This window comes from Ixodes scapularis, unplaced genomic scaffold, assembly GCF_016920785.2.
Source record: "Ixodes scapularis isolate PalLabHiFi unplaced genomic scaffold, ASM1692078v2 PGA_scaffold2__306_contigs__length_199485367, whole genome shotgun sequence".
NCBI lineage: Eukaryota > Metazoa > Arthropoda > Arachnida > Ixodida > Ixodidae > Ixodes > Ixodes scapularis.
The window spans coordinates 126724679-126868857 of record NW_024609857.1 but is presented as its reverse complement, the minus strand read 5'-3'; the positions used below and the strand labels follow the sequence as shown (position 1 = coordinate 126868857).

Genomic DNA, 144179 nt, shown 5'->3' with positions numbered 1-144179 from the left:
GCGATTCGAAAGGTAATATGATATGAACGTGATCGGCTAAAGTTACACCGCACGGCAAGCTCCCGATCAGTTTCGGTTTCAGATTCACGCAGTGATAAGCTTACTCAAGCTATGTTGCCCCATGCTCGTTCCGCGCGTGTAATAGCAGCAAAAGTTGCAATAATACCTGCATTCCTAATCAGTAATCGGCTAAAGGTAACATAATTCTTAGTCTTGTGTTGTTCAATTCGTTAAATTCGTTATTGTTTCCCTTAAATTCAGTGCTTGCGAATAGGTGACTTAATTGTAGCGGGCAAACGCTGGCAGCACGCTTTCCAGTGTTGGTCGAGCAACCGATGACTCACTCTACTCGCTCGACTTTAAAATTCTCTAAATTAAACTTATGTTGAAAAAAAGTATTGTGGTACAATTATATATATATATATATATATATATATATATATATATATATATATATATATATATATATATATATATGTGTGTATATATATATAGAAAACTATATATATAAACTAGTGAAAAAACAGTTAGGGCGCCAACGAGCTGGTGTAAGTTTACCATTTTTTAGACGACCTGAGACTGGGTGGAAGAAACACAACGACGTCTCAAACACAGCAAACCTGTCTGTTTTTTTCTGTTACTTCTGCTCTTCAAAAAAAACCAAAGTCTCAGGGTAAACGACGAAATGGTTGACAGCTAACCACTTTATTCAGTTCTCCCTCTTTTTATACAACCTGAACCCAAAATCGTCACCATAAAAAACACTCCAAACAAAAACACCAAGGGGACACGTCTTGACTTCGCAGCCACAACAATCTTAAAATAATAAAAAAAAAAATGACGAACCACTTTGGACAAACAAAAGTTACACACACATCAAAACTTCGGCCGAAGGGAACAATTCTTTGACCTCGCAGCCACTCTTATCTTTACAAAAACGAAGAAGCTAAGCACCGGAACCGACTGCAGTTCGAACCCATCAACCTGTTACACCTTTTTTTTTGTCTACGTACGCACACAAACGTAACGAGATAAAGACAAAGGAGGTACCTCTGGCGAAAAACACAAGGCCTGTTCAATTCATACTCGCAGAAAAGCTTTTGCCCTATCACTAAGAAGCATAGACGCTTGGCTTATGCAATTGCCAATCGACCTACTTTTTGCTGTCTCTTTTACAACCCTTTTGACGTCATTGACTTCTTTTCATACTACCGTTGTATCGGACTACTCGGCTGAGCAGTTTCTGCATTCTTGTACATGTGTCGCAATTTCGGAATTAGTCGATTTTATCTTCACGTTTCTTAGCCGTTTTTTTATGAGCTGCATTTGGAGAACCTATACACTTTTATTGAATTATTTTAAATCTTTCAGTTTTCTGTTGACAACAAAAGGTTGGCACTTTCCAAGCATGACGACATTTCATATAAACTGTGCATTGAGGGTATTAAGCTGAAAACGTTAGGGCATTACAACCAAGACTATACCGTATTTACAGTATATAAAGTGGCTATAATGGAGACAGTGTTCAGGTAACAATTGTTTGTATTATTTTATTTTCCAAACCTGATATACGAATTTATATTGAAAACATTTTCCTTTAAAAAATAATTAAACCTTTTAAAACAACCCTGTTTTAAAACCACAACTTTTAAAACATTGTGGAAATTGAAATCTAAAAAGGAATCTTTTTCTAGTACTGGACTATCAAACCATAATAATTATAGTAATGATACTTTCTGAAGCTAGAAACAACCTTGCAGCTTTCTTTTTGGCACCTTTGAATATGAACCAAACCAATAAACCTACATGAAAACAAGGAACATTTAACCGAAAAAACAATGTTATGTATGCATTACAAACATATTAAAACATGCAACACTGGAGTAAATTCACCATTCTAAAAACAAATCTGAAAATATGTACAACACAAAAAGGGATATGATCTTCACTAAGTAAGATTGTGGGCTATAGAACCAGTTTGAGCAATCAAAAAAAGTCTGAGGGGGTACCCAAAAGTAACTAGAATGAATTTCAGGAAGGGTTCATAGTACCAGAATCCGCCTCTAGCAGCGCTAAGCGGCACCCTTCCTTAAAGTCACTGTATCTGGGAAAAGTGGCGCATTCTCTTTCCTTCTCCTCTAAAAACCCTCCTTACCCAACCTCTAACTTCCGGTTTGCGACGGAGGCGCCCTCTGGAATTTCCCAAGCGTCTCGACGTCTCGGTCAGCTGAAGCGGTCGAGTTGCCGATCGTGGGGACTTTTCTCGTCAGACAAGTGTGGCAATGACCTCATTTAAGGCCTGCATTCGTATCGGACCGTCCTGAAGCCGCTCTAGATCTGCTCGTCCAATCACGTATCCCAAAAGTGCTTGAGATGATCGTCCCTACCCAGCTGCATTAGGTGGGCGTATCGTGAGTATTCGGCTTCACAGCGGCGGGCGAGTTGCCGATCGTGTGGGCTTCTCTCGTCATATAAGTGTGGCAATGACCTTATTTAGAGCCTGCATTCGTATCCGACCCTCCTGAAATCACTCTAGATCTGTTCGTCAAACCGTGGATCCCGAAAGTGCTTTGGATAATCGTTCCTACCGAGTTGAATTTGGTCAGTGTCTCGTGAGTGTTCGGCTTCACGGGAATTGCAAGTCGTTTTTAATCATCATATAAAACCGCCAAATTGCTATTTTATGCTCCACAATTTCAAATGATTTACTACTTTTTAATACGTGTCCTTGGCGATCTTTCGGCAAGGTTTGGCCTACTGGCGCTAAAAACAATTTGGTGACTTAGAATGCAAGATACTATTTTCTTTCTAATCGGGGAAGTGTTGATGTGGTTGACGCTGAGCTAGCATTTTTAAGCTGCTTGCAGTACTAGTAATGATAAAAATTGCTACATATTTCTGTGCATGCTGTAAAAATTTGCGGCACCGCGGGCCTTTCGCTACGCGGCTACGCGGTGCCGCTGCTTTTCCGAGCGTGTAATAAATACTATTTTCGTTATTTTATTTGATGAAACCCTTTTTAGAAATGAAAATCCCGTTTTTGCTTAGTTTTGTTACTCCGTAATTTGATCAGCGTGTCTGTAACTTTCCTGTTATTCGTTCATAGTAAAAAAATCCAGGTTTAATTACGATTTACGCTGTTTTTGGACTCCTGGGCCAGCGTCCTGGTTCAGACTTGGAAACTAGCGCTCGGTTTCCGCACCTAGATCTCGAGTCGAGTCAAGCAATTGCTGTCTATTTCAGTAAAAGGGAATGAGGCGAAAATAATTGAAACGACACCCAGAGAACAATGCAAAATAAGCGAATGCGATATCGAAATTTCAATGAAATTACACAAGCACAGATGATGTTAAAAAGAACAAAATCAAAGTCACAATTTTATTTATTTCACGAAACTGCCAGTTCAGTAAAAGTCCACGGCAGGAACATTCACTACAAGTAGAACACATGCTGAGTACATAACAAAAGAGATCACATAATGAAAAAAGAAGATATATGACACGGAGACACACCATACGCAATCAAAATGCTTTCATAACACTTCACAAATGTGCGGGTAGCTTTACTGACAAGTGCAGTCACTTTTACATATCATAAAATACTTCTAAAGCCCTTAAACCTTCTAATGCTGTTACTGGTACGGTACACCTGTAGACAATAAATTGTACAAACCACATGGAATTAAACATCAAGCTGCTTGATGGGACGGGTCTGCAGGTATCAGGCTTCAGATGCATACTTAAGATGAGGATGAATGAGTGTGTTAGATGCTGCAAGTTTAGCTTACCTTGTATGCTAATGAACTGTGCATTCTACAGGCAAAAGCTACCCCGATTCCCCAGTACCACATTGAAACCATGGAAAACACAAGGAAGATGCATATTAAAAACTCTCGAGGATCCCTTAACTCAATGCAGTCCCCTTCATAGTGGACTTTTCGAGACACTTAAGTTGAACTGCAACGAGGATGCGCTTAAGTCCAAACTGTCAATTCTTCTCTTCACGTTGACACTGATAATCCTGTCATTGCGCCAATATCAGTTTTACCTGCATTGAATATAGTTCTTTGCAGCTCTTTGTTATTCATCTGTACACAAAAAAATGGCATTCTGATGATACTGCCTGACACCAAGTGTGGACAGTGTGCCTGAAAAAGAAAAAAAAAAAGATTATTATTTTAGTCTTGTTAAGTGACTAACAGTGAGACAATAAGATCGGATGTAAGTAACAGTGTGTAACTGTCTCCACTCTGCCAGGAAATAAACAGCAGTCGAAAATGAAAACTCATCAGCTGTTGCTGCGGCAATCTGTCCAAGGCAAGCTGGAGAAGCACGGGCCTGTAGGGCGACCTGGAAACAGTATCATTATGCTAAACTCACCAGCAGCGGGGGGGGGGGGGGGGGGGGGGGGGGTTCTGAACTTGGCTGCTCTGGGGAAGCTGGGAAAGTTAGGTTCGGTAGAGCACCGCTGGGAACTTGCTGGGGGGCCTCGGGAGGACACACTCGCCTAGAATCAACAAAGGCGGCACTAGTGGTAAGTGATCTTGAGTTGACCTGGAAAGAGTATCGGACTGCCAAACTCACCAACAGCTGTGGTCACTGCGGCAAATTGCCCTGAGGGAAAAGCTCCGCTTGGACCTTGCTGGGGGCCCTCGGGAGGACACACACTCCTAGAATGGACAGAGGTGGCACTAGTGGCAGATAGGCCTCGGTCGACCACGAAACAGTATCCGACAGCCAAATTAAAGAGCAGCTGCGGGCTGCTGCAGCAGTCTGTCTTGGGGATGTTTCAGTACTGTGGGCACTACCTTGTGGTGTACTTTCAGGCTTTGCTGGGTATGCCTCGGGGACTTTAAGGAGGCAACCAAAACAAACAAATGAAACTGCATTTTGTAAAAGAGGCATCCAAAATCATCAGTTTGTGCATCAAATTCGTATCATAAAACTGATGCAACGTGTCTTACTGAAGCAAAAAAAATATTTTGTGTCCTGTCAAGGCTGGTGGCGCGAGTGTGGGGTTGGTCTCAAATGTTTTATTTGCTTACATTTTTGTTTCAATACGACTACGAGCGAAGGAGACCCAATTGACGCTACGAGAGCGAACGAACTTTAGCGGGGTAAGCACATACAGACGCTCGTCCAGTAAGAGCGTCGTCAGAGAAAACATACTCCTGGTGGTCGCACTAGCTGCGGTCGCACTTATATTGAAACGGAGTATAGATACAGCCCAATGCTGGTGTCCGCAGCTGCGGCAGCGTTGCAAGCTATCTGTGCGAAACAAAGTATGGTACGCGAGCACGTACGCAACACTTGACGAGAGCGCGTACTCCGCACGCACCGTAATTGGGAGCTACGCCGATGCCACAAGCACGAGCAGGAGCAGGCCGTTTAAACGACTTAACGCCCCGACGCGCTGTTACAGTGTACTAGAATACTTGGGCACTGTTGCGTTTGAGAGCATTTCACTGCCTTGCGACTGCGAGAACGCAGGACATCCATGCTTATTTTATCGCGTGCGAAGTAATTCCTTGAAATGGATTCCACGCCTCATACGAAGCACAGATGTGCCGGTGACTCGCTTTCGTTGCTCGACGCAACGCAGTCGAACGCTGTCAAACGCAACCGTGCGTAAGGGTCTTTACTTTCGCGGCACGAGCGTCCGTGCATGCTAAGTTGACAATGTTGTGCTCGCCATTACATCGCTCGCGTTTACGGTGGAATGGATTGCATAACTCACTCTAAACAGCTGTCTTTTTGCATGCCAATGAGTATACAGAGCACCTACCTCACCTAACTTTACGGTTCTCGTCGGGTTGAAATCTTTTTGACTGATTCGGTGAAGCAAGATCTTCCTCCGAGGTTCATTTTCCGTTTCAGAGTGAACATTGAAAAGCTTTCCGGTCGACTTTTCTACGGGCGCAGCAGCCCGTGAGCTGCGGCGTAGCAACATCTTGGGAAATTCGTGACGACCGGAAGTCCAAAACCGAAAGCCAGATGTCACGTGACGACTGGCCAATAGTGTGCGCGGCGGCTAGTTCAAAGAATGGCGCCACGTTTCCCAGGAAAGAGGGGCTTTACCCATCCTGAGTCAGTTTACTCACCGGCATCGTCTGCTAAGGATCTAGCGGCAGCTGTTAATATTTTCCCAAGCACTCCAAAATCATTCCTCGCTTTTTGCAATGTCCGACTTGAAAGGCCTTCCATGTTCGCAAAACTATTTCCTTTCTGGATTTTTCATACGGGCGAAGAGAAAGAAGTGACAAGGGGCGAGGTCATAAGAATAGAGTAAATGGAGAATCGGCGTCATGCCATTTTTGCTAAAAAATTGTTGCACTTACAGGGCAGAGCGTGCTGGGGCATTGTTGTGATGGAACTATCATTTCCCCTTTCCCTCACATCAGGGCGTTTCTCCCTTACTGACTTTGCAAGCGTCGCAAAATTCCCACGTAAAACACCCGATTAACAGTTTCATTAAGAGGAACAAACTCGAAGTGAACAATGCCCAATTTTTTTTTATATTTTCATCACTTGAGGAGGTTTAGGGTCGCCCTGAACAAGAATGGTCGGCGATCAATAGTAATTCCCCGGCGAAAACCACTCGTAGACTTGCGATTTCTCATTAGCACCTTCTTTGTAAACTCTCTTAAGCATTACAAGAGTTACCGGTACCATTTTCTCTAAAAGAAAACAAAACTTCACGGCCGCATGCTGTTCCTTCATATCAAACATTGCAAAAAAAAAAAAATGAAAACTTATTTTTAATTGCTTGGAAAAAAAATTTATAGCAGACAATGCCGGTCGGCAAACTCACTCGGAAAGCGTGCTGCTAAGCGCTGCTAGCTGCTGAAGCTTGTACTACAAACGGTCCGCCCTTCAGAAATTCATTTTAGTTACTTTTCCGGCCACCCTCGTATGATTTACTGTGTCAAACGCTTTCAACATATGCCCTGTTTAAAAAAAAAATGGCTACCGGTCAATTAGGCTCAATATACCTTATGCGAAATCGCTCGGTGGTCTGACAACACTAAGAGCATCGCCATTTTAATGTTGGCCAGCGTCGTCGTTACCGGAGTGTGGTGGAGACATCGAAGAGAACCGTACGGGCAGTGTGCGATGGCGCAGCTGTGCTTTTGGCCTTTCGACCGTGGAATGTAGACGAACAGTTTAAACAACCTACCGCAACTGTCTGACGAAACTCTCGGAGGCCTGTGCATGGTGGCGACAACCTTGTCGAAGCAGCGGAGCAAGTCCTACACCTTCGCTGTGGAAGCTTACACACTGTCGGTTGTCGCCAGCGTGTACACAGGCCTCTGAGAGTTTCGCCAGACAGTTAAGGTTGGTTGTTTAAACTGTTCGTCCACATTTTATGGTCAGAATGCGGAAAACACAGCTGCCGCGCCATCGCACACTGCCCGTACGGTTCTTTCCGATGCCTCCACCGCTTACCGACAACGCTTCCTAGCATTAAAATACCAACGCACTTGGTGTTGTCAGACCACCAAGCAATTTTGCATAAGGTTTATCGAGATAAGGCAATTTTCTCTGTAGCAGACCGTTTCATGGTCCCATCAAGCAACATTGGAGGTCGCCATCTCTTGGGCACGAAACCTGGAATGGTATCAGAGTCCTTACCAAACTTTGACGCAACATTCATTCTCGATACAAGCTAAGCCGAGTTCACGCCGAATGCTTGCACAGCCCTCGTGTCCAATACATCCCCAAAATGTGTGCCCAAACAATGTCCGACTTTAATAATTGGTGCTGCAGCCACCATACTCTGTTCACCTCTAAGCTGAGACTGCGGTGGAAGCTACGTCCTTGTTAGACCCGTCATACGCCTCTCCTTTGCCTCGTCGTCACGCTCCCGGCCGTACTCATGCGCGGAGAGCGGGGTCAGGTGATAAGAGGGAGGCGGCTGATTGGTTCGACCGGCACTTAACTCCCACTGTAGTCTCAGCTTAAGGGTGAACGGAGTATAGATGGTCCACACTTTTGAAAAGGGTCCATTCAAGGGTTGCTGACAAGCTGTAGGCGGCTGCAATACAAATTGCAGAAGCGCATACTGCAGTGTTCACTCGTCTCATATTATTTTTATAATAGCCTTTGTTCTTTTCATGGGCAACACTGGATCCCACCGCTGCCACCATGTCGTGGTCGAGACAGGTTAACGACGACAACTGGTTTATTGCGGACAATACGTGGTCTTGTGGGCTGTCGGGCTGGTGGTATCGATTACAGGATGGGCCTTGTCTGCCAACCCTCTTTCGCGTCTTTTTGCTGGTGCTTGCCACATGAGGTGCTGCACTCGGCGGTGGGCTCCGGTGTTGCCTATAGCAGTTCTAAATCACAATAAGGGAAAAAAAACAAGGTGACGAACCTTTAACAATATAGCAAACAGAGATGTTTTAGGCTGGCTTGACACGAAGAAACTTTTTCAACATTTTGACATTGCAAGGCAAACAAAACTTTGGAAGTTGCAGGGTCTAAACCAACAAGCACGCCCCATCAAAGGATTGAGGTTTCATTTCCACCACCCTTGCCTAAGGAGCAGCTGAAATATCATTTTATCTTGAAGTCGCAATCGCTGCAATGGACTTTTTCCACATACCGGCAGCACCAGGTGGTGGCTGCACGAACTAAAAATTGAGGAAGTGACCTGCACTACCAGTCAATAATGAGAGCTTTGCTACCAGTGTTTTCGCTCTCTGAGCTGCGGCGCGTACGCGACAGCACGCGAGCCGCGCGAGCAGTACGAAGGTACGCACCTAGGAATTTTCATACCTCGTGATCAGCCAGGGGGAACCCACGAAACCAGGGGGAACCCTCGAAAAACAAGGTAACCTAGCGAGCAACGATGACTACGGTGGCGGATGAATCAGGAGGCAATCAGAAAGCCGTCTTTTACCCCGTCCTGGCGATAGAGCTGGGCCGCGTTTCCGCCGGGAGGTAGGGTTTTCGGACCGGTCGGACCGGAAATCGGGCCGCCGGAGCCGAAATGAGCCGAAAGACGGTGTTCTACGTCCCCGGCGCCGACGGCAGACGGGGGCCCCGTCCTATTAAGGGCGGCCAATCACAAAATAGGAAACTTTCGCTCAATCTGGCGGATTCTCAAAAGTTGGGTGACCACGGGCACGGCCACGGGAGGGGGGATTGACCGTAATCTGAAGAAAGAGGCGGTGAAGGCGTGAAGAACTGGTTATTCCGGTGAAGCACAGGTTGCACAGCTGATGACTACGGCGATTGGAGGTACAGCCGCATTCTAGGAACCCTTTTTCTACGGAGTTGTTGAGTGATCGCGTGACCAACGCGACTTTGAAGAGGGGCATCCGAGGCGTCCACCGAAACGCCTCCTTCCGAGTTTCCTCGATTTCTCGTGCCGACTTCCGCCGCTTGGCATCGGGCGCTCGCTCGTGTACAGAACGCTTCTCGGGAAAGGTCCATTCCAGTCTCAAGTTCACAAGCAGCAACCGCTGAAACAGTGACATGCTATTTTTGCTATGATCACCATCGAAAATACAATTAGCTCATTCTTTATTAACTTTTGAAGGGATAACATGCAGCTGTGCCTATGTCTTTTGCTGATGCACCTGGAACATAAATTACAAAACAAGAACAAAATAAAACAATCAATTTTTGTTGTTATTTAACCTTTTTGAACTTGCAGCGATAATGAAATTAAACTACAAGCGTATACAGATTCATTAAAAATATATGTTTAATATTTATCTAGAATGAATTGCTATATTTTTATTGTAAATGTCCCATTCCTGCAAGTACATCAATTGCAGTGATCGAAATGAGACAGAGGCATCTGGGACATTTGGGATGTGAGTCACCTCTTCACGGCCATTGCTAGCCTGGCGCAAGCATGCCAGTTGGCAGTGCCACCAAATACTTTATCAGGAAAAATACATTCGTCTCCATTCATTTACGCCAGCGCACCCAGTTTGGCACTGTGGGTGCGCTGCTACTCTCCTAGTGGTGTAGACACCACGCATCTGAGAGAATGCATGAGGATCACACCGTCCACGCTGTAGAGCAGTCATGCCACACCAAGGGAGAGGGCTGCCATGGGCACACCAAGAAAAGCCGAGAAAGTAGAGACACCCGACTCGACCTGTGCTCCAGGTGTGCGCAACCATAGATGACAACAGTCATCTATTGTTGCCATCAATCGTCCCAATAGACCGATCGCGCTAAAGGCCCAGCCACACTGAGGCAACGGTTGGACAACTCTATCCGGCGACACGAGGAAATCATGCTGCCGGCGTCCCTGTCACATCGCGACAACAACGGTCGGGCAACATGGACGGTGCTGCTGCCCGGCAAACGTGTTCGCCGATTTGTTGTCCGACCACCCTGTCACACCGCGCTGACGGCGGAGACAGCACGGGGAACGCTCTGCCATCTTGTTTGTTTACCTTCGTTCTTGTGCGGCGCGGCGGCGGTGCTGGAAATGTGATTACAAAGTGATAGTTCGTTCTAAAGGCCAGAAATTACCACGGGACGACATCAACCAGTCACTGTGATTAGAAAAATTGACACGGGGAGTATTATCTACATTTTATTTTACCAAAATGTTCTTCATTCGCTGACAAAGCAGATAGCCCAAACCGAGTAAAGTGAGATCGCTGATGTATGTTCGGGCTTTGCGCCACCGAATGAAGTGTTTCTGTACGGTTTTTTCTTTCATGAAATTTCTATTCTTACTGTAAGATTGAGCTAGCACCGGCAGCACCCCAAAGCGTCTTTTGTAGCGTGGTGTTGAACTGAACTGACAGTGCTTAAAAACTCCGACACCGACACGATCAGCCTTCATAACAATCGGTGGAATAAATATTTTTGAACGCTGTCTATTCGCCTACTGCCTGTTATGTGATCGCTTCATTCCCCAAGATGTCCTGGGTATTTTTGAAAAAAATCAGGTGTCCGGTAGCAGTTGTTTCCAAGTTCGAAGCATCAACAATCGTCATCAGCGATTTTTTAATATTTGCTTTCCTGGATTATTTTTATTATACTTCATCAGCGGATGAGTATATCACATACCTCTGAGCATGTTTACCCTGCCGATCTTCGGTCTCAGTGTTCAATGGTTCAACACAATCTGATATACGAATAGTGATTGAAAAAAAAAATCTTTACAATAAAATACGGCTAGAACAATATCCTTACCTCATTTCTGCAAATACTCACGTCAAGCCCGTAAAGCCAAGCGTCGATCGTTCCTGACCAGTGATGCAGCTCGCGCTCACAAAGTTTTTATTCCACCAATTTACGCGAATTACACAACAAATCGTGATCTTGGCGGATCTTGCAGGATCACGGAAGCTAAAGAATAAAATATTTTATAGTCTTTTTGTAGATGTCTGAGTTACTAATATCAATTACGACTGCCTGCACGTAAATATCAGATTCGAAAGTGACGACCCCCGTCGTAACCTGCAGAAAAGTGGTCGTTCCACAGCGGCTTGGGGTTGACACTTTGCCCAAAGACTAGTCACTCGCTTTTTGGGGTCATATAAACCCCAGACCTGTATCCCAGGGTAGTCATTTTTTTAAAGTGTAGTGCCAGTAAGCTCATATAAAGTAAAAAAACATTCCAGTTGAATATCGTTCACCGCCCTTTTAAGCAATGCAAAACGTCTTGCTTGCATTGCTTAATGTCACAAGTTAGGCTGCGTTTTTGGTCTAAACGTATGTTTCGGCATCGCCATTCGCTGAGCTGCGTAAGTTGCGGCGATTGGCTCTCCAAGTGTTGTGCGGGAAGGTAGACGTAAGGCTTTTTTTTTTATAGTTTGTAGAAGGCCAGGATTCATCTAGAGATACTGAGGTACATTTGTGATTTTTTTTATTTTCCTTAAAATTTTATATTTTGTGGTGCATATCGCGCAGAAGAGAACGCTCTGCATCTTAAAGCTCATATATGTTTATTGTTAAATAAATATAATTTCAAAGGAGCCGTGGAAGATGACGGGGTTCTGGCGATTGTCGTCGACGACATCTTTGATTTCCGCTTCGTCCAGCGCTAGAACTAAAAATCTATACACGTTTAGGGTAATCTATCAGTAATGTAGTAACACCCAATTGAAATACCTGTTTTTTTTCATTTATAGTATATAATTTTTCAGCAGTTCCCAAACAGACTAGGCCTTTAAAACAATTTCGCCCAAAAAATCAGATTTTTTTCTGTATAATCTTTTTTTTTTATCTTACTACATTCGTGCGACGTACAAACGATTTTATAGCCTTCTATAAAAATATAAAATTTATGCGTGTAATACTTGTATATAGTAAGAAGCAAGTTATGTAAATTGTCTCGTTTTCAATTTTCGTTCAAGTTCAGCAGGCTATTTTTAAGGCAGTTCTTAGCTTTTTTTTTATTTTTTCGCAATATATCTTATTGATGCCCGCACATAGTTCAGGACGATTTTAATGCCTAGTATGAGAGCGCGGAGCGTCTAAACATCTCATAAAACAGCAGCGGCTGACGGCAGGTTTTTGATGCTTGCGGTATGTGCCATCTTTGGCCAAGACTAAAGTTTAAACCACCCACGGTACGCATGACCTATACACCATTAAACTAATCTGAGTAATGTTTTGCCAAACATAATACAAAAAACGTTTACAGTTGGTGGCTCTATAAGCAAAAAATATGCAAATACGCGTTAGGGAACAATTATAACTTAAACTTGAAACTCTAACCCTGTTTTAATCAAAACAAAGACGTTTCGGGGCCGAGTTGGCCCCGAATCGTCGGGCTTTGTGCTTTGATTAAAGCGTGGTTAGAGTTTCAAGTTTAAGTTTTAAATAATTCCTAACCAGTCGGATGTCCGTCGAAAATGTTCATATTTAAGGAAACAATTATGCACAAAATAATGCATGTATTTATCTTGTAAACCTTTAGGACTACCAGTATAAACGTACCCCATAAAGATGTTGTAATTCCCTGCCACGATTGAAATTTAGTTTTAGGGGGCAAGTTCTTTAAAATTTAGTTTGTTTATATCACACAAAAACAAAAACGGTATGTTTATATTTTCGTTTAGCATTGAATTCTGATAATTTTATACTTACCATACAGTTGGTTGGTACTAAAACATAACTCCAGAATACGGGGCCTCTAAGCCTGCCCCACAACAGTACTTGCGATGGCAGTCTTATGACTGTTGTCATCCGTGTCATACTCACATTTAGAGCCCTGCGCGGAAAACAGTTTAATCATCCCCATCTTCATTTTTTTTGTTTCGCGGGAGGTTCCGCGAGGGGGGCAGAGAGAGAGCTTGGCGCGAGTCACGTGGTACTCAGGGTTCCAGGAGGCGGCCCGTCCTATGAGAGAATACAGCCGCAGAGGTAAAGGCTTGGTGCCTGACAGGGCCTCTGCCCCCCCGTACAGTTCAGCAGTGCAGTGCAAAAACACAGTGGCCAATACATCAGAGAACAAAATGCGCCATTTACCAAGCCGATCTGTTAGTAGAAAATAGAACAAAACGTTTGTGAAACATTCGACAAGTATATAATCAAAATTAGAGTTTCATGTACCATGAACAAATCATTAAAATTAAAATAAAATAAAAAGACATTGATCATCGAAAACGACCAGGAACAAAGACAGGCTACCGTTGTGGACTACAAGAAATACAAGTATACAATACATCACATTACAATCAGCCACAACACAGCGGTATTAATAAAAGATCAATAAAAAGATTTCCTCTCACACTTAAACATCAAGAAACATAAAATGGAAATATGGAAAAAAATTTCACATATTTATAACACTCATGAAGTTTACGGCACTAACAAAGATGAAGAAGCAATTTCACGTGAACGAGCAACCTTCTACAAGCACATTTAAAGCTATTAAAAGGTTGATAGGGATCTACGGACATACCTTTTATATTCAAAGTTTTATTTATCACGACATTTAGCATTTGTCGGCCATAGTTAGTTCTCGATACTAATCTAATCAGTATCCGGCCATAGTAATCTAATCAGCATCCGCAGACTTTGTATCCACATCCGAACTGTATCCGCAGTGTTCCTAAATAATTGTATCCGCATCCGCTCCGCGTCCGCAAACTTTTTATCCTCATCCAAACCGCATCCGCAAAATACGGAACCGCATCCGACCGTTAATCCGCGCATTCGTCTTACATAATAAAATGAAGCGAGAAAAAACAAAGAAATGAAGAGAAGCATCTGGATGGTTTCCCATAAGCCGTGTGCTTACCTTCGTACAGGAAACCCCTCGTGTCAGAATACGGTGAAAGCCATTTTATCGCATCCTGTTTTATAAAATTTATAGAATAAGCGATAATTCTTCCAGAAATACTTCGCATCGCGGGAAGGATGACCGTAGTTACGATATCGTCTTGGCAGCCCGTTTTACGGGCTGCCAAGATTCGCGCACCAGAAAGAACATTTTAATAGTAATTTTCGTTTTTGCTTTGTAAAATCCACTTAAACCAGACGCATATTTTATAAACACGAAAATTAACAAAGGACATACTAAGAACAATCTGTCATTTTATTTAGGCGAAATAATAAAAAAAAGTGGGAGAGGAAAGGCGCTCACCCACCGGAGCAAAGTACTCGTGTATATCGGTATGGCACGAGTACACCACTGGGAAAATGTCACAGTATTCAAGTATGGCAACACTTCCTATCGGTTTTAGTTTTAAACAGGAACCCTCACCGTACCGTATGCTTGGAACTATATCCTTAGAAACAGTACAGTGCCAATTGTCGAGAAAAAGAAAGTGCACCCACACGCAACGTTTCACTTGTCGCGGTTGCTGTGTAGAAGAAAGGATATCGTCAACATGGACCGATTTCAGACTTGTTCCTCTCTCTCTTAAAGGACAGATGGGAAGGAACAAACAACATTTTTTTTTTAAAACAGCTTAGATGGAAAAAGGATGTCATAAAACAATTTTACGACGAAGAAAATCTTTTAGAGCTATATTTACGGCGCTATACGAATTTGCAGTTGGCGCCCACGGAAGCCGCGGAAACGTGGCCCGTATTTATAACGTGACTGGCCCTTATTTATCACGTGGTGCTTGCGCTCTTTCGGAAGCTCCCTATGGCGTCTAAAACTAACTTATTCATCTTTGTCTGAAGTATAACAAAAAACTAAGATTAATAGGTAACTTTTAGAGCCCAAAGGAAACTCCTGAAAAAGCGCAAGCAGACGTGATCGACCTCTGCGCCAGTCAGATGACGTCGGCGGCGCCCCGCAGCAGACGAACTTGGGCGGCGACGGCGACGGCGGCGTGGAGAAACGCGTTGAAGCGGCATCGCACAGCGCTCAGCGTGCGGCGGCGGCGTGACTTTGCGGCGGCGGCGATGCAGCGCGGCTGCGCGCGGGCCTACCACGTGACCATGAGGTCACGTGGTTTGCGCCATAGATATAGCTCTAAATTTGTGTTCTTCGTTGTAAATTCATTTTATAATATTCTTTTTCCATCTAGCCTGTTTAAGAAAAAAAGTTTTTTTTCCTTTGCATGTGTCTTTTAAGTATATACACACTAATGATAAATCTCTCAACGCTGGTGCACTTGGTGCTGGGGTGACAAGCACGAACTGCGATGCAAGAATGAGGTGCGGAAACTGGTGCTGGCGCATGTTCTTCCACTCCAGAGAATGGAACTCAGTATCCTTGATTTACTTCTAGCTGAAGAACCCACTTGCAGGCTTCTTCTACCTTCTTGTGGCTTGTACAATTCCGTTTTTTTTCCCCAAAGAACGTGTTCCGGTCTTTCCCTTGCAAACAAGAACACGCTTTACTGGGACGACTGATGCTTACGCATTCTTTACATTTTTTAGGGGCAGCATTTTTGGCAATATAGAACCTTCAAAAAGCAGTCTTTGGTGAGAATCTAATCTTCGTTTACTAAAAGAACAATTCTCTCCCCGATCAGCACCTTTTATCTAAGAGAGTAGTTTGCTTCCACAATAGATTCAATGATGCACCTTCATAGTATCACTCACTTATTCACTCTACAGTTTGCTGTCGCGCACGTTTATGGGCCTCCTCGGCAAAAATGTGGATCCGGACCCGTTGACATCCGCATTCGATCCGCGTCTGATCCGCATCCGCAGACCATGACATCCGCATCCGATCCACAATCCACCAAATCTGATTCCTTTTTATCCGCATCCCCCACCATGAACCTTTGCATCCGGTTTCCCCCCAGTATAGACCTTTGCAAAAATCGCCTTCTGCGCACTGCCGTGTACTGGGCTGTGGAACGCCTTCTGAGCTTGCATATAGACGGTGCGCATGCGTCCACAGCTCAGTGACTCAGCATTTTTCGCCTGGGTGATAAGCAATGCAAAGCTCTATTTATACTCTGTTCACCCTTAAGCTGAGACTAGAAGCACCGCTTTCAGCGCGAGCTTTCCGCCCTTGCTAGCGCAAGTGTGAACGCGCGGACACGCGCAACCAAAGCAATGCGGAAGCCAGAGAGCTTGCGCTGAAGGCGGAGCTTCTAGTTTCAGCTTAAGGGTGGACGGAGTATAAGGGCTGCAATAGCCCTATTGCTACATTACCCAAGCATAAAAGAGAATGCTGGGAATGTCTGTACACGCGACACACTCGCCGGCCTACCCCCCTATTGGAAAGACCAGTTCAAACTGGTGCCAACTTCAAACTTGGTCATTGCTCCAGTATGACCAGTTTCACAATGGTTGAACTCGTCAAGGTGGTTCGAACTGGTCACGCTAGTTACTGGTCATGGTGGTTGAACTGGTCACACTGGTTCGACAAAAATATTTTCGTTAGTTCACGCCACCACTGCGCTTTGGAAATCTTTATTAGACACAGACACAATACGCCTAATACAAGCATCAGCTGAGCATACATTGAAGGCATACACATACGCGGCACATACAAACACCAATACAACAGCACACTAACCCTATCACTGCTTCCGTGCTCTGAGTTTCCGTCTTTTATACTGGTCGTTTTGAACGTACGGAATTTCTCGGGGACCGCCTAAGCAACAAAAGGAATTCCCGGCATGTTGATTTTTTTCCAGCGATATCATACCTCAGAATGTTTTGAACGGCTCAAAACACGAATCTCTTAATGAAAAGTAAACGCTCGATCATGCCGTAATTATTTGAAAGCCAATAAACAAACAAAGTCAATTCGCAGACCCCTGAAAAGAAAGTGAGAAACAGGGTTCAATCTGGTGACCAGTTTGGTCAATTTGGTTACCAGTTGGACCAGTTCGGCCAGTCTGCTGACCAGCTCGGCCAATCTCGTGACCAGTTGGGCCAATCTGGTGACTAGTAAAGCCAATATGGCGACCGGTCAGGCCAATCTGGTGGCCAGTTAAAAGGCAATCTGGTGACCAGTTAGATCAATATGGTTACCAGTTAGACCAGTCTGGCTACCAGATGCACCAGTTTGATTTCCTGTTAGACCAGTCTAACCAGTCCAAATACCACTTTGACCAGTTCAAATACCAGCCTGACCAGTTAGATTTTCAGACTGGTCTTTCTAATAGGGCCGTATAAAATATTCGAAGTAAATCCCCAAAATAAAGCGTTGACAAATGCGCGTGCAAGATGCCATTTGTTTTAGGAATTTGCTTTAGAACAGTCGCTGCTGCAGAAGCCAGCAGGTGCAGAGCGTGTAACTACACTCGCAGCATGCTCCTTGGTGCTTGGGTAATTGCAAAAAGTTTATTGGTCTTGAGACCCAGATTGAATGGTGTGGAAGCGTGCTTTTGCTCATCCATGGTTCTCTATGAGGCACGTGTTGATGCCATTTGTCCACAATGCGGGTGGAGACAAAGCATCCACACTAGGGTGCCTTCATGTGCGCTTTGCTTAGGGTGGAGACATCTGGCCATTTTGTCTCACACTTTTATTTTTATTTTTTGTTCAGAAGCGCGTGAAAGAACGTTTCCCTGCACGCGCTCGTGGCGCTGACTGTGCTACGGCGACATTTCGTGTTCGTCGATTTCTTTTTATTTTACCCGTGAGCGCGTGCTGTCGGCATCGGGTACTACAAAGGGTGGCACCACCCTAAACAGAAGGACATTGAGGCACCCTAATCCACACTAAAGGCAAATTTAAAGGCACAGAGGACGGATGAGGGTTCAGAGCACGAGCTCTTTGATTCCAGTGCGGGGGTGCCGCACTGGGGCCTCCCATGGTTTCGTCCTCGCGTGCAGCATTCGTTTAGCTGGAAGTAACCGCTCATTCACACTGGAAGCGGATCCGCGTTCGCAAAGCGGTTGCGAACGCGGTTGTATAAAGGCCTGTTCACACATGCAGCGGAGCGCTACAAGCATAGCGCTTACCTCGCGCTAAGCGCGTGCTGACGGGAGCGTTCACCAGCTTTGTATCGCACCGTCAAAACTGTTGCTCATGGCAGACGATAAGTAGCTGACGGCACGTGAGAAGCGCTACATCAGCGCTCCGCTGCATGTGAGAACCGGCCTTAAAGATCCAGTACAATTGCACGCGCACTCGATTACATCAAGTGCGCGTGCAATTGTACTAGATCTTTATACAACCGCGTTCGCAACCGCTTTGCGAACGCGGATCCGCTTCCAGTGTGAATGAGTGGTAAGTGTAAAATAAAGCGTAGCTCTGCTTTTCACCACAAGAGCCGTCTCGATTGAATCTCCAAACGAATAGGCGCCCCCCAGGGTCGGGAGGGGTGATTCGGCTCCGAGACAGCGACCGTGCGCGAACGATGGTAATAATGATTTATTACATAGGAGCCTGCTGGCCTCGTCGATGCGCCAAGGAGAACGACGGAAGCCGAACGTGAGAATATACATCACTTGTATCGATATGAATTGAAATAATAGTGAGTTTTTGTAGATAGTATTCTAGGGTACGCGGGCCCAGCGGGCGCGTGCTCAATTCATGGTTCAAAGTGATGGCACGAACTTCCGCTAGCAAAGCGTATAGCTTTCAGATACGAATATTAAAAGTCTCAAATATTTATGTTCGACAGAACGTCAGACAGCTTGTAGAGGAGGTCATATTGTTTGCCATTCCCATTAGTGTGTTCGCTAAACTGCCAGTCATGTGATCTGATATCGAGCGCTGCACAAAGGATACGTTAGGCTCCGATAGTGTGTCGGAGTTAACGCTGAGGCTGTATTGTGGATTAACAGAGGAATGCTTTTTGTTTCGTCTCTCTGCGCTGGAATACGCCTTTACGTAACTCCTGTGTGTTCGACGATCCGGAAATCACTGCGGGACGATATTTATCAGGAGTAGTGATTCATAAAATCTACGTGGGAAGTATTTTACAGCGGCAGTTGTTAGTGGGAATCTCCCGGGGAAAATGCATGGGCGTCCTTCGGGGTAACTCCCCGTGATGCCATTAATCACATGTTTGCTCCCGGATGCTGTTAAAAAAAATTACGTTTTTTGAGCTGGGTTTAATCCAGCGACCTATGGATGGCAAAACTCGTGTCTTCTACAATGAACCTCCCTACCAGCTGAAGTATCGACTGACAAATTTCAGACAATTCAAGGCAGTGTACATTCCACACCTTTCTACCTTCGGCGACGCTTCGGGATCTCGGGAGCATCGCGCGTAGGCGCGACGTCAGAGCACAGCAAAATGCAGCGAGTGCGTGGTGCAGGCAGGACGTTCGAAAGAGACGCTCTGCTATTCTCACCTTGTCACTGCTGAGCCGAGCGTGCGATCTCCTCAGCCCACCACGCGCATGTTCCTCGCTTCAGAAAGCGAGCAAATCACGCGCCATACGCACAAACACTCAAATAAAAACCAACCAGGAGCCTACTTTTTTTTTTTTTTAAAGGTGTATAGACGATTGCAAGTGAAGCAACTGGCTGCCGCCATGGCCCTGCTCGTGCGGGCAAGCCCGTGCACCCGTGGAATAGACCCGTTGCCTAATAGACCTATTGCTATATTACGCAAGAATTGAGGAGAATGCAGAGATTGGTTTTCAACGCGCCACACGCGCACGCTTTCCCCGTATAAAATATTCGAAGTAAATAACCAAACTAAGACGTTGACGAACGCGCGTGCAAGATGCAATTTGTTTTAGGTATTTGATTTAGAAACGTTACTACTGGTGACGCCAGCACGTGCAGCGCGTGGAACACCAATCCCTGCATTCTCCTTGATGCTTGGGTAATCTAGCAAGAGGTCTATTACGCAAGCATCAAAGTTAAGGCCAGGAACGTAGGTACACACGCTGCGCGTGCTGGCGTTTACAACTGAGCGAAAGCAAAAATCTCAAACAAGTGGCACTTCGCACTCGCGTTCCACAAACGATTTATTTTGAATATTTACTTAGATTTAGTTTTAGTATTTGGAAGGCGAACGCGTGCGGCGCGTGCAGCGACGTTCCGAGCAGTTCTGAGCACTCTCTTTGGTGCTCGGGTAACTTAGCCAAAGGTCTATTGCAAGCTTGGCCGAGATGTACAGGCGCACGCTGCAAGTGCTTGCACGTATGGGACAATAGTCGAGGCGCCCCGTTTGCAATGATCTGTAGGTGTGGACTTCAAAAACACCACCAAGAAGACAAAGCATGCGCCTTAACCCTCCTCCCCTCCCCAACACAAGTGGATCCACGCAGCGGCCCCTACCTTGCGTCAGCGTCGACGACAGCGCGTCTTGTAATGCCCGAGTCTCACTAAAGAGCGACAAACAGAAACAAACGACAGCGACACGCCTCCGACACATGCAGCATGCTCATAATGATATCTTTGGCAGGCGTTTAGTAGTTCGGTGCTCGTGAAGTAAGCACAGGTGATTGCAAGCCTTCCAAAGATACCCTCGCGTGCATGAAGCTCGTGTTTGAGCATTGCCTCCTTTACTGAACAAAGCCCGTCAAATCGCAAAAGACTGATTTGGTGCTTGTCGCTGTCGTTTGTTTCTGTTTGTCGCTCTATACTCCGTCTCACCTTAGTATGGACTATTGTTAACCGCGCGTGCTAAGAGCGCGAGCTAGTTGCTTCGGATGAAGCCTCGGCGGCTGAACGAGCGCTCGAGCAGCGAGCGCTCGAGCAGCGAGCGCTCGAGCAGCGAGCGCTCGAGCAGCGAGCGCTCGAGCAGCGAGCGCTCGAGCAGCGAGCGCTCGAGCAGCGAGCGCTCGAGCAGCGAGCGCTCGAGCAGCGAGCGCTCGAGCAGCGAGCGCTCGAGCAGCGAGCGCTCGAGCAGCGAGCGCTCGAGCAGCGAGCGCTCGAGCAGCGAGCGCTCGAGCAGCGAGCGCTCGAGCAGCGAGCGCTCGAGCAGCGAGCGCTCGAGCAGCGAGCGCTCGAGCAGCGAGCGCTCGAGCAGCGAGCGCTCGAGCAGCGAGCGCTCGAGCAGCGAGCGCTCGAGCAGCGAGCGCTCGAGCAGCGAGCGCTCGAGCAGCGAGCGCTCGAGCAGCGAGCGCTCGAGCAGCGAGCGCTCGAGCAGCGAGCGCTCGAGCAGCGAGCGCTCGAGCAGCGAGCGCTCGAGCAGCGAGCGCTCGAGCAGCGAGCGCTCGAGCAGCGAGCGCTCGAGCAGCGAGCGCTCGAGCAGCGAGCGCTCGAGCAGCGAGCGCTCGAGCAGCGAGCGCTCGAGCAGCGAGCGCTCGAGCAGCGAGCGCTCGAGCAGCGAGCGCTCGAGCAGCGAGCGCTCGAGCAGCGAGCGCTCGAGCAGCGAGCGCTCGAGCAGCGAGCGCTCGAGCAGCGAGCGCTCGAGCAGCGAGCGCTCGAGCAGCGAGCGCTCGAGCAGCGAGCGCTCGAGCAGCGAGCGCTCGAGCAGCGAGCGCTCGAGCAGCGAGCGCTCGAGCAGCGAGCGCTCGAGCAGCGAGCGCTCGAGCAGCGAGCGCTCGAGCAGCGAGCGCTCGAGCAGCGAGCGCTCGAGCAGCGAGCGCTCGAGCAGCGAGCGCTCGAGCAGCGAGCGCTCGAGCAGCGAGCGCTCGAGCAGCGAGCGCTCGAGCAGCGAGCGCTCGAGCAGCGAGCGCTCGAGCAGCGAGCGCTCCAGTCAAGGCAGTCAAGGCAGTCAAGGCAGTCAAGGCAGTCAAGACCAGCCGCTCGCGCTAGCACAGCATTCGCGTTTAGTCCATGCTAAGGTGAGATGAAGTATAGTTGGACTCGGGCATAAAGACTTTGTTCTACTCCGATGTCGGGCGTAGCAAACGCGGCGCGGCGAGGCGCGCACAGATACCGATTAGTCGCACATATCAAGTTCGCGCTCACCGGCCAATGAAAGGTCCAGGTTCTGCACTACGCCGCGTTCGCTGCACTCAACGTCGGGGTATTACCGAGCCTGTAGCGTATCACAAAGCAATGTTAGCGCGTAGAAGGCAAGACGTGCGCGTGACATCATCGTTAAAATGAATCTATGACTTGCCCCAAGCGGTAAACGCGTCGAGGCTCGACGAGTGCCGCTGCAGAGCCGAAGACGTGTGCGCCTTGGCGTCGCCGCGTGCCGTATGCTGCTCATTGCGAGACGCTGCGAGACCCTCTGTGATATTGACGCACGCCAGGCCGCCAGGCGGCGCTACGTGACAAAGCGGAAGAGTGTGCCGCTTGGCAGTGGCTCTCGTCGGACTTGTCCGTGCTTACCGCATGGGGTGGGTCGGGGACATAGAGTTATTATAGTGTACGCTAGGGGTTCAAGTGGCGCTAGTGTGCTGACGGAAATTGAAGCAGACAGCAACCAGTCGAAAATTGACTTCCGGTAATGCATTTCTATGGGAAAAAGTGAGTGCCTTTTTCTCCCTGCGCTCGATCATAAGAGCAAATATCCCAAATAATTCGTACGTACTAAGTAGCTTGGAACATTTCTCAGTCAGGCCGACGAAATAACTGCTCAGTTACGGCGTTTTTCTTTCAAATTCATCCAATTAAAAACTGTGCTAAAACGGCTTCGTACGTGTATTTATGTGCACTGTCGGACACTGTTAGCGCGAACACGACGTCGGCGCTTTTCAGCATGAGGGATATACGTGCCGAACGAACGAAGAACATCTGGAAATTAAGGGAGACGGCAAGAGCTACAGTAACTACCCGTGCATGTACGATCAAAATAAATTGAAGGCCACGTAATCTATTCCGACTTTAAATAAGTAAGTACCGCTTCATTCTTTCTGCTCTGTGTGAAGATGTTCGTTCTACGTTGAAAATATCACCCGCACGCTCGAAATGTTTGAGAACAAGTGCCCGTTAAAAGCTGCCCGGCAGAGAAAATGATGCGAAAAGACACCTTGCATAGCCCACATAATTCATTCTCTACGTTTTGAATGTTTTCATCCGCTCATGCACAAACGGGATCATTTTCATATAGTGACAGGACTGGCATATTATCAATATACAAGCGTCACCTGAATGCTGCCGAGCCTTGAGCACACTCTATATTCCTTTCGATTGCAATTTCGCTTTGAATCGTCGCTTGTTTTTACACACCTGCTGCGGAACACACATTTGGGACTGAAATGTAGCGAAGTTAAACATCGTTCACTGATGAAGAAAAATGCGCTAACTAAGGCAATAACAATTTTACAGTGTTAATCAATGTACATTCTATTCGGTACGACCCAAATAACCAAAGTGTTCCGTGTTATTTTCCGTCGAAGAGACAAAATGCACGCGCGTTTTGCCATGGGAATGCACCGCAAAAGTAGACTGGTTGCTGTCTGCTTCAATTTGCGTCACGGAAGTCGCATAGACACTAGCGCCAGTTGAACCTCTAGCGCACATTAGAATAACTCTATGCTCGGGGACCTGCTAACAATAACGTCGTGCCTTTTCTGCTAGCTGGCGTTAACTATATAGTTGATCCCCCCCCCCCCCCCCCCCCCCCCCCCTCCGCTCTGCCGGCGCATTCCCACGACCATCCGGGCAAACAAACCTGGACGTTGTGGATAGACCTCGGAAAGGTAGTAATGAACGTGAAAGAAAGAAAAAAAAAAGACGGGAATTTTACTTGCGGCGCGCCGAGAAAGATCGTCGTATAGACGAAGTACGCACGAGGCACGCGAGTAGAATCGAGAGAGGAAGCGAAAATTTCGTAAAAATTCTCGGAATCGTGCTCACAACGGGACGCAGAAACGAGGATTGTGCCAGAATGTGAGGAAATCGCGCAAGCGAGGCGAACTGACGTCGCTGTGACACACGTCGCGTATTAAAAAAATAAAATAAAATAAAATAAAAGGCCTTGGTTTACTTTTTCTATCTCCGAGGTTTGAAACCTTACCAAACATTTCAGTGCAGTTCAATACTCCGTTGAAGGGCAACTCTACTCCATTTCTACGATTAGCGGTTATGATATATTTCAGTCGAAGTCGGCGATCCTGAATCAGGAGATATAATTTGTTTTTCAGTAGTCTGTAAAGTGTTGTAAAGTGATTTCAGATAAGATAGAACAGGGGGTGGCTGTTCGACCACTTTAATTTGCTTCAGTAATTTTATATGTTATTTTCCGATGTCAAAAATAAACAAAATCAGAATTATTTTCACCAAGAAAAAAAATTGTCGGACGCAAAAAATCGTACATCACGTAGAGGTCGAATGTCGCATTTGCTTGCATAGCCGGAGGGGGCAACTTTGGTGATTAATAACTGAAGTTATGCTTCTTAGGTGAGTTTTGTAATGTTTTAGTAGAATTTATATGCACTTAGCAATACAAAAAAAAATATTGTTATTCTTTAGTATGTTTTAAAAAATAAATAAAAAACATCAATTTCGGCTCCTTGACCGTTTTTCCCCCAACTTTGCAAGCCTGTATCTTAGGAAATAATTTAATCAGAAACGTCATATTTTAAGTAAATACACTGCTTATAAATGGAAGTAAATTCACTAAATTCAAATTTATTTAAGCGCGGGTTGGGGAGAGTTTGGTAAGCAAACACGAGACAAGCACCAAAATAAAAATATTTTAAGGGCGATTTAGAAAAAAAATCCCCTTCTCGATTTTTTTCAAACTCTGATCAGCCATTCTACTCTATTTGGGGGTTAATATCAATTAAAACATGTTGCATTATAGTGGTGGTGTAATAGATACAGCACCTCTACCGGGCCCTTCGCGAAGCTCGGCACGGTGTGCCCCCGTGGTGCGACGCTGTTATTGCGACTTCTTGCTTTGAGAGAAAAGTTTCTTTTTGTTATTCGAGTATAGCAAGTAATCGTTTTTCGCATCTTTTACACGTTATAATAAATTGCGCATTATATAGAATAAATCGCACAACAGATACAGGGTGATTTCAGATACGATCGAAAAGAGGGTGGCTGGTCGACCTTTTTTAATTTCCTTCATAATTGTATATGTTATTTAATGATGTCCGAAATAAAAAAAAAATCAAAATTATTTGCACCCAGAAAAAAAAAAATCGCCGGACGAAAATGTCGCACATTAGGTAGAAGTGGAAAGTCGCATTTGCTTGCGTAGCCGGAGGGGTAAAATTTGGTGATTAATAACGGAAATATACTTCTTAGGTGAGTTTCACAATTTTTAGGCACAATCTATGTGTACTTAGCAGTATTGTTATTGTTTATTATGTTGAAAAAAATTATTAAAAAAACATCAATTTCGGCTGTTTGACTGTCTTCCCCCAACTTTGCAGGCCTGTGTCTTAAAAACTTCTTTAGTCAGAATAGTCATATTTTAATTCAATACGCTACTTATAAATGGAAGTAAATTAACTGAAATTCAAATCTGTATGTGCGCGGGTTGGGGAGATTTTGGCAAGCAAACACGAGACAAGCACCAAAATAAAAATATTTTAAGTGCGTCATAATAAAAAAAAAACTTATTTATTGTTTTTGAACTCTACCCTGTCATACAACTCGATCTAGCGGTTAATATCCATTAAAAACATGATGCATCATACTGATGGTGCAATGGATACAGCTCCTCTACAAGCCCCTTATCCGAAGCTCGGCACGGTGTGTCCCTGTGTTGCGACGCAATGATTGCAACTGGTTATTTTGTGAAAAGAGAGAATATATATATATATATATATATATATATATATATATATATATATATATATATATTTACATTTATATCTATATATGAAAACGTGGCATCGGGGTCGTCGGAGCAAAAGTTTTCCACATGCACCGAGTGGGCGGACAACATTCGCCGCGCCTTTGCGACCACAGCCTCTCCCCGGGAACGCTGTCAATTGCTGACCCTCCTGCCATCAACCTTGACAAGAAATGAAGTCCAGAAAAGCATCCCAGAGGCATCGATCTACATCATTAATAGATCCCGGAAGCTGAGGGAGGACCACGGCGTGTGGTATGTGCCCGATCCCTGTACAAGGTGTAAGGTGAGCCCTGAAAACATATCTGCAGCGGTTGAGTACTACATGAAAGACGAGTTAGAGTGTTCCAGGCAGAGTCCCAATCAAAAGGACGTCATTTCCGTTGTGCTCGATGGCCAGACAACGCTAAAGTTGAAACGTTTTACGACACGGTCAACCAGAGAAGCGTTTCGTGTATATAAAAGTGACCATCCCGACTCCGGCATCGGATTGACGAAGTTTTACTCCCTGCGACCCCGATGGGTTAAATGCAATCCCCAGCAAGAAGCGTGCGTTTGTGTGTACTGCGCAAACTATAAACTCTGTGTCGCCTCTCTACAAAACGCTGCTGGCTCACAACTTGACGCAGCGGAATTGAACTCGGCATTCATTTGCAACCCGCCCTCGCACCAGTGCCTTTTAGGCGAATGTGACCATTGTCCCAAAGGCGAAAAACTCAACATTTCCGAGGATGAAGAGATAGTTTCGGCAGCATGGGAGTCAGGCGAGCTCGTGAAAAAGACTTTAGATCCGGTCACTTTTCTCTAAGAGCTTCGTGTGTCGGTCTCAAGGTGGATCATTCACAACCATATCAGACAGACGCAAGGCAAAGCCATCTCTGAAGAAAATGCAGTGCGCGCAGCGTGGCAGCATTGTCTTCCACTTCGACTTTGCTGAAACCTGGACTGTTATCCTTCTTGACGAGATTCAAGCGTACCGCTGGAAAAAAAAAAAAAAAAAAAAGGTCTCAATATTTACGTGTGTTGTGACGACTAGAAGGTCGACATACACTTTTGCCGTCATCAGTGACGACTTGCATGATGACTCCGCTCATGCCTGTCTGGCTGTAAAAAAAGTGAGAGTGGGTCGATGACAACCTTGCTGTGTAATCTCATTTGACCTATGTAAGTAACGGTGCCGCCAGTCACTTCAAGAATCGCTTCCAACTTTATGAATTCCAAAAAAATGTTTTTCCCTAGGCCCAATGGCCACTGGGCACGGAAAAAAACGCGTGTGACGGAGTTGGAGGACTCGTCAAACACAAAGCGACGCTTCACAACTTGAGACAGCTCCCAGGAAAGGCCATACAGTCTGCAAAATGCATGGTGAACGGTCTTTCCACAAAAACTAAAAGGAGTCAATTTCACAATTTTGGACGAAGACGAGGGTATTGAATTCCGTGAACGCAAAAAATGAAGAGTGGGTGGGAGTGCGCGCCTTTCCTGGCATTCAGTCGTGGCATGTTTGGCTAAGCAAAACATTAGAAGCTTCGACCTGTGACATGGAAGTGGCATGGATTGTCGGGTCCCCTTCGAAGAAACTCTAAGTGCACACTGTCAGAAAATGTTTGCGTCAAAATCTGTCAATTTTGAAACCTATGAACGCAGAACTGTGTTGTATAGGATGTGTAATTTATTATATTTAATGCTCAATTTATTTTAACGTGCCAAAGATGTGAGAAAATATTACTTGCTATACTCGAATGAATAAAAAAATACTTTTCTCTCAAAGTAAGAAGTCGCAATAACTGCGTCGCACCACAGGGGTACACCGTGCCGAGCTTCGCGAAAGGGGCTCGGTAGAGGTGCTGTATCTATTACACCACCAATATAACGCAACATGTTTTTAATTGATATTAACCCCCAAATAGAGTAGAATGACTGGTCAGAGTTAAAAAAAAAAAATCGAGAATGGGATTTTGTTTTAATCGCCCTTAAATTATTTTTATTTTGGTGCTTGTCTCGTGTTTGCTTGCCAAAATCTCCCCAAGCCGTACTTAAATAAATTTGAATTTTAGTGAATGTACTTCCATTTATATGCAGTGTATTTACCTAAAGTATGACGTTTCTGGCTAAATTATTTCCTAAGACACAGGCCTGCAAAGTTGGGGGAAAAACGGTCAAGGAGCCGAAATTGATGTTATTTATTTATTTTTTAAAACATACTAAACTATAACAATATTTTTTTCGTATTGCTAAGTAGATATAGATTGTGCTAAAATATTATAAAACTCACCTAAGAAGTATAACTTTAGTTATTAATCACGAAAGTTGCCCCCTCCGGCTATGCAAGCAAATGCGACATTCCACCTCTACGTGATGTACGATTTCTTGCGTCCGACAATTTTTTTTCTTGGTGAAATAATTCTTATTTTGTTTATTTTGGACATCGGGAAATCACATATAAAATTATGAAGCAAATTAAAAAGGTCGAGCAGCCACCCCCTGTTCGATCTTATCTGACATCACCCTGTAGATATCGCTTATCCAAGTTTTGTTCCATCGGCATAGCGAAACCGAAACTACCGGCTTGAGCAGTTTGGCAGCACTGTTTAATCAGCGGCGCGTCGACGGCATGACGTAGACCTCGTCGCGCACTCCTGAGCCGACGCACTGATACGGCCGGCTCAGTCGCGCGTAGAGTTTCAAAAGAGAAGGTAAGTTGCACTTTTTCTTTTTTACCTCCGAACTTCGTAAATATGCACGAAATGTAGGAACTGTTAATGTGTATTTATAAATTTGTCGGCTGAAAAGCGAATCCGACTGCTATAAATAATACGACGCGATCAGTGCCGGCGCAGCGTAGCTGCAGTTGCTTCTTGCTCGCGGACCAAGAGAAAAAGAAATAATGGGTGACAGATGAACAGATGGCACCCACAAGCGGTCTAAGCTGAGGGGCTGTTATGTGTACGCTAGTTAGAGCTGCGGCGACCTGCGATCGAGCGGCGACTTTTTGATATCATCCGCGTTTCTGGTACTTCAAGACCTCTTCATAGCTGTTCCGGACTTATGTATACTACGCCCAAGGTACAGACAATTGCTAGTGTGTCGTGCCGGTTTGTGCCCCATGCCTGCGAGTCCGTGCATTATGTTCCTGAAGGCAACTTTGCCAGCGTGCGTGGCCATTGCAGGGGCTTCCGCCATGTGCGGCGCCTAGATGCCCTGCTTGCAAACGTGTAGGGCGCGGTCGGCTCGAGTGTCATGCAGCGTTCATCCTCGTTTCCACCTCCGGCGAAAGAAGAACTATATAAACCGCGACCAAAAAAGCATGACGATAATAGCCGACGTATTCAGACGATAGCGCAGCGCACAACGCAAGTTGTTTGCTTGTCACTCGCGAAAAACACTTCTGATTGCGTGAGGGAGCTTCACGTGAACGCAGCGTATCACTTACCGTGTTCAGCATGCTATTTAAAACAAAGATTTTGGTCGTTTTAATGTTTCAGTATGTTTGCCATCATGTAATCGGACAAGCGTGGTAGCGTGTTCTCTAATTTGCTCTCATTTTTCTGTTTTTAGTTGAGAGTCAATGCCTGTCTTGTGCTGTGTTTCTTTGAGCGCAGCTCTTAGGTGCCCGTTTCCGGCTTGAGCGGCGCCGCCGTCGCCGTCACCGTCAGCGTAACCACTCGGTGCATTATGGGATATGTCCCATAATGCACCGCGCGGGACCCTCGTGACTTCCCTCGTGACGTCACGTGTGACATCACGAGAGTCCCACGCGGTGCCATAGGGGACATTTCCCATGATGCACCGCGCGGAGAGCAGAACGGGAAGGAGGGGACGAGGAGGGGGAGGAGGGGGAGGGACTTGAAGGATAAGGGGAGGAGGAAGAGGTGAAGGAGGAAGAGGAAGAGGAGGGGGAGGAGTAGCAGCGAGGATGAGGAGGAGGGAGGAGGGTATACCGTCCCCTCAGAACCCTTCCTACTCCCCCTCAAGAGCTGCGCTCTAATAGACCGATCTCACCAGCCGGTTTGACTACGCCACCGCTGCCGCAATGAATCGAGGGAACTTTAGTCTTTTTGCACGTGCGACAACCCCGCTGGAGCTCTGCGCGTGTGGAGAACGAGACGACACGAACCCTCGCATGCACGGCCGTCTGCCTCCTGTGAACTAAAGTTATGGCAGTGACACGCATGCGCCGAACGCCTAGTGAGATCGGTCTATTCAGCGTTACAGGGTGTTGTAAACGTCTTTCATTTTTTCCTTCCTCGTAACTACCAACTGGCCCAGTCTTCAACTCGCGGTAAGCACCCCTTGCCGTCAGCAGATTCGCAGAACTGCACGGGAAACGAAGCGTCCGCGGCGTCCGTACGAGAGCATAGGACGAAACCTACGTCATTGCGGAGTGTTGCTTCGCTAGCTCACCCGGTGCTAGCGTTGCTCACCCGCTTTCGGGCCGCTAACCCAGCTGGAAGAACATTTTTAATATCGGTTTTAATCAGAAATGCGGCGTCTGTTGAACGTGATATTTTGTGAATTGAAACGTGATATTTTAACCCGCTAAAGCGATATCAGCCATTTGTATAGGATAGATTTTTGAGTGGAGTTGTCGTTTAAGCAAAATGAGAACTCCAATCCCCCAAAAGATTAAGTATTGTGATGCTTTTGATACAATATTTCGTCAACAATGTTATACATCCTGCTTGAAAGTTTTCGCAAATACGAACAAGCCCGAAAACTTTCGGACTCTTGAGACTCGAGCAAAAACGTAAAAATGCCCCTTGCGCTATCGCGCGTAACGTCTGCAATAAATTTTTTTTGCCCACTTGTTTTTTTTACCTATTCGAGAAACATTAGGAATTGAAGTTCCTAATTTTTTAATATATATATATATATATATATATATATATACACAGTGGGCATGGTGGCATAGGAGTCAAGGGCCAAAGGCGTATATATATATATATATAACGAAGTGAAAAACTTACGGCAAGAAACAACAGCGGAAGTTTAATCGACAGTTTCGCCGAGAGACTCGGCTTCGTCAGGATATATATATATATATATATATATCTATCATAACCTGCTTAAACTTTGTCATCCGAGAACCACAGACACACACGAACTTTGACAAGCTCATTATTTTATTATCTCTGAAAAGCGTCGTTAGTGGCGCTGCATACACTTTTCTTCGGTACGCTAACGCAAGGCTTGTAGTTTGTTCCTAAAATGGTCTCATGGAACGCGCTTTAGAAGTATACACCGGATCCAGGTGTAGCGGGCCGCTCATGGGCAGATCGAGGGCCTCAGACATCACCACCTGAAATAACCAAGGCCCTCAAACAGCTGCCTCTATTTCCCCGCAACTTCATCACACGCGGATGGCACAAACTAGGCAACTGTGCCCGAGCTCGACGCCGTGCGTCCTTAAACGCATTGAGAGGACGTCCGGCCCAGCCGAAAGGTTGCGCAGTACTCGTGTCGAATTTGTATCTCTTTGTCACCCAGCCCACCAGAACCAGTGCCAGGCGATCAACTGACTTGGTTTTATTCTTGTGCAATAGGCCGTCAACTGTCACCTCTGCTTCTGTAATACCAGGCATAAGCGACCACGAAGCAGTTGTAGCGACAATAAAATGTTCAAATGTACCACGATATAGAAGCCAACCAAAAAAGGTTTACATGTTTGGCACAGCTGACTTTAATGGCCTAGCTTTTGATCTTATGGATTTTTTGCCTCGGTTTGAGGTACAAAGTGTATCTACCGATAAAAACGCATTGTGGAATTTATATAAAGATAAGATAAATGAACTGCTTGACATTTACGTAACGACTAAGATAGTCAGTGCGAGGCGCAAGCAAGATAAGCCTTGGATGATTTCGGAAATGAGACGTTGAATATATAGAAAAAAACGTATTTTCGCACGGTATAAAAACACTAACGATCCATCTACACGCGATCATCTTAATGAGCTTCAACCGGAGCTCGAAACTAAAATAAAAAATGCAAAGTCTGATTATTTCTCCTCATTTGGTTAAAAAATTAAAGATTGCCCTCAGGACCTCTGGAAATATGTTAAATCTCAACGCAAAGATTTAACGGGTGTCCCTCCAAGTGATTGGAAACGTTTTTGTAACAGACGACAGCCTAAAAGCAACTGAATTCAATGGGTATTTCAAGTCTGTCTTCTCAACTTCAACACCTGCGTCTCTACCTCCAACTGTTGACGTAATTAATGATGCTCTGGACGACATTACCTTTGATCATAACGGCATACGTAAATTATTAAGCAATGTCAGACTGCGAAAGGCCACCGGACCGGACGGAATCCCCAGAATTGTTTTGAAATCATGTGCTGACATCGTCGCGTCATATCAAATCATACTATACACGAAATAGTTAGAAAGCGGCTGTCTCCTTGATGACTGGAGAAGCGGAAATGTAGTTCCAATACACAAGAACGGCGCACAAAATAATGTAAGCAACTATAGGCTAATATCGCTAACGAGTGAATGCTGCAAAATAATGGAACATATTATCTATTCAAGCCTTGTGCGTCCATCTAAATAACCGTAACTTCTTTTCTACAGTTCAGCACGGTTTTCGTCAAGGTTTATCATATAATACACAATTACTCGAATTTTATCACGACCTTGCTTACTCGTTTAATGGATAAAGGTTCTCAGACTGCTTGTATTTTTTTGGATTTTAAGAAAGCATTTGATGCAGTCGACCACTCGCTTCTGATTCGCAAGCTACGTAGTCTGAACATCGATACAAAAGTTCTGCAATGGATAGCAAATTATCTCGGTGACAGGAAACAACGTGTCGTCAATAACGGAATTCACTCATCATATGTAGCCGTAACATCGGGTGTACCAAAAGATTCAGTTCTAGGCCCCCTTCTTTTTCTAATTTTTATAAATGATATTACAAACGGAATCTTATCTCACATCAGGTTGTATGCGGACGATTGTGTTTTGTATATAGAAATACGCGGAGACGCACATGTTGAAGTTCTACAGAGTGACATTCCCCGCAGGGGGCACCTGTGAAAGCTGGTGTTTGGAGAGTGGCGTCTCCACGGACCCCGAGCCCCGCAGGGGGCGCCTGCACCTTAGGTGCTAGGTGCTTGGTGAGTAAGGACACCCCGAACCCCAGCCATATTGGCTACATTACGGACCCTGAGTAACAAGTGGGTAAGACCCACCCACGTCTGGCTGTGCGTGGCGAGCCCGTGTCCAGGGAAAAGGGCATCCTGGTGGTTGAGCCGAGCCCGGGGCAGGATTGGACCCTTCGGGGCCCCCCGGGCGAGGCAACACACCACTTTGGCCCCTGCTTCCTGTAGACGGGAGTCCTGGTAAGGCTTGGCCAGGATGATTCAGTCTAGTCGCCTTTTCTTCTACTATCCCCTCCAATCTTTTACCTTTACCTTTCCTGCTCCTTTTATTTCTCTCTCATTTCTCTTACTTCATTTTCACCCCTTTTTGGCGGCAAGGGCTAACCTTGGGTGGCAATAGACCTCTGTCTTGACCCACACTTGGGTATAGTTTCCCGGCAGCACTGTTAGCGTACGTCTCCAGCCAAGCTCTTCTTGTTATGGTGCGTTACCTAACCCCTTGTTGGGCTCGGTGGTGGGCGGTGCACCGCGGATTCTGAACATTCTTTGCCGTCTTATGGCACCCCTCCGTTCTAAACCCTCTGATCGACCCCTGAGAAGGGGTCGGACCGAAGTAAAACTGAATTATAAGTCTTCGCCGGTACAGAACACTTTTAGCCGATTCCTTGTTATGTACTCTAAACAAGAAGAAAAACCTCTTGCGAAGTTGTCACCTTTTCTGATCGCGAAAACCCTAGAAACCCTTGTAGGCAAAAACTTCAAAGCAAAGAAGCTAGTATCTGGTGACTTGCTTGTTGAAGTGGAAAATGGCACACAGAGTGCTGCCCTCTTGGACCTAAACACGGTTTCTGAATATAGAGTCTCCGTCACTCCACATCGAACCTTAAATAGTTGCCAAGGAGTAATTTCCGAGGATGATTTGCTAGAGTCAACTAACGAGGAGATTTTGGAAGGTCTTTTCAGTCGAGGAGTAACGGCAGTACGATGAATCCTGCTTCGTAAAGACGGAAACGAGCGACCAACAAAACATAATTCTTACATTCTCTTCCACGGTGCTGCCACAAAGTATCAAGGCGGGCTACCTCCACTGTAAGGTGCGCCCATACGTCCCGAACCCGAGACGCTGCTTCAAGTGGCAACGGTTTGGTCATGGCTCTGCCACCTGCCGCGGAAAAACAACCTGCTCAAAGTGTGCATGCACAGACCACCCAACAGATACGTGTGGCAGCTCAACCTCTAAGTGCATCAACTGCACTGGTGCCCATCCTGCTTACTCGCGATCGTGTCCAAAGTTTAAAGAGGAGAAAGAAATTTTAACCTTAAAAACAAAGGAAAACTTGACCTACCATGAAGCACGAAAACGATTTTCGTTCTTTCAAGGAGGAACGTACGCCGAGGCGGTCGTCAGGGGGACTAGGTCGCTGTCAAAGGCATCAGTGGGTACCCAGTATAGTCTTCGAGACATTGAGTGCCCACCCAGTCCCCACACCCCTACAAAGACTTCTATGGGATCTCAGACGCCTGAGGCCCCACAAAAGCTCACGAAGTCCAAGGCGTTTCCGCAACGCCTGGCCCCGAAGGTTCGGGTGGTGCTTGACCCCACCCGTTCCAAGGGTTCGAAAGGGATCCCCTCCTTCCTCTACACAGGGGGTGAAGGAGGCCATGGAGGTCAATGTCCCATCCACCGAGGGTAGCATGGGAACTACCACAACTGTGCCTTAATGCTCGAAGGCAGGCAGTGTTTCCTCAGCTGTCCTAAAAAGCCAGCGCAGGCATCCCATGTTCCTGCCGGTCCGTCAGGCAGAGGCCGGGCACAGCCCACTCGCCTGACCGACAATCCGAGAAAGCCGGGTCACTCTGACGAGGCAGTCTCGTTGAAGGGCCCAGAGGTATCAACGGAAGAGAAAATGGAAGGGGCCAGTCCAGCTTCAGATGACGACTTGCTTCCTTCGGGAGCGGAGTCCTTGTCGTCTTCCGCGGGTGAGCCCGCAGAACGACAGAAGGACAATGCTAGGAAGAAAAGAAATATTCCTCGGATTTTAGCTCCGAAAGAAAATTAGCTGAACTATATATAGGTATCTTTTTAACTTTTTTATACGTTTTTAGGGGATTTCACTAAAAGGCAGCCACACCGATATTTTTATGCACTTTTGCCCAGGACTTTTTATCGATTTTAAATAATTTTTATGGGTCATCTCTCTTTTATGCAATGGAACTGTCGAGGTCTCCTACGCAACATTGATGACAATAGTTTTTTTCTTAGTGATCTACGACCGATAGCTCTGGCTTTGCAGGAGACTCATTTGAATTCCAGTCATTGAAATGTTTTACGGTCCTATCACACCTTTCGTAAAGACCGCCCATCATCTCATTCAACCGGTGGTGTGGCAGTTGTTGTGCAGAGAGCGGTGACATGTGCCGAGGTGCCCCTGGGCACTGCGCTCGAGGCAGTGGCTGTGAGGGTTCTGACCGACCGTTTAATCAGTGTTGTTTCATTGTACCTTCCGCCACAGATCACAGTGCACATGCGTGAGCTTCAAAAGCTCATTGCCCAACTACCACAACCCTTTTTAATATTAGGGGATTTTAACGCTCATCACACCATGTGGGGCAGTGTGCGAGTTGATTCGCGTGGAGAACTCATAGAACGACTTTTATTGTCATCGAATCTTTGTCTTTTAAACACAAAATCTCCAACCTTTTTTAGTGATGCACATAACTCCTTCACCTGCATCGATTTATAGTTATCATCGCCATCTCTGCTTCCTTGTTTTTCTTGGAAGGTTTTAGAAAACCCATTCGGGAGCGACCACTTCTCCATTGTCGTAGAGAGCCTTGCTGCTGTTAGTACTCTTTTAGAATGTGCGCCGAGATGGTGCCTTGACAAAGCGGATTGGGAACTCTTTTGCTCATCTGCAACATTTGATATTTCTTTATTATCAGTCTTGTCTCCAGATGATGCTACAGCCTATGCTACTGAGAAGATAATTGAGGCTGCAGAACAATCTATTCCTCGCACCTCTGGGAAATTACCAAAAAAGTGTAGGCCATGGCGGACTGAAGAATGTTCCACGACAATGAAGAAACAAGACAAAGCTTGGGGCATGTCTTGGTGGTACCCCACGGTAAATAACAAGATCGAATTCAAAAGGCGAAAAGCTCAAGCCCGCTGGACCAGAAGGCAAGCAAAAAAGAAATCGTGGACGAAATATGTCTCTTCACTGAACAGCTTTGTCCCCGCAAAGGAGGTGTGGGACCCTTATCGCAAAGTCAGGGGGGATTACCGCTGTTTTATTATCCCTCCATTGTTCAAGACTGTTCTCACATCACTGAAAGACTTGGGCAATACTCTTGGCGTTCACTTCCAGAGGGTTTCGAGTTCTGAAAACTACAGTGCCACTTTTAAGCAGTTTAAAATGAAAGCAGAATGCGAGCGAATAGTTGTGTCGGGGGCAACCTCTACACCATACAACCAGCCCTTTACGCTCCGTGAACTGGAGTTGGCTCTTGACATCAGGAAACAGTCTGCCCCAGGCCCTGATTTCATCCACTATGAGATGCTTCGTAAGCTGCCCCTACAACATCTGCTTAGTTTTTTCAACCTTCTCTGGGAAAGAGCTTACTCCCTGAATCCTGGAAAAGAGCACATGTTATACCCCTCTTGAAAGCTGGCAAAGACCCCTCTCTTTGCTCGAGCTACCACCCAATCGCCCTTACGAGTTGTCTTGGTAAGACGTACGAAAGACTTATCAACAAACGGCTGGTGTTTTTTCTTGAAGAACAAAACCTATTTGATAACAATCAGTGTGGTTTCCGCCAAGGCCGGTCTACTCTAGATCACCTCGTGCACCTCGAGACGAGGATCCAGGAGGCTTTTGTAAAGAGGCAGCACTGTGTGTCTGTGTTTTTTGACCTGGAGAAGGCGTATGACACGACCTGAAGATATGGAATCATGCGAGACCTTTATGCCTGCGGAGTACGGGGCCGCATGTTGCGTTGTATAAAAGCTTTTCTGACTGGGCGGACCTTTCAGGTTTGCCTAGGCACCACATTATCGGACACATTTGTTCAAGAAAATGGGGTTCCTCAGGGGGCATCCTGAGTGTCACATTATTTGTTTTAAAGATTAACACCCTAGCTCAAATACCGCCACCTTCCATTGAACATTCATTGTATGTAGACGACCTCGAGATATCGTTTTCCTCTTGTAATCTGTACAGCTGTGAACGCCAGCTGCAGCTAGCAATTAATAAGATCAGTAAGTGGGCCGACGAAAATGGCTTCAGGTTTTCATCCGGGAAAACGGTGTGCGTTCCATTTTCTCTTCGACGAGGGCTGTCCCTTGATCCAGTGTTGGAATCGAACAGAGCCCCTATACCAGTTAAAGCCGAGCATAAGTTTCTGGGTGTCATATTTGATAAGAGGTTGAATTTTATCTCTCACTTAAAGGAACTGAAACAAAAGTGCCTGAAATCCCTAAACATCTTGAAAATTTTGCCACATAAAACTTGGGGCTCTGGCAGACTATGCCTGCTACGCTTGTATAACGCTTTGGTACGATCCCGTCTTGATTATGGTGCCGTCGTGTACAACTCAGCGCGACCATCCTCCCTGAAGATGTTGGACCCGGTACACCACCTTCGCTTGCGCCTTGCTACGGGTGCATTTCGGACATCGCCTGTTTTAAGCTTGTACGCGGACTCTCACCAGATGCCCCTTTCCAAGCGACGGCAGTACCTGGGCTTGAGCTATACTTCCAGGGCCGGTTTGCTCATCTTGCGGCTGCGGACGCGGCCGCGGCTAGGAGGGATTTTTACGTCACGTGACCAGCTCCATGGGGATAAGGAAGTACCTAGCGTCCCTGCCTAATGGCGGAGAGATCCGCATCGCTTCCAGCACAAAAGCCTAATTTCGCTCGCAGAAACTGATTGGAGGGACTTTGAACTGGAATCTAATTGACCGCCCCTTTATACTGTAAGAGCGGCAGGTAAAGTTACGGCCAGGGAGGGCAAATAGGAGCCAAAATAAAGAAAAAACCACACGAGATAAAAGCGGTAGCAGTATTTTGTATACCTCCGCCGGCGCCGCGCCTCGCGCCTCTGTTGTGGTCGAGAGGTTAAAGCGCCGGTACTTGTCGTCGCGGCGTGAAAGTTCCGGGTTCAAATCGCACTAGGGACTTTTTTTTTTGTATTTTGCGCGTGTTTTACTTTTGAACTGTGACCCGTTTTTGGAAATCGTCCACTTGCACTACTGCGCCTTACACGCTTTTACTGTTAGTCCCACCTGGTCAATCGAAACACCGGGAAGAAGAAAAAAAAGATCAACGCAAGTTAACGCGCTAATGCAATCATTTCGTAATGTTCATTAAAAGGAAACCAAGCTAACAGCATCAGTATGGCTTTCACACAAGCGGAGCCGAAACAAGCATCCTTTCCCCCGCGTTTACAATTTTATCTGTTTTCAAATAACGCTCTTGCTGCGATTCCTTTCGATAACAAGAGACGCCTATTTAGGACTAATAAAAACTGCAGTTGTAGCAATTAAAGAAAAATAAAACAAGCAAAAGAAAAAAAAAAAAAAGACTAGCAGCTGTGGATACATTGATTGAGCAAAATCCTACAGGCAAGGCAGCAGGTCAAACGTCTGAGAAAGTAGTAAAACTGAACTAAATATTACAAAACGATTGCCACAACAAAATGTAAAGAGTATAAATATACTTTTTATCTCATTCCATGCAAGTAAAAGTATGATCTCTTTTAGTTCAGTTTTACTACTTTCTCAGACGTTTGACCTGCTGCCTTGCCTGTAGGATTTCGCTCAATCAATGTATCCACAGCTGCTAGTCTTTTTTTTTTTGCTTGTTTTATTTTTTTTAATTGCTACAACTGCAGTTTTTATTAGTCCTAAATAGGCGTCTCTAGTTGTTGAAAGGAATCGTAGCAAGAGCGTTATTTGAAAACAGATAAAATTGTGAACGCTGGGGAAAGGATGCTTGTTTCGGCTCCGCTTGTGTGAAAGCCATACTGATGCTGTTAGCTTGGTTTCCTTTTAATGAACATTACGAAATGATTGCATTAGCGCGTTAACTTGCGTTGATCTTTTTTTTCTTCTTCCCGGTGTTTCGATTGAACAGGTGGGACTAACAGTAAAAGCGTGTAAGGTGCAGTAGTGCAAGTGGATGATTTCCAAAAAAGGATCACAATTCAAAAATAAGACAAGCGCAAAATACAAAAAAAAAAAGAAGTTCCTAGCGCGATTTCAAGCCGGAACTTCCACGCCGCGACGACAAGTACCGGCGCTTTAACCTCTCGACCACAACAACCACAATTTATATACCGGCGGAGGTATATAAAAACACCGCTGCCGCTTTTATCTCGAGTGGTTTTTTCTTTATTTTGGCTCCTATTTGCCCTCCCTGGCCGTAACTTTACCTGACGCTCCTACAGTATAAAGGGGCGGTCAATTAGATTCCAGTTGAAAGTCCCTCCAATTAGTTTCTGCAAGCGAAATTAGGCTTTTGTGCTTGAAGCGATGCGGATCTCTCCGCCATTAGGCAGGGACGCTAGGTACTTCCTTGTCCTCATGGAGCTGGTCACGTGACGTAAAAATCCCTCCTGGCCGCGGCGGCGTCCACAGCCGCAAGATGAGCAAACCGGCCCTGGATTTTGTCTGATCCTCACCATCCAACCTTTTTTGCTCTCCAGCAATCGCAATTCGCTCGCCTTTTTTAAAATAAACCAAGCATTGTGCGGCCATTGAGCTTTCGTGTTCACAGTGATCAGTCATCTCTCGGTCTCGACCTTCATGGCATTAACCTTCTCCAAAAGGCCGAGAGTATTCCCCCTTGGAAAATGCTTCCAGTATCATGCGACTGGTCATTCACACGGTATAGCAAGCATAATGTCTCCGTTCCGCTTATTCAACAAGAATTTCTTGGCTTACAGAATAAATATGACGACTATACTCAATTTTATACAGATGGCTCCAAGACCTTTTTTGCAGAGGGATCGGCTGTTTATTCTGAGGTTTTCATACAGGCCCAGCGGCTTAGCTGCATGGCTAGTATTTTTACTGCTGAGCTATACGGTGTTCTCCTTGCAATCGAGTATATCACCACCAGCAAAACAATGAAGGCAATTCTTTTTGTAGACTCCCAAAGTGTTATCGTTCCCCTCTGCTCTGTAAGAGATACAAAAAACATGCTCGCTAAGCTAATACACTATAAAATCAATCGCTGCTTAGAGCGTGGGTTCGTTATCAAATTCTGCTGGATCCCAAGCCATGTTGGGATCAAGGGCAATGAGAAAGCAGACCAGCTGGCTTCCTCCGCAAGCAATGTTCTAGAAAGCCGACGGGGCATACCCTTTCAAGATATCATACCCCTCCTTAGGAAAGCTCTCCTCGATGCTTGGCAATCTGAGTGGAACCTAGAGAGTGCAAATAAGCTGCATGCTATTAAGCCAGTTTTGGGGTTGTGGGAGAATTCATCTCGTAAAAACCGTTTTCATGAGGTTCTCTTGTGCCGTCTTAGAATCGGCCACACCTTCATAACTCACGGACATCTTCTTTGGGGAGAAGACGCTTCAAGCTGCGAGCATTGCGGTGAACCTTTGACAATTTTGCATATTTTGTGTGCCTGTCCAGGCTTTGTGCAGAACCGGCTTGCCTGTTTTCCAGAGCTTTTTATATATGAGATTCCTTTCCATCCAACACTTTTGTTAGGCCCGAACATCCCATCATTCCATTCAATCTGGTCCTCAACTTTTTGCAAGCAAGCGGCCTTCTATACAAACTTTAAGTACTGCACTTTCTGTTCACCATAAATATATAAAACATCAGCTTCATGAGTGCTCTCAATTACCATTACTGTGAGTCGCATTAGGCTTGTAGTCTGGCGCAGCATGGCCTTCGTCGCTTTTGCGCCATTAAACCGTTAATCATCATCATCATCATACAGAGTGACCTTGATAGAATTTTAGGGTGGTGCGACAGATGGAAGATGTTTCTTAATACATTCAAATGTATCCATGTTAGATTTACACGAAAACGTGAAGTAATTCCTTCAGTTTTTCTTCTAACTCGCCTTTGGATCTTGCTACTGAGGCGAAATATCTTAGAGTGCGGTTGTCCAATGATCTGAGATGGAATAATTACGTCACGGGCAGGGGCGGATCCATACCTCCATTTTAGGGGGGGGGGGGGCGGTTCCTCGGTGTAAAACGGCGGGGGGGGGGGGGGGGGAGGCGGGGAGTGTTTATATTTTTTGTGGAGGTATCGTTTTTACTTAACTCTGATAACATAATAGATCTTGAGAGCTTTTGTATCGGTTTACCTGTCGGGATGAACTCTTTGAATTAAAACCTTTCGGGTGACCACGCTAGAGGTAAGTATCTCGAAAATTGTGGTGACACTATCCTTTCTGAAACTTGGGTTTCAGACCGACAGGAAAACAGAACCGAACTTTGCACAGAAGGCACCCATGCAGCCGGCAGCAAAACCTACCTGCCTTGGACGCAGTTTTTGCGATTTCCATAACGTCGAAAACATCAACTCAGTTCCTCGTGGTTCCGCGTGGGTCCCGCAATCCTAAGGAGGTAGTAAATGCTAGGAGGGGGCACGTTGAAATATATGTGAAGCCTAGTAATAAAAAAGTTTAAACGATATTGTGCCCAACGTGACCACAGATATTTCTGGTAATTGGTGCGCGTGACATGTCACGTGCGTGATGTATGGTTGATTGTAGAAGGATTCCTTGCAGGCTCGCCCGCGCTCCGTCCGGTAGGTTTTATCAGATCGAAATATAGGCGTGAAACAAGCAAGCAAGTAAGCGGTTGAGTTTATAATGCAATTAAATGCAAAGGTGCAAGCGAGGTTGAGGCGGATCACGAGCAGACGACACACCGCTGCTCGTATACGGGACGATCAGGGCAATCGCCGCAAAGGAGAAAACGAAAGCTTGACGTCGCCGGGGTGGCCGGTTACGGGATGGGTGCTTGCAGCGTGGTCGGCTACCGCAATCGTACTGGCTTTTCTTCAGCGGGTGTTACCTTTCACCGGTAAGCCCTTGGCGTATTACACACACATAGTTTTACGGTAACAGGAATTGATCGACAATTCCCTTAGATTTCCGACGTCGCCGAACAGCGGAAACAATGGTCGCGGCGGTGGCTGGACCCCATCGAACTGGGGCGTGGTGTGCTCCGTGCACTTCGAATTGTCAATAAAACATCTTTCAACCTCGAGTCAAGTGAAGAAAGGGTAAAAGCACAGGCGAGCTGGTGAAGAACTTCCATCGTAAACCGGAGACACGGAAAAATAAAAAAAACGGACAAAACAACAACAAGTCTCAATTGAGACTTGTTGTTGTTTTCTCCGTTTTTTTATTTTTCCGTGTCTCCGGTTTGCGATGGGAGAGTCAAGTGAGTTGGTTCAATTTGTCACGGCAGCTATAAAATGTCCCAGTGGACGACCTGCATAGCGGCCGCAAAGAAAGGAAAAAGCCAACACGTATTGTAGCGTGATATAACATATGAGAGCGATAATAGCGCAGTTATCATTTGCAGGGGAGCGCGGAAATCATCGCCGTAAAAATGCGTTAGTATTGGTCCAATTAAACTTGAGGAAGAAAAGGAGAAGGAAACACAAACACAAACTTCCGAGAAGGGAACAAACACAAACTTCCGACCCTTCTCGTTTTCTTCCTCAAGTTTAACTATTCATACCAACCCGCTCGTTCTGTCCTTATATTGGTCCAACCTGTCGGGTCGACACAGTTACGCAATCATGTGTGTATATAATTTATTTATTCTTGCTTTGGCTACTGCAAAAATTAGTGGCCAAAAGATAAAGATGCACGGTATATAACCCAAAAGACGCAAACAGACTTCGTTACAGCGCTGACGTTTCGCGTTGAATACTATTGTCTGCAGGATGGTAATGGTCTGTAGAAAACAAAAGGCATAATGAAGAGCAGCAGGCATAGAGTCGGTCGGCTGGGCGCGGGCCACAGTTTTGTAGCTGTGATGACTGATGAATGAAACCCACCAGACCACAGCTCCCTGCTACCCGCAACCATCAAGTACGCGACGGTCACGTGCTCGGCCGATAAGTGAGGAGGGTAAGGAGGAAAATGAAAAAGGGGCGAGGCGTCAGGGAAGCATGGATTGTGGAGGCTACGCGGCCGATGTCATGCCCTCTCCTACCCTTCTGATGTCCGCGCGTAATCCAGAGACGGCCATCTTACCCAGTGTACGTAGCGCTGCTGGGACTGCTCCGGAACTTCGCTGTTGCCAGCGGCTTCGTTCGCTCGTTTGATAAAATTAGTGGTAAAAACGTCATTCCAACCGAAATGTTCTGCACGTTTGGACTAGAAGACGGAATTACAGGCGACCTTCGCTGCCGCTGAAGCTCAATCAACTCAACATTAATTTATTAAACAACGTGCGCGACGTGTCCGAAAAGCGAAACCGAAAGAAGACGAGTCGGGAGGGCGAAAGTTTTCTCCCGTCGGCCTGGATACTGAGACAAACGTCTCTTTCGTTCCTCCCTTTTCGTAGAAGGGAGGAAGACGCGCCGTTGCTACCGTATTTCTCATTTTTTTTCTTAGAGTGTACGGATATGATATAATGTAGGGTTTCAAATCAGCAATGCTAGATTAGGGAATTAACTATTAGTAAAATAAGCGCTAATTTTTATGCCTGAATTATTATTTCAGCCTAAAAGTCAGCAAAACCAACCTCCACCTGTCAACCCGGAGAGCATTGGCGACATTAGTCGGCTGTTGCGCCATCAGAAACTTTTCGTGAGCATACGGATGCCATAGTTAGAAATTCAAAGTTTTTTTATTTCTACCTTTTTACTTAGGTAAGAGTGTTCAGTATAAGTTTGACATACTTCATGCCCATTTTCCCAATGTTAACTGGCGCTCGGTTTTGAGGAAATACATATTTGAGAGGGTTTATCCGTATTTCATAAATAAAACAAATTTTTCTGCTGCTAAGGTTACAAAAGCCACAAGAGATCTCGCCGACATCCGTATGAGAAAAGAATCTAATCGATGTACCTCGACACATACACCAGTGCATTACTGTCACTACTGTGGCAACTGCCAACGAAGTTAATGAAGTAATCGTTAAGCTTGTTGCCTAACGATTATCTGAACTGTTTAGAATGTTGGCATGGTGTTGGCATGGTGCTCCCGGAAGGTCTCTTTGGGGAGAAGTCGAGACAGCCTTCGCAAAGAACTTCAGGCAGGTGAAGAAAGTGTCCCCCAGCGAGATTAAAATGGCAGCCAAAGAATTGTGGCAACACCTGGAACTGAGCAGCCTGGCAAAAAAGGTTCAACAGGCCAAGAAGCCCCTATGCACGTTTTTCACCGCAAAAACGCACAAAGTAGAATGTCTGCTCAGGGCCATCGTGACTGAAAGAGACTCTTGGCAGAAGGAAGCGGGAGGATACTTTAGCAGGTAGCTAGACAATTTCGTACTTGGTGGCCTATTTCTATTCCGGAACTCCGAGGTGGTCTCACGGTTTTTTTTCTGAAGGAACTCAAGGTTATTGCGGAGGTTTTTCAGTAGACGTGGTAGGGCTTTTGTATTCAATGCCGCATGATCAACTGTTCCTCGCCGTTAGGCGTTACATTGAAGAAAAAGGCGAGACTTCCTTCATGAGTTCTATCGGTGTGAGCTTAGGGTCTTTAATGAAAATGCTAACTTTATATTTATCCTTAACTGTTGTGCCCTTTGATAACATCTTGTTTGCCCGAAAGCAAGGGATATGCATCGGGTCACGAGTCGTGCCAGTGTTGTGTGATATATGCTTAGCTGCATGTGACAGAGGAATATCCGAGGGCTTAGACATGGAAATGAACCTCAAAGTTTTCCGCTGCGTGGATGATGTTTTGGTGCTTGCGTCACATCCCCATGTCTGTAACGACGAAACTATCAATAGAACAATAGAGGTTTCTTACACTAAATCACATGGCCTCACATTCACCCACCAAACTATGATGTCCAAACGGCTGCAGTTGTTGGATTTAAACTTGCGCTTCGACAAGAACCCCATATGCTGGAAGTACCAGCCTCGCTCGAAGAAAAGCGTTTGGCCTTTTTCGTCTGCCCACTCCGAATTAGTGAAACGAAGGATTGTGTTGTCGTTGATATGAGCCTCCCTAGACAAGTGGTGTAGGCATAACATGGGCGAAAACTTTCTTTACCAGGTGCGACGCCTCAAAACGGTGTGTTGTCTAATGTGTTTTTTGAAAGAAGTTGCAGAAACCTTGGTTTCAAAGGCTACAAAAAGAAACGGAGGGGAAGCGGCCGACAAGAGAAAAGAGGCGAGACGGGTGGAAATCCCCTATTTCCACGTGCTGTCCCACAGCCTAAAAAGAGTCGCCGCGCACTTCGAGGTGCCCATGGGTGATTTCAGATAAGATCGACCAAAGGGTGGCTGGTCGACATTTTTAAATCAACTGATGTTTTTATATGACATTGTCTAGTGTCTGGTATAAACGAATCCACACTTAGTTTTGACCAGAAAAAAAATTTGGAGACAAGAAAAATCCTAAGGCAGGGAGAGGTGGACAGTTGCAATAACGCGCACTGATGGAGGGGGCAAGTTTGAAAGTGAATAGTTAAACCAATAAAATTAGGAGAACTTTAAAACTTTTTACAAACAAACTATGGGTACAACTTGCTTGTAATATAAAGTAATAATATTTATTAAAAATTTATTTAGTTTTCTAAAAATTGCCAAACATGCCTGCTCGAACGACAAATGGCAAACTTTGGAAATCTGTATCTCATGAAATATTTTAATCATTAATACATAACTTGCAGACATTATTTTACTAATATATGGCTATTATTGAAAAAATAAATAAGGTATCTGAGTGACACAATAGTTACAATATATTTAGGCAAACATGGGAAAAAAATCAAACAAAGAAAAATTCCAATGCGAATAAAAAAAAAAAACGCCACCTTCGATTTTTTTTAAATTTGGGTACCCTGTTATACTCTATTTCGGCATTCATTTCTATTAAAAACATGTTGCATCATTGCACTGTGAAAGAAGAAACAACTCCCCAAAGTAGGGTCCTTTTTCAAAGCCTACACTTAGCAGTGTCCTATACAAGAAGTGACTCTGAGTTCCAGTTTCATGAAACTTGCACAAATCTTTTATATAAATTTATTCAGATGAGGTCATTGATAAAAAGAGCGATCGGTCACACAGTAAAAGGGAGGAGAAACTATATACAGCATTTTACATAAGCGTACAAAGTGGTATCATATTAGAGACTAATGATTTGAGAAAAGATGATGCAGTGTGAAGTTGTACCTTCCGGTATATTTTACATCTAGAGTAAAATAAATAACTTTACTTCCACACACAAAAACAAAGATATAATAGTAAGATATTTAAGTTGGCTGTGTATTTACGATTACAAACAATTTCAGGTGACGGATGCCATAGTGCCTAACTGGAGCAGCTTCGATGCTCTCGGTGTATGAATGAATCGTGGCAAGCCGATATATTTTATCCTGCTCGAGGATAACATTTTGGGATTTTTTTTATAGTGATCAGATAAAAATTATTAGTAACCACCAACAAAAACAGTAGGTTAAATACCCCGTGAAGAAAAATGTGATAAATAAGATGTCCCTGCATTCAAAATGAGCAGTCCTTGGGAAATCAAATTCGGCACTTTACGCTAAGGTTTTCCTCGCTGTACCCATTTAATAAAGTTGCTTCCAAGCAGATCCGACTGTCCGTGCTACATATACGTCACAGGTCCCTTCTGTTGATGACTTGCTGAGCCGCCACGCGTGCCAAGACTGAATGCCAGGGAAGGCGCGCACCGTCAGCCACTCTTCTTTTTTTTTGTTCACGATACCGAACAACCTCATTTTCGTCCAGATATACAAGATGCACGCCTTTCAGTTTCTTTGATAGAACGCTCACCATTGTCCTGGCCGTCTGAATTGCGCTTACTGAACCTTCTCTCAGGTTGTTCAGCGTGGCCTGGTGCTTCACGAGTCCGCCAACTCCGTCACATGCATTTTTCCCATGTCCAGATGCAGAAAATTACCACTGGGCTTGTGGGCAATCGTCCTTTGCAAATTGGTGAAGCTGGTAGCGATTCTTGAAATGACTGGCGGCGCCGTCACTTACGTACGTCACGTACGAGTATACCGCAACGTTGTCTTCAACCCACTCCTTCACTTTTTCTAGAGCCAAGCAAGCGTGAGCGGCGTCGTGACACAGGTCCTCACTGATGATGGCAAAGCTGTTTGTAGATTTTCTTGTCGTCACTACACATGTAAATATCGAAACTTGTTTTTTTTTCCAGTGATATGCTTGCACTTCGTCAGGAAGCACGATGGTCCAGTTTTCAGCAAAGTCAAAATGAAAGACAATGCTCCCGCGTTGCATGCACTGTTTTTCATTGTAGATCGCTTTACCTTGCGTTTGCCGGATATGGTTGTGAAGTACCCAACTTCCAACCGTCACTTGGATGACTTTTAGGAAAGTCTCAGGTTCCAAAGTTTTTTTCACAAGGTCGCCGGACTCCCATGTTGCAAGCACAATCTCTTCATCCTCCGGTATATCAAGTTCCTGGAGTGTAAGAAACTGGCCTTTTGGGCAGTGATCACAGTCTCCTTGAAGGCACAGTTCTGTTGCTGGGTCGCACAGAAATGCCGAGTTCATTTCACCAGTGTTGAATGTTGAGCCTGTAACGTTCTCTAGAGCGGCCATACAAAGATAATAATTGGCGCAGCGCACACAAACGCACACTTCCTGGTGCGGAATACATTGGACCCATCTAGGGCGCAACGAATAAAATTTCGTTAGCCCAACGCCGGAATCGGGATGCTTGTCTTTGTATATACGGAAGGCCTCTCGTATTGAGCGTGTCATGAAGCGCTTTGGCACGAACGTTTTCTCTCCGTTGAGCATGACAGAGATGACGTCCTTCTGGTTGGGACTTTGGCGCGAACATTGTAGCTCGTCTTTCGTGAAGTTCTCTAGGGCAGCAGACAGGTTCTCAGGGCTCACCTTGCACCTCGTGTAAGGATCCGGCTCATACCACACGCCATGATTTTCCTTGAGTTTTCGGGATTTACTGATGAGGTACATTGAGGCCTGTGGAATCATCTTTTGAACCTCATTCTTCGTCAGTGTTGACGGCAGGAGTGTAAGCAGTTGACAACGTTCCCGGAGAGAGGTGGCGGTTTCAAAGGCCTGCCGAAAGTTGTCCACCCACTCAGTGCATGTGGAGCATGTTGGTTCGGACGAACCCGATGGTGCGTCCCTGTCGTACGCAATACGTAGCCTTGAGCGTATATTCTTGACAGCAACCTGCTCCAGTTCTGTCTGCTTTCTCTTGACATAGGCAGGCCTGTCCCGACTTCTTACGACGCTTGGTTGTCTCAGCGGCGACACATCTGTAGGTAGTATGCTGCGATTTAGATCTTCAATTGCTTCTTCAGCTGGCACAAATATGTCAGGGCACTGCTCTGAGCTTCGCATCGAGATCTCCTTAGTGGTGTGCATGAAGCAATGGTAGCACAGGTAGTCCGTCGCACTCACTTTGGTGGAACAGTCAGGCGGAAGAATTTGCTTCAACGAGTTTAGGTCCAACTCGCCAACACTTCGAAAATTCCGCTGCTTTGGTATAGTCTTTTTGTGTTTGCAAAAGTAATCTGCAGAAAACACTCGTTCGGAGCTCCAGGACGTCTTCATAATGTATACATAAATAATAGAAATTAAACCCCAACTGATGGCATATAATTGCCAAGTGAAAGAACTACTGGGTGCACAAGTGACAAGTCCGAGGCTGAGGAGCTCACTCACTGCAAACGTACATTTGAAAAGAGAAGTCACAACTGAGGCTGTCGGCAAAGCTTGATCCACGTCAAAGGAAGAAAGAGGGAAAGTCTCCAGACAAAAAATTGTGGTCAGCGGCCTTCGAAAAAGACTTTCCGGAATCGCACTGTCGTCCTTCCACGCGCTGATATGAAAGCACTTGAGCTTCTACCACGTGGTTCATGACACAGCCTGAGCCATGTCGGCGACCGGTTCGCGAGGGGTGGGCGGTGGGGTTACGTTGATGGTCACTCGGATTAGCCCTTGCTGTACTGAGCTACCGCCTGCAGTGCCTTATCGCCGGCTGGTGTCAACAACGAGAACACACACACCCTGTCTACACCAAAACTACAAGCGTTCACCGCACACGCGTCGCCGCCGCTTTTAAGCTTTTGTGAAATTGCTTTCTTTTGCCGCGGAGAACCGCCTTATCTTAACTACGCGCCTGAAATCCTTCCAGGCGGGCGTACACAATATCAAGCGTTTCGAAAAATGCCCGTGGAGTAGAACTATGGGAAAATTCGGAGCCCGCGATGTCGATATCGTCGCGTCGCCGTTGCAGTCCCCCGTTGGGGGAGGGGAGGGGGGGGGGGGGGCGGCCTTACTACGATAACATGGCGACAGCGTTTACACTCTATGTATTTACACGAGGCTCGAGTATTTGGGGATAATGCTGCCGGTTGGTGTGCCCCTTTGTGCCTGATATTATCGCCCGTGACGCCAGCGAGTGAGATGGCGACAGGCATGACTGCTCAGTAAACAGGCGTCGGCGGCCATGTTTTGCTGGTTGAAGCGAACCCCCTTGTCCTTGACAGCGAGCGGGGAAATGCGAAAAAAAGATTGTATCGGCCGTTTTGCCAGAACTAGCGACGAGTGTCGTCTGCGGTTTCCGGCAACTATTTTGCCATAATCGTGAGCTTAGCGAGGAAATGATTTTTGCTAGCCACAGAACACTACCACGCAGAAAGGGAATGCTTGAACATGTTTTTGTTCTGGATATATATTAGGGATATATATGAGAGAGAGAGAGAGAGAGATGAAGGTAGAGCGGAAGAGGGAATAGCATATAGTGTCGCAGGAGAATAAAGTAAACAAAGTTCCTAGTGGCCGATGGCTGCATGATCTTTTCTCGGATCACTAGTCCGTAATATGATACCTCTTTGTACACAGTAGTTTCTCCTTAATTTAAGTGTGTGAACGATTTCTTTAGTTATCATTGGCCTCATCTGAATAAAAATATATAAAAGATGTGTGTTGGTTTCATGAAACTGGAACGCAGAGTCAGTTCTTGTATAAAACACTGCTAAGTGTAGGCTTTGAAAAAGGACCCTACTTTGGGGAGTTGTATCTTCTTTCTCAATAAAATGATGCAACATGTTTTTAATGGAAATGAATGCCGAAACAGAGTATAACAGATTACCTAAATTTAAAAAAAATCGAGGGTGGTGTCTTATGTTTATTCGCATCGGAATTTGTCTTTGTTTGATTTTTTTTCCATGTTTGACTAAATGTATCCTAACTATTGTATCACACAGAAACCTTAGTTATTTTTTAAATATTAGCTATATATTAGTAGAATAATATCTGCAAATTATATCATAATGATTAAATTATTTCATGAGATACAGACCTCCAAAGTTTGCCATTTGTCGTTCGAGCAGGCATGTTTGTCAATTTTTAGAAAAATAAATAAATTTTAAATAAATATGATTACTTTATATTACAAGCAAGCTGTACCCATAGTTTGCGCCTAAAACGTATTAGAGTTCTCCTAATGTTATCGCTTTAGTTATTCACTCTCAAACGGGCCCCCTCCATCAGTGCGCGTTAATGCAACTGTCCACCACCTCATGCCTTACGATTTTTCCTGTCCCCAAGTATTTTTTCTAGTCAAAACTAAGTTTGGATTCGTTCATACCAGACACTAGACAATAACATATAAAAACATCAGTTGATTTGAAAATGTCGACTAGCCATCCTTTGGTCGATCTTATCTGAAATCACCCCCATGGTGTTCTCTGCGCCGTCAGAATTGTCCAGTGTGTGCTCAAGAATTAACAACAAAAAATGAAAAAAAAGCTGACTCTTGCGCCAAGAAACACGCCGCGCAGTAGATTTAATGCGCAACGTCAGTTGCCTACGAAATACCTATGACTTGCGGAAAAAGCGTATATAGGGTAAACGGGGAGCTGCATCCACGACAGTTCATGGGAGCATGTCCTATCTGGTAGAAATTTTCCATCGGGTAATCTGGCAGTTAACTGTGATAGCTGTCCCTGCTCGCCTAATCCTGACAAAACAAAAATAATTGCAAAACAAAAAAAAAAAAAAAAAAAAATACAGCTGAGAGAAAATTGTTTGAGGCCTAATACTCTATAGTAAAGGGCGAGGATAACTGCGTAAGTGCACTATCAGTGCACTTAACTGAGAAAGAGTTTGCCATTTTGTGTCGGAAGCCTGAATTTGTGTGCACATAGTAATTAGTCTTTCAATAAACGTTCTGTTGTAAGCTAGCGCTTGGTCCTATCTCGTCTTCCTCGTGTCCTCGTTTTTTAGGCGCTTTAGAAGTTAAAGAATGACAACATTCTTCTCGTTGAAGTTAGTAATGAAAAAACGAATGATTGACGCTCACGGCCCAAGAATTTGTTTAAACGGTACCATAATTCATTTTGACGGGCTAACACCCGTTAACTACAAAATTGTTTTTTAATTTGCAAGTGACAACTTAACGAATATACCTAGAAAGGTGCGGCACGCCAAGAAGAACTTGGTTGATGATCTCTAAAAATAAATGACTTATGACTGACATGCCGGAAAACATACAGGGAGGAAATACGTCTGGTTTACCTGCGAAGGCCTGGGTGAGGGGGGAAGGGTTACAGAGCCCTAAATCTTTTTCATACACAGACTCGCATAGTGCAAGAGAACCAGTAGCCTCTTTGTAGGACTCATATGACTCTTAGAGAGGCAGAGAAAACCTAATATATTTTTGCTATTAAGTACCTGGGTAGGTGAACTGTCACAAACTAAACGTAAAAATATAGCGCAAGATCTGCTCCAAGTGTCGAATCTTTAGTTATGAGCGACGATAAATTTTCAACGCGTCTTAAAAGAAAAGAAATTTCTTTTAGCATTGCATTTAGATACAGTGAACTAACAAAACATATTCAGCGGATGCATCACAGACGTGTGTCACAAGGTAGCGGCGTTTGGTTTGTAGAATATCGAAACACTAATCAACCATTTTTTTGTGCGTTAAGTGCTTTTGTACAAGAGCCCCTCACACCTCCCACCAGATGGACTTTGCTGAAGATAGTATTGTGCTGGAAGAACCTCGCGAGAATTTCGTGTCTTTCAACACATTGATCATAGCGTAATGAATATTTAAATAATCTCGAAAATTCCGGTTTGCTTCACAGTTTTTCATTCAATTGGATGATATATATTATGATGTCAAAAAGCGGTGTAGTTATAGACGGTCGGATACATTCAAGTTGTCAAGCGAGAAATAATTGGTAAAAAATAATATTTAGAGATTGTTTTCGACACCTTTGAATTAGTTGTTTGCGAATATTTGAGTTTAAAAATTTAATCAGATAGTGAGTGCGCAAATAATTTAATTCGATTTTTTTTTTAATTTACAGCATCCAAATTATCGAATAGTTTGGCACGTCGAATGCCGATGAACAAAAATCGGGTTAATTTAATCATGTTGTTCCTATGGTGACGGTTCTCGCTTGTCTAGGCTTTATCTAAAGCAAGCCTGCTTTAAGAAGTATTGACTTAGTGAATACTTTTTTAAAAGAAGGAGTTTGTTTTCGTTTGTTCCGGGGATGCCCTGGGGCTCTGAGTTGGACATTCGGCGAGAGAGCCGGCGAGAGGGCTGACCACCGCGATTGGCCAGCGCCAAGGTCAAGCGCTGGTCTATCGCAGCGGTCCGCGATTTCGCCTACTTGCCCGCCGATCGTCCAGGTCAGAGCCCCTGCCCGCCTCCAGCAGGCCCTCTGCTACCGGCGCAGAAATAAGCACGCACAAAGGAACGGCGCCGCGACGCGCACCGCACTAAATCACGAAAATACCAGAAAGAACATGAACTGTCATATGGAGCTGTATACAGAGAAAAAAAGCAAACAAAAAACTGTCATTGGAGGTGCATACGAAGACACCAGGAATAACAAAAAACATATCTGTCCGCCCACTTGTTATTCTCCCCTGAGCGTTTTTCGTTTTTCAACGACGGTCTCTGGTTTCAAATATTATGCTTAGCCATATATTAAGTTTATTTTCTAGTTTACATTCTCTTATTTATTTTCCCGCCCTGGAGACAGTGACCGATCCTCAGTTCGGCCCCTTAGCTTTGGAAACCCTCGGTCTTTGGAGATCTTTGGAAACCCTCGGTCTAATCGTTGCTTGTTTAGTGTCTTTTCATTGCCGATAAAAGTTTGGTATTGATTATTCAATTACATATTCTACTTTTTGGCAAATATTCGGCGCTATATATTACATGCGAATTTGGTCCGAGCTGAGAATTTACTATTCGGAAAACTTTTATTTTATATAGTTGCGTGGCGTGACAATCTAACTCTAAAAAGGACCGTACTACTACTACTACTATAAGCCTGATTCACATGGTGCGATTTTCCCTGCGATTTCGCAGCTGCGGCCTTGAGCACCTCAGCCTCCACCGCGCTTGCTCCACCCGAGCGACGTCGCAACTGCGAAATCGCAAGTAAAATCGCACCTAGTGAAGATGGGCTGTACAATGTAAGTAATAATTGTTTTAGTGTAAATATAAACCCTACAAGCCTGTACCCAGCACGATGAAAAATAAATAACAAAAGACCAGAACAATGTATTTATTGTAACTTTTCAGATTTTAAATTAATCTCGACGTATGGCTGTTTTAGTACCACCTATGTTGAAGCAATTCCGCTACACAGTTATAACACCTTCTTGTAAGGTTAATTCACATTTATAATGCAATTAATTCAAAGGTGCAAGAGAGCTGAACAAGAATGACAATAATAATCCCCGGAGGAGGGGAACAAAGGGGACAAAGAACCAACACAAATCTCTAAACTCAGCTAGGTGACTGGTGCGTGACCGAAAAAATCCGCCTGGTACTCATATCAAACCAGGGACCTCTTCGTTTCCAGTGGAGCGCTCTACCAACTGAGCTAACCAGGAGTTGGTGGCAGCTGATAAAACCTGTTTGCTATACCGAGGTGTAACTCTTGGTTTGTTCAGTTGGTAGAGCGTTCCACTGGAAATACAGAGGTCCTTGGTTCGATATCAGGACCAGGCGGATTTCTTCGGTCGTGCACGAGTCACCTAACTGTGTTTGGAGATTTGTGTTTGTCGTTAGTCTGCTTTGTTCCCCCTCCTCCAGGGATTATAATCTTAATTCATGCGTTAAAAAAATTTACGAGGGCAATTTGTGTTGCCTAAATCGTAAATAATGGAATACATTTCTTTTTTTCAGAATCAGAAAAGCAGCATGGTCCATCCGTTGATGCAAGCCTTTTGTCTTCTTGTGGTGTCATCATCGCACGTCTGCATTGACGCTGATCAAAATGAGTTTGTACCTCGAGACTTAGACGTCGTGATTGGTATTCTACGTCACGGTGACAGAGCACCACTGGGGACATTTCCGACTGACCTGAACCCGAACAGCACGTACTGGAAATACGGCTATGGGAATCTCACCGATCGGGGTATACAAACCATGCGGAACGTCGGCAAATACCTCCGGGAACGTTATCAAGGTTTCTTGACGGATGACCCCGAAGAAACACAGGTCCGAAGCAGCTTCTCATATCGGTAAGCGTTTTTATTGTATCGTAGACTTTGTCTGGAGCGCAAGCAGTGATCACACCAGTCGCGAGATACATTCTGTTTAATCTGCCATCGTGCAGGCCCTTTTATAGCCGAACCCAGGTGGCAGGTCCAGCCAGCAGTGACGTCATGTGATGTCATAACCGATACATCTTCCCTCTTGAGACGGAATTCATGAGTTCTTGATGGAAGTTTTCGTCGTAACTCAGCCTTGTCGGGGGGTGACGCCGTCTTTCTGACCTGCGGAATTGTCCATGGACGTGTCCATGGTGTGGGTTGGGATAGCTCGAGGCAGTTGTTTGGCTGGTTGGGGTTGGCAGTGGCGGTGATGTAAGTGTTGTTGACTCGGGTGCCTGGTACAAAGGGTGTCCGTCATCTTCGTCGTCGTCACTGTCGCCGTGTAGGCAGAAGGATTCTTGAGTTTGTTTCAGATGCTGCCTGTTTCTACGAAATACGCGGTTGTCTTCTGAGATAACGTCATAGGACCTCGGCGCAACTTGACGGAGTACTTTCGCTTTAACGATCCAGCCAGTCGGAGATGACACTCTGACAATATTACCTGGCCGGAGAGCACGCAGACAATGCCCTCCATCATTTTGTTTGTGCTTCCGCACTTGCGCTCCTGGCGTCCGAGAGAAGTCTGGCACGCGGGATCGCAGCCTTCGACCCATGAGGAGCTCCCCCGGAGTCCGGCCATCTTCTAGTGGAGTTGTTCGATAATTAAGGACACCCAGCCAGAAGTCTTCTTCCCCTTCGGTGGTTTTCTTCAGAATACGCTTTGCTATTTGGACGCCTTTTTCGGCCAGCCCGTTTGAACGTGGGAACAGAGGACTTGATGTTGTATGCTGGAAATCATAGAGAGCAGAAAACATCTTAAATTCTTTTGACGAGAATTGTGGACCATTATCTGAGCACACTTCGATGGGTAGACCATGCCTCGCAAATGTGGCACTTAATTTCTGAACCACGGTTCGCGCTGTAGTGTCATCAAGTGGCTCAACTCCGAGGAAGTTTGAGTGTGCGTCATACGTAACCAAATATGCCTTGCCTGCGTATTCAAATAGGTCTACGCCAACCCGCGTCCAGGGATTAGAAGGAGTCTCACGCATTAGCAGTGGCTCACTAGGTTGAGAATAAGCATGTCGCCGACAGATGCTACATCTACCGACCATAGGCTCTATGTCCGCATTTAGGCCGGGCCAAAAAACAAGGCGACGAGCTTTGGCTTTGCATTTAGAAATTCCTTGGTGACCATCATGAATGCGCTTTAACATTTCAGATCGCATCGACCGAGGAACGACTACTCGTTCTCCTTTAAACACAATGCTTTTAAGAACAGACAGCTCTGGTGTCATGTGTCGAAAAACGCAATCGATCGTTTTGTTGTTAGTGACTGCTGTAACCACCTTCTGCAGTACAGGATCTTGTGCAGTCGCTTCCTGCAGCCTCTTGACGGTCGTTAGCGACACTCTGTCGAAGAGTATATTGGTGGCATGTATCTCCACATCGTCCGAAGCATCCTCGTTGCTTGTTGTTTTGGGGGCTCTGGACAGCGTATCGGCCAATATCAGCTCCTTTCCTGGAACAAACTGGAGATTGAAGTCGTATCTTAGCAGGCGAAGAAAAAAACGTTCAAGTCTGGGTGGTATCTCCAACAACGCCTTGCTGGCGATCTGAATGAGCGGCTTATGATCAGTTTCGGCTGTAAACTTGATGCCATAAACAAACGGGTGAAATTTCTCGCAACCAAAGGTTAGGGCAAGGGTGTCTTTTTCAATCTGTGAATATCGGGACTCGGCATCTGTCAGAACTCGGGAAGCGTAGGCAATTGGTCGCCACTCTTTACCATGACACTGAAGCAGCACCGAACCTATTCCAAATCTGGATGCATCCGAAGACACCTTGGTGGGCTTTATTGGGTCAAAAATGGCCAATTGGGGATGTTGTGATAGGGATTCTTTCAGTTCTTCAAATTGTTTTTGGTGACTTGGAAGCCATTCAAATATAACATCCTGTCTTGTCAGCTCTCTGAGTACTTTTGTATTTTCTGCTACGTGTGGTAAGTATTTGCTGAAGTAATTAATCATGCCTAAGAGACGCTGGACCGCTTTCTTGTCTTCAGGCGCCGGCATGTCCAACAAACTGCTGATTAACGCAGGGCTGGGCTTGATGCCCTCGGAGCTGATCACGTCGCCCAGATAAGTGACTTCTGTTTGGGAAATTTTGCATTTTTCTGCGCTGAACGTTAGCCCGGCAAGCTGGGCTACTTCCAAGGTCGTCCTTAATCGAATGTCGTGCTCCTCTTGGGTGCGGCCCCAAATCAAAAGATCATCAATATACACATGCACTCCTTGGAGTCCCTCAAAAATTTCGCTTAGTGTTTTTTGAAATACTTCGGGTGCCGATGAGATACCAAAAGCAAGGCGCAAGTAGCGGTATCTGCCAAATGGTGTAGCGAACGTGCAAATTTTTGATGTTTCTTCGTCCAGGGGGATCTGATGAAAACCTGCTTTGGCATCTAATGTTGTAAAGAACTTCGCTCCTGCTAGTTCTGCCTCTATGTCTTCTCTGCGAGGCAGCTGATAGTGCTCGCGTTTAATGCTTTCATTTACCCTTCCGGGGTCCATGCATACGCGTAGACTTCCATCTTTTTTCTTAACAATTACGAGAGGACTCACCCAGTCAGTTGGTTCGTCGACTCGCTGGATGATTCCTGCTTTTTCCATCCGTCGGAGTTCAGTGCGGAGGGGCTCCCTTAGCGCCAGGGGCACTCGTCGAGCAGGCTGCACGGATGGCTGGGCATCTTCCCGAAGAACCATGTGGTAATGGCGCTTCACACATCCTGTTCCCTTAAAAACTCTGGAAAACTCGTCTGCAATAGATGGTCTTGCGTGGACGGTACATAAGCGCGACACCAGTCCAAACACCTCACTTGCCTCTAGTTCCAGAAGTGGCTGGCGACCATTCTTCACAACGAAGAAATCGACGTACGCTTCTTTTCCGTTGATCTTGAGCCGAAGTCTCGTCATGCCGAAGTGTTTTATCAGTCCGCCATCGTAACTACGAAGTGCAGCTCGATTGGGCTTTAACTCTGGTGCTTTGTGCTGCTTAGCGTACAGTGAATAAGGCAGCAAGTTTGCCTGAGACCCCGTATCCACTTTGAGCATGATTTGCCCTCCTCCCGCGATTGAAGCGCGTACGATCCAGTCCGCCTGACTTTGTGAACTCTTGACGCCAACATTTAGAATATCAAAGTCATCATTCTCAGACAGCTGTCTGCTGTATTCACAGTTGCTGTTCTTGCTTACACAGCAGTTCTGCGTCTCTGCCACTTGCCGACCCGCCAGACAGCACGCAGCAAAATGATTGCTTTTTCCGCAGTTGTGGCAGGTTTTCCCTGAGGCGGGACACCGTTGAAAGTCGTGAACAAAATTGCAACGACCACAGCGGTTCCTCGACTTGTTCCGCATCTGTCCCGCATTTGTCCTTCTGACTGCATCGGCCTGCTTCTCGTCTCTTTCCCAGGCTTGATTCTGTTTTTCTGAAACTTCTGCAGCTTGGCTTATTCGTATCGCTTTATCAAGCGTGAGGTCAGCTTCCCGTAGGAGCTTTGTTCGTAATTTTTTTTCAGAAATTCCAAAAACAATTTGGTCCCGCAGCATCGAATCTGTAATGCTTCCGAAATTGCATGACTGGACTTTGGTCCTTAAGCCTCGAAGGAACTGTTCAAAAGGCTCACCTTCTTGTTGCTGCGTGACTCTGAAGACATACCGCTCGTAGATCTCATTCATCCGTGGAATGCAGTAGGCTTCAAACTTCTGCACCAAGGTCGTGTACGATTCTTTTTCCTCTCCGTCGAGAAATACGAAGTTGTTGTAGACCTCGATCGCTTCTTCTCCGGCGACATGGAGTAGCAAGGCCGCCTTTTCGTCTTCCTTCTTCGCAAAACCCGTGGGTTTCAGGTACCACTCCAGCCTTTGCTTGAACTTGATCCAGTTCTGCTCGAGGTTGCCCGAGAGTCGCAGTGGCTCGGGAGGTTTCAGCGTATCCATTTCGGTCGTTGGAAGCGCTAAGCCTAATTGTTCCAAGATCCTGCCGACTGCGCCATGTCTCGAGCGCAAGCAGTGATCACACCAGTCGCGAGATACATTCTGTTTATTCTGCCATCGTGCAGGCCCTTTTATAGCCGAACCCAGGTGGCAGGTCCAGCCAGCAGTGACGCCATGTGATGTCATAACCGATACAGACTTCATTGAGTCTAAAACACAATCCTAGGACAATGGCTCTTTAAAACGCACATAGCTTTTCCGCGATATAAACTTGAATCTTAGAGTAGCAATTTCTAGATCCCTCTAGGTAACTTTTCTTCGACAGAGCGTATATTGATTATTATCCATAAAAAATCTCTGATCGTTGTTCTTTCATGCTCAGAGTGTAATGTAAAGCCATCGAAGAGTTCCTCTTCAATAAATGTTTAATCTAAAAAAAAATAAAAATAAAGGGAGATACGTATAATTTCGTCCAAGGATCATGCTTGACAAAATTGTAGATCTTCAAAGAGGCACACAATTATTTCAACTATGTCCTACCTACACCTAAACGATGTTTTATAATGATAATTAGTGCATCTATTGTGTTTTGAATTTAGGGTAGCGGCCAAGTTACGCTTTTCAATATATTTCCTTTATACTTATCCTTTAATATTGACCACTGTGATCAAGTAGCCGATTTTTCTGTTGGGCAATCAACTATTTGAATTTGCCCGATGCCTCATTTCTTTGCAAACTGGTGAAATTTTATCTCGAAGGTATTTTGATACATAGACCCGAGGCAATATATCGCTAATAATGAGGGCGATAAATAGTCCTATAGGTCGTACGCTAATATACAAAGTAGAAGGATAGCGTTCACTATACAGATGTGTCAAGCAAGTCAGGAAATCTGCAGATTCTTGGGCACAAATGTGATGCATAATGTCGCACCAGAAAAGGGCTACACGGAGATTGCACCTCGGTATGAAAGTTTTAAATACAATACAAAAAAAAGTCCAACCCTCAATAGATAGCCGTCCTCGGTTTTGCCTCGTTCGTCTCAAAACATATACTATACACATAGTACACGTAAAAAAAAAAGAAATGAAAAGCCGACTCCTACAAATCGCACAGCGAAGGTTACATCGGCAGCAAGGGGGCAACTTAATCTCAACTGTAGGTTATCTTGCCATTTTCGCCGAGTTTGTGGGGGTCCTTCCTTACTGTGTTTAGAACCACTCAAAGATAAACTTGGGACGTGATTTATCGGCAGAAAGCACGCACATTCAAAGAACATGTAAAGAAGAGCAGCTGCCGCTCCGTGGCCGCCACTGACGAAGAGATGGCGTTGGCGGCCTTAAGGAATTCGAAACATATGGCGATAACAGATAGATGAAGCACTCAATTTTTGAATTCCACGAATGGAATGACAGCTATCATCATCATCGTTTCTCTAACAAAGGGTGGCTAATTTTAATTTATTAAAAATAATTTATATCTGTCATGATTTTTAATAAAGATAGAGCTATTTTAAAGCTATGAATAAACTTAACAATTGCCAATGAAAAGCACATATTTTTCAAGTTTCTCCTTTCCCTCTACCTTTTCTGACCATAGCCTCCTTTGTTCTGACTCATCGTGCGCATCGTGCGCCGTGGTTCCAACCAACACCACCGGGATAAGCAGAAGGCTTTCGCACCGTCATCAAAAGTCAGGTCGATCGTGGCCTAAGATTGGGCACTCACGCCATATTAGCCTTATGGGGTGAGTGCAGGTCTCGTGAAAATATAAAAAAAAATCGGTCGGCAACTTAAACAAACTTTTCCATTCTGGTGGCGTTCGTCACGAGTTGTATTAATCAACCGCCAAAAAGACCATTTTCTTATTCTTTAATATACTGCATTGCTGGTCTGGCTGCGATTCTTTTTTTTTTGCTCTTTTACTGCTTTTATCCCACTCCGAAAGTAAGCATACCGTTATTTGCACCCAATTTGTTTCCGTTTTAGGTAGGCTATCTTTCGGTATATAACTGTACACTTGCTGCACACACTCTAAAAGAAGTTCAACAAGGCAGTAAGTTGGGCTAGTTGGTTGAACATCGTCAGACGTGAAAACAGCGCAAAAATTGAACAAAGGACAAGTGCAAGAAGTGCACTGACAAAGGGCTGACTGTCAACTAAAGTTTAATTTTCAGGCAAACCAGAAAAATAAACACAGAGTATAGGAAATAACCAATAGAGACACAAAAAATTATACAACCCAACCGACAGGCTTTCCACCACCGTCATCACCCTCACACATGCCTGCCATTCTCCCTGATAAAAAGGACCTCATCATCCCCCAACTGCACCGACGGTGCGCTCACACATTCCCCTTCTCCTTTAGATAAAATGAAAAATGCCTCTTCAATCTCTCTGGCGGTCTTACTTTTATTGCGCGCCAAGATCGTCAAGTCATGGAATACAGGTACGCAGCCACACCTAAAAGAATGCTCCTTCGCCCTCACGTTCACGCACCTCCCCGTTTGTCCAATGTAGACCCTACCACATGTGAAGGGGATCTGATACACAACCCCTACTGTGCATGGTTCTTTCCTATGCTCTGTGTTTATTTTTCTGGTTCGCCTGAAAATTAAACTTTATACTTTGTCTCATCCTACGATGGACTAAAAGCCAAAGCCACGGGCCGCCAGGTCTAATCACGTTCCGCGCTATACTTTGACACGCTTAGCATGGATTAGGGGTGGACGAATAATGCTCGAATCCAAAAGCGCTCCAAAATTTCTATAGCTTCGACGCTGCAAAGAGCCTATGTCGTGGCTTTCTTTGCGATGTAATATTGTTGAGTCACTCAGTGCTCTTCGATTCGAACAACTGTCCACCCGTCCCCTTATCAGTGATCCGAGACGCGGGCACCGATACGTGCATCGAAGCAAAATGCCGCACAATTTCTGAGTGGCTCGTGATTGGATCTGGCGGTCCGTAGCTTTTGCCTTTAGTCCATCGTAGGGTGAGACGAAGTATAGTTGACAGTCAGCGCTTTGTCTGTGCAGTTCTTTCACTTGTCCTTTGTTCAATTTTTTGCGCTGTTTTCACGTTTGACTCTAAAAGAAACCCGTATGTTCACTTTCCCGCACAACACCCGGAGGGCCAATCACCGCAACTTACAGAGGCAGCTCATCGAATGACGATGCCGAAACATATGTTTAGACCAAAAAACGCAGTCTGAGTTGTGACATTAAGCAATGCAAGCGTGACGTCTTGCATTGCTTAATGTCACAACTCAGAATGCGTTTTTTGGTCTAAACATATGTTTCGGCATCGTCATTCGCTGAGCTGCCTCCGTAAGTTGCGGTGATTCGCCCTCCGAGTGTTGTGCGGGAAAGTGAACGCACGGGCTTTTTTTAGGGTGGAAGCCACTGTAATATAGGCCTCCTGCGTTGCCCAGGAGGCGCTGCGAAAAATGACTTGTTAGTAATTGGTTTTGGTAGTACAAACTTGAGGCGACTCAAACTGCCACACATATAGAAGCGTGTCTGCTCTGACGCGGAAGACGATAACGAGGAAAATGAAAAAAACAAAAACAAAAACAAAAAACAAGGAAAAACGCCAACGCCGTCGAAGCACAGGCCAAAGCTAGGACGATAAGAGCGTGAACCAAAAAACGCCGTATCACGCCTGACCAAAAAACATAAAGGAGAAGAAAAAACAAAAACGTCGGGACGCCAGATGTTCGAACGTCACCACTTTGAGATACGAGACGCGTACCCTAGCGGTGGTGGCATGAATCTGGAACTTTCGATTTTCTTGCGGCGTTGAATGTAGCCGATTTTGGACGTCCAAAGGTGTTTTTCCGTACTTCTGTACTACACAGAAGGAAAAAAAAATCACGGCGAAGGCGCCATAATAGTGGGAGTACCAACCAGGGGAGCTTGTACTACCCAAAACGAGGGCGCCATAGTTTGTTCAAAGCTTCAGCGCAAGAGGCCCATAGCAAACAAATATAGCAGCATGCGAACTGCAAAACCACTTGTACATAGCTCCCCCAAAAAACTTGCAATGCAACAGGAACAATTTAAAATAAATACAACAATGAAGAATTTATGATAATACATTTTTATTGCTTTCTGCAGGTATGCAGAGAGGATGGCATGATGCACGTTATATGTATAATTTAAGTCAGTCATTTCAAGTATCTCGGTGCCACACCAGGAAAATTAGTATCACTAAAAAGATTTATATATCAATATATCATGTACTATAGGTACGTAAAATATTAAACCATATGCGAAAGTACATTGGAAATATTTTCGTCTCTCCGCTAAAGCCATATCGTCACGAATGACAAGGCGAAACAAAGAATAACTGGGGAAAACTGAAATGTTTAATGGGGCGAACTTGTGCCCAAAAATAAAAACGAGGCAGAAGAAAGCAAAGCGTCGCGGGCGTCGAAGTCGGCGTGACAGCAGAGTCGAACGCTGGGGCCAAACTGACTCGACAAGGTCACGGGCGGCCTCTTTTCTAGAGTGAGTCACTATATCTCGAAGATTCGGCGGAAAAAGTTCGAGCGTAGCGCGCTCGGGTCGAGAATGAACACGCACTTTCTAGAACAACAAAAGCAGGGATAAACGATAGAAGTTATGTCCGGAGCCAGAATAAACGAGAACCTTCTACAAGTCCGTGACCCTGCGCGCGGCAATATTACCAGAAATAGAACGCTAATGAATAATATTTATGCCAATTTTATGCATCGGATTGATCGTCACAAGTCAAGAAAGCCGATTTAAAAAAAATTTTGAGCATACCTCAGCAGATATTACGAGTTGTGAATGCGAAAGCATGGATGTCGCTCTTCGCGCCGCGGCCTCTTCTGATCCTTGTGCTCCTCTCGGCGCAAGCGGCAGCGCCATGGACCGTGGGGTGGTTTTCCTTGGAACTATGCCGCGCGCCACCCAGTAGGAGTTTATCCATCAATTCGCTGCTACAGACTACATGCTTCGGTCCATATAGGGCAGGGGAATTTAGGTGCCGTTTGGCGCGGCTTCAAAAGCTGATAACGCCGGTACGCTCCATGGGAGAGTTAAGAATTTCGCATTAAAAGAAGCAGATCCACCCTTGGCGCTCCGTTTGTGGGAGTAACTTGCTCTCCTCCTCCGAGCAGGTCCTTCACCACGGACGCGACGACGGCCGTTTTAGGGAGAGGTCGCCACCTTGGTGCCCATCTTTCTCGCACTCCTACGGCAGTCTCTCGCCGCTCGGGAGGTACAACGATATATCGCGCTGGCCGCCGGGCGGCGGCCCTCTCTTGTCTGAGTTGGCACGGTGAGGCAGCTGTCATCAGCCGGAGCTCTGGGTTGAACTCAGGCGACGATCCGGATCGTGGCGTGAGGTCGTCCGGCCGACGATCAGGCACTCGCGATCACCCTTTCTCTCACGTCGGCCGGCAACTACTACTTTGAACCTTGTGTCCGCGGCTCGCTCGACTGTAGTGTGTTGTTATGGGCCCAATTGTTCCCCAATAAACGCTGTTGGATACCGGAATCATCGTATTAACATGGCTGTGATGAACCGCGCAGGCACCGCTCCTTCTGTCAGCCCTTGGCCCCGTAGTGAGACGGGCATCGAGTTCCATTGGAGCACCGATGCCCCGACGCAAAAATACGTATTTCCCAGACGCCTCGTCTCACAGAAATCTGAGATCTCACACTGCGTTGTTAGGCCATGGTGTTCGTGTTGTCTCGTAGAGCTGTATGCTGAAACTGCAGTAGGCAGTATCGTTTTCTGCTACCCAAGAGAGAATTGACACGACTCTCTTTGTCGAAATAAGAGGGGATGGGTCGGTCCCACTTTCCTTGTTTGTGGGGTTGTCGGATGTCTTCTACAAGGCGGGGACGAGTTGCGTCTATGTAAGATTCTGTTCCGGGTGAATAAATTTTGCAGCTCCGTTTTTATACTTCGCTGTGTTTGTTTCTTCCTTTTCCCCTGTCTCGTTTAGTTAAGAATGTCTTTGTTGTCGTCTTGTATTCGGTCACCGCGGCGCTAATCTCGGTATCTTTCAGCCTAAATTGTAAGCTTAAGTCCTCCACACTGTTCTTGTAACTACACCTATCTTTCGTTTTCCTTTCTCTCTAATTCGTTTCAGAAGAAAGTAAAATTACTTTTACGCAACTTTCTTTGCTTCGATGTTATGTTCTGCTCTAGAAACACAGCTAGAGATGATGCACACTCAATAGAGTGACGGAAGTTCGTCAAACTAACTTGAAGCAGAGTGTGCTCTTCAGCAGTGTGGCACACCACTAGAATTATACTAAGCGTGAAGTGTACTTCCTTAAAGTGACACTCAATAAGCCTGTCTGACAGAGGTGTAAAAGAGGCTGGCCATCGCACAATAGATTCGTTTATTCTGTCCGTTAGCACGCCCGTCCCATGAACACCACGTGACTTTAACAATTTTCAGCCGCCGAGAGCAAGCGCCTTAAACTCAATATATGGCCGATTGGAATTTAGGGTACTTTCTCACTACCACCATATTAAGGATATTTTCGCCTTGTGATTGACCCAGAGAACTCTCTTCAAACTCGCCAAACCTCCATTCGGACATTCAAGCCCCTTCATTTCCGGCGGCTCAAACCAATTAATGACCACACTCATTCCATATAGGATTATGCTTCAATATAGGCATAATCGTTATTGTTTGTACCGTATTGTGCAAGGAAGGGTGGTTTATAGAATACTTTTAAAGTGTGCGAGTGTTAGCAAAGGACAAACCGGATGGTACGTTAATGACAGACTAAGGAAACACGAACTGGCAGTAAGATCTTCGCCCTCGGGTAATCTTGCGATGCACTACAACCGATGCGATTGCAGCCCAAAGCTTCTAGAAACTGTTATCCTGAGCAGAAACCGTAACAAAATGACTAGGGAAATTTCGGAGGCGTTTTTCATAAGGAATTGCAACGGCGAAACGTGCATTAGCGCCCCATCGATAGCATTGTACGATTTGGACATGGCGTATGTACAGTCCTTTGTTAGCTCAAACCAGAAAGATTATATGTAGATTATTGGACAACGTATTTACATGACGTGGATGGTTGCTGATAGGGCATACATGTTTCTTCTTTGGTGTAAGTCAGATCAAACCTTAGGTGCAAATGCGCTCTACTGTGTGTATGTCTCCTTTTTTTGGTCCTCGTTTATTAGCGCTTTTAATCCTGAAATGTACCACCAACTAGCCCAAGTAAATACCCTTCTGCTTGTACTCTTAACCTGTATAAGAAACTGCAGCGAAACAGGATGTAAGGATAAGAAGTTAACGCCCTTTGTTAATTGCTTGGCAGGTGCGTCATGAGTGCACTTCTTCTGCTAGAGGAACTCTACCCGTCCAAATCGCCCGATGAATCCAATCTGGCAAGAATGCCCGAGCATAACGATAAGTATACGTAAGGAAGCGCAGGCTGGCACGTGCTGTTACTTATAATTGGGGGGGCTAAAACCCTTCTTACGATATGGACATAGTCAAGTCCAGTAACTTGTTACGTAATTAGTTCTAGTAAAGAGCGGCTGAAAACAGCCAATGGAAGGATGTGAGAATTTCTGAATAATATATCCATTTTCGCCTATGTATTTTGGCAAGGATATGATTCGCAGTATTATTCAAAAAAGAATTTGTGAATGATATATTAATTTTCGACTATGTATTTTAGCAAGGATATGATTTGTAGTAATATTAAAAAAAAAAAAGAAACTCTGGAAATTGTTATTGTGTTTTAAATGAATAACATAGCTCTGATTCAACGCTTGCTTCAAGAGTAAGGGCGAAAAAAACGTAAAAATAGTTTTTAGACAAGGACAAACTGGCTCCATAAAAGAAGGTCTTATGTGTAGAGTAAGCGGCAAAAAAAAAATAAAATAAAAATAAAAACAAACGATGAAATATTTTTAGCTTTTTTCAAATTTTAAAACACTAAACATATCGATTTTAAATTTAAATGTAGAATATAGAACACCTAAATTACAGTATAGATTTGTTAAATTTGAGTGTAGAGTGTAGTTATGATATTCCGGTAAGTATACTTATTGAGCGGAGTAAGCGAAACAAAAAGTTAGTTATCATAACTAACTGTAGCATATGTCTCACGTAGGCAAGTGCAAATAAAAAAAAAAAAAAAAAAAAACTTGCTTAAATTGTCAGAATAATGTATATGCCCATAGCTCCGTATATACTGACAAAGCGTGGCAGATCGCCACGAGAACCGGCCGCCGAAATGGAAGAGGTGGAGCGGCAGACAGCGGATGAGAGGAGAGCCACGTGACTGACGCCCTGCTGTGGCGAGACGCCGAAATGCAAAAGCGAGTACCCGAAAAGTTTGTTTCGGGCTCTCGCCGCTGCAAAAGCTGTGCGCTGACGTTCAGGTTCCCCGAGAAATGGCTCTTTGATGCTCTGTGCTAAAAGATCCTCGCGCTCGAAATCTGGGACCGGGCAATCTACGGCTCCGTCGTCGAACTGCCAGGCTTTGTGAGTATAGAGAAGGCTATGATACGTCTCACTCGGCTTTAAATATCGATAGGAAGCAACGCAACTGGCGAGACAAAATAAAACGCCTCATAATCAAAATGAAAAAAAAAAAAAAAAGATCGGAAAGATAAAGTATATATGCATGCTGGTTTCAATAGCCCGTCGGTGTACCTGAAGTTGTGAAGTGAGCCTAAGCATGTTTATATGAAACAGCTTCCCAGCCCCGTCCTCCGTCTCCGAAAAAAAAAAAAAATCCGCTTACACCAATGCATAATGCACCGGCCTGCTTAAGCATTGATGCGTGATGTGCTGAACACACGCGGTGCCTTGCATTAAGCACGAAGAGTAACAGAGACAAAAACAAAATAAAACGTGGCTAGCAGCAATAATTGCACTGCTTGTTGCCTGCATAATACTGATAATATAATTTCACCAGTCAGCTAAAATCTAAGCTTAAAAAACATCTGCTGTATTTGATCCAAAAAAGAATGTAATTTTTTTTTACTTTTTTTTTACTCTGCAACTGGTAAATAGGGTACTTCGTTTTAATTCGAACATAGCGTCTTATATAGGGGTATGAGTACGTCGTGTTTTGCCTTCGCTACGTATCTATCAAGCTCGGCAGGCATTGCATGAGGGGATAATTGTCACGGTAAGTTGACTAATTTACAAAAATCTCTCAATTAACTTTTAATTTTTGGTTCTTTGAGTCATGGTGGAATTACAGTATTCACGGCAGTTGCTATTAAATACCACACCAACTAAAAAAAAAAGCGAAAATGTTTTTTTTTTAAATATTAACTAATAAACTTTCGTGTTTTTTGTCCGGATTTAAAAACTATGCTCAGAAAGAGCTCGTAAAGTCCCACCCACACTGACGCTCGGAAAAGTGGCGTTATTATTTCAATCCTGTGGCCACTATCTCGGCAGCGTGTCCTTGGCGGGTGCATCCACGACACCAGTGACGACGTGAGCGCAACGACAATATGTCACTCTTCTAGGCATCAGGATAGCTCGTTCGATTCACTTGCACCTCCTGCAAAAAAAAAAAAAAAAAAAAAAAAAAAAAAATGGGTTGTGTGTTTGTTTTTACAGCCTAAAATTTGGTCTGCCTCACATGGGCGACGAGTCTCCCAGCCGTAGATGAGAAATTTAGCCAGTGCGGTCCACCGCTAGCCTGGGGTCTTTAACGCGCACCACGCAGTAGTGATACACGACCGCACGCCGGTACGATGCTCATCCAGATCGAAACGGGCAGGGGTGGGGCTCGAACCCAGGATCCCTGGGTTCTGCAGCGCGAGCTTTCGCTCCACGTGCTCCGAGCTGGTGTGCGCTAGACCACTCGGCCCGTGAACCTCCTGCACTGGTGCAGAAAAGTGTAGGGTGGTGTACTTCCGGTCGTATCTCAATACACGTACCAGAAGTGCACTGCCCTACACTTTTCTGCACAGGTGCAAAAAGTGCGGGTAAATCGGACGAGTTATTGCGGGAAGTGCTTGATTGTGCCCTTGCTTTAAGCGAAAACTTTTGAATCCGAGGAACAACGCGAAAACTTTATCGATTAGTGTCTAAGAAAAACATTACCTTTTCGGAAAATATTCAAATTTGCCTGGACTTTAATAGTGATTGTCAATAGGCAACTGCAACATGGCCCTTAAAGCCAATAATTAAAGTTGATCAACGTAACTTAGTTCATTAGTCAACCTAGCATGCCCATAATTTTTTCATATAACGTCCGCTGAGCTCGATAAATGCACGGTGAAAACGGCACTCATCATCTAACTCTCCCCCCCTTAAAAAAAAGTCTGGTAGATTTAGAATGAAACGCCCCCTTTTATCCACCCACTGAACCTTCTTTTTTTTTTCGGCAGGTTAATTTGCGAGCCTCAAATCAAGAAGCAATTATCCAAGCTGCTGGATCCATTGAGCGGCTTGCTGGACCTGACCTGGTTCCTTATTAGAGCCGCACATGAGCTCGGACTTTCTTTATTGAGTGACGCAACCATGGTTCTAGAAGGCCTCGACGCCATACAGGTTCAGAAGGAGTACGGCTTAAGCATCCCAAGCTGGTTCGAGGATCGACTCGATCTGGTATCCTACAATTCTCGAAGGCTCTACGCCCTTATTGCGCAAGCGTTAATAAGGAACATGGGAGGTGAACTTCTCAGGTGAGATGTTCTTACACGGCGCGTGCCGAGGATTTCATGTACCGCATTCCGCATTTGAGTTATACGACAATTTTCTGCCTTCCTGACAACGCTGCACTCTTTCTACGACACTGGGAGACTCACCCGCGCCATAATGCGTCCATGGAGCACGCACGATCGAGTGCAACGTTATCTGTAATTACCGTTGGATGCTAAACCAATTTTACGTTCCGTTTTACGTCAGGTCCGACCTCAACCAACGCCATGATTTTATGCGGCTAATCCAACAAAGCCCAAAGTGCATCCTAGGGCGCTCGTCGTGCAACCAGCTACGCACAAAAGCGCAGGGTCACGGCGCATTCAGTGCGCGCGATTGGTTTCACCGGTGGTAGCAAACGCACGAAGGCGACGAGCACAACCACGACGATACACTCCTGGCACTGATTGATTGGCACCGTCGGATCGTAGCGTTGTCTGCGTTCGGACTTGATCTGAAGCGGAGTATCAAGGTCCCGCCCTAAGCGACGCTGAGCCGGAGCGATAAGCAGCTCGTGTCGACCAGTGCACTATATAGGTATACGATTTAGCCTAATCGTGCGTATAATGCCTTTGGCGGGCACCCATTTTCCGCACAGGTATATGGAGGGCTGTCCAAAGAAAACCGCTAAATGGGGGCACGCAAAAAAAATCAATTTTTTAAATTTTTTTTTATAACTTTTGCTTTCCGTTTTTGCTTAGTAAAGCGTGCGGGAGTGCAGGAACGAGAATTTGGGGACAGCCTGCGGAGGCGCCAGAGACGGAAAAAATTGCTCTTGGATGGGAGGAAACGGAGACACTCAAGACTGCTCACGTGTAATAATGCGAAAGCATTCGTATCCGCGGCGCGTTCGTACAAGCGGGGCTTCACGTCTTTCTTTTGCACACGATGCTCTGAACATCATGATCCCCCACTGCGCAGGCGCGGCGAACCCCGCAGGCTTCACGACGGCTTCCGTGACGAAGCACTTGCTGTGCTATGCTTTTCTTCGTGTTTTTTTTTTTTTTCTGAGGCGCGTCCGTTTTGATTTTGAGCGCCCCCGAGGGCTGCCGTGACAAAGCATCTGCGTTGCTTTGTTTTTTTGTGTGTTTTATTTCTGAAGCTTGTGCTTCTTGACGTAGTTTTGTTACTATTTTTCGGGGTCAACGCCGACGACTTTTTGCTTAATTGGACAATTAAGGAAATTCAGTAGGAAAGGTAAAGAAAAGCTCATTGCGGGAGGATGAAAGAGAAAAGGCACCCTTTGTGGGATCTTTGAGTGACTTCGAGGGGGAGATTGCAACAAAAACAACTTCTATCCGAAAATCAAGGTGCGTGTTCGGTGTAAAGCGTCGGGGCATTGATCGAAAATTGAGCGGGAAGGTGCAAACTGATGCCGAGATTAGTTTATAGCACTCGTCGCTACATATAATACCAACCAGCATAGCGCACAAAAACCACAAAGCCAATTATAATAAAGAATAAAAAATGCCAATCCCAGTTAAGCCACAGCAATCACCACAATCCACGTCCAAGTTTAGCATCCCTTGTGGTGCGTTTCTGTTGTTCGAGTTAATTTTGAGCTCATTCTGAGAGCAGTCTTCTCGCATGTGTTGGCTGCATCTCCGACATCTGTTGCAGAAACGTCACGAATAGTGCAAAATAATTTACCCTAAAAATATTCAGTTAACTAGACTACTCCTGTGACGCGAAGTCTTCGTTCCTCATCGAGGTGTTAACTATACACGAACTCATCTCTGTTACGTCACGGCGCGGTGGTGGCGCGTCGGACGCACTTCCGGTCCGGGGCTGTGGGCGGAAGTGCCGATCTGAGACGTGTATTCCTGCGGTGTTTTGTAAGAAACCAGACAAAAACCTGCCTTCTTGTCAAAATGCTGCGCCTGGGGCTGTACCAAAAGGGTCGAGAAAGGCTTGAAGGTCAGTTCTCATGCGCTCAGTTCGTCCGAGAACGTGGATATGTGCCGTGAAAAAAGAAAACCAGACGCCGTCGGACCACGATTGTTTGGGCGGGAAGCATTTTGGGTTGAATTCACGGATACTTCTGGCCATCTGATTTATTTGTTTTGTTCCAAAATGAACGCCGGAAAACCGTCAAGTTGTACGGACCACCTGCGGACTACGTTCAGTGCGTCTTCAAGTTCAAACGGTCGCCTGATCGTTCGAACTGTCGTCTGCTCTTTCAAACGTTTCTGCTTGTCGTCTGCTCTTTTAGAGGGCACCGGCCCGCAGACATAACGTGGGCCCGGTACTTGCGATAAGAAGTAAGTGCAGGCCTCAAAAGGCTTGAGTTTGAAGGTTGGTAAGCAGGCTCGACGTAAACAGTAGATACAAGGAGATGTTGATCATTGTTACCAGTGGCCATCACCGACTTGTTACGCCTGATTCACTTGGTTAGATTCTGATTGCGATTTTCAGTGCCGACGTCGACCATCTCAGCTACGGTTCACGCTTTTGCAGTCCGAGCGACGTCGCTACTGAAAATTGCGAGCGAAATGTCATCATGTGAATCAGGCTCTAGCGTACATTCTGCGGCGTCTACGCGGAATGAATCGCCGCATGTCAGATTATTTACGCGAAGTTTTGCGGTGTAACGAGCCTCGTTAATTTCGCTGACGCCGCTGAAGTAGTCAGATATCGTTAGGAGGACGTAGAATCAACAATTCCAACGCGAAAAAGAGCGCGGGGACTCACACCGAGGCGGACAACATCGTATTTCAATGGTTTGTTTATGGGCGACGGCGAGCTTCTTGCCCACACCCCCATCGCGCATGCGCGGCGCCGGTGGCGTCCGCTAGGGGCGCTCTGGGCGCTCCGGTTTGTTTGTAAACATGAGTTGGTGTATAAAGGCAGCTAGACAAATTATTCTACAATAAAGCGACACCATCACAGCGACGGACCAAGCATGCGCGCTGTAACCTTCCGTACTTCAACTATCGTCCTTCCCTTCTCTGTACGTTTTCATCACTTCATCGGCCAGCAACTTGACGGAAAATGGGCAGTTTCAAGAGATTTCCAAGTTTCGAGAAATCCACATGTTTTCCAGTGGCAGGGCGTCATCACTTAACAATTTCCCAATTATAAATCAGAACGACTGGTAGCTATGCGGAGATATTGGAGCACTTAAGTCGCATGCGGAACCCGATCTGTGTTTCTGGCCACATGCTATCGACTTTATTGCAGTTGTTGACAGAGAAAACGCTCGCAGAATGATATATGCCTGATTAATGCAAACCATATAATCGTTGTGATGTCGACCAACGTGACTAATTTATTACTATACTCTTTGTTGGCTTTAGAATGTTTAGCGGTGCCTTTCGCCCGTATCCTGCTTCTTTAAACGAGGTGCAGGAGTACGGACGTATCACTTGCGTAAATACATTTTCCTCAAAAAAAAAAAAAAAAAACGATTTTAGGGAACCGTGTAATACCACTGTGCGCAATTACACTGCTAAAATATTGACTCGTCATCCGCCTTTTTTAAGGACCCGAAAAAATGTCTTAATCGCTCTGGAAGCTTCAGATACTGCTCGGGCTGAAGAGTTATTATTTACCTAGTCAAGCTTCAATGTGCACGGATGATACTACCCATGGAGAATTGTCTCAAACCTAAGTGAGTTGCATTGTCGTTAGTCAAATTAAAAAAAAAAAAAAAAAAAAAAAAGATCAGCCTTTCCACTTTCGTGAAGAAGGAAGACCAGCGGAGCTGTACTCGATGCACTGTGTGCTTCTTCGTCGCCGTCTGTTTTTCGCGCTGCTTCCAACGATGAATTCCCACCCAATGCTTCCAACTATCCAATCTCCTAATATAGCTGGAAAGGTTACCGTCATCTATGAGCGACGGCGGAAACCATACTGGTTGTGTGCTTGATACAAACCTAGGTAGGTTTGTATCAACATACACGGACACAATCCGGGGGAACTTAGCCCTTAACAACTCCGCTGAAAAAAAAGCAACAGCCTTGAGTTTGAATTATTTCTTGTCTTTTTGGGCCTTTATTGTCGCAGCCACCTACACAAATGTTAAAAAGACCCCCACTACCCTTGGTGTTTTAGTCTTTGCCCCAGTGTAGGGCTGCATCCCCAAAAAGCCTGAATGCTCGCTTCCCTTCAGAACACGGGGTAGCCAATGTCTGCTATAAAAGGGGGATTAACGAATTACAAATCGCAGAATACAATTGGACTACAGAAATGCGATCTGCGCGGAGACAATCTGCGAATGACTTGCATTGCTCCTTGACTGAGCGCACATCGCATGGTGTTAGGATAGTCTCCCTTTCAGCTTCGCCACTGGCTAGGATCCTTCCATTTTTGGCAGTGATTGACTGTGTTAGTGCACGCACGCAGATTTACTTGAAGTGTTGCAGCTGTGAAGAGGACCCAAAACTTTAGAACGTACACTTATGGAAGTAAAAAGTAAGGAGCGAAATTTTAAATTTGGCTACGACTCAACGTTTGACAACAAATCAGGGGAAGGCAGATTGTGCCTAGTCTCGGCTTCATTTTGTAGAAGGCGCCATTGGACATCATTGGACAGCTTTCACGTTGAGCTGAATGAGCGAGTTGTCTCTGACGCCTACCTCCCTCACTCGCCGACCAAGACGTCTCAGGTTGTCATTGGAGATGTACAGTGAAAAACATACGTAGTACTTGGACAATATGAGCTTGAACAACCCTTCATCTTTCACTAGCGCACTTTGCAGTTTCTGAAAGCAATTCGATTCAAACTAGTAATAGAACGCGTAAAATTTAGTTCCCATTCTTTGAAATATATCACACAACAAGAGATAACAAAAAAAAAAAAGAAAGAAAAGGAGGACCACGGACGATGAAAAAGACAGGGTTGGGTGATTCAGCTCGTATTGTTCGCGGGGGATATTTGTTCCGATATCGCGTCAGAGTGCGATGCTAATATAGGCGGATCACATTTTTTTGCTGGAAATTCTTCACCCAGATATATATGCAAGTTCTGAGGCATTTTCTTCATATCGCAAACAACTATCCCTACGTTTGAATATCGTCTGAGCTAAATTAATACTCTCTCTGCTAAAAATATTTTTTTTTTTTTTTGCTTTTGGCCGACGAGCCGCACCTAACTTACCAGAACATTTTTGCCAAGAATTACCGAATTGTTGTATCGGTGATGCAATCAGCGCGCACCGCTGAGCGCGTGCGAACGCGCTTCGGGAACCCGTTCTTGTGACGTCATGCCCAGCTGCCGGCGTAACGTTCGACCCCGTTTGTTCGGTCACCCGATGGCTCCGGCAGTCTTGCAATAAACATGGTACAGCGAAGAACTCCATCGGCCTCGTCCTCTAGATACTACGCAGTGACGACGAGGGCGGTATGCATGAAGGGGGAAGAGGCTCGTCTAAGCCTCAAAGAAGGTGTGACTCCGAAGTTTTTGAAAGCTCGAAGTATGCCGTTCACACTGATTCACTGACACTGACACTGTTTTCCTGTTTAATGTGCATATGTTAATCAAATGTTTCTATGCCTGCAACTGGTTGGTCTGTTTGTGTTATTACCATTTCCTTTTTTTCTGCTGTGCGATGTATAAGGCTGGGGGGGCCTTGTCAGGTAAAGTCTGTTTACCTTTTGCCCACTCACCCGTGACTCAAGAAGTCCAAATAAAGGTTATCATTATTATTATTATTAAGCCAGCTGTCGAGGAAGAGCTAAAAAGACTGGAAGCGGCTGGCGTCGATGAAGCAGTAGCACATAGTGTCCACGCCACACCAGTCGTTCCGGTAATCAAGAAGGTCCGGTTTGTACGTCTATTTGGGGATTATAAAATAACAGTTAATCCGTGACTGGACGAAGAACAGTACCCATTGCCCAGGTTAGAAGACAAGCTAGCAACGGTGGCTTGAGCGATGGTTTTCTCCAAGACTGACCTAAATCGGGCGTACCAGCAGGTTCCAGTCCATCCGGAGTCACAGCACTATCTTACCATCAACACGCACAAGGGCCTCTTCTGTGTCAAGCGCTTGGCTTTCGGCATCGCGTCAGCACCAGCAATATTTCAGCAGATAATGGATAGTTTGCTATGGGGAATCGAAGGAGTTACGTGTTATTTCGACGATATCCTGATGACGGGGAAGACAGCCGTGAATCATCTCAAGAATTTAGAGCAAGTATTGAAGAGGCTAAGTGACAAGGGTGTCCAAGTCAAGAAAGATAAATCTGCGTTCTTGGTGTCAAGTCTGAAGTTCCTAGGGCATCAGATCAGCGAACAAGGAATAGTTGTGTCGGAAGAAAATGTGCAAGCAATCCAAAATGCGCCTAGGCCACAAGAGTCCAAACAGTTGCAGTTGTTCCTGGGGATGGCGACATTCTACGGAAAGTTTCTCCCTGATTTCTCGACTACGCTAGCGCCGCTGAACGAGTTATTGCAAAAAGGATGTCACCTCGGCCTGGAGCAAGCGCTGTCAAGACGCTTTTGACATAGTGAAGAAGCTTCTGGTTGACGCACCTGTTCTGGCACAATAGGACCCGAAAGCAGACCCTCAAATATCATGTGATGCGTCGGCATACGGTCTTGGAACTGTCCTGTCTCGTGTGTTCTCCAAAGGCGACAATGGATCTGTTGGAGCCGGGACGAAAGGAACCAGCTCGGACAGCGTTTGGATTCAAACTGATTTTTTTAATCTCGCGCGCTGCAGAGGCATCTCCACCTCGTCGTCGTCGCCTGTGCGACATGAGCTAACCATGAGTGTCGCTACAAGGCTCCCCCCCCTCCCCCCCCTGTAGAGCCGTAGGTCCCGGTAGGGCCCCTGGGATGTGCTTTGGGCGGGTTGTGCGCAGCAAAGGTGGAGACGGGGCAGCAGGAGGGGGTCGCAGCAGCAGCTGAGGAAGAGTTGTTGGCTAGATATGCCAGCTTGACGCAGTTGGCTTGGCCAGGTCACAACGGCCGTGAATCTCGAGTGTGAATGTCTTGGGTTTTCGATGAAGCAATCGGAACGGTCCGCCGTATGCCGGTACCAGAGGTCGACGGAGCTGGTCGCGTCGCAAGAAAACGTGCGAGCACGTCTCGAGGTCTTGGTTAACGAAGACATGTCGATGGCTCCGATGAGCTTGTAGAACGGGACGGAGAAGACGAAAGGTTTGTCGTAGGTCGTCGACGTGGCCACTGGGTTCTTATATTGACCCAGATGGTGGAGAGAAGAACTCGCCAGGTAGCCGCAGTGGCGTGCCGTCGACCACCTTGGCCGCAGAACCGCCAAGATCTGCCTTGAGCAACAAGCGAAGGCCCAACAGAACGAGAGGAAGGTGGTCGGCCCATCGTTCTCGCGGCCCGTACGTGGCAAGAGCTGCCTTCAACTGGCGGTGCAGCCGTTCCACCATGCCGTTAGCCGACGGATGATAAGAGGTGGTGTGGATGTGTCTGATGCCCAGGACAGTGGTGAAGGCGGCAAACAGAGCGGACTGAAATTGCCGTCCTCTGTCAGTAAGGACCACAGCATGGCAGCCGAAACGGGACACCCAGCCGGCGATGAAGACTGCAGTGACAGTTTTTGCTGTGATGTCAGGTACAGGGAATGCCTCGGGCCATCTCACGAATCTGTCCACGCACGTCAGCAAATAGCGGGCTCCCTGTGATGATGGAGAGGGTCCCACTAAGTCGATGTGGATGATGCTAACCTGAAGTCCGGTGGACGAAAGGCTGAGAGGAGGGTGATTGTGCGTCGTGCGATTTTGACCGGCTGGCATTGAACGCACGTTCGTGCCCAGCGACGTACTTCCACATTATTATTCGACGAGAAAAAGCGAGCAGTTATAAATATTGTCACGGGTGATGACCAAAAGAACGATAAATAAGCAGAAAAAAATAAACGTTTAATGTGGCGAACTTGTGCCAAAAATGAAAGGGTACAAAGGATAATAACAGAGCGTCGCGGGCGTCGAAGTCGGCCAGACTTGGAAGTAATCCGTTACAAGTAACGGAATTACTTGTAATGAATTACTTTTCTTGTAATTTAGTAATTAATCCGTTACTTATTTGAAAATGTAATTTGTAATGTAATCTCATTACTTTTTTTCAGTAACGAATTACTGAAATTACTCGTTAGAATTCTTCCGTCCCGTCAAAGGGAGAAAAAGAGTGAAAGAAGGGCGATGCAACGGCCTTCGCGCTTTTGGCATGGTAACACGAGTCTCTCGTGAGGTGCTGGTGAGGGAAAGGAATTCACGGAAAGCACAACAGCCCAGCCAGAGACAGTTTCTCGACTCGTTCGTACGGTCAGCCCGGCTGGGAGGCTTCGACACTCTACAGAAAGGCAACAGGCTTCGACTTCTTGGAAAACGAACGGACTGCTCCGAGCTTACAAAAGAGCAGGAAACGGATGGACCATAAAACCGTGGCGTGGGGTTCGTGTCGAGTGGAACCGTGGACAGAGTGACCGTGGTGCGTACGTCCGTTCCCTTCCTCCCCCCCCCCCCCTCCTGTACCCTTCTTCTTCCCTCCCCACTCCTCCGCGCCTTGTTCCCCCAAAAGAATTTTTTTTTTTTAAACGAAACCGTGCTTTGCTGTTTGGTTTTTCCGCCGATATCACGCTCACCCCGCAAACAGAGAGGCAGCTCTAATGAGACCTCGACCCTGCTCATCCTTGACAGCGCTGTGCAAGCTGAATACTGACTGGGCGAACCAGCTTGGCTTCTTTCACTTGACTTTGCACTAGCGGATGCATAGGGCAAAAACATGAGGGATGCGATGGCGGCAGTTCATTGGAACAAAGAAAATCTAGCATCAACCCTGCTGTCAGTTTAAACAGTAAGTTTCGATAGCAGGCAATAATTCGGTCGGGGAGCACAACAAAACGGCTTGGGTTTCGCCAGCGGATCGGGCCTGCGGGAACTTTGACCGACATTTTAGGGAAAGAAAACATAGCCCGAGTTTTCTGAGAATAAACGGTGACTCACTTGGACACTGAAGTTTTGAAGCCGCCTGTAAAGGCGTGAAAGACATGAAAGCGTACTGTTCACTGAAAATTGGTCTTTCTTAAATAATTTCTAGACGGGAAAGTCAGTTCAACTGAGAGATTGTGCGTTAATATTTCGTGTGACCTCTTGGTTCTGATAAGTTTGGTTATCAAGAAAGAAGATCAAGTTGTTCATTCGGTCGGATAACAATCTTCATCAAGGAGAAGTCTTTGAGATGTACCAAGACGCAAGTACCGCATCTTGGTCTCAAAGCCACTACGTTTTAGTAGGTAAACCAGCCCCTGTTTAGGCAATATGCAGCAAACATAGAAAAACCATATATTGAACCTCGCCGATTCTAAACTCGGATTAATTCGAATGGTGTGCGTGCCTCCACCGGCCAAGTGCATTCGTCGCATGCTCATGGGATTGAGTTCGGTCCCGGTTGGACAGCGCAGGGCTCGTTTATCTTGAGCACTTGTTCAAGTTCTTTAAAACTTTATCGATTCGTTCTCCTAAAATTATTCACCTAAAATATTGAGTAGAAAGTAATGAATATGTTTATTTTTGTCTTATTTTTGATGGGGCCCAAAATTTTCACCTTCAAACACGTATTATATTGTGTGTGTTTTTCGTGTTCCTTTGGAGTAACGCAAAAGTAATCGAGTAAAGTAACGAAGTAATTAATCGATTACTTTTTACGGGGAGTAATTTGTAACGGTAATCCATTAGTTTTTAGAACAAGTAATTGTAACTGTAATTAATTACTTTTTTGAAGTAACGGGCACAAGTCTGAAGTCGGCGTAACAGCAGAGTCGAACGCTGGGGCGAGATTTACTCCGGTTCGCCACGCGGAGCCCCTTATGTACAGGCGTAAGCATCTGGAATAATCGGCGTAGAATGTTCGACGCGTAGAACTTTCGGACCTCGAACAAGCAACAAAATTCTCGGTCTTGATGGTTTGAAGCACCGCTCGAGGTGGTCTGAGGTGTTCGTCGATATCTCGTGAGAATACCACGACATTGTCCAGGTAGACGAGGCAGCTCTGCCATTTCAGACCTGCCAGCACGGTGTCCATGACGCGCTGGAAGGTGGCTGGTGCTGTACAAAGTCCGAACTGCATCATTTTGAATTCGTACAGTCCGCCGGGAGTGACAAAGGCAGTTTTCTCCCGGTCACGTTCGTCGACTTCAATCTGCCAGTAACCACTCTTCAGGTCCATCGACGAAAAGTATCGGGAGTGGCGCAATCGGTCTAACGTATCGTCGATGCGGGGGAGCGGATAGACGTCCTTCTTCGTTAAAGCGTTCAGTCGGCGATAGTCCACGCAGAACCACAGGGTTCCGTCCTTTTTCTTTACAAGTACGACCGGGGACGCCCATGGACTTCTTGAGGGTTGAATGATGTCGTCGTCGAGAAATCTCCTGGACTTGATCTTGAATCACTTTCCTTTCTTTTAAGGAGACTCGATACGGCGACTGGTGGACAGGGAGTGCCTCGTCGTCAGTAATAATCCGATGTTTCGCATTGGTGTTTGGCGAACTTTCGATGTCGTGGCAAAACAGTCACTGTATTCGGCGAGGAGATCAACCATTTGCCGTCGCTTCGGAGCTGGGAGCTCAGGGTCGATGTCGAGCGGCGGCGGTGTCGTGCTCTTCTGCTGCGGCAACGAGGCTTCCTCGGAGATTGCGGTGACCACGGCTGGCACCTGGAGCTCCTCGATGTCGCCCACGGTGATACCCTTCGTTAGGTGCTGTGGCTCCTCTCGAAAGTTGATCACAAGAACAGTTGTACGTCCTTCCTGAATATCCGTTACGCCTCGTGCGACACCAATTCCTTTTTCGAGGGGCAGTTGGACGCTGCCTTCCAGAAGAGCTTCACCGTGTATGGCGGCGTCGGTTATGACGGTGACAAAAACACTCGACTGCGGCGGTAGGTTCACAAAGTCGGCGATAACTGGGATAGCGGTTGACGTCGTGCTGGTCTCCGCCGGCGGCAGGACAGGCTTTTGCAGCGTCAACTGTTTTGCCGCGAGGTCGATGACGGCGCCATACACGCAGAGAAAGTCCAATCCGAGGATAACGTCCCTCGAACAGTCTTGCAGAAGGGCGAACTTCACGGGGCACGTTTTACCGTGGATATTGACGCGAGCAGTGCATCTCCCGACTGATGTGATGAGGTGCCCTCCGGCGGTTCGTATTTGCGGTCCATCCCAACGCGTCGTGACTTTTCGAAGGCGGCGGGAGAGCCTCCCACTCAAGACTGAGTAGTCTGCTCCGGTGTCTACGGGTGCTGATGCGTCATGGCCGTCGCTGACGACGTTTTAGTCGTTGGACACCGTTGCAGGAGCGTCGTTTCGGCCTCTGGTAGCGTTCGAGTGGGGGCCCTCCGACGTTCCTGGAGGATCTTGGCGTCGGTCGTCTTCGGCAACTCCACCTCCAGGCGTCGCCGCGTCTAGTTTCCCCAGCGTGGAGCGAGGGGCGACAGGCTTTCACGTTGGAATCGGTGCATCGGCGAAGCTGGACGTCGTGGCGAAGGCGACCGGAACTCTCGGCGGGACACAGGCTCGGGCGACTGAGGTCGTCGCAGGTAATCGTCGATCTCCCAAGGGCGTTCACGATACCGGGGGCGCGGGTCGTTTGGGTCGAATCCGCGCAGCCCGAGTCGTCGGTATGGGCATCAGTGATACTCATGGTCAGCTTCCCCGCAATGGTAACAGAGCGGGCGTCAGTCGGCCGTCCTCCAGACGTCTGTCCCCCTCGGCGCAGGTCGGTCTGGGTGACCGTGCGCCTGATCGTTTTGTCGTCGAGGGTACTGCGGCGTTGGGGCGTCTCTTCGGGGTGGCGCCGTGGCTTGGCGGGGAGCTTGCGGCGGTCGTCGGGCCATGGCAGCGTAGCTCAACGTCGGTTCCTCCGGTGCCACCGTGGTGACGGGAACCTCTGGTGGAGCGCCCGATGCACTTCTTCTTGGACAGCCTTGGTGACGGAAAGGGTTGGCAAACGGCTGGTGGCTGGCAGTAACCTTCGCAGTTCCTCCCGGACGACCTCCCTGATAATTTCGCGGATGTCCGTACCAGGAGCGTTTTCGCCGCTAAGCAGCGCGGTTGCAGCGGCGCTTGGATGCCGCTGGTAGTGGAAAGCGCACACTTGGAGGGCGCGCTCGATGTTTGTCGCTTCGGTGACGAAGGCGTCGACGGTTGCTGGCGGTTTGCGGACGAGGCCTCCAAAAATGTCGTCTCTCACGCCGCGCATGAGGATTCGTAGCTTTTTCTCTTCTGTAGCCCGAGGGTCGGCGCGGGCGCTCAGGCGCAGAACATCCTCTACGAAGCCGGTGACGCTCTCGTTGGGGCCCTGGGTCCTGGTTTGCACTAGGTCCTCGGCTCTCTCTCGGCGGTAGTGGTTGACGAATGTAGCCTTCAGATCGGTCTTGAAAATGTCCCACGACTGTATCAGACGAGACAAGACATGACCGCTCAGTGTGGCTCCAGCAGCAGGACTGACTTTTATTGGTCCACATCACTATATATATAGCCGGTGCCCATGGTGTCCAGACTTACATACGGTACATCTTCCTTTCTTCAAAAAAAAAAACAAACAAAAAAAACAAAAAAAACAATATAAACACTGAGAAGAAGTCATATATAAAAATGAACGAAGTAAAATACAAACAAAGAAAAACTTCACGACACACTCCCACTAAAAAAAACGAAACCCCCCCCCCCCCACCCCCCCCCCCCCAAAAGAACAAACCAATCAAACTATTTGATGAAAGTTTTCGTCATATGTTAGTGCAGCCGGAGGCTTGCGCTGCCTGGTTGATCTTCGAGGCTCGGTCCCTTGTTGAAGGGAGGTACCCCCAGCTGTTGTGCTCGCAGCTCTAGTTGCGTCGAGGCGGTTTTCTGGCGTACTTAGAGCTGTGGCTACGGCGGGCTGGCACACTGTTGGTGGTTCTTCATTGTCGTTCGAGTACAGAGGTTCTTCCGATTCACTGCCAGTACCGTCGGCCTCCTCCAGATGGAACTGTTCTTGTGTCTTTTGTAGGTGCTGCCTATTCCTGCGAAATGAACGATGGTCCTCTGTTAACACCTCGAAAGACCGCGGTGCAACCTTGCGAATTACTTTCGCTTTTGGTTCCCATGACCCAGCATTCCTGATTCTTACAACATCGCCAGGGTGAAGTTCGTCGAGATTAGTTCCTTTGTGTTGTTGCTGGTGTTTCTTTACGCTGTGTTTTTCTCTGCTTGTAAAGTTGGGCAACCTACACCTTAAGATTCTTTTCATGAGCAACTCGCTTGGCGAAAGGCCCCCTTCAAGCGGAGTCGATCTATAATTTAGGAGTCCCAACCATTTGTCTTCACCAACCGCATTGGTTTTCTTAAAAATTCGTTTTACAATCTGAACTCCTTGTTCTGCTAGGCCATTCGAGCGTGGAAACCTGGGACTGGACGTTAGATGTTCGAAGTCATACGACATCGCAAATGCTTTGAATTCGTGAGACGAAAACTGTGGGCCATTGTCCGAAGTGACAACCATCGGTAAACAGTGCCTTCCGAATATGGCTTTCAGTTTCTCGATCACTGTCGTGGTTGTCAGGTCGTCTAGCTTTTCAACTTCCGGGTAATTAGAGAATGCATCGAAGAGAACTAAATACGATTTCCCGGCAAACTCAAATATATCCGTTCCTACCCAACTCCATGGAAGTTTCGGTGTTTCACGCATTAAAAAAGGTTCAGATGGCAGTGCGTAGGCATAGCGCTTGCAAACGGAGCAGCTGTTTATCATCGATGTTATTTCTTCGTTTAAACCGGGCCAAAAAATAAGCCTGCGTGCTTTAGCCTTACATTTATTCATTCCTTGATGTCCGTCATGCAGACGCAATAACATTTCTTTACGCATACTTTGAGGCACTACAACCCTGCTTTTTTTTAATAGTGTTCCTTCTATTACCGTTAAGTCCGACTCAAAAGACTTGAAGACGCCTTCGACCGGTGTGCTAGAGGTAATTGCGTTGATTACCTGTTGTAGTACTAGATCTTTTGCAGTTTCTGTTGTCAACCGTGTCAGGGTAGCTGCAGACACCAAGTCCCACAGGACACCGGTTGCGTGAGTCTCAATGTCGGAAGTTGACTCTTGGGAGCCGTCATTGACTGGTGGTCTTGAGAGCATGTCAGCCACTAGCAGGTTCTTTCCGGGAACGAACTGCATCGTGAAATCGTACTTGAGCAAACGAATAAAGAATCTCTGAAGACGCGGGGGCATGTCACCTATGGATTTCTTGCAAATGGAGATAAGTGGCTGATGATCAGTTTCAATTGTTATGTGCATTCCATAGACAAACTGGTGAAATTTTTCACAGCCTATTACTATCCCTAGTGCCTCCTTCTCTATTTGAGAATAGCGCGATTCAACATCTGTTAATACCCTTGACGCATAGCCCACGGGTCGCCAATTATTCTGATTGTGCTGCAAGAGTACTGCTCCCAGTCCTGTAGAGGATGCGTCTGACGAGATTTTTGTAGGTTTCTGCGGGTCAAAGATTGCCAAGAGTGGTGGTTTTGCAAGCAGCGTCTTCAAATCATCGAACTCTTTTTGATCGGCTGGTAACCATTCGAAAATTACATCTTTCCTTAGTAGGCTTCTGAGACACATTGTCTTGTGCGCTAGGTGAGGAAGGTACTTGCCGAAGTAGTTGATTACTCCCAGCAAACGTTGTAATGCTTTTTTGTTTTCTGGCACAGTCATCGGTGACAGACCGCTGATCAAACTGGGATTGGGCTTGATACCGTTGCTGCTAATAATGTCTCCTAGAAATCTAATTTCTCGCAAGGCAAATTTGCGCTTCTCCGCGTTGAATGTTAAACCCGCACTTGCAGCTTTCTGCAAGGTTATTCGCAAACGCTCATCGTGCTCCCGTCTAGTACGTCCCCAAATGAGAATATCGTCTATGTAGATTCGTACACCCGGTACTCCATCAAAAATTTCATTTAGAGTCTTTTGAAAAACCTCTGGCGCAGAAGAAATGCCAAAGGGAAGTCTAAGAAATTTGTATCTTCCAAAGGGCGTTCCAAACGTACATATTTTTGATGTATCCTCACGCAACGGGATCTGGTGAAAACCAGCTTTTGCATCCAGCGTTGTAAAAAATTGAGCTCCTGACAGCTCGGCTTCAATATCCTCCCAGCGAGGCAACTGGTAATGCTCTCTTTTCAATTGTGAATTAATGCGTCTAGGGTCTAGGCACACCCTTAGAGTTTCGTCTTTCTTTTTTACAATTACCAACGGACTTACCCAGTCTGTGGGTGCGTCGACTTTCTCGATGATGCCATGCTTTACCATTCGTTGCAGCTCGTTTTTCAAAGGTTCGCGTAGAGCTAGAGGCACGCGCCGGGCCGGCTGAACACTTGGCTGGGCGTGTTCTTGGAGAACCATGTGGTAACGACGACTGACGCAACCCGTTCCCGAAAAGACGCTTGCTAACTCCTGAGGCACGCTCCTCTCAATGCCTACAGATCCAACGCGCGTGACAAGACCGAACATCTCCGATGCTTGTAGCCCTAGGATTGCTTGGCGTCCATTTTAGAGCGCAGCTCTTAGGGGCCCGTTTCCGGCTTGAGCGGCGTCGCCGTCGCCGTCGCCGTCGCCGTCGGCGTCGGCGTAACCGCGCGGTGCATCATGGGAAATGTCCCATAATGCACCGCGCGAACCCCCACCAAGGTCACGTGACCTCATGGGGGGTCACGTGACCCCCGAAGTCACGTGACTCCCCTGAGGTCACGTGGCCCCCTCCTCGAGGTCACGTGACCCCCGCCGATGTCGCGTGACCCCCCGATGACGTCATCGTCACTGATGACGTCACCGGCATCCACATTGTCATCGTCATCATCACTGATGACGTCACCGGCATCCACATTGTCATCGTCACCATCACTGATGACGTCACCGGCATCCACATCGTCATCGTCATCATCACTGATGACGTCACCGGCATCCGCATCGTCATCGTCATCATCACTGATGACGTCACTGGCATCCACATCGTCATCGTCATCATCACTGATGACGTCACCGGCATCCACATCGTCATCGTCATCATCACTGATGACGTCACCGGCATCCACATCGTCATCGTCATCATCACTGATGACGTCACCGGCATCCACATCGTCATCGTCATCATCACTGATGACGTCACCGACATCCGCATTGTCATCGTCATCATCACTGATGACGTCATCAGTGACGTCACTGATGTCGTCACCGGCATCCGCATCGTCATCGTCATCATCACTGATGACGTCATCAGCGACGTCACTGATGACGTCACCGACATTCGCATCGTCATCGTCATCATCACTGGTGAAGTCATCAGTGACGTCACTAATGACGTCATCGGTACCCGCATCGTCATCGTCACTGATGACGTCATCAGTGACGTCAGTGATGACATCATCGGCATTGGGGGTCACGTGACCCCCAAGGTAACGTGACCCCCCCTGGTTAGTTTAACCCCCCCCCCCCCAGTGCCCTTCCCTCCTCCTCCTCAAGAGCTGCGCTCTAATTCGGCGTTACAGGGAGTTGTAAGCGGCTTTCATTTTTTTACAACAAAGAAAATTTCTGATCTTTCCATGCCATGAAGCCTCAGTCGCAACGTCGCGATGCCCAAGTGCTTTATCACACCTCCATCGTAGTTTCTGAGTGTTGCGCCACTGGGGCGAAGGCTAGATGTTTGGCCCACCTTTCGGAAGACCGAGAACGGGATCAGGTTTGCTTGCGAGCCGGTGTCCACCTTGAGCTCGACTGTGGTGCGAGGTCCAGTGCCTTGAACCGCGGATGCGGTGATTATCCAGTCTTGGTGGGTGTCTGCTGAACAGACGCTTATATCCAGGATGTCGAAGTCGTCGGAGGAGTCGCTGGCAATGTTCAGCGCGGCGACGTTTTGCTGTTCTTCGTTTCGAAGAGCTCGCAACGAGGCTGCAGACTGCTTCCTGCCCTGGTGAGTGGAATTTGTATCTTGTTCTTTACTTCGTTCTTGTTGCTGGTGAACGCAACAATTGCGCTGATCCTGCGAAGTGGCTTTCAAAGGGCAGCGGACGGCAAAGTTTTTTTTTTTTTTCACACCTCAGGCATACCTTGCCATATGCAGGACATGATCGGGTCGCGTGCTTCAGATTGCAGCGCGTGCATTTTGACGATGATGTCGACTCGCGCAACTTCGTTTTTTCCATTGCGTCCACGGTTGCGCTTTTCTGATTCCCTTCCCAGGCCCTGTTTTGATGCTGAGCCACTTCTGCTGCCTTGCAGATCTGACCTGCCTTCTCTAGCGTCAAGTCGACTTCCCGTAGCAGTCTTGCACGAAGTTTCTTGTCAAGGATTCTATAGGCAATCTGGTTTCTGATCATTGAGTCCATGACCGCTCCGAAATTGCAGGATTGAGCCTTAGTTTTCACGTCGCGCAGAAATTGCTCAAACGGCTCACCTTCGGTTTGTTGACGCGTCCGGAAGACATACCTTTCGAACGTCTCGTTCTTTCTTGGGATGCAGTATTGTTCAAATTTCTGCACCAGTGTGTCGTACGCTTCCCTTTCTTCGTCTTCAGCAAATTCAAAGGTGTTGTAGATCTCCAGCGCTTCCTCTCCCGCGACGTGCAGAAACAGAGCTGCCTTTTCGTCATCGGGCTTCAGTGCGTATCCTGTGGCCTTCAGGTAAATGTCCAGCCTTTGCTTGAATCTGCGCCAATTCTCTTCGAGATTCCCAGTGAGACGCAGCTCCGCTGGCGGCTTGAGGCTGTTCATCTTCCACGCAGAGCAAGAGCCGGTTTCGCTGGAGTCTGGTCTGCGCGAACCCTCGGCGTTCGATGTCGGCTGCGCCATGTATCAGACGAGACAAGACATGACCGCTCAGTGTGGCTCCAGCAGCAGGACTGACTTTTATTGGTCCATGTCACTATATATATAGCCGGTGCCCATGGTGTTCAGACTTACATACGGTACAACGACGTCAAAGAGGACTCATGGCTCTCGTGCCAGTGCTTGGCGGTTGCCTCTAGGGAAAAATTAAGGTTGTACAGGCGCTGCTCGTCGGTCTACCCATTGTGGCGGGCAACGCGTTCATGCTGGTCTATCCAGTCTTCGACGTCTTCGTAGAGTTCACCTTGGAAGGGAACAGCCGACCACGGTGCGACGGACATGTAGATGACGGGAGAAGCGGCGGGGGCTTGCGACTGGTTGGCCATCGTCGTCTTCTTCGGCCTGGGCTTGTCCGGCAGCAGCCCCAATTCAGAAGACTGACCTCTGGTACGACGGCTTCTTCGGACTCCGGCGTCTTCGGCGAAGGGTAGCCTTCCGGGGCTGAGCACGCCGCTTGGCCATGATGACCTTGGAGGGGTACGATTAACGGGCATATAATGGAGTACCCAGCATCTCCACCAAGATGTCACGGGTGGTGACCAAAAGAACAATAAATAAACAGGAAGAAATAAACGTTTAATGTGGCGAACTGGTGCCAAAAATGAAAGGGTACAAAAGATAATAACAGAGCGTCGCGGGCGTCGAAGTCGGCATAACAGCAGAGTCGAACGCTGGGGCGACGCTGACTCCGGTTCGCCACGCAGATCCCCTATGTACTTCTGGAATAATCGGCGTAGAACATTCGGACCTCGAACAATCAACAGAATTCTCGAATATACCACAAAACTAAATTGCAGGAATAACAAAAGATGCGTCACCCCCAGGAATCGAACCCTGGCTTTTCGCGTGGGAGGCAGGCACGATAGCCCTTAGGCCACGAGCGCGCTGCCTACTTCGCCAACTGTGCGCGCGGCAAGATTGGGGAGGCGCGGACTCCGGGGTGGCTCTTGTTGCGTAGATGGTGTAAAAGAGCGCGACGAAACGCTCATAATATGAACAGGCGGGACAAGCTAGTTGATGTTCCGCAGGTTACCGTTACCGGGGAAAAGGGGAGGGGAACATCTGCAAACTTTAGTCAAGTCCTTTACTAGGGGGATACATTCCACTCCTCTCAAATACAGTACCTCGACGCGGACAAGTTTTCTAGGCTTGGTGAAAGCCATCTATCGTCGGGGAGGTCTCGGCTATTGGGCGGTAAATGATGATGATGATGGTGATGGTTGTTCTACATACCAAATTTATTGTTGTGAAAATGCTCGAGACAAGGGCCGCGCGCCACGTCTTGGAAGGACATGGCGTCTAAAATCTAACTACACTGTAATCTAAATAAGTGCTGCGCCAAATACTTTGATGCGCTGTGCCACCATGATCTCGCCAAGGGTTGCAAGTTGCACGTGCCTCGTGCGTCGACGCACCTTGCGCTACTTTTGAAACATAAGAGAGTTTTAGTAGATCGTTCCCATGACTCCGATAACGATACCCGATACTCCGACATCGCCTCCCTTGTGCATTCATAGTAAAGTTATCGGGGCTATCGGAGGTATCGGAACGATCTACTAAAACTCTCTATAGAGGCGCATTAGGTGGAATCGGAGACGACACCGCTGCGGCCGCCGCGAACATCCAGGTGCCCATGCGCGTGGACTGGCGCGGACCTCCCCTCCGTCAGGGCTGGATTCAGCGCTGTAGGCGTTTTGTCTAATGCAAATAAGCGGAGTAGAACGCATTCACCCTAGTAAAGTATTTGCTTTAGTGATCCGGGAGAGGCACGCAATCGCTGGAGCTCAGGATCACTTCCTTGAGCGGTTGCAGCTCTCCCCAGTCTAGTGGATGTGCCGAAGAAAGAGCACCGACGTGGAAGAGTGCGTCAGCAGCAGTGTTTTTATGGCCGCTGACATGACGGAGATCGACGGTGAACTCTGATGTGAAGCACAGGTGCCGGGTCTCACCCGCTGTGTGGTCGCTGTGGTTTCGTTGGAATGTGAACGTCAAAGGCTTGTGGTCTGTAAAAACGTGGAAGTTCCGGCCCTTGAGGAAGTGGCAAAAGTGCTTGATTGACAAGTACACTGCCAGAAGTTCACGCTGCCAGAAGTTCGCGTACAAAAGTGCTATACTTTGTTCTGGGTTCTTCAGTCTATGCGAGAAAAATCTGAGAGGCTGCCAGCCATTGACGCTCTGTTGAAGAACTGCACCAATAGCTACGCATGACGCGTCGGTGACGAGTTGTAGTTCTGCGTCTGGATGAGCGCCTTTTTCGCTGAAGAGAAAGCAAAGGCTGAACCTTCGTTCCACTCAAGCGGCGGAGAGGGCTCTTCCTTGGTGGCGAGAGGGTCGGTCAACTGCTTGATCATTTGCGCTGAACTCGGTAGGAAGCGACGATGGAAATTTAGGAGGCCTAGGAATTCACGCAGTTTCTTGCGAGATGTTGGCTGCGGAAAGTCTCGAATAGCCGTAACTTTTGCATCTAAGGGCTTGAATCCTTGCGGTGTCACTAGATGCCCCAAAAATTTGATGATCGGCACGCCGAAGGTGCGTTTGTTTGGGCTGATGACTAACCCGTAGTACTCGATCCGGGTGCAAAGAGCACGCAGATGTTATTTGTGCTTGGACTGTGACGTGCTGGCGTCCAAAATATCGTCGAGATATGCGAGGACAAAGTCTAGACCTTGTGTAACCTCGTTGATAGTACGTTGAAATGTCTGTGCGGCATTCCGCAAACCGAACGACATCTTCACATACTCAAACAGGCCAAATGGTGTGGTGAAGGCGGTCTTTCGTATGTCGGCAAGCTCAATCGGTGTCTGGTGGTATGCCTTCACCAAGTCGATCTTGGAGAGTATCTGGCAACCAGCCAGTTCTTTTGTGAAGTCCTGTATGTGGGAAAGCGGGTAGCGGCCAGGCTGGGTGTTGGCATTGAGGTCGCGGTAATCGCCACATAGTCTCCAGTCGCCTGGGTCTCTCTTGGGGACCATCTAAAGTGGGGAGGCCCAGGTGTTCGATGATGGACGAACAATGCCAATTTCAAGCATATGCTCAAACTCACGACGAGCAATGGCAACGCGTTCTCCAGGCAGGTGTCGAGGACGAGCGAAAGCGGGAAGGGGGGGGGGGGGGGCGGGGGTCCAGAGGTGACAGTGTGGCGAGGGGTGGTATCCTTCACCGGCGACTACCTAGTGTGTGGCCTCGTGATCTTTGAAAAATTCGGGAGAATTTTTTCATAGGCCGATTATGGTGAAAATGCTCGCAATCCCGTTGCCATGGTCGTGGAGAGCACGCCACTCACGGAAAGACGTGTTCTATGGTCGATGAGGCGTCGTGAATAGATGTCGACGGCCAGCTTGTAGAAACTGAGGAAGTCCGCTCCCAGGATGGCCTGCTTAATGTCGGCAACGATTAAGAGCCATCGGAATGTGCGGCGCAGTCCAAGGCTTATCGTGAGGGACCGCTGACCATAGGTTGCGAGGGGCGAGTTGTAGATCGCCTGGAGAGGAGAGGGCTTTTGTTTGCGTTGTCGTTCTAAAAGAGAGTCCGGTAGAACGCTGACCTCGGCTCCCGTGTCGATCAGCAAGCGATGGCCAGCCACCTTGTCAACTACATAAAAGAGGCGGCTTTCTTGTTGACCGGTATCATTTGCCGCCGTCAGTGCCCGGTTTTCACAGTTCCCCGCCGAAGAACAGAGTTGGCTGCACTTGCGGGCAGCGTTGCCGAAGATACGGTGGTACCAGCACGTGCCGGAGCTCAAGTCAACTTGACTGCTCTCGGAAAAAGTGGAGCGCTCTACTGAGGTTGAGTGGAGGCACAGGCTTCGGCGAGAGTGTGGCCGTCGTTGATGACATTGTGGCAAGGGTGCGTGGGTGGCAAGCTGACGACTCATGGTCTCGACATGGTCCTCAAGACGAGACAAACTGAAATCTTTCGAAGTTGTTATGGGTGCTCGGTTAGTGACATCCCTGATGCCAGTGGTTCGCGAGTAGTCGAAGACGCGGTCGGCAAGCTCAGCGAACCTGTCTAGCGACATCTCTTCCGCAGGCGCTAGAACCGGGAGCATGGTCGATGGAAGTCGTTGCAAAAACAACTCACGCAGGAAATGGTTGTTGGGGTCCGGGTTCTGGACTCTCAGCAGCTGACGCATGCGGTGGTGAAGCTGGGATGGGCGTCTGTCACCGAGCTCCTCGGTGTTGAGGAGTGGCTGAAGTTTGCTGCGCTCCAACTCGGTCTTGCGGTCAAGGATGGCGGCCTTCAGTTGGTCGAAGGGGTTGACCGGATCCGGAGCGGCGAGAATGTCGGCTAGCTCCTTGGCGATGTCAGCTAATAAGGAGGACACAGTGTGCAGGTATTGCGTCTCCTGACTGGCGATGTGCCGTAGAGGAAACTGGGTCTCGACTTGCATCAGTCGGATTTTTCGGCCAAAATGGGGGCAGCCGAAGATTCTGGACCGCTGCCAAGGTTGACTGGAGGGGTCACCGTCAGGAAGCGTTGGAGGCGACGGAATAAGCCATGGAGCAGCAAACCTTGAAGGAGCGAGTTCGATTCCGAGTCACCAAATCTGTTGGAGATGCGACGAAAAGAACCAGCTCGGACAGCGTTTGGATTCGAACTAATTTTTTTAACCTCGCGCGCTGCAGAGGCACCTCCACCTCGTCGTCATTGTCTGTGCAACATAAGCAGGCCGTGAGGGTCACTACAGGCCTATTGCGTTTGCGTCGAGGACTTTTACACCGAGTGAGAAAAAGCTACAGTCAGCTAGAAAAAAAAAAAGGCACCAGCCATTGTATTCATCGTGAACAAATTTCACGTGTACCTGTTTGGACGATCTTTCTTGTTAATCACAGAAAACGAACTGTTGCAGACAAATCTTGGCCCCAAGAAGCGAATTCCAAACATTGCCGCGGCACGTCTGCAGAGGCGGGCGACCACCCTGTCCGCCTGCAAGTATTGGTTGGTTTACCGGCCGGGACGACTGAAGGTGGAGGCAGACTGTTTGTCACGGCTTCCCGTTCCTAGGTGCAGAGAAGAGGATTGCGATGATGACGTCGCCGCGTGTCTCAATATCTGCCTGCCTTTTTTTCAGTAAATAGCCAGGAGACAGCTCAAATTTACCGCGAAAGATGAAGAGCTCTCTCAAGTTACCAGATTCCTCACCGCATCGTGGCCCGAAAAGCTAGAAAATTGACAAAAAAGCTACTATGCAAGGAGGAACGAGGTGACCTGGCAATACAGTTGCCTGTTGTGGGAAATGAGGGTTGTGATTCCAGAAGGACTGCGGGAACGCGTTCTGGAAGAGCTGCATGAAGGGCGCCCGGGAATCGTAAGGATGAAAGAACTGGCGCGCAGCTATGTTTGGTGGCCAGAGGTAGACGTAGACATTGAACACCGCGTCAAGTCGTGCGACCCGTGCCAGCAACAGCACAGTCTTCCCGGTTTAGCCCCGCTGCATTTTTGATCCTGACTAACTCGTCCGTGGCAAAGGCTGCACTTGGATTTGCGGGACCCTTCCAAAACCACCAGTTTCTGGTGAGCGTCGACTGCCACCCCAAGTGGTCCGAGGTTTTTGTGATGAACAGCACCTCGGCTGAAGCAACTATTGAAAAAGCTCAGGGAGCTTTTTAGTCGTTTCGGTCCGCCAGATGTTATTGGTAGCGACAATGACCTCCAATTTTGTTCGCAAGAATTTTTCACTTTCTTCAAAAGAACGGCGTGAGGCACGACAGGACCGCCCCCTACCACCCGTCTAGTAACGGACTGGCCTCGAGCGCTTCATTCATATCCCAAAAGAAGCTTTACGAAAAGGCAAGCCAGGTCGACCCCTGTTCCTGCGACTGGCAAGTTTCTTGTGGACTTACAGAAACACACATCGCTCCACAACCTTTCAAAGTTCGGCGGAGTCACTACTTGGACGGCGGCTGACTACCCGGCTGGATAGACTTCGATTCTCCACCGACGAAATTGTTCACCGCAAGCAGAATATGCTACAGGTGAAACACAGCGGTCATCCGCCACATCTCGTACTTGGGGATGAGGTATATGTCAAGAAGTTCCGGCCGGGGAGCTACTGGTTTCCCGGATTTGTCTTGGCTCGGTCGGGACCAGTGTCTTACACGCTCCGCGTGACTACGCCGAGGGAACTTTCGTGTGGCGGCGGCACCAAGACCTCTGCAGTTGCGAGAGACCTCTACCCCGGAGACGCCAGAGGGCGACTTGCTGATATCGAGTGCCCTGCCAACATCGTCACGCCGGGGGCAAGAAGAGCTTGAGAACGAGCCTCCTGCAGATCAGCCACCGATGTTCGAGGTGCAAAGAAACTGGATCGCCTGCCTATGCGGGCCCCCCTTACCACAGCCGCAAGGAACACTTCATTGGTACCCCGACCGACACCGGCGTTTGCCTGATAGGTTTTCGCTATAAAGAAGAAAAGTGTGCCGTCATATTCTTGTCTAAAACCGTAAATATTTCAGGTTTCGTTTGTGTGTCAGTTTGTTATATCGCAATAATTCGCACGAACGTTCCTGTGGCCGCCGTCGAAGGGTGTACTTGTTTTTTTTTTACTAAGTCTGGGGGAGTGTTGTATCGGTGATACAATAAGCGCGCACCGCCGAGCGCGTGCTCACGCGCCTCGGTACCCCCTTTTTGTGACGACATGCTACCGGCATAATAAAACTTTGTTTGGGGCTATACTCCGTTTCACCTTATTATGTACCGCAGCGAAGGCTAGTAGCGCGAGCGCATAGCGTTCACAGCTGCCCTCAGTGCACGAGAGCTTGTGCCGGCAAGATGTGACCTAGAGCAAAAAGCTTGCGCTTGCAGCCTTTCCTGCGGTACATCATAAGGTGAAATAGAGTATAGTTGGTTCATATCGATTAAACGGTTAAGAGGCGCGAACAAACAGGACGAAAAAAGACACACACGTCTGTCCGTGTCGTATGTGTGTCTTTTTTCGTCCTGTTTGTTCGCGCCTTTTAACCTTTTACCGGCATAAAGTTGTACTCCGGGTGTTCGGTGACCCGATGGCTCCGGCAGTGTTCCAATAAATCTGGTACAGCGAAGAACCCCATCGGCCTAATCTTCTAGATACTACTTTTTGTTTTTGCTTTTGGCCGACGAGCCGCACATAACTCACCAGAACATTTATGCCAAGAATTACCCAGTGACAAGGAGCTAATTGTGGCCTGCAAACAGCGCGGAGGTACAATGCTCCTCGTCCTTCACGTGGCTGCTTGAGATGTGCCGACTTTGCCAAATGCGCGCTATTGAAAGCCTTGTTTCTTATCTTTTGCAATAATTGAAATTGCCGACGCGGGCGTGTATGTTCGTGCTTGAAAGAAAGGACACAGCGAACAAAATAGCGGGTGCACGAGAAAAGAATTAGACTATACAGGCGCTAAACGCACAGTGTAAAATTTATTTAAAAAATAAATAAACGCCCGCATCATTGCGGAATGAACGGGTGTAGTCCGAAGCAACCCAGTTCCGTTTGATCTCGTACCATTTCGACCCATTCTCGAATCAATGTTTCGTGTTAGCCCGTCCCATTTCGACCCATTCCCGAATCGACCTTCCCGTTTGAACCCGACCCTTTTCGTCCCACTCCCGAAACGTCCTTCTCATTTCGACCCGCCACGTTTCAACCAATACTCGAAAGACCCATTTGTATAAGACCCGGCACATCGCAACCTTTTCGCGAAAATTCTAATCGTTCTAAGCCTGGTCTGCGCACCTTATTTGCTTAAGAAAATATGTTCTGAAATATTATTGCATGCCAATGTATTCTAAAAATATGCATTATTTCAAGCAAGCTTCGAAGTAATGTATTATTCTTACTTCAACCACTTAAAGTGTTTTTGCTTGTTTTATTTAAGGATGATCCCCTTAACGCGCAACCCCGAAACGGTCCATGTACTCTCTGCGACGCCGCTACTGGAAAGATGACGTTGTCGCTTTTTTTAAATTTTACATCTAAATGGTATTAGCTAGCACCAATCTTTTTTTTTTTTGGCTTAGGGCAGTGGTTTTCAAAGGGGGGTCCGCGGACCATTCGGGACCCTTTGGGTCGGGGTCCGCAAAGGCATCCTAGGGGTCCGCGAAGCCCTGCTTCATGAGTCAAGTCCGGCAATAAAAGTTTTTTTTTTCCAGGTCGAGAAGAGATGTTTTAGTTTTTGGGCAAGTTTCCTCGTGTGCATATGAATAAGAAAGGTCTACTTTACACTAGCCCACACTTAAATCCATTATTCAATTAATATTATATTTAACCTATACCCTCCCCCTCCACTCACCCCGAATGGGGGCCCCCATTATCTCCGAAGATCCACAAGGGGTCCACGAAACATCGATGTTTGAGAACCACTGACTTAGGGTACTGGCCCAGATGAGCACTTCCAAAGACAGTAATAGTTTTCATGTCAGCCTTTCAATTCTATGAGATTTAACAGCAACATTGCCTATCGCTTGTTCGCGCTTACACAAGCACATCGGGTAAACTAATAGTAGCGTCGCCATAGCGACGCTATTTTTAGGGTACCCAAGGTGCTTGCGTACGTTATTCTAAAACCTCAATATTAGTGATCTTGATATTTTTGGAGAGCAACAAACCAGGTAGGGTGACAGGCATATTTCACTTTATTTTCGTTTATTTAGCTCAAAGGCACCGTACGGATGCAATACATGAGCGAGGGTTTAAATATGGAGGAAAAGCGCACTATAAAAATAATTTTATAAAAAAAAATTCCCTGTTGGACTTTCCCTGAGAAAGTCCAACAGGGAATCATGCCATCAGAAAGGCGACACTCCAGTTTTGATCGTTTATGGTCCTTGCTGACCCACTTGAGCCCCCTGGCCCGTACGGCACCACTCTGCAAGCTGCTGCAAAGATACCCTTTCCAAACCTCATCTCGTTTGATAAAATCAACGAAGCTGTAAATGTTCGGGTGAGCGCTCCCTGACGCCGTGTTTATCTCACGGTGCCAGGTCTCCAAGGTTGTTTCGGGAGAAGAAGTGAGGTCAGCAAGGAAGACAGTCATTGAACACTTGAACCTAATCAACTGTTAACGAACAATTCAAACGAACCGACCTAACTGATAACGAACGACGGCCGAAGTCGGAAGGTTGTTTCGGGATAGGGCGAAATGGGAAAGGATGAAAGAAGAAGGTCGTTTTGAGCCGGGTCGAAACGGGAAGGTACAAACGGAAAGGTTGAAATGGGAACGGGTCGAAACGGGAACCACCCGAATGAACAGGGGTGCCGCAAGATTATGTTTCTTTTTTTTTTTTAACGAAACGAACAGATGTTTGGTTGACGAACTAATATTTTCATTTCAATTGCCTAACTGTTCAGTCTGCACTTTTCACAATGATATTGGTGTTCTGTTTTGTTTAATTCGAATGACACCTGGAAATTACTTAGTAGAGAGACAGATTTATCCCTGACGTTAATCAAAGTGACCAATTATATTTGCATGCCGGAAAAAAAAAAAAACTTAAACCAAGTAGCTGAGTGGTTTGATTGGTACCATTGGCTTCTACATGCTTCTACAGTTCACTGCCCACGGACGGTAGAGGCATTTTGTCCCCACTCTTCGTCGCACATTCTCTTTTATGTTTATTTTTAGCTCTTTCGCTAGCGCGGATGCGATAGCGACGCCTGGATTGTCAAACAATAGCGGGGGGTGTTCTTCAGACCATGTCGTTACACTATCGTATGAAGTGGCTTTAGTCCTTCCGATTTGCTGGGCTAGAAGAGATGTGACAATCGATTGCTTTTGACAAAGCTGGTGTGAGTATTCCCGAGGTTAAGCCTTTAAAGTGCTGTAAAATCCTGCAGTCGATAGCAACTCCACACCTGTCGCGTCCTGCTCTCGCCTATTCTCCTTCCATCGCACATTCTGGCGTGCTCACTAAAGGAGGGTTCATACATACAGCGGAGCGCTAAGTCAGTGCTACGTGAGCGCTTGAAAGAGCGCTCATGTGGCGTTTCCTAGTGCGTGACGTAGTTCTAATATAGCGCGCGATTAGCGCTTTTTTAGCGCCTTGTCAGCGCTTCAGTAGCACCTTGTTAGCGTTTCAGTAGCACCTTGTTAGCGCTTCTCGTACCGCGGTTTCTGCTGCGAATTAGCGCGTGCACTGCGGTTCCGGTTCCTGTGGTAGGTGTGCATCCGCAGCATTATGGCGGACATGTGGAACGCTAAAATAGAAACGCGACAAACGCGGTTCAATACGCAATTAGTGCATATGTGGGTGGACAACTTAACGCCCAGAAGAGCCATCTGCGTGCGCGAAATCTTTCGCCACCGAGATACCGACGGGTACCTGGCGAACCTTGTTCCCAGGCTGAGGGACCGAGACACAGAGCTCTTTCGAAGGTGGATTATTTTTTGAACTGCGTGTCTTTGAAACCAGGGTCACGCATGTCGAAAAGAAAGAGATGAAGTCGTGCCTAATCAATTAGTCGCTCAAAGTCTACGAGTCTAGATCGTCCGCCCAACCGTCTGCTTGGAAAGGGGCTCTTTTACTTCCTCCTATTTTAGTGCCAAATAAAAAAAAGCAACGACGGAATCACCGAGCACGCGCTGTTGCGCAGCAGCAAAAACGGCACAACACTGCGCTACTGAAGCGCTAACCGAGCGCCTACTAAAGCGCTTCTGGAGCGCTAACCGAGCGCTCCGTCACGCGCAAGTCGGTGCGACATGAGCGCTGCGTTCAGCGCTGATGAGGCGCTAACTGAGCGCTCCGCTGTATGCGTGAACCGGCCTTTCGAGTGCAGAATAGCGCTGCTGTAAAATCAGAAAGGACACTCCGCTTGGTAGGCTGAATCGCAGTCTCGTCCGCGTGATTTCACTTTTCCGTCTAGAGTTTACCACGCGATAATATCAGCCCGTAGCGTCCGCTGCAAAGATGACGCGAAGTAACGCGCATTGAAAATCGTATGTTAGGAGTCACTGTATCCGGAATCGCATTCGCGTATTACTATAGACCCTTTTGCTGTTTACAAACATGAACGGCAGCTTGCGTCTCAAACGACTTCCGGTCACTCCGTCTTTGCAAGTCTGTCGGGCCTGCTTATGTGAGCATTGCTAGAAAGCATAAATGCTACACGGACAACAAAGTTAGAGATTTAACGAGGGCCTTCGGTTGTACAATTTAACGTCTTGGAGGAGGCAAGTTGATTCACAAGAAAATCCTATACTTCTTTTTTAACAAAACTCGTGCTTCTTCGTTCTTTTGGTGTTCAACTGGAGAATTGGTTGTTGAAGGCTTCATCGACAATTCAAACCGCTGTGTTAGGATGGACTTTGTTCATTATTTTTTTGACCTGGAAGTCAAAGACTTGAGCACCGCCTGGTGGCATTTGCCATGAAAACGGTCTAACATCTAAGCCAAAAGCAAGGAGGCAGGCTTTAACTATATCTCGACGTGCAACATAGCACCCCTTGGGGGCTATGTTGCACGTTTTGGACTCCCAGGGGACTAGGGAGAAAGGAGTGCCGTCAGCAACGCTCTTTGGATGTTGATTGGTGGAGTCGCTGATGATGCGTTGCGTGGTGCTGCTAAGATACGTTCATTCACACCTACGTTCCTTTCTTCGCCCTAGTCGCCTGGGAGTCCAAAACGTACAACATAGCCCCCTTCAAGCGCACACGAGCAGGGACACTTCAAGGTCGTGAGTGCCCGGGGCGGAGACTTGGTTTTAGGGGTCTAAGGCGATACTGTACTAGATGTTAGTTTATGCTTTTTGCTTCGTTTATTTATGTAAATATATGTACATACGGTAGAATTTCGTAATCTGTTCGTCCTTTTCCTCTGATTTCGGGGTCCGTCTCGGTTGAACGGGACAAAGACGCAACTTGTTTTAGGCATTTGCTTTAGAAAAGTTCGTACTGCTGAGGCCAGCACGTGCGGCGCGTGGAACACCAATTCCTGCATTCTCCTTAATGCAAGGGTAATTTAGTAGTAGGTCAATTAGCACAACATAGTGAATAGAACAGTTTAACGCCACAAAAACGTAAATACCCATTTATGGGTTTCAGCAGAAGAGCGTTTTGTTACGCATAGTAATAGGCACTTCAAATTTTTTTCAAATTTTACTTGGACTATCTTTAATGTATAGCTATTTTTGCTGTTTATCTGCCACATTCCGCGTTTCGACATTTCAGCTTTGCGTATTCAAAAATACCTAACTTTCAATATTATAAGTCAACCTCGAGAATGCCATCCATTTAAAAACTGTATTTAATTTTTTTTGTTCTTTTAAATTATTATTCATCATCTACGCCGTTGTTTCAAACCAGTCGTTATAGTCAACAAGCACGGATGATGGTATCGAAGTAATCAAAAGGTACATGACCCCCGCAGCCCCTGGAAGGGCACTTATCTATCCATTCGTCTCACCGCGCCATGCACGCCTCTCTAGAAATCCTAATGTTTCTTTTACCATTGAGGATATCAACTCTCGTATTTCGCCCCGTCTGTGACGCATGCCAGCTCTTAAGATAAAGCTGCCATATATTCTTCTTATTCTTCTAGGGACATTTCCACGCTCCTCGAGGACCGATATCAGCTTGCAGGGAACAACTCTGAGAACGCTCCTGTTGCCATCCCAGGACTACAGAACGCGACGCGCCATAGCAAATTCCTGCTTTTCTCTTATCACGACCTGAATATCATGGCAACTCTGGCGGCTCTGAACGAAACGTTTTCCCAAAGACCAAGTTATGGCTCTTTGGTGCTCTTCCAGGTGACGAAAAAAGATCAGAGTGAACCCGAGATCACGATCCTGTATAGAAATGGGACGGCAGGACCCGAGGTGTTCCCGATAGTTGGCTGCCCTGTGCCATGCAGCGTAAACAAATTTATCGAAGTTGTTAGGGATCAGTTTCCCGAAGCGTTCACGGCAGAATCCTGCGGATTACCCAGCAACTATACTATTTTGTAGACGCACGTTTGGAGGAGCAAACAAAACTGGAAGTATGCAATTTGTGAGAAACTATTGAATTAAACATTGCGAGCATTACCAACGTTCTTGCGTCTGATTTTGTTGGGGTTGCATTGTTTCTGGGGGAAAAAATGCCTAATTACAGCTAAAACACAAATATGAAAAAAAAATCGAAGCTTGAAATTTAGTTTTACATTATACTTCTCAGAAAACAAAATTAGGCTTATTTTTGTGCTTCGCAACAGTCACTAGAAATCGTTTAACATAACCATATTTGTAGGTACGTGCCGTCTGTACATTTAAAGATGGAGTGAAAATCTTTTTAGTTTATGAATTTTCTGTGCTATTACGTTTTTGTTTTCGAACGTGTGTTTTATAGCCGTTACTGAAAATGTATTAGATCGGTGAAAAAAAATAAAGCGACGAGTTGAAAGGATTTGAGGATGTTAACACCCAATAACTTAATAATTGGGGACGGCATAAATGCTGCGAGGTGTCTTCTCTACAGTGTTGTCGAAATGCTTTGTATTATGAAGCAGCTAAGAGTTTGGAATGTGTCGAAGCCATATATTTATGAAAAGGCTACTTACTACAAAAATTGCTTGGGTAACGGAAGGGCTGAGAAGTGATACTTCAAGGGTATCTAGGATACAAATACCAAGATCTCTTCTAAGGCCCAAATTCAGATGCTGAGAAACATTCATCTTCTATGTAATTGAATATTCCCGATATACTTTCGAAAAACAAAAAAAGAAAGCATTCCAGAATACCGATACAGATACATAGTGATATATTTTTTCCCACGAACAAGGTCATACTCCAGGAATAGATATAATAATTCGGCAAATTTCAAACAACGTCATATGTATTGCGAGTACCAAATATGGCATGCAATCGGAACATCAGAATTCTGAAGCACTACACACGTTTAGTTGATCAGAAAAATAGCTTATTATCAATGCACCTACGATTTGATTAAAGTACCAGTCTAGCAAAAGATAAAAGCGTCTCTTTTGGCGCCTAGACAAATTAATACCGCCTCAATGGCAAAGAGTTCCTGGAGCAGTGCGACGCCTTTCCGGGGGGGGGGGGGGGGGGGGGGGGGGGGTGTTGTCAAGGTTGCAAAAGAGTTCCGCCCTCACAAGGGACTGTTCTGGCTTTGCGAAAGAAGAGTAATTACCGTCTTCGAAATTCGTAAAATACGTGAATGTAGCCTGAACGAAATTAACCCTGTTTCGCCTTATTTATTGTTTGGAATATTACAGAGGTTGTCACAAAAGAAAATTTACACGGTCTTTTTTACCACAAAAATAAACTAGGCATCGCCAAACGCTCATTCTCCGTCCAAAGGTAGAGCTAGAGGTCACAACCAGATGTCAACGTTTCAGCCCGATCCGAAAACCTAATCAAAAGTTATAAGTGATTTCCTAAAAATTTCAAAGAAAAAATGGAGCCCATTTTTGCCCGTTTTCGGTTTCTGGTGCCATAGAGCCCCATGTGTTTGAAAGCTCCGTCGGCCGCCATTTTCTCATTGAAATTTTCAGAAAATCACTTATAACTATTGATTAAGTTATCGGATCGGGCTGAAACTTTGGCATCTGGTTGTGACCTCTAGCGCTACCTTTGGGCGGAGAATGAGCATTCGGCGATGCCTAGTTTGTTTTTGCGGTAAAAAAGACCGTGTAATTTTTTTTTTGTGACACCCTGTACTTTTAGTTGTGTCAAATAGGCCACCGGCCATTTTTTTAGAGAATGTAATGTGGCGGTCCCACATAATCAATTCATGTACCTAGTAAATTCTTGACAAAAAATGTATCAAGATACCTAAGCCTGGGAAAATATCGCGATGCAATCGGTACATCGTAAAAGCACTCCACCACGGAGATACAAATCTATTTTTCAAATCTATCTTGATATAGAAATCCAGAGACTCGAAAAAATCTCTAAGATTCTAATGCGATACATTTTTATCTCGGTACCGCCCAGCTCTGGGTAACAATACTTTAAATAAACACAAAGTTACCCTAGAAGTCTTAATAACTAGAGACACTTTTTCCTCCGATATTAACTTGGAAATACAGGAAACCATGTAGTCCTCTGACAACTTAAGTAGCACGGGGCGTGGAGAGACCTTAGCATCCTATTATCGCACCTAAGTCAATAAGATAACAGCAATACATACGCGACAAAAAAGTCCAATAACAAACTGCGAAAGAAGAATTCTAAACACAATAAACCACGCTTTGCATTTATTCAGCTGTCAGTAACCACATACCGACATACATAAAGTAATCTGCAAACATCGCAACGTTGCCACGCCCTGCCCTGTCCAGCCCTTGCTGTCATGAACTATACGGTGTGCAAGTTGGTCTGCTCCTTTCGCACCTCCTGCTTTTGTTTGCCCCCCAAACTCGTCCACGTGCTTTTGTCTCACCACGACGGGAACGAGTGACGGCAAGCGCATGGTTGCCTTGTCATCGGGCTTTCCATGCCCGTTCCATATGTTGCCCTCGGACTGTTGTGCTCCTCCTCGCGTTCCGATGCGCCAATGACGCATTTTGGGACACTTGCTCGCCGTATAGTTTGAATAAAGTGATCGGTTTCGCTAGTAATCGTCCTTGCACAAGTTAGAACATGCACTGCGGTAATGAGAAGATGAACTATTTTAACATTACACCATTTTTAAACGGCTCTTTGTATTTGATGTGATAGAGAATCTTAAAGGGGTATTTGGAGTCGTTTGGACGTTTATGCATTATCTTTGTCCGAGATATCTGAATGGTTTCTTTTGAGGTCGGAGAATTTTCAGAGGAATGGAAATCTCGATTATGTTTGATAGATATATCGTATTCAAATGGTGAACGAAACTGTTTTTGTGAGTCGGAGAGACAAGCAGTTTAAGAGAGGAAGAGTTTAAATTGACACGGTGAAATTGGTCAAATTCATGATTACGTTTTGTTTTTTAAACTTAGGTATGTCGGAAGCCAATATCGTTTCTAGAAATATTGACTTTCCCCCTGGTGCGCTTTCCTTCTGCCTATATAGAGGCTATATGGAGCTACTTTAAACGAAACAAATATTTATATTATAGTGGATTGTGTATTCCAAAACACACACTGCCCACCAATTTTGTTAGTAATAAAGACGTTAAACTAGGATATTAAAAGCTAAAATGGGTATAGCTAGAAATATAAGTTATCTGGTGGTAAATATTTCCCCGCATCGAAGAAGCGCTTACAGTATACGCTATAGCCGCGTCTTCAATGTGGCTACAGAATTAAACATGCGTTGCAACCGCGTCTATAAAAAAAAAAAAAAGAAAAAAGAAATCCTTTTAACTTTAGTTCAGACGCAGCCGATGCTTCAAGCGCGAGATCCGGGCTTTTAGCGTCCCTGCCAAGCACGCGCTCTCGTGCAGTGCAAGCAGTGTTCGGGGCCACATGTCTCGAGCTTGTACTGTCGGCTGCGCCTGCGTGCACTTAAGCTGAAACGAAGCAGTCTAATACCCAATTCACACGGCAGCGTAAAGTTACCTTTAGCTTAGGTCCCTTAGCTGAAGGTACCTGTAGTAAACGGCGTTCTTGATCACACGAGAAATAAACAGAACACTTTAAGTTGTCGTTGATTACATTCCTGCTAAACCGCGAGAGGAGGACGTGAAAAACAATTATTCCTCGAAATAAGTTTGACGCGCAGTTTTTAATTATTGTGTGTGAAATATCACATTTAAAGCCTAAATATTCCTTGTGTTTGCTTTTGCGACACTTTATTTATTCTTTCTCTAAGTCCGAGGGCGCACCAAAATGAGTCTTGCTTTAAGACGTTCGACCCGTCTGGCCACATAGGCCCTAAATCATCTGCGTTTACGAGTTTCCATTACGAGGTGGGCGACCTTTTTCAGTTTAGCAGCCCCTTTTTCCGCAAAGTTCTCACTCAAACTTGGATTGAGCGCGTTGGTAATAAACTCAAAAATATACGAAAGAGTCAGACAAAGAGGTCTGGCTCTTTCGTATATTTTTGAATTCTCACTCAAGTAGCTAAATAGTGCCCGGCAGAAACGAACCACGTCGTATAGTCTCACGGTTACGGCAGTCATGCCATTGAAAGGGATGGGCGACGGCAAGGATAAGACGACTCGTCTACAACCTCGAAAAAGAGCTCGCAGTGGTCCATCGTTTTAGGGTTTGTAGCAGACATTGTTTCCACGAACCGCTGCTGCTACCTGCTAGCTGGAGTATACGTTCCTCGTTTATGTATTATTCCATCACATTTCTGTTCACAATCTTTTCATAATTTGCTACTTATATACATTCCATTTGTTATGACGCATTAAACAAGATATATTTATATATCTGCGATTTTCATTTTGAATTCGTGGGTCCGAGGCTACTCTTTGTAGCTGTAAATGGAACTTGGCGAGCTCTGTTAAACACAGGACCTCCCTTAGCGAAAGGGACCGTTATGCGCCGTGTGATCACGATCTCCAGCTCCCTTTACTATAGGTACCTGTGCCAAATGTACCTTTACGCTGCCGTATGAATGGCGTATTATACCCCATTCACACGGTCGTAAAGGTATACCTTTAGCTCAGGGACCTATATGACCACCGGCGAATCTGTTCGCGATCCTCCGCGCGTGACAACTGTTCGCGAGTCAATAGAGCAGGCTGATTCACCGACTGCAAGGCGACCTATGTTCAATATACCTTTATGCTGGCCGTGTGAATGGTTATTAAGTTCTATCGTATTTACCACTAAAAAAGTAATATCTTTTTGAAACCGGAAAGGAATAAAATAAAACTGTATGAAACAAAACAAAACAAAAAAATCTATTCTTTTGTTTTGCCGAGAATTCAATGTCATAAAATAATGGGAAATAAGTGCATCTACACCGTGAACCGAGCACGAAGCTGTTGTAGTAAGAATGCAAAGAGGGTGACTGCGTTAGGAAGGCCTTTCTAGCCCAATTGATCTATGAAATTGCTTTCTTATGCGAAAAGAGAGGTTCATGCCGACATATGAACTTGACTATATTTCTTCTTTCTTTTTTTTTGTCCGTAAGGTATATAATATATGTATTTATTTATTTATACATATTGCCGGCTCCCATTTGGCAGCCAAAGCAGGAGAGGGCACACAGGAAGAAGAAGAAACTAAGGTGTTTAATGGCACAGCGGCAACTAAAGCCATAGTGTGCCAAACACAAGGTAAGTTAAAGGCAATACTGAAGAGACCTATAGTAGGTAGTTCCATCTTAAAACTATGAAAAATTAATGATTAAAACCTTACAAGATACAAGCCTATTAAGGCCTCCAGAAATTTTAACCAATGCTCCACTAACCAGAGGCACTCTAAAGAAGTTTCATTCACGCAAGGAAGTATGAAAAATGTGCTGACGATACAAGATCGCCGGCTCTCTGCCACCACTTATCTTCAGGCAAACGTAATAGAAAAGAAAACTAAAATTCATAGCCGATGTAGGATGCCAATGCTATCTAAAAACTTAAAAACTTGACGGTGCGGCACAAGAGGTTCGTCACCCAATAATAATGCCGGGTGGAACGGGACACGATTCCGGAAAAAGGTAGAGAAAAAAGTGGTGCGTTCGTGATGGTACTTAGGACATACGATAAGAATATGCAAGACACTCAAAGACTCGTTACAGTGTTCACATTTCGAAGCTGCCTCTGCCCGTAGGAGGTACCCATGCGTGAGATGGGCGTGTCCCAGTCTCAGACGACAGAGCAGAACCTCAAAGAAGCGCTCCCTGTGTCGGCAACTTGCCCATTCCCGCAGGGTAGGTTTCACACAATGAAGCTTGTTGTGTATTTCGGTGTCCCATTCTAACTGCCACTTTTTCTAAATTGCTCTTTTAAGACTGTGTTTGTAATCAGTGTACGGAATGCACTTGATATCCACTTGCCTCTCAATGCACATACTGGCAGCTCTATCAGCATCCTCATTTCCCTGAATACCGACGTGACTAGGCACCCAACAGAAATTGATGTGTAAATCTGATTTTGTTGCAGTGTGCGCAATCTTTCGGAGCCTAGTAACCAAGGTATTCTTTGGTACTTCCAAGGAAGCAAGTGCCTTTAAAACGTTGAGAGAGTCAGAGTAGATAACAGAATGCTGGATAGCGTTTTCTATAATGAATTCAACAGCTAAAATTAAAGCATATAATTCTGCAGTAAATATTGAGGCTCTCGCATCAAGACGCCTAACAACCTTCCATGTATCGCTTATAACAGCACAACCAACAGCAGAGTCACTCTTAGTACCATCTGTGAAGAAACTCCTACAGTCACTGTACGTATAAGCAACCTGGGAAAACTCCTGCTGCAGGGCAGCAACAGGAGTTTGCCGCTTATTATATTTGATCAGAGTAAAATTGATTATAGGTGCTACGCACTCCCAAGGAGCCACTGCCAGTGGAAGTTGGGCAACTGGGCTGAAACTGTCAAGGTTGTAAGCCTGTGAATATGTTTTAATTATCTGCGTAAAAGGGGGTACGACAGATGGCCTGTTCTGGAATGTAGTTTCATAGCGAGAATCCTGAATTGCTTCCTGGATCGGATGAGAAGGGACAGAGCGAATTCTTAATGCATACTGGAAGCCTAAATAAAACCGTCTTTTTTGAAGTGAATATTCATTACTCTCAGCATATAGGCTAAGAATAGGGGACGTCCGAAAAGCACCAGTGGAAAGCCTCAGACCTTGATGGTGGATCGGGTCCAACACCTGAAGGGTAGATTGACGTGCGGATCTATACACTACACATCCATAATCCAATTTTGAAAGAACCAAGCAGTGATAGAGACGAAGGAGGCATTCCCGATTGCTACCCCAAGACTTGTGTGAAAGCACCTTTAGGAGGTTCATTGACCTTGAGCATTTCTGTTTCAGGTAAAGTACATGACTAGGGAAATTCAACTTTGTACCAAATATCACTCCCAGAAACTTGTGTTCATTACGAACAGGAATTACCTGCCCCCTTAAGGTCAGACTAGGCTCTAGGATCATGCCCCTACGTAATGAAAAGTTGACACATACTGACTTCTCTGGTGAAAAACTAAACCCATTGGCATCAGCCCACCTTATCAGACAATTAACTCCCAGTTGAAGTTGTCTCTCGCAGACCGAAATGCTACACGAACAGCAAGAGATCTGCAAGTCATCCACGTAAAGAGAATAGGAAAGTGATTGTGGGATAGACTTTGCAATAGAGTTCATTTTTATTAAAAATAGTGTTACGCTAAGAACACCACCTGGTGGAACTCCATTCTCTTGGACAAAACTACGAGAGAAGGTTGTACCAAACTTGACATGAAAGTAGATGTCTTCCAAGAAGCTATTGATGAGTGAGAGCATTCGGCCACGAATTCCGTACGAGACAAGATCGTTTAAAATTCCATACCTCCATGTTGTGTCATAAGCCTTCTCTATATCAAAAAAGACAGAAACACAATGCTGTCTATTAACAAAAGCCTCACAAATAGTTTTCTCAAGTCGGACGAGCTGGTCCAACGCTGATCTGTGGGCACGGAAACCTCACTGAAACTTGTCGAGGAGGTTATTTTCCTCTAAAAAATGGACCATTCTTGAGTTTACCATTCGTTCAAAGGTTTTCCCTAAGGAACTTGTGAGGGCTATGGGCCGGTAACTTGAGGGTAATGATGGATCTTTTCCTTGCTTGAGGAGCGGGATAACCTCAGCTCTTTTCCAAGAATCTGGGAAGACCCCTTCTCTCCAGATCTGGCTAACAAACCTTAAAAGCGCCTGCAAGGTATTGGAATGCAAATGCTTGAGCATACAGTAGTGAATTCGATCTGGTCTCGGGGACATATTTTTAGGCTAAAACATTTGGAGGGGTCGGGTACCGGCGTAGCACATCCCATGAACAATTTTGTTTTTTTCGAGTCTCACTGCACTCCTTAGTCCACCAAGGTTTTGGCTTAGCTGGAAGGCGTGTAGAAGACTGCATAATAGCTTTACGAGCTGGCTCAATTATAGAGGCAGTAAGGCATTTGCAGGCATCATTTAGATCCAAGCCAACTAAAGTTTCAGGGTTAATCTCAGATGAACTTTCAAACATGGCCTAGTTTGCCTGGTCTACTTTCCAGCGTGGTGAGCGTGTCATGAGAGAGGATGAAGGAGCAGTGCACTTTAAAATAATGGGGAAATGGTCGCTACCATATGGGTTAGGATGCACATGCCATGAGAAGTTAGGGAAAAGTGTGGCAGTCCCAATAGAGAGATCAATGCATGATGAAGAAAGGTGTTGACAGCTTAAAAAGGTAGGCTCACCAGTTTTAAAAAGACAAAGTGTTCGAGAGAATACCACAAACTAAATAATTTTTCCTCGGATGTCACGACGTGTACTCCCCCCATAGAGGGTTGTGACAATTAAAATAGCCCATCAAAAGGAATGGCTCAGGAAGCTGGTCTAAAAGCGAATTAAAATCTGAGGATTTCAATGTAAAGTATGGTGGTAGATATAAAGAGCACACTGTCAGAGCTTTGTGAAGCATGAACCGTACAGCCACTGCTTCCAGTGAGATAGACAGCGGGACCTGTACGCAGGGCACTTCTCTCGGGAGAACCACCGCAACTCCTCCAGAAGAACTGACAGAGCACGGACGATCCTTTCGGAATACCTGGTACCGTCTGAGGAAGTTGGTATGGCTGGGATTTAAATGAGTCTCCTGTAAGCAAAGCACACGTGGCTTGTGTTCCTCCAGCCAAAACTCCACATCATCCAGGTTACGTAGGAGCCCTCGACAGTTCCACTGCATTAGCACAGAAACCATTATTAAGATATGAAATTATGAGCACACGGATGAACAGTGAAAAACGTCATCTCTTCGGAGGGATCACAGGTTTTTTAGTTTTTTTTTGCTTGGTTTTCGGATTCTGCCACTCCATCTCCTCCTGGTCAGACTCAGGGGTAGATGGGGAGGTGGATAGGGCAGGAGCACCGCTCTCTTGAGCTCCGCAAGCGTGCTTGCCTGCCGGCTTGGGAGGGTCGGAGCCGCGAGGTGCTAACCTGCGGCCACGACCAGAACCTGACAGGAGGGTGGCAGATGTACTGGGGAGGGAGTCAACCCCGTCCATCTTCTCCACCTCGTTCTGCGTTACAGAAGCTCCATGGGTGCCATACAGCTCCTTGGTTGCAGGCGGTCTCTCCAGGGAGCGAGGCCGACGGCCTCGCTTTTTCTCTCTGGTAGGAGACCGCGCAGACTGTACAGGCGCAGCAGGCGCTGGCCTGCCTTGGGATGTGGAAGCAGCCCGCGAACCCTCTCCGCGAAGAGGGGGAGCCTGCTGCCCCTGGGTAGGCTTTGGGGTCCTGAGGGCGGCAGCCAGGTCTTCGAGCAGGACCTGGGTTGTCCTCGACTCCATACGCCACGCAGGACCCCGGCGCGCCACGTCGGCATACAAGCCTTGTGCAAGGAATGACCAGCGTTTCTTGGCCTCAAGGTATGTAACGTTCTCTTTAGCCTTTAAACTCAGTATCTCCTTTTCCTGCTTCCACAGGGGACAGGCACGGGAGTACGCTGCATGGGTGCCTTTGCAGTTGGAGCAGCACACAGTGTTTTCACAGACGTCTGCGACATGTTCGTTGCTGCCACACTTGGCGCAGATCTCTCTTCCACGGCAGCTCCTGGACCCATGCCCGAACCTTTGGCACCTGAAACACCTTTGGGGGTTCGGCACATAAGGACGGACACGGCAGTTCAGATAGCCTGCCTTTACTGTCGCTGGGAGACAATGCCGTTCAAAAGAAAGAATAAGATGTTTTGAGGGAATCTCCTGACCCTCGCGGCGAAGTATAATCCGCTTTACTGCGATGACACCCAAGTTTTGTAGGCCTTCAAGGATCTCATCCTCACTTACATCTAGCAGGTCCTCTTCAGAGATGACACCACGCACGGTGTTCAACGTCCTGTGCGGTGTAACCGTAACTGAGGTCTTGACGATGCTCTTCATCTTCTGAATGGCTACACTTTGCTCTTGTCTGGTGACCTCAAAAAGAAGGTCCCCAGAATGCAACTTTTTTGCTTGATAGGAGTGTGCGATCAAATTCTCAAGGACCTTGGCAACAATGAACGGAGACAGCTTGGCGGCAGGGCGTTGATTGTCCTCAGAGTGAACTACAAAAAACTTAACAAAGTGTTCTGTTTCTGGTGCTTTCGCGATGACTTGTTCCGGACAGGGCCGTTTGGATGCCTGCCTGGAACCGGGTTTAGAGAGAGAGGGAGCCATAAGAGGCGGAAAGTGTTCAGAACCTGTGGTGTGCCGCCCTCCACGGAGCCAAACAAGGGAATAGTTAACGGACCATAACAAAAAGGGCTTTGCTGGAACCGTTAGACTATTAGCACTGCCCAGGTACTATAACCAAGTGTGGTTTTGAACGAGGAGTCTGTCGCCACCCAAGGTTAGTCCTTGCCGCCAAAGGAAATGAAAAAGGAAAGAAGAGAAATAAAAAGAGTGAAAAGAAGGAGAAGAGAAAGGTAAAAGAAGGGAGGCGATAGTAGAAGTGGCGACTGACTGAATCATCCTGGTCGGGCCAAGCCAGGACACCCGTCTACGGGAAGCAGGGGCCGAAGTGGTGTATTGCCTCACCCGGGGGGCCCGAAGGGTCCAAACCTTCAACGGGTTCGACTCAACCACCAGGATGCCCTTTTCCCCGGACACGGGAAAGCCACGCACAGCCAGACGTGGGCGGGCGAACCCGCATGGCTCGGGGTCCGTGGAGACGCCACTCTCCAAACACCTGCTTTCACAGGTGTCCCCTGCGGGGGAGGGCATACAGGGCAACACACAAGGAGAAAACTACATTACACGCTAGTGAAAGAAAAAGCATCTAGGACTGCACATCTAAGAAATAACGCTGCAATAATGAGGCACATTCCTGAACGGACGAGACATTGGTAATGTTGGCAGGGAGACTATTTTATTCGTTAATATGGTTCGTACGAAAAAGTAGTTCTTTAAACCTTGGGTTCTGCTGTAAGATACCACAATTGTGTTGAAGTGCTTGTGTCGTGTGTGACGGGATCTGTCAAATTGCATAAATCTGTCGAATGAAAGGCGAGATGAGTCATGTACACTGGTATAAAAAGGCTTTAGACGATTAATTTTGCGCCGGGTTGAAAGAAGCTCAATTTTCGACCTATTGTACAAGTTAATTATAGAGCTCATTCTTCTGTATTCGTGCTATTTTCGAATAAACAAAGCGGCGAGTGCCCCTCGCACTGTTCAGGTGTCTATTTGTTCTTTCGTTTCTATCAGCGCTTTTTTATAGTAGTACACAATGAACCAACTGGCTCACACCACCACGTCGCGGCTATTTGTACTGAGCTTTTCGCGTCCTTTTGCGTTAAGAGTTGCTCCACAAAGTGGCTCAAACTGGAAGTTTGGTGGCCGACCGCCTTATGCAAACATAATTTGCATATGCTCCACTTCACTCGCATATGCACACACTTGATCTTGAAAGTGAGGCATCTTTTGCAAATATGTGGAAACACACACCTTCCACAAAGTTTATCTCCCTCGTGGCTCTGTTGACATTGTCACAGTTTTCACGAGCGGGTTTCCAGTATACAATAGCATATTGAACGCAAGTTGCTCTTCAGGCCGGTATTCGATGGACGTCTCGGAACAAAAGGTCGGAAGTCAGGACAACGGCGGAAGAAACACAGGTGATGCCACTCGCCGCTCTTCCCGTGGGGAGCAAGCAAACATATCGTATTTGGAGCTAGCCTCGAACCAGGAGTAGTTAGTTTCGCGCCACCGCGGAGGACGCTGCGGTATAGGTCCGTCCTCGGTGGCCACGGCGTCGGCGGTGTAGCGTGCTCGCCTTTTTTGCGGTGTGGTGGTGTGGTGGTGGTGTGTGGCCAGTTGCTGGCCTCGTGTTTTGTTTTGGTGCTTTGTCGATTACAGGATCACCTTCGTGCTTCGTGCACGAAGGTGAGCCTTACCCCGAAGAAGAAGAGGCCATGCTATAAGAATGGGAAAGAAGTGCTTCGTTCCCAACTGCAATTGTGGGTAGCGGAACTGTGCAGGGCGAGTGCTCTTGTGTAAAGCTCCATCAAATGACGCTCTCCTGAAGCACTGGTGGAAAAAACACGATTTGGGAGGGGAGGCACTCACTTGATCGAATGATGCTTTAGCGAACGCGCACGTTTCACCGAATGACATTTTAGCGAATAGTTAGACGCCGCGAAGTGGCGTTTTCGGGCAAGCCAACTGGGTTCACATTTTTGTAATGAGCCGCCGCAGACTGTCGCCGCGAAGCGGCGTATGCGCAGCGCGACGGATGGGTTAACGCGTGCCCCCGTTATTCGCTAAAACGTCGATTCGCTCAAACGTCGCTGTTCGCTAAAACGTCATTCGCTCATCTGATACGGACCCATTTGGGAGGGACCCCATACTTGGGCGCTATCTATCCTCGTGTGAGTGAAGCCTGGAGCACGGTGGAAGAAACACGGTTTGGAAGGGACCCCATACTTGGGCGCCATCTATCCCCGTGTGAGTGAAGCGCGCTCGGTGCCCGTACATAATGTAATCGCCGCGTCGGACGGAGAGTTACATTCGAACCCGGTTATATCACATCCGGGTATTTCGAATTATTGCTTATATCGAACAGTCCAAACATCCCCTTGAAAATCGCATGTAATAGTATAGGAGCGTTGTCTTTTTGTATCGAACTCCCATGGACTCCCATGGCGGGGACACTCGATATAGCGAACGAAGACCGGCGGCCCTTCGCTTCTCCCGCGGTCAGGGTGATCCCGCAGAGCAACATAGCTCGCGTTGCCGTCCTGGCAGACCGCCAAGCTAGCATACGCGCGTAAGTGACCTTAGACGCGCGCACGGGGACACTCAACCAAAAAGCAGTTAAAAAAAGTGGAGGATGGCAAAAGCGAATAGAACGGTACCCGCGCACGCGCGCGCTTAGAGAGGGCAGACAGTGCTCCTTAGCCCCAAAATAAAATAAACAAAAAAAAAAGTCTTCGTCAAGTTGAGTGCGTCGACAACGGTTGAGCCAATACCACCTAGAAGACAAGGCCTGCGCATGACGTTTCGTTAGTAGATCCCCGACCCGCCCCAAGCGGCAAACACCCCGAAGCTTGACGAGAGTACATATGGGCCGCTTCAGAACTACGGCTGCGTTCCAAATCTTACCCAAATGGACCCGAGTTACTCTGACGGGTCGTGTCACGTGACAAGACAGATATTGAAAAATGCTGGACGCGGGTAGGTTTTAGAACGCCAAGGTATGAACACCTTATCCTGGAGTAAGATCGAGTAAATTTTGGAACACGGCCAACTACGTCGCATTCACTTGCGGCCACAGCTGCGTGCGCGTCTTCTGAGCGCGAGCTGATAGTGAGGTTGCAGGTCATTTGTAACGTGCATGCGAACACTCCCTCGGCCAGAAGCGCCGGCTAGCACGCGCTCCTGGCTTTGGGACGAGCATTTCTCGAGCGTGTGCTCGTTCTGCCGAAGAACGCTTCAAAGCAGCCACCTCGAGCTCTCGTGCTTCTGGCATTGGCTGCGTTCTCTGCTTAGGAATGAACGGAGTATGAACAGCGCCCTCAAAAATGGCGTCCAGTGCCAGCGTCCAGCGCCCAGCGGACGGCTTTGCGGCACTTCGCACGGCAGTAAGGCACTTTCACTCATGCATTTGACGCTCCACGTGAACGTCTAACTTCATCGTATGCTATAGCAAAAGACACTCGACATGAGCATCTGTTTCATTATCTGCTACACAAACCACTGAAGCAGTCAATGGAGCAGACGATGTTGCAGACGATGTAGCAGACGATGTTGCTCATCCGGGCTAGTTAGGGGGCGCTGAGGGGATCTACTAGTGATGACGTTTAGAGGAGGAAACGCGCAGGCCTTGTGTTCTAGGTGGTATTGGTTGAGCAATCGCACTTTGAACCCTTATCTTTGTTTAACTTTTTCTTTCGCCGTTCTTGCTTTGCGCGTTTTTTTTCTTTTTGCTTTCCTTTTTTCTTTTTGTGCTGCTGCCTGAATTTAGTGAGGTTCCTCTTTTTGTCGCTTGCTTAACTTTATTCTATGGATCGAGCGTTTTTTGTTTGTTTTTATGCGGCTCGCTTTTCCCGTTCTTTCATTTTTTTTTTTAATTCGTGTTTTGTCGCCGGTGCTAAGCGGAGGTTGCGCACACGATCGCAAGTGGCACACAGCAGCAGCGGCAGCGCGCACGGCACCTTGTCTGAACGAGTTCACGCTATCATTACAGGTTAGTTAGTTTCTTCTACTTTTTTTTTTTTTTGATTTTTGCTTCTGTTGTTGCGTGCCGCTGCTGCTGTTGCATAGTTCTTTTTTATTTTATAAAGCATGGAAAATGTTTGTCCGTCATGTTCCGAACAAGTGAAAAGAACTGAGTTAAAGTTAGACTGTTCTGAATGTAAATACAACTACCATCTGCTACCTTGTTCTGGAGTCACGGAGGCCACTTTTATTTCAAAAGGTAATGCATTGCGAAAGTCGTGGAAGTGTCAAACTTGCAAAACTGCAAAATCTCGGGGAAGTCAAAGTGCCAAGGAAGAAAACGCGCCCGAGGAGATACCTAACATAACCGTCATGTTATCGGCGATAAACGCCAAGTTGGACAGTCTAATGAGCCTGAAAGAGACCGTGGGGGGTATCGAAAACTCCATGCAAGAAATGTCTGACAAGTATGACGAAGTGCTAAGAGAAATGAAGGAGCATAGCAAGGAAATGAAACAGCTGAAGAAACGGGTCGAAAGGCTGGAAAGAACTGACGCCGAGATGGAAATAAAGACACTGAGGCAACAGGTGAACGACCTTGAATGGAGAGGCCGAAAACTGAACCTAGAATTCCACGGCATCCCGAGAACTGATAACGAAGACCTGCTAGTGAAGGTAAATGAAATCGCAAGAAAACTTGCTGTACCGGACCTCACAATGAACGAAGTCGCGGCAGTTCATAGGCTGCCGTGCAAACCAGATAAAACGCCAGGTATCATCGTTCGTTTCGTTCACCAGACAACTAAAGATCAGTGGCTAAACAAACGATCGGCACTTAAAAAAGGAAAAGATAACGCTTACATCTTGGAAAATCTAACGACTCACGACAGGGCGCTTCTTCGGGAGGCAAAAGAATGGTCCAAGGAAACAAACTATAAGTACGTCTGGTATAGAAATGGAAATGTTCTCGTGCGCAAAAAGGAGAGAGATCAGGTGCATGTGATTAGGTCTCTGGATGATTTGCACAAACTCGCTTGACGTTCTTTTGTTATTGTTTTTATTGTTCACTTTAAGAACTGTTCTTTACAATAAATGATATGGCACATTCGTCGTCGAAAAATAAAAATGATGCCCTGCATTTGACGTCGGACACCGATTACTTTCTTCCATCCGATCTACAGTCTTTCATGGGAAAAGAGTACGACGGTTCCCTCAAATGTTTTCACTTAAATACTCGATCGGCACGAAATAAAGCAAACGAACTTGACTTTTTTTTTCATCAATTCAGCTTTGACTTTGATATCATAATGCTTACCGAGACATGGTTTACTGATGCTAATGACGTTCTAAAGTTACCGATGTACAATACGTATTTTTTAAACCGCACCGCAAGTCGGGGAGGGGGCGTGGCACTCTTGCTAAGAGAGAGCATGTCCTGCGAGATGCTTACTGATTACTGCTGTGTTCACCAAAATTACGAGATTCTGTCTGTATTGATAGGCCACAGTATTATCGCAGTTTGTTATCGTCCGCCGGCTGGTAATATTTCGTCTTTTTTTGCTTTCCTAGAATCTTTTCTTGAGTTCGCAAATGAAAATAAATACAATATAATCCTGGGGGCGACTTCAATATAAACATGCTACTAGAAACTGCGGATAAAAGACAGATGGATATGCTAATTAAAGCAGGCGGATGTATGAACACAATATCTTTGGCTACTAGGATCACTAATGAATCTTCCACACTGCTTGATTTGTTTATTACCAGCTTTGCACCATCACAAATTAAATCGGGCGTAGTAATCACTGACATAAGCGACCACTTAGGTATATTTTTGTGTGTGAAGATAAACATAAATAAAAGACAGAATAAACCGGCGGTAGTAAAGTTTCAGAATATAACGTCAGATAGCCTGGATGACTTTAGACGAAAACTTTCTTCTATGGACTGGAGTGACGTCCTTCATGAAACAGATCCAAATAAAGCGTACAATATGTTCTTGATTCGATTTCAAAAACTCTATGTAAGCTGTTTTCCATATAAATCAATAAGTCCTTCTAGAAAAATTCGTAAACCATGGGTTACAAAGGAATTACTTGAAAAAATTCGTATAAAAAACGCGCTATATCAAAAATTTGTGAAAACAAAGGAGATAGAAAAACTTTCAATTTTCAAACGTTATCGCAACCAGTTAAACAGAGAACTTCGAAACGCTCGAGAAACATATTTTGTTCATTTCTTTTCGACATGTGGTAATAGAACTGATATTTTGTGGAAAAAACTAAACTCCGTCCTGAATCGTACATGTACCCCGAAACAAGTAGAAACGATAAAATGGGATGGTGAGGAAGTGACAGGAAAAGCATTAGCGAATGTATTCAATGATTATTTCGTGAGTTTAGTCAAAGACACCCCAGACTCAGATGCTTGCAAGTTTATATATTTTCGAAATTGTGCATCCATGTTTCTTAGTCCCGTTACTGATTTAGAGGTAATATCTGTCTTCCGTGCATTAAAAAATAGTAAAAGTTGTGACGCCGACGGTTTACAGATAAAGCCTGTAAAGTATGTGATAGATATTATTTCCCCTTGTCTGACTCATATATTCAACCTCTCCTTGCAAAATGGCGTGTTCCCCAAGCGAATGCAACTGGCAAAAGTAACGGTTTTATATAAGAAAGGTAATAAGAATGAACTAGGTAATTATAGACCGGTTTCAATTTTGCCAGTGTTTCCGAAATGCTTAGAAAAAATTTTACTATTACAAATGACTTCATTTGCAGATAATCATAATCTAGTAAGTTCATCTCAATTTGGCTTCCGCAGACAACGGTCCACTGAGCTTGCTCTTCTTGCACAGAAAGAATATATCCTTAAGAACTTGGAAAATAAAAAAACTAACTCTCGGTGTATTCATTGACTTTACGAAAGCCTTTGACTATCTTGATCATGATTTGCTATTTAAAAAATTAGAAATGTATGGCTTCCGTGGTCAACTGTTACTACTTATAAGTTCATATTTGTCTTCCCGTCAGCAATACGTACATATTAATGGTCATTCATCATCAATAAAATCTATTCGGTCAGGCGTTCCCCAGGGAAGCATCTTGGGCCCTTTTTTATTCAACCTTTACGTAAATGACATTGTAAATATCAGCCGATCAACGAAGTTTATCATTTATGCTGACGACACTAGTTTATTTTTTACTGGTGATACCGCCTCAGATCTCATAGATACCGCGAATGATACGCTAGAAAAACTAGCGAAATGGAGCAAATGTAACGCTTTAAAAATAAACATAAATAAGACTAAGGCAGTTCTATTTCGCCCAAGGAATAAACAAGTTGACATAAACAAGACCATATGTTTAAACTCTTCTAGAATTGAGTTAGTCTCTTCTTTTAAAACATTGGGTATTTTTTTCTCAGAGACAATGTCATGGGATGATCACGTTAACTACATTATATCCAAATTGTCCAGCATTGTTGGCTTGATATATCGTAATAAACACATATTTCCCCTTAAGGTAAAGTTGTTAATATATAATTCATTATTTTATTCCCATATAAACTATGGTCATCTAGTATGGGGCACAACTACTTTTACTAACTGTAAAAAATATTCATTTTGCAAAAAAAGATTTAAAGAAGTATTTGCAAAGTCCCACTCGAATGTCCAATGGATTCACTTTTTACTCAACTGGGTGTAATAAAAATTTTTGATTTGTATAGATATCGCCTTTGCGCAAAATATATGATTGAAAAAAACATGCATGTACATCATCTTGAATATTTAGCGAATCTAACACAAAAAGTACACTCGTACCAAACGCGCATTCTGCAGCCCTGGCAAGTGCCTCTTTTTAGAACAAATTATGGCCATCATACTATAGCATACACACTACCGTCCATCCTTAACCACCTTCATATGCACAACATAGAACTTGACACGTTATCGGTGGGTGCCTTGCGGGACATGATAATCTCTGGGCAAATCGGCCACGATTGAACGGTGCCTTTGTGTGTATTTTCTAAGAATTTTTTTTTTGTAAAGGGGAATGTGCTTGTGTTTTGTGTATTGTACAATTAATTAACGTAGACTATTTTTCTGGTTTTTCCTTGAACGATGTGGGGCAGTGCTATTTTTTGTCTACTCTTAAATATTGTATTTTTTGTTATAGTGCCTTGAACGATGAGCAAGTGACGTTATTCTATAGTGCCTGCTTATTTTATTTAGTTTCATATATCTCATTGCCAACTGTTCAACCTCTTTTTTGTTTAGCGTTCTCAGTGTATTTCTTTTTTTTTTCCGTCCACGCTGCTTGTAGCTGCTGCTTTAGGGGGGCTTAGGACTAGTCAAGCTGTACACACAGCTTTTTTCCAAAGCCCCCACCAACACTGTACCTTTCTTGTTGGAAAATAAACCTATTATTATTATTATTAAACACTGTCGCTTAAAAGCGGCGGTGTTTGTGATCTTCACCAACTAAGCTCTACTGTATTTAGCGGCTCTTAGTGGCTCTATCTGGTAAGGTTCCGTTTGTCGCGACCTTCGGTACTAGCAGAGACGCGCGGAAATTTCAACTGGAGCTTAAGTTAATATATTTTTGTATATCAAATTATCGATATATCGAACTATTTTACGATCCCCTTTGAATTCGATATATCCGGGTTCGACTGTATCACCTAAATGTGTTTCTTCCACCCGAATCAGGACGCATTTTGTCCCGTGGGAAACTTAATTGTGTTACAAAGAGGCGATAATGCTCAGTCAGTATGGCATCGTAAGGGAATACCGGCGCTCCGTCTGTGTGCACCTTCTCTCTCCTGTGTCCTTGTTCGCGCTGCGTTACCCGTAAAAATAAGTGAATATCATTATGACACACGCGAAATGTGACATCCTTTGAGATCTCAAATTCTCCACAATTACCAAACTTGCATAAAAAATGCAACTCGGCTTTTTGGTGTTTCGCTTTCAAGGCCATATCGGCCATATGCACCCCCCATAAAACAAATAAAAAAAACTCAATTAAAATAGATTAAAAAAAAAGAAATTCCTCGTGATTTTTTAAATTTATACAAAAACATAGAATTTTAAGTACTTTGGGGTTTCTTCCCCTAAAGCTTGCGCAAATGGCATAACAACTAAGAAATGAGAGTAGAAAGGACGAAACAAAAACAAACGACAATCGCGTTCCGGTAGTATCTAATAGCATGCCCAGTCTGTTAAAGGGTAACTGCAAAGAAAAAAAAGTTTTTTTTTTTTAAACAGCCTAATTGGGACAAGCATGTCACAAAACAAATGTTCCGCGAAAAAAATGATTTTTTTTTTATCAATATTTACGCTACAGGACGTAATTTAGTAGAATCAGAACCTCTCCACATCTGAAACTCCGTCTCTTTCGACCCCCGCGGAAGAGGAGTACGCCCCGCCCCTCACTCTCCTTGCGTTGCGGATTTGAACGACGCAGCGTCTCGACTTCCGGCAAGATCTGGCAACTACGCCAGGCCGCCCAGGCCGCGGTATTGTTTTGGTTTGACGCGGTTTGCGAGCACATGTAGCGAAGACGTGACCGGAGTAGTGCCCCTGTGATGTTCTCGGAACACGGAAAGTATCGCTCGTAATCGTCGTGCGCGCTTTGAAAGCGAAGTGAGTCACAGAAACCACGAGTGCGCAACCACAAGCCAAGGTTCACGACGGCGCTGCGTTGGTTTCGGCGATCTCGTTCTGTTTGGTGCAACACGGCGATGCGACAGAGCTGAAACGTTCGTGGTGTGTGTAATGCGGTGCTATGTGTGTTATGCGGGGTTGACGTACAACGGGTCCAGTCCCGTCGTCGTCAGCTCATCCAGTAAAACTGGCCCGGGAGGACGCAGCGAGCGTTTTTAAAAGTAAATCTTCCCTCGTTCTGTTTCAAAATGTGGAAGATTCCGGACGCATACCGTGAGTAAAAAGCTGCGGGCGTTTTCGAATGAATTATGTCGTTTTAATCGAACAATGGACTCCGAATTATTCTCCTAAATCTGCCGTTTTTATGCTTCGTGTTGTTTGACTGCGTTTGCACAGCGACGTGTTGCGCTCGTCATGCGGTGTGAATAAATTTGGGCAAGATTTCGTACCTGTCTACACATGCATGAACTGAGACCACTTTTTACGTAGTGAACATGGTGCTTTTTTTATTTTGTGTGTCTAGTTGTGGACGTTAGGTGCGCCCGGTGCGAATCTCGATGACCTCCGGAGCGATATGACGAGAACGTAACTGGACACGTTTGTCGCTACGCGAACGCCCGATTGCCTCCAGCCAAATAGCATTCCTTTCGGGGCGACATGGCTGCTGGAAGGCTCACTGTCGGGATCACGCATCTGACATCTCCGAAAAGTCAGCATTTGCACGCGCAAACAAGCAAAACAAACACAAAAAAAGCATGCTAAGCAAGCAAAGAGGAAAATGAAAGAACCGCGCTATGAAAGCCAAAACCCCGCGTCGCTTCCTATCACTAACACCTGCGACAGCTGCTAAACAAACACTACTTCACTTCAAGAAGTCTCACTCAAGCACCTGGGTCAGCACGAAACACTCATCACTTCGCCGAAACGATTAGTCGAGGTAGGCGAGACAGGCGGGAGCAGAGACTTCGGCGGCCATGAAAGAATGGCGAAGCTTTTGTTTGTTATGGTACGAATCCAAACGGAAGTGCCCGTCTTGTAAACCTTTTGTAAAGAATAATAACTCTCATCACATGGGTTATCCTTTAAACGTAAAAATATGCGGCTCAAAAGGAAATTGCAACAAATAACAAAGGTTTAACAACCAAGATCTAAGCTGTCAATCAAGCTCTTAGCCAATGAGAGCCGATTGGGATTAACGTCACGGAATCCCAACTTCGTGGCGCGCGATTTAAAACGGACGAAATAGCCGCAAACTAAAATCGGTCTCACGCAATAAATATTGCTGTAATTTTTTTTTTTCTCGCGGAAGAATTGTTTTTTGACATGCTTGTCCCAATTAGGCTGTTTAAAAAAAATCTTTTTTTTTCTTTGCAGTTACCCTTTAAATATACATTGCGGTTTAAGAAATGTGAGAATAAATATAATATTAGATCGCGATAGCTTGCCTTTAAGCTATTCCTGATTTTTGGTGGCTACGCAGTACTTTCCGCGAGTTTCATTCGTGGCACAAACTTAAGTAATTGCAGCGAGTTTGGAAGGTTCGTATGCCTGGTGTGAGTCGCTGCATGTACAAATGGATGCATTAAAAAATTCAATAGGCATCCGAAGTATGTCATTTTCTTTTCCAGAAAACGCCGTCGAGGATTTTGTCCGTTGCACTTTAAATCAAAATTGAGCGGGCTGATGTTGGCCCACTTGCGCCACGTGATATCGGCGCAGTCGATGCATAGGAGGCGAGCGCCGCCAAGCGGTTAGAGTGTCGCCACATTCCCTTCTCCGCCTTCGCTCCCTCCGTACGAGTGAGACGACGGACTTGGACGGACGCGCGTGCCGGATCCCGGAGGCCGCGCCCTCGACCTAGACTTGCTCGCGCTGAGATGAATGAGGTCACGATTCACCTGAGGTCCGAGGAGTCGGATCTCCAGAGTCGCATCGTGCGTTCTGATGGCTGGTCTTCAGCGCTTGCAAGAATCGGCCGTTGAGGATGAAATATATGGCCGTCCGTTCAAATTACGAACGCGAGATTGGCATTCGCAGGTAGTTTTGATCATGGTTAACTTATTGCGAACGTGCGAGGCAGGCACGTATCCAAGGGGGGGGGGGGGGGGGGGGGGGAGGGAGGATAAAGCTTCTTTATACGGAAAAGCAGCCACATTTTTTGAAGAATGCCACCTGCTACCTTGGGCCATTCCAGGCGGCACTACAGTCAACGCGCGGGTGTAAAAAAACAAAACATAAAGATAAAATGTGTGCGCGTCAGAGGAGGAGGGAGAAGGAGTGCCTATGAGGTCGGAGTGCAGTGCATGCTATGAGCTCATGTCGCATATCAAATAACGCCGACTGTGCAACGTCACGGCTTTCATTGTCTTTCTTTGAGCGCATCCTTCGTGGCCGGTAGACCGCGACAATGGGCTTTTAGCCTGTGTGTATGTATTTACGTATCTTTCAGGGCCTTTGACTGCGCTCTGACTGAAGTATAGGAAGGCCGTCTGATATCTTGGGCCGATCCAGGCGCCGCAGTCAGCGCGCGGGTGTGAAACAGCAAAACATAAAGATAAAAGGTGGGCGCGTCATAGGAGGAGGGAGAAGTTGTCGCTGCCATTTTTATTCAGGGGCATTAGGCAAGGAGCCCCTGGGCATCCCCCCCCCCCCCCCCCCCCCCCCGGAATCTTCCATTATGCTGGGGCCTTCTCTTCCCCCTTCCCCACATACAGCATTTTGTCATGGGCGGCCCCCCCGATTCGAAATTCTGGCTACGTGCCTGTTGAGAGGTAGATTTCAATTTTTATTGCAGTATCTCTCAAAAGGAATGATCGAGGCCGTAGGAAATGAAAGGTATGTGTTATAGATGAAAGCTGCAAAACTCAAATAATGAATAGTGTAGATGTCATAAAAAAGAAACAAAAAAAAAAAAAGGGCAATTTTGTCTCTAGCGGCTAGTCTAGGTTTTAGTTAAAGGGGCACTCAAGTGGTTTTTGAGTTCGTGTTTTGGTCATGACAGCTGAATTTAGACCCCCCACCCTAAGTTTCCCTAAAAACCAAAAAGTGTAGTCATACGTTGATTATTTTTTTAATAAAAATGTAATTGAAGGCCGCCAAATCTCGGATCCATCCGAAAACGAAACCACTCTCATTGGTCCTCGTACGCTTATCGAAAGGATCTCGGGCCAATGGCGTTGGACGACGTTCCGTCGCGCAGTGATCCCGAGGTAGCCGCATCGGCCGAACCTCTTTGTCATTCCAGCTTCTATCATGGCGGAGTCGCGGAGTTTTCTTCGCTCGAGGACCTGACGCCGTTAGAGGTTGAAATTCTTTGGTAGACAGCCGACCAGGGGATGATTTCCTATGACGCCACTCCGACGTGCGATGTGGACGATAGCAGCGCTTCGGAGTCATGTTCGGGTTCCGAGGACGACGAAAGACAAACCTTTTCGGGCGTTCTTCGATTTGCGGTTGAAGCAAGTCGTAACCAAGCCAACGTTTGACATCGCAACGTTACCTCTGGTACGTGATGTCAAACGATGTCGCCACGTTGACTTTCGCCTCGGGAGGACGGGAGGAAGGCTGGTTCAGACATATGCAATGAGCGCGTACCTACGATTGCGTCCGTTGCAACCGGAGCGACCGGAACGACGGCTCTGCGGCGCGCGTACACACACCTGCAACCACTACAACAAGCGCAGCAGGCCGTCAGCACGGCGACCGCTTCTATACGCCGCCGTCAACTGTTTCAGCGGCCCCTCTAAAAAGGGAACGCACTGATAGTCAATGCCGTAAAAGAATATGGACAGGCAGTTTTCTATAGCCTAAAGCTTTATTATTATTTTTTCTTGATAGGCTTGCAGGGTACAGTGGATGAAGAAAATAAAATAAAAACACGCAGTTCGCCGTCTTGGACGATCACGACTCTAATACACGACATTGCAGTAGTAAAAATATAGCCACACGCCTTTTCTACGATTATAAAAAGACAATGTAATCTTAGCAGCCATATAGCAACGTAGAAATATGATTTCGTGATCAGATAGACGTTGCGAGCGTTCAGGATTGCTAACACTAATCACTTTTTTCCAGTGATGAAAACGCGTAAAAATTCGCATCCTTCATACGGTACGCGCCAGTAATACCTTGAACTTGAGCACAGGCATGAAATGCGCCAAATAAGAAATCTGGGCGACGTTCGAGGACACAAATGCTTAGAAAGCACCACTGTAGTCGAAGTAAACAAACACGACGGCACGGGCGTTTCTGCTGTCTTGAGAGTGCCGCCACGACATCGCCGCAGGCGTAGGTGGACCTTTCCTTCTAGTACCTGCTGGGTTATCATTGCGACACACGACGCAAATTCAGACTCAAGGATAGCGCTTTTACGCGGAACGATGAGCTTTCACCACGCCGTCCACGCCGACGATCACCACCGATGCCATGTTTGCGGATAGAAGGAGCCGGCCGGCCCACGACCGGCCTGCAACGCGTGGAGATACGTGCGCTTCCGCGCATCCCTGGGGAACGGGAAATTCACCCCCCGCGGAGGAAGGCAAGGAGAAAACCAGGGTGTAAGATAGACAGCTGGAGAAACGGCCCATAGAAGCCTACCGCAGCGCCGTGACCGGATTGTGTACTCGTCTGCTTGCGGGTACCCCCGATTTGCGACAGATGGCGCTGCGGCGAGAGGAAAAAAAAGTCGGAATCAAATTTGCATGGAACTTTATGGGAGCGTGCGCAAATTAAACCGAGAGCACAACATTCCTTTATTGAAAATCCACGAGAAATCATCTCCGTCAGTTTAGCCGGTCGCAACCGGTCGCCCACCCGGAGTGAGAGTTCGCGGTGCTCCACATAGATGGCGCCACAGAAAAAGAGAAACCCGAGGGTGACATAATTCGGTCGCTCATTTGGCTCTCGTTTCCCCACCTGTCTATCTTACACTTTGGAGAAAACGTAGTCCCTTGTTTGTGAAATAATAATTGCAGTATCGCGTATTCTAAAGTAGAAATATTTTACGTCTTGTGAAATTATCATGCACAACATATTTAAATGAACTGAAAATTGCTTCTTTAGCGAAACTTTACGAAGGCCGCCAAAATTTTCAAACATACGATAATTTCATTGGGCCTCGCAAGTACAGAAAAAAGTCCGCACGTATTTTATTCCTGCGTGATTAATAGGCGGTTCTGCCTTCTAAAACTGAAGATACTTATTCACGGACACTTCCTTAACGCCATCGCACCAAAAAGTAGCTTCTCCGAAAATCGCCTGAGTTCGCCTTCAAAAGCTGTGACACGATGTAAATGAGTTGTCGTAAGTGGCGTAACGTCGTGTCTTATTTTGAATAGATTCAACCTCGTTAAAAAGGTATGCTTCACAAAAATACCAGCTAATATCAGCATATTCTGGTTTTGACCTGGTAAACATTAAAATGCGGTTAGTTCTAGGGCCTAAGATAAGCCATAAATATTGCGTTTAATGTATTCTAGTGTTCGAGTGCCCTAGTACCGTCACATTTAGCAAAGGACCTCCAAGCGAGATCGTTTGCAAATGTGACTCCTGTACGAGGGGCGCATCATATTGATTTACACTTATTGTTTTACCACAAATATCGTTAATTTAAAGGTTGGCACATATGTCCACCTTTTCGACAGACTCCCCCAGGAGCCGAATGTTCTTGAGCTACCTCTGTGGACAGCTTCTCGATTCGCTGCTTAAACCACTTTTAGGGAGTGTCTTACACTCACGCATCGACAGTCATATCAGTGACTCCGAAAAGGCGGCCTTGCAAGTTATTTTTTTTTACTGTCACACAATAGAGGATAATCACTGGGGGACCGGTCAGGTCACGTCATGCGTATGCGCGATCAAACGTCCGACTGATCCTATGACATGCCAGAAAGACCTCAAAACCCATCAGACTCCGCTCAATCACTACGTCATGTGCATTCACGTGAGGCCTTGATTGCCGATGTCTGATCGGAATCAGTCGTAATTTTTGGCATGTCGTACGAGCAATGTGGACGTTTGGTCGCGCATGGCTATGGCCTGGCGGTGCCGCGTATTTGTAAACGGTGGGCGACACGTGGCATGGCAACACCGCTCGCGCCGGATTGGCTGCTCCTCGAAGGGGTCGTTGCGCCGTCACACATAGCAACACGCGATTGCTGCGCCGGTCGGAAGGCGTTCCGCGGGTATCACTGAGGCCCCGGGGGTGGGGGTTAGGTTAACACGCGCCCCAGTGGTACGCGCGCAACGCCCAGTGCCGGCTGGCGCAGCAACCGCGCGTCTATGTTTCGGTTATGTTTTAAGACTATCTTTAATATGTTCGCAACTTTCACGGCCTATAGGGGGCGCACTGGTTCCTATAAAATGGCTGTCATCTGAAGGGTCGTCGTAGAACACCAGCACGAGGCTGGGTCTGCGATGCGGAAGTAGTTATAGCTTTAATATATACGAGCAGCAGTATTAAAGCCTTACTTTATTTTTTCCCGCGATGAGGGGGTAGGCAAGCACATTTATTGTGAACAGCATCATCCAGGAGCTAGAGAGCGCGATTCTCAACGCCCCGGTACCACCATCGCTGAAAGTTGCGAATAGAGAGTAATGCAACGCGCTCGTGGCAAAAGTTGAAATGGAATACACTGGAATGACCGCAGAGAAAGTCTTCGTTTAAACGTTTTCCACAGTATATTTTACTCCCAGACTGGCATCTCACGCCAAAACCTGGCTGTTTCTACCTATTACCCAATCGCTAATGTGGATCATACTCATAAAGTGCACGAATATAGGTGCAAGACTGCATCATTTAAGAGTTCATTTTCTCCATAAACAGTCTGCAATGGAAGAAATTACTTTTTACTGTTGTCTCAGTTTTATCAAAATATGCCTTTCATACTGCTTTAGAAGCGGTAGGCTTATTTTAATAAAAGATTACGTAAAAAATAAATCACAGGCAGAAGTTTTATTAGCAAAGTAGATTATAATTGTTTTTATGCATAGGTGCTGAAGACCTTGTTCTGTTCAGAAAGATAGAGTTTCGTGTGTCGTCTATTCGTTTTCAAAGCCGCGAAGTGTGATAGGGTGCGTTGACTGTAGCGCAATCTGATGGGTGCTTTGGATGTCAAAAGATGTGTCGGAATAGTTTTTGAACTCGCGAGGCTTAAAAGGTTGCTTGAATGTAGCGAAGTATTGATGTAGTTTGTTGTACTTTATAGGTGCTTTGCTCTTAGCTTCCTGAAGATGATGAACTGTTCATTTGATTTTTTTTAAATGCGTATGTCAGCTCTTATGCCAATCGGCACTGCGGGTACTGTGCATAAACAAATATTTATATATGTATGCGACGACGCAGCGTCCCTTCGAGGAGATGCCAATCCGGCGCGAGCGGCCTTGCCATGCCGCGTATCGCCCACTCTTTACAAATGCTCGCCTTGGTGCCAAGTAATTATCACATGCTAAATAAAAAACAAAATAATTTGAGAACGGTTTTGCTGTACAAGCGCGTGTGTGAGGCTCTCCCACAAGTCGCCCCTGTGCCGTACTATCCTGGCAAAGGCAGGGGTAACACAGAAGGTGATGTGTAATGGCGGGTGTTCGCTTGCGGATTCGCGAGCGGATCAGCGCAGGCGGAAAGCGGATTTCGACTAGCCAATTTCGCCTCCCGGCTCCAATATCCATTTTCCGCCCGCGCGGATCCGCCGGCGAGTTCACAAGTGGGAAGCACCATTAGTTCGTAAAAACTGCACACATGTGGAGGCTGGATGGCGCGAAACGGACCTGCGTCGTGCAAGGTAAGCGCGGGAACGCTCCGCCGATGTCGTACTTGTGGCCGGTTTCATGTTCTGCGGTTGCTGTCAAATTGCGACTTTCTCAGAGCTCGACAAATCGGCATTCACAACGCATTTGAGGAGATGGTCCAGGCGCAACGGGAGACCCAAATTCTACGGCTTTCCAAGCCTACCACCGGGAGACAAGTCCTGCGTCGAATGGAAATAACCCCACACCAGGGCCCGTTTTCTCGAACGCGAAACCTGGTTTAAAGTTAACTATTGTCCCTAGAAGAGGGAATTTTAGGTCACGTGACTGGGAGAGCAGGGGCGCCGAGGGAAAAGCTGTACCCACAAGCAAAAGGGCCGCAAAGTCGCTTAATGAGGGTTAATAGTTCTGCTTGGTTCTGCTGAATATTCATTTCGATCCGGCTGTTATATTAATGACGCACCATCAGCTTATTAGCACGTCAAGCAAAGCGGCAGTTCAGAGGGACTACTAAATTACCGACGGCAGCATTCCGCGAACGCATCACTCTTCAGCAGTCTGGGATCCAAAACATATGACGGTGCTTAAGCCTTGCAAGTGTTTTTATGGTGAGTAAAAAAATGTTTTGCGAACAAGTGTTGGTATATGTTTATACTAACACGTTTAATTTGTTACACTATGCACGCCAACTCGTGAGTAGCGATTACTTTGCAGAGAAAGGGGGTTATCCTCGATAAAGTCTTCATTCCCGGTGAACAGCTGGGACATTGTATTGTTTTTTTGTTCGCAGTGCGCCGACAGTATGCCGACAGCATCGAGGTTTATACATATCCCCGGTGGCCAGCGATTCAACGGTGACGAGAAGCTTAGCTTCTCGTCACCGGTGCATCGGTTGGGCAAACGGAAGAGGGGGCAAACAGTTGAGATCAGCAGGAATGGCAGAAACGTGCGTCGCAAGGAACAAAAACGAGACTACAGCACCGGCGTTGCCAGACTGGAAGGTACACGGAAAAGTTATGCGTCGTTTATGGCGAAACATATTGAAGGAAATGTGTCTTACATTTTCGATTATTCGTCGACAAACTCTAGCATAATAGCAAAAATTTCTTCGTATCATCTGAACAAATAAAGTGGTCTTCAAGTATAACATTACTATATCTTGACTTAAAATACCATACTAGATCGATAAGAACCAGCGGAAAAAGAGGATAAACAAAATGACTGGCTTGTTTCACCGATAGATGGCGCATCTTACTGCCCAATCATACATAATTATGGTTGTTCTATATCCAGCCGTTTATTACAGTACCTAGGTACTTTTTCCTTCCTAGGCACCGTGGTTTACCAAAATGGGTTTACCATCGCTTCCAGAAAACCGGCCCAGGAGAGGGATATCAAGTTTACAATACCGACAGAGTGGACAAGCAGCATGCGGTGCGTCCCACTGCCTAAAAATATGAACTCAGAGCACAACTTAGGACGAAGACTTGCTAAAGCAAAAGCACTCGACAAGTTGCACTCTGGGAAAGAGCACGTGTTCCACGCGGACGCAGGACCCTACCTTGGCGAACCTGGAAAATACGTAATAGCGGCACATAACTCCCAACGTGACCCGGTTGCTATAATCAAGGCAACGGATGTAGATGAAGCGGAAGAAGCTGCTGTGCACTCTAAAAAAAGCCCGTGCGTCTGCTTGCCCGCACAACACCCGGAGAGCCAATTACCGCAACTTACGGAGGCAGCTGAGCGAATGACGATGCCGAAACATATGTTTAGACCAAAAAACGCAGTTTGAGTTGTGACATTAAGCAATGCAAGCGTGACGGTTTGCATTGCTCAATGTCACAACACCGACTGCGTTTTTTGGTCTAAACTAATGTTTCGGCATTGTCGTTCGCTGAGCTGCTTCCGTAAGTTGCAGTGACTGGCTCTCCGAGTGTTTTGCGTGAAAGTAGACGCACAGACGTTTTCTAGAGTGTGTGGCCCTAGCGCGTATGCAAGCAGAGCTCCAGTGTGTAAAGATCGCTACCATCACAACTGACTCGCGAACGGCTCTATTGAACATGAGTCGGGGAAGAACTGTGCAAGCGGCGCACCTGCTGTACAAGAAAAGACCCGCAAGCTACGACGCAACTCTCACGTTGACTTGGGTGCCCGGACACTCTGGGCATACAGGCAACGAGATGGCCCACTCACTCGTGGTGCGCGCACTTTATCACTGTGCCACGAGGGAGTCAGGCCTCCTCACGATCAATGGCGACCGCAGTTACGGGGCCTCACCCTACACGCGGGGCCCCGTAACAAATGGCGAGCTCCTGAGGGGCCTCCGGCTCCAAAGGAAGACCCTGGCCGGGCCCCACAAGGGGCTCTCCCGACAGCAGGAAACCATCTGAAGGAAGTTGCAGCTCCGAAACACTCTTATCCCCCACAACTTGAAGAGGACCTGGTCGGACCTCTTCAGCGGGAGGTGCGAGGAGTGTGGCAGCGGCGGCCGGTCCTGGCTGCACACCTATTGGGAGTGCTCGGGGGCCCGGCTGCCTGCTGCCCTACGGGAGCTGCAACCCGAGCAAGACGACAGGCCGCCTGTCTGGGATACCATCTTGGCGGCCGAGGATCTGGACACTCAGCTAGCGGCCATCACTCGGGCACAAGAAACTGAAGACCTGCTGAGAACCCGACTACGACAAAGAAGAGTCAACCCTCCCATGCTCCCCATCCCCTAATCCCGAACCCTTGGTGGCCTTGCGGCCTAGTAATTTGGATCAATAAAGTCGTTTCGTCACACTCTCGAGTACGAATCGAAGACACTTTTTCAAAGCATACCCTATGGCAGTTTCCCAACTGAGGTTTTTTATAACGTTATTCCGAAGTAACGTGCACACGTATTTTTGTAGTCGCTTTTTGCCGTCTAGTGGAAGGAGCTCCTTGACCCCCGGAGCCGCTGAAGGAGCCCATTGGGGCAAAGGGAGTGTCTGCTTTCTTTACTCTTCTTTCTGCCGCTCTTTTCTGCGCTCTTTCTTCTGGGAAGCCGTAAGCGCGCTGGTTTCATCTAGCAGTGCTCCACTGTATGTCTGTACACGTGATGTTTTCCCCTGGCAGGGAGTGACATAAAGTCCGTCTTGGCTAAGTTACTTTTAAAAAGTAATTATTTACAGTTACAGATAGTTTGCCAAAATGTATCTAAGTTACAGTTACACTTACTTAAATATAAAAGTAACGCGTTACAGTTGCAGTTACTTCGTGATATAACTTAGTTACTTTGAAGATACTTAAAAAAATATGTATGAAGGCATTGATGACAACGGAGAATGACTGCGATTATTATTTATTGCCTTCCTCTTTTTCTTAAAGGGCATCTGAAAATAATTTTTTAACAGTTTGGTTGGGACACGCGTGTGAAGAAATAAATTTTACTTGAAAAAAGTTTTTCTAGCATTATTAACGACGCGAGATTTATTTGAAAATCTGGGAGTGAAGTCTATGACGTCACCAGTCATTCCGGAATGACCATTTCGGTCTTGAAGGTGAAACCAATCGACCTCTCCTCCACGCGGCCAACATGCTGAGAGAGAAAACAAGTGGAAAGGAGGTGACTAGCAACTAATACCCAATTCAGACGGCAGCGTAAAGGTACCTTTAGCTTAGGTCCGTTAGCTGAAGGTACCTGTAGTAGATGGAGTTCTTGATCCCACGAAAAGTAAACGGAGCAGTTTGAGCTGGGGGGGGGGGGGGGGGGGGGAGAAATGTCGATTGGATTCCTTCTAAACTGCGAGAGGAGCACGCGAGAAACAATTATTCCTCGAAATTGGTTTCACACCCAGTTTTTGACTTTTGTGTGTGAAATATCATTTAAAACCTAATGATTATTGGTGTTTGCTTTTGCGGCACTTTTTTTCTCTAAGTCTAAGGGCGCATCTAAATGAGTCTTGTTTTAAAACATCCGACCCGTTTGGCCACACTGGCCCTAAATCATCTGCGTTTACCAGTTTCCATTGCAAGGAGGGCGACCTTTTTCTGCTTAGCAGCTCCATTTTTTCCGGAAAGTTCTCACTGAAGCAGCTAAACAGTGCCCGGCAGAAACAAACCACGTCGGAGTCTCACGGTTACGCCAGTCACGCCATCGAAAGGGAAGGAAGACGGCGAGGTTAAGACGACTCGTCTACAACCTCGAATAAGAGCTCGCAGTGGTCCATTGCTTTCGGGTTCGTAGCTGACATCTCTTTCCACGCTCTGCCGCTGCTACCCGCTAGCTGGAGTATGCGTTCCTCGTTAATGTAATATTTCATCACATTTGTGTTCACAATCATTTCATAATTTGCTTATAGTATATTCAATTTGTTATAATGCATTAAACAAGTTATATTTATGTATCTGTGATTTTTATTTTGATTTCGTGGGTCTGAGGCTACTCCCTGTATAGCTAGGGAGCTTGGCAAGCTCCGTTTAACACTGGACCTCCCTTAGCGGAAAGGACCTTTATGCGCCATGTGATCACGATCCCCAGCTCGCTTTACTACAAGTACCTGCGCCAAATTTACCTTTACGATGCTGTGTGAATTGGGTTTTAATCGCTTCTCGCGCCGCCAACATTGCTCTAAAATTTGCTTTTCGCGTAAAAATAATTTTTTGACACGCGTGTCTCTACCAGACCACTAATTTTTCTTTTCTTTTCAGGTTTTTTTTTAACTGCTCTATTATTCTCCTTTCTCAATCGGGTCCATTACAATAATAGGGAGGGAAGCAGGAGGCTAAACCATGTGGAACTGAATGAAGTGGAAAAGACCGTTAGTATCAACAAGGTAAAGAAAGGAGTGAACAAAAACAACACAAAATCATCTCGGAAGGCGTTCCGCTTTTTTTTTTTTTTTTTTCTCAAGCAACGCAGAGCAAATGGCTTGACCGCGTATCACTAGCTCACGGCCTCTGGGAAAGGAGAAATCGACCACTAAACTCCGCGACAACTTTTCTTGGCAATGCAGTGGAAGGTACGTCCCGCGTCCCCTCTCCCATTTTGAGTGTACGCAGGCTCTCCTCCTCTCCCCGGAAATGGGGGAGGAGGAAAGCCTGCGTACATTCAAAATGGGAGAGGGGACGCGGGACGTAACTTCCACTGCATTGCCAAGAAAAGTTGTCGCCGAGTATAGAAGCATTGCCCCTGTCCGCGGGCAGTGTCTACCGGCGGCGACTCGCTTTCGCGAAGAATAGCCGCGACTGCTGCGGCGCCCACAACAGAGGCTCTCGTTCGGCACTAAATAGTTCGCCGTTAAAGGGGGTGGAACAATTTTAAGGTTAAAACAATTTGCATCTCGTCATTTTTACGTTCTCTATTGCTTTCCGTACGGTGGAGAAAACACATTCATTAAAAAAGTCGAGCTTTTTTCCCTACCTGCAGCCGCGAGTGGCAGCCGAAGGAACTACGGCAAGAGTATTACATGAATTCGCTTGGCTCTACGCTGCAGCATAAGGGTCGCTAACGTCAGCAGAGAGAGAGAGAGAGGGAGAGGAAGCGGCCTCCGAGAGAGCACACGGGAAGCTACACTGCACCCCGAATTACGTCACTAGGAGTTGGACCAGGTGTTACCCTGAAGACTGGGAGTGAGTTGAGAGGTGCCAGAAGTGTATGTTTTTGTTACACAAAAACTAGGACACACAGGCGAAATCGGTTTTCTGTTTTTTACTTTAGAAGTGTTATAGGGCAACTTCCACAAATATTTGAGCGAATTCCGGAAATCGTTGCACGTCCCCCCAGTCCCCTTTTAAGGATCTGTTATAGTCTGACACCGAGCGTACCAAAGCGGCGAAGTGCAGCACACACAAATACTGATTGGTCGCAGATATTGAGCTCCTGCTTGCCGGATGATGAAACGCAAGCGTTCTACATTACGCTGCGTTTTCTGCGCTCAATATCGGGGTAAAACAGAGCCTTTAAATGTGTAGGCGTTGCGTATTTCCGCGAGGTGGCTCTGTCGCTTGGCTGAAGAGGCGGGAGTGTTCGATGAGGCCGGAAAGTGTGAAGACGGGGCGAGAGAGCCACGCACAAAAAAGTTGAAAGTAAAGCAAGTGTTAAATGCGCTTTTCCGCGCGATGAAACAGAAAAAATAGAAGTAGAAGAAATGAAAGACGTTTACAATTCTCTGTAACGCCGAATTAGAGCGGAGCTTTTGAGGAGAAGGAGGGGAAAGTACGCAGGGGTGAGTCCTGTGTGACGTCAAGAGAGTAAAACGTTTACCGCTAAATTTAGTGGGAATTGTTTCCGCTAAATCTGGCGGGAAAGTTTTCCGCTATATATAGCTGGAAAAATTGTGTGCCTGTCTTGACAGGACGGTCATGAAAGGAAAAAACACGCCCCAGATGGCGTCTGCAGACTACTGTTTGCGTAAAATGTATTAGCAGTGTGCCTGCGACTGTAAGAAATACCACTTGAGCTTCAGCCTATGCCAACGTCACTAGATTACCTTACTTGTGGAACTCCCGCGGAAACGGGTACCACCCCTCAGTCACTTCAGTCCGTCTTCCGTCGTTTAAAGCGCCATCTAGACTTTCGTTTAATAACTGTGCGTTCCGTAGAGCAGAGCCGGAGCGCCATCTAGACGCTGTGCTTCGAAACGTAGGCATTCCAAAAACACACTGCAGTTGCCATAACGGCCGTCCGGCAGGCCGAACGACGGCAGGTGAGTCGTGGTGAGTAAGGGGGGGGGGGGGGGGAGGGGGAGGGGAGGGGGGGGGGGGGTATTGCTCGTGCAAGCTGCGCCAATGAGCAGTCCCGTAACTGAGCTAATCTGATAACGTTGACCCTCGTGACATCATTATGGGAAACATTTCATAATGCAAAGCGCAGTTACGCCGACCGCAACGGCGACGCCGCTCAAGCCGCAAACGGGCGCCTAAGAAATGCCGCTCTAATATAGTCTAAAATTATTAAAAACATTCTGCCTAATGTAAGAAATGCATGTAAAATTACAGTAATTGTGGTTAAAGCAGCAAAGTTGCGATTTTTGACAATCGAAAAAAGTTTCAAAGTTGGCGCGAATATCCTTCTAAGAATGGCAAGGGGGGCGACATTGAAGGTCCAAGAGGCACTGGCTTCTAGTAGTTAATTTTCTTATGTCCACCTACCCCTGTATACTCCATGGAGTTATGTCGGTGTCCGGTGTTCTCCGCTGTAGTTTCAGTGTGGCGACTTGAGATTCAAGGGTCGTGTCGCGATCGACGTGTTTGATGTGCCCGCCTCATCGAGGGAACAGGCCTCGAGGTCGTCGAGACTGCGTTTGATATGAATCGTCGCAGCCGAATGTTTCTCTTTATTCGTTTGGTGCTGGCCCCTGACTTCAGCTACGTCCCAGAATTGTAGCGGCACAAATGTTTGTTCCCAAAAGTTTTGTGCGGACATTGGTAACGGTGCACTCACCTCTAACGACGCAGTATGGTCCATGAGATGCTCGACTGACGACATCAACGTGATGCCTCGCCCCGACTTTGTCTGCTTCTAGGTTGACCTTAATAAATGTAATGAACTAGTGAAATGGCGGCTTTAAATTATTACGTATTATTCTGTGACGTGGGACGCCCTTGCGAAGTCTCGTAGTTGCGCTCAGTTGCATTGTAAGTAGTCAGCAAAGTAATAACTGACTCGTCCTACCGCTATCGAACATGAAGGCGTTATGGGAAAAAGGTTATAATTGTGCCCTTCCGTCATCGTTCACGATACGAGGTAGACAATCTTTCGGACCTCTTTACTTGTATCGTGCAAAGCAACGCAGGTACTTTTGCCACATAGCGGCAATGTCGTTTAGCTCAATCGGAAGCGAGCTTCAGTTCCTCCGTTCGCGAGTCGCGCTTGAGACCGATGCCAACATGTCGCACAGCAGACGACGCGCTATTTTCTCGAGAGCGAAGGGACTGATAAGCCATCCGGAGCGCCGGCTCCTAGCAGCTGACAACGTACGATTGGAAGGCACACCTCCGACGAACATCCGTCGCATGTTTTTCTTGCTATAACTGGCCGAGAGAGAGGGGCGAAGGAATACAAATGTGAACACCGTAACGTCACCACCCTTATTCAGACAGTTTTTGTCCCCCCCTCTCTGACGGAGGGGTTATTCGTAGCGCAAGTTCGTCTGCTTCTTATGCAGGATTTGGGATGACGTCAGAACGCCAAGCACTGATCGGTTCTGAATAAATGATAGTGGGTAGACCTCAAAGCAGCTTGCCTTTGAGGTCCACGCACTATTCTTCAATACGAGCCAATCAGAGCTCGGCGCCTTTCTGACGTCACCGCAACTTGTGCGCAAGAAGCAGACGACGCGCTCTCCACATTGCAGGAAGGCGCGGCGTGACCGAGCTTTTGGTTGCACGTTAAAGATCCTCAGGTGGTCCAAAGAAATCCTGTCTTCCGCTGGGGCGTGCTAGATGCCCTTTTGTTGGTTTGACTCGTAAAACCGCCCAAGTCTGACTTTTTAAAAACATTTTTGTTTTGTTGACTTGTCTGTAAATTGGATATAGCGTTGTGAATTCGCCTGACGTCACGCTGAATACAAAACATGATTTGAACTGGTTTCGTTGCTGTTGCTGGAATCCCTCTAAAACTAGCTAAGTGATCCACAAACGGAGCTCATCAGTAGTCCGCCATGAATAAAGAAAATAAATATTAAGAGTTGAAAAAATCTTAGTCGTGAATGTTTTGCCAGGGTGACATACTCGTGTTAGTATACTCATCTTTGGTGGATGTGCCGACGCCAGCCCGCCAAGATAATGAGGAAATACTGAGAACGAGTATGTCTGCTTTCTGAGCATCAGTGCGGACAGGTCTTCCGAAGTTTTGTTTGCGTCAGGTTTTGCGGTAAGGCGATAAAAAGGTGAAAACTGATCAGTTAATATCTCGAAATTGTTACCAATTCGCAAGTCGTTTAGATTGGTTTAGCCTAATAATAAATCCGATTGAAATTGTAAATGCAACACGTTCTATTGAAGCATTTCCTAAAAAGTTACTTAACCGAAGTTTGAAATTAACCACCCTAGAGTGACCGGTTATGGTTATCCTCAAATCTAATGTCAGCTGAGACGTAACACACTAAAAGCGGCATTCATGTAATAACCCCCCCTGCCCCCCTTCCAGAAAAAAAACACACACACACACACAAAACAACAAAAATACAATGTGTTTGAATCTAAACATTGTGGCTCACTAACTAGATGCAGCGGGAGCTTGATGCTAATCACATGGCTCTGTTTTCTATGCAACATGTAAAGGTTCTTCTAACGCAGACTCGTTTGAAGAGCGCATAGACGCGTATTATCTTATCTGCGTTTTGTTTATGAAACAGGTACCCACAAGGTCAGCAATGTTTTTCTGCGGCATCTTTGAAACGAAGCTTGCTGTCGATCGTGCTTCCAAAGATAATATCTGAAGGTCAAACGAATGGTCATGTCAGACTTACTCAAAGGTATGGTTACACAGAACACAACCGAAATAGCTCAGAAGCCACAACTGTGGTGCTGGAATATTATTTTAGCAGCAGCGGTGTAAAGGATACTATTGCGCCGTTAGCAGTGATCGTTTCTGCAGGTGAGTTAACTCTTGCCTTCTATTAGGTGCATAAATATCATCAGTTTTTTTATGCCTCGTAATCAACGGAGTGCAATTAAACTTTTTACAAAGGTGTCTTTAGATTGGGAATTTATCATACTCAATGTTTTTGAGTGTAAGTTTCTGAAAAAAACGTAGCCAGCCAAAGACACTGTTGTTATTCCTATGGCGAGGGAGGAAAACGAAAACAAACCGCCTCGTTGACGCTGTACACTCACATGTGGTACAACACACGCTCGGATTTGCTAGATCTGCTTTCTTTGCTCATCTCAAGGAGGCTTTCGTGTTTTTGTTTCATGTTGTGCCACCTGTGAGGAGCCTTGTCAGCCAGACGGGTAGTTTCCGTTTTCTTCCCCGGTCATATGAATAACGTTTTTTGTTTTTTTTTTCTTTTTGGCACGAATATTTTTTAGAACCCTACACTTACCAATTTTGAGCATGACAAATGCACCAACTAAATTCATATTTGTGACAAGTTTAATTGGACTTCATTCTTTGGCTGACATAGATTTTCTTTAAGCCCGAATATGCTCATAAACGTGCTGTAGAATGCTAACTCGAATAATTGTGGCACCACTCACGAACCAAGCACCAGTCTTGTCAAGCTCATAATATCGAGAGAAGAAGACAGTGCTTTGTCCTGCTAAATGAGGAAAGCGAACAACAGGATTTGAAATAATTTCAACTAAAATGTTCTCCATAATATATCTGAATCGCGTGAATGTAATATGGTTTGCCACTGTGTCCCTATTCGTATTTTGTTTTCTCTACGATAGCTATAACTGACCCTTCGTTTGGTAGCCTCTCTTCATAAAATGCACGTTCGGCAAACGTCTACTTTAAAAAAAAGATACGAAATTTTTGTTACTAATACTGTCGATTAAAAAACGTTTGCCCTTACTTGAATGACGTTTCTGCAACGAAGGCACCGGGCTCCGTGTTCACATGAAGTTACAAAAACGGGGTGCAATATTTAAAATATAAATATTCTTTACCTTTTCAGTGGTTTTTATGAGAAGCTACATTGCAATTGCAATTTTCAAGGTAGCCAAAACGATAGTCGTTTTAAACTTCCTAGATTTGTGAACAGACGATATGTTACTCGAAATATTAAAAACCTACAAAAATACAAAAAAAAGCTACTAAAAAAAAAACGAGTTTAGTGGAATATCCTCGCGTATTTTTGTCCCGTGAATCTGAATATCACGAGGATTTGATCCCAACATATGAAAACACGCAACCCCCCCCCCCCCCCCCACAAAAAAACAAAACAAAAATAAACAAACACAAAAACAAAACAATTGCTTCGTATGTCGTCTTATCCAGAAGTCTCAACTGCCTGGCGCTTGGTATTTATGGGGGAACGCCTGCAGTGATCTAGAATGTTCCCGGTGATGCTTGTGTAAGGTGCGGAAATGTTGAGATTTCTGTATAGCGCGTCACAATTCCCTCCTCCCGCCAAACGCGCGAGGAAGGAGGGGCTTGAGCGCTATTTTAAGAGGGCTGTGTTGGCTAACTCGCGCGTCAACCTCAAATAAAGGTTTGACATTCGTGATCTAAGAGCCAATTGAAGATGATGTAGGTGTTTTATTCCTCGAATACAGAACCCTTTCAGTTTCCCTTTGATTGACTTTTCTTTATTTTGTTTACTTTATCATCCCCAATCTTAAACGAGGATACGCTGCGCCCCAGGTTGCTAGGCCCGTTACAAACAGTGTCAGTTTTACATGGCGAGCCCTCAAATTTATTATTTGAAATCGGACTATGCATATTTTTATCTGCAGGATGTTAAATCAGTGAAACATTTCTATGAATGCTTGTTTTATGCAGATTAACTACCATGTGCCAGCTCTGGAGGGGAGTCATTTGCGTGGTGCTGCTGCCATTACTAGTTCTCTCCGTCGACGCAACCACTGATGAGCGGGCTCCCGAGAATCTAGACCTTGTAATCGGTCTGTTTCGTCACGGCGACCGTGCACCGATGATCAGTTATCCCAATGACCCTCATCATGACAGCAAATACTGGCATCATGGTTATGGGGAACTGACCCTTCGGGGCATACAAACAATGATTGACCTCGGCAGATATCTCCGGGCCCGCTATCAGTATTTTCTCTCTAATGATACGAAGGAGACGAAAGTGCGAAGCAGCCCGACCTCTCGGTGAGCACTCATATTTGAAATAGTTTGATGCAGCCTATGCAAATCTATAGCTTGTATACCAATAGATTGAAGTATGCTAAAATGTCTCTCATAAAATGGGCTCAATTGATCATTTGCCGGGGACGAGGAAATGTCTGACCCGAGTCTCTTCGAAAATAAGAGGGTAAATTCTGTAGAGTCAAAATGTACCTGTCAATAAACAAACTGAATCATTTCAATAATTTTTCATAACAAAAACCATTGAATGTATAAGGTATGCTTGTAAGCTTTAACTGAGACATCCAGAGCATAAATGTATGCTCAACGTACTTATTTAAATCCATGATAATGGAATAATTGGGTTCGACGTATATTCACGGTAACATAGTATTGAGCTGACCTCTTTTTTCGTAGAAATGTAGAAGCATATTGGATATTTTCACTGTTTTGGCGAGTACATGAATAAAGGGAGAGTTCTCAACGGGACTCGTGTGCCGTGTGCATCATTCGCGGACCTTGTTCAAGCGTGCGGGACGGCCCTGTCCACTGGTGTCGGTGAAGCGTAGCCTCAGCAGATAATTTCATTATATTGGCACAACACATTAACCAGGACGCACCTAATGAAAGCCTATGCCATTCCCCTGGTACAGATGCTTCACAAGTGCCTCCTTTCTACTGTATGAACTGCACCCGGCCACGGGATCACGTCAGTGGAAGACAGGGGAGCAATGGTTTCCTATACCTATTACGAGACTTCCCGAAGGACACGACAAATACACGTAAGTTCCGTAAGTAAAAGGGCGTCAATATTTTTGAAAAAAACCTGCGAGTGTCAATGCAACTGTTTGCAATATGCAGAAGCATGTTTTATTGCGTCAATCCTTCACAAAAAAAAAGAGTAAAACTGTCACATGCGAAATTTGGGATATGACGTCTCCGTAGGGCGGAGTTAAACATATATATTTTATTAGAACCGCTTTAATTCAGGTCGTGTTTTCTGATGTTGACAACTAATAGAAACATCTGAAAAAATATATTTGTGTAAGCTCCACCAGTAAGAAACACTTACTAAATTGATCACCGTTGTTTCCGGTGTATAGTTCGTACTTTTTTATATTTAAAAAAAATTCCGTTGTGTTTATAAGGATGCGCGACATAGAAGCATTTCTTAAAGTAAGTATGGACATTAACTGCGGAGATTTGCCACAAAGGTCATAATTCTCGTTTGATTCATTGACTATAATATTAAAACATATCGTCGCTTGCGTATATCTGGAGATCGAAATACATATATCCAGGCTTTTCAATGCAGTTTCGCCGCGCCGATCATACAACTGCATAGATACAATTTAAATGGAAAATAAAGTGGTTCTGTATTCGAGAAAAAAAGAAACCACTTGAATCGTCTTCACTTGGCCCTCCAGGATCACAAATATATATAAAAAATAATATTGAAGTTTGTTGTGCCAGGTAGCCAGAAGAGCGCTTTCAAAGTAGCGATGAGGCTCCTCCTTCCCGTCCTGCTCGGTGGGAGGAGGGAATCGTGACGTATTATACAGAGATCTCGGCATTTCGCCCGCCTTCCGCAAGCCTTACCCGAGCAATCAAAAACACTGTGCACGTTCACTGACAAGCGGAACGCGCATGGCAGTTGAAACCTCTGGGTATAACGTCACACCCAGCTCTTGGCTTTTCTGTTTTTGTTGCTCTATTGATACGTTCGCGTCGATTATTCGTGATTTACATTTATTTATTTGTATTTTTGTTATTGATGATCACTGGTTTGTATTACCATGTTCTATATTGAAATGTTCAGTTTCCCATCCCTTGTGTAATGAGGTATTATGAAAATAAATAAATAGATAAATATTCATATTCGCAAGAGAAACAAAATGCTAGAAATTACCTCTATCGTTTTTTCAGCGTATTTTTAAATAAAGGAGCAACTTATGTACGAACTTAGTCTTGTCAAAAAGAGTCTTTACACGGGTGTGCAACCTGTACGAAGGTTCAACTTACAGACCGCAGACTGCGGTAGGTCTTTTTAGGTAATTCCTGCCATTTACGTCATTTTCAACATGAAATTTCAGCGTGTGTTTCCACTTCGTCAACTCAGATTAAATGCTTCTCAAATTGTGTTGGTATGGAAAGTTAATGAATGTTTTCTTGTCTGGGGGCTAGCGCGGCCATAAGCATGGATAACTTGTTCATCTAAGGGGAATTTATAAAAGCGTGTTAAGTCAACCTTCTTGCTTGATTGTGATAACGATGAATGCCTTCTGTAATGAAAGCGAAATATGTGGTGGTTTACAGAATTCTATGTCTCAGTGAAATGAAGAAACTTTGGAAGCAGGCAGTTACCCCAAACGGCCATAATGAAGGCCTGGTTCAATTCCTGGCGGGAGCTACGGCTGCGCTGCATCTTAGCGTGGAGGATCAGGCGCCCATCATCCCCGTGTTGCTTGACGCCATGGTGGTTCAGAAGGAGTACGCTTTGCCTTTGCTGCCTTGGTTCGAGGAACGGTACAGCAATCTGTCCGCCGCTTACAAGCAGATAAGCACCATGATGGCCAAGGCCGCCATTACCAACATGGGAGGCGAAATATTAAGGTGAACGTTTTATTGCAATCTCGTGAAGCAGGTAAAGTCTATTTATTTTCGAACTACAATATATAAGGTTTTTTGTCTGCAGGTAAAGTGTTTCTAACTGATAGAAGCGGGGGAAAAATTGTAGCGACGACCTGAGTTGCATGAGAGAGAGTTTTTATTAGTCCTTATATTGCTGCCGCAGATTTGATAACAATTTCCTGCGGTACAATCGTAAGAGAATACGAGTGTTCAGACATAAAGCAATGATAATTAACCAGGCTGCTGTATTTATACTAAACACGGCACTAGTGTCGCTTTCACGATGTTCCTGTATCATATTAGAGCTCCATTATTTTTTGAAGCCTTTACCACAACACTCACTGTATCTCAAGAGGAAATTTAAAAAAAAAAAAATCACCTTTTCACGCTATGCTGATATATTCATAACTCAATAAGGTCATTTTGTTGCTATCACATCGCTCGCCACAAGGCAGTTCTTATGGACCAACAGCCGTGATATCCATTCAGTACGTCTAAGGGCCCTAGCTCCTATTACGCAAATAAATCTTGTAAACTAGGAGCACATGTTGAACGTTAACAGATTGATTGTAAGTATACATAGGGAGGAAACGCTTGTGTACAGGATGAACACGCAACAACTTTTAGGGAGAAAATCTTTTGTTATTGAGGTTATGCTATTCTTAAAGTAGTACTTAGCGACTTCATGCATCTATTTGTATTCTGACACTTACTGTGCTTGCATAACTTGAGCCAGAACTCACACTTAGAGCTTAAAGGGATGCTGAACCGAAATTCGGATCTTACAAAATAAGCTTGCAGAAGTGTTGAACAGGGCGCCATAAACCGCGAAACATCACTCATATTATCCATATCTCGAGCAGATGGCCGTATTTCTGGAAAATAAAGGAGCGAATGAGGGAGAATGGTGACGTCAGCTTATCGCAGAAAAGTTGAGAAGGAGGAGAAATGGCCTCGCTCCCTTTTCTCTCCGCGCCCTCGCGGAGTCAAAGCGAAAAGTGGAGGAAATGAGAATCGCGAGGTCACGCGTCTTTTCGGCCTTGTGCGACCGCGCTCATCTTTTATAAAAATACGATGATCCGTGAGAGATCCCGCTTTATGAGCGCCGTCTCGGGATTTGTAGCGTCCCGCCTATCGATTATGCGTTGTTTCCTGAGATTCGATTTTCCGCGCTGCATTCATTTAATGTTAAATATACTTGGGCGAAACGCTATAGACCTGTTTCGTGCACTCTCGTCCCCAGCCACCTAATAGGCGTATCCGGTATGGGCGACGAAAAAATATTGAAACGTTTTAGCCTGTAAATAGTAAAAAAAAAAAAAAAAAAATAGTGGGGAGGCATAACGAGAATATCTGACGGTTACGCTTATATCCTAAATGTCTTCTATTGGCGTGGCGACGGCAAAACAATGTTTTCACCCGTACTGGAAGTGACGGCAATTCAAGATGGCGGCGCCCTTTTGAAAGAGGTCTATAGCTTTGACCAAAGTCCAGTCGAGCGCTGGTTGGCACTTGTGGCGCCGATTCTGGATAAGGTTAACAAACACAAACACGGCCATAATTCGGTTTCTTCGTGAGAGCTGTTACCTCACCAATGAAAAAAAAAAAAAAAATTGTTTCCGTCAGAATTCCGACTAATAATATTTCAGAGGAATATTTGAATAGTTAAATACGTATCTGTGAAAAATCTACTCGTCGCGTTAAAGGGCCCATGAAAAAAAACACAAATCTTGTTAGAAGAGTTTGGTTGGAACACGGGTGTCAAAAAATAATTTTACATGCAGAAGAATATTTTTAGAGCAATATTGACGACAAGAGATTAATTTGAAATTCTGCGCGCGAAGTTCATGACGTCACGGAATGGGTATTCGCCACACCTGATGGTAATTCGCTCCTCCCATCTTAACCTGACGGCGAAGCC

General features: G+C 46.1%; 1 protein-coding gene across 4 annotated transcripts; it reads left to right on the top strand.

Moving 5' to 3' along the window:
- Positions 1-28631: 28631 nt before the first annotated feature.
- On the top strand, positions 28632-100324 carry LOC8025833 (testicular acid phosphatase). 4 transcript variants are annotated; one of them, XM_029974921.2, is made up of 5 exons: positions 28632-28661; positions 54415-54752; positions 66135-66236; positions 69184-69480; positions 99834-100324. In XM_029974921.2, the coding sequence occupies exons 2-5, from the start codon at positions 54430-54432 to the stop codon at positions 100240-100242; spliced, it is 1131 nt and encodes a 376-aa protein (XP_029830781.2). In that variant the 5' UTR covers positions 28632-28661; positions 54415-54429; the 3' UTR covers positions 100243-100324. The 4 variants fall into 4 exon arrangements, with proteins under 4 accessions (XP_029830781.2, XP_040062136.1, XP_040062135.1 ...); XM_040206201.1 differs by lacking the exon at positions 28632-28661 and adding an exon at positions 33062-33080; XM_029974932.4 differs by lacking the exon at positions 28632-28661 and adding an exon at positions 53639-53696.
- Positions 100325-144179: the final 43855 nt, after the last annotated feature.

Bases quoted from the DNA above. Each gene is read 5' to 3' on its own strand.
- LOC8025833 (XM_029974921.2), top strand. From the start codon at position 54,430: ATGGTCCATCCGTTGATGCAAGCCTTTTGTCTTCTTGTGGTGTCATCA. The intron at 54,753-66,134 runs GTAAGCGTTTTT...ATTGCTTGGCAG, and splicing joins CGAAGCAGCTTCTCATATCG to GTGCGTCATGAGTGCACTTC. The intron at 69,481-99,833 runs GTGAGATGTTCT...TTATTCTTCTAG, and splicing joins ATGGGAGGTGAACTTCTCAG to GGACATTTCCACGCTCCTCG.